The sequence below is a fragment of the Cyrtonyx montezumae genome, unplaced genomic scaffold (assembly GCF_038088225.1).
Source record: "Cyrtonyx montezumae isolate F1298 unplaced genomic scaffold, pur_monq_1.0 scaffold_3, whole genome shotgun sequence".
Taxonomy (NCBI): Eukaryota; Metazoa; Chordata; class Aves; order Galliformes; family Odontophoridae; genus Cyrtonyx; species Cyrtonyx montezumae.
The window spans coordinates 137,270,257-137,395,637 of NW_027072034.1; the positions used below are offsets into that span (position 1 = coordinate 137,270,257).

At 40.6% G+C, this 125,381-nt stretch overlaps 2 protein-coding genes across 2 annotated transcripts; one reads left to right on the forward strand and one right to left on the reverse strand.

Annotated features, from left to right (window-relative positions):
- Nucleotides 1–62,878: 62,878 nt before the first annotated feature.
- LSM8 (LSM8 homolog, U6 small nuclear RNA associated) lies at nt 62,879–67,665 on the forward strand. The gene is made up of 4 exons (XM_065743488.1): nt 62,879–62,919; nt 63,904–63,944; nt 64,808–64,935; nt 67,415–67,665. The coding sequence occupies exons 1-4, from the start codon at nt 62,889–62,891 to the stop codon at nt 67,503–67,505; spliced, it is 291 nt and encodes a 96-aa protein (XP_065599560.1). The 5' UTR covers nt 62,879–62,888; the 3' UTR covers nt 67,506–67,665.
- Nucleotides 67,666–77,251: 9,586 nt separating this feature from the next.
- LOC136051466 (ankyrin repeat domain-containing protein 26-like) lies at nt 77,252–121,198 on the reverse strand. The gene is given in 38 exon segments (XM_065740906.1): nt 77,252–77,511; nt 78,990–79,035; nt 81,636–81,879; nt 82,287–82,522; nt 83,180–83,461; nt 84,175–84,316; nt 84,735–84,847; nt 87,408–87,501; nt 87,695–87,870; nt 88,688–88,840; nt 90,505–91,461; nt 92,061–92,207; nt 93,291–93,474; nt 95,439–95,652; nt 96,469–96,607; nt 96,815–96,848; nt 97,465–97,600; nt 98,315–98,549; nt 99,333–99,557; nt 99,559–100,308; nt 101,952–102,052; nt 105,437–105,487; nt 105,573–105,639; nt 105,737–105,765; nt 107,171–107,273; nt 108,021–108,082; nt 109,344–109,467; nt 109,983–110,131; nt 110,481–110,541; nt 111,777–111,849; nt 111,930–111,963; nt 114,335–114,385; nt 117,078–117,232; nt 117,989–118,126; nt 118,543–118,649; nt 118,765–118,938; nt 119,179–119,293; nt 120,996–121,198. Coding segments are annotated over 38 exon segments (6,453 nt in total). The 3' UTR covers nt 77,252–77,362.
- Between the last annotated feature and the right edge of the window lie 4,183 nt (nt 121,199–125,381).

Here is a 125,381-nt window from a genome sequence, read left to right on the forward strand (position 1 = left end):
GTCTATTTTCAAAGTATAGTGCCAGTAAGAGCTTATATTTAAGCATGATTTGCTACATACCATAAAGTTTATTTCATTATATTTACTCTGGCTATACTAAAACTTCCTCAAAATATCCTTCCTTTTTATTTCTCACCATTCCTACTTTCTTCTTATGCTACTCTATTAAGTTGCAAATGAAACATTATTACATAACATGTAGGCCATGGTAATCTGTAGATATCCCAACTAAACAGGATATTAGTCAGTGCTGGAAAATTTAGTAACTCTGTAGTAAGAACCTGTCCCTTCCCAAAGCTCCATCCAGCTAATAGCAGCAAAATCATTAATATTTTCCTTACATTTCCAGCTGTTTCTTTTTCTTTCCTATTTTGATTTGATACAGATGAGAGAAGAGATGACCACTGCGAAATGATCAGAAAAGGAACAAAGAACAGTTATACTTCATTCTGGATTTATGGCATTAGAAAAGTGGTTGAGCTTCTTTGAATAAATTGCCAGGCCAGAATATGACACTATATTGAAACTGAGCACACTTTTAGGCCTCCTAAATCTAATTCCTCTGGAGGGTGAAAACATATTTCTAGTGACTCATATGCTTCCTCCTCCTCACACTGATTGAGGGGATACACAGGATTAGAAAAATGGCTCAGCTCTATTTCACAAAAAATATTTGAATTGCATTAGCTGTATCTGGGGAAAAATATTTATACCTCGTATCGGTGTGCCTGTGTAAGTAGAATATGTTCTAAAGCAGGAAGGGAATGCACTTTATTGGTAAAAAAAGACAAAAACCTTTTCATATCAATGTTATTGTGTTTAAACCAGGCATTTTAAAGAGGTGATTATCATTCTATACAAAACTGAACCTGAAACTCAAGGACACTGATTGTCTGATGACTGGTTTAGTAGATGTTAAGACAAAACTTTGAGAGACACGTATAGCCCAGACAGCAACATAAAAGGGGTTGGTTCCTTGGTCTCCTATGGAAAGTATTTGACTGGAAGCATACTTGTTCTGTCCTGCCCATTTCACTAAACTGAAAATAACTGCATCTTGAGCCTTAATCTTCCTTTAGAGATAATAACAAGGGACTAAACTCTGCTTTCAGCTATAGCAGTATTAATCTGGAGTAAGGCCTTTGAAGCGGGATGCATTTTTACACAACATATTCTTCAACAAATTCATTAACTATCTGACTGCTCCTAGAAAATGCGAATGATTGCCAGATCGTAGGAAGAGAGTGAATTCACAGGGTTGTGATGTGAATTAGAAGCCACTTTTCTAAAAGCATCATAGGCATAGCTGCTCCACTTGGACGAGGGCTGGGCACTGCGGGAGCTGCTGGGACCTGATCCTGCACACGTACTGTGCTGATGGTGCTTTGGGTAGGCAGTTAAGTGCCTTTCATGGCTGCACAAGCAGCCCTCTGAGATCTGTATTGTGCTTAGCACTCAGGCAGCATTGCTTTCTGTGCAAGGATTTGCCCTTTAAGAACATGCTGTGTCCCAAAACCCTGGCTTTTTGGTTTCTCCTACTTTCTCCAGATGATCTGAGAGAGCAGTGAGGGAGTGCAGTGCACTGTTAAGTGAGGTGGCTTATCATTATCACAGAAGGAGTTTAAAAGCTCGCTGATACAAAAGCCTACAAGGATTAATACAGTACAAGATCCTGCTTGAAGGAGCTGGAACAGATAATAATATATTTTTCATCTCCTTCTGCCCCCACCCTAACCTTTCATGTGTTTGCTTCTTTGATTTGCTTACTAACCTGTGATTTTTCTGGTTCTACCCTTTATTCCTTTCTTCTTTTCAAGTGTTTGAGGTCTGAAACAAACAGCAATTAACAAAAATTTTCTACAAAATCTCATCGCTGTAGATAAGATCTGTTTCTTCACCTCTGAAAATAACCTTCACACTTTATGGCATGTTTAGCCAGAGTTGTGACTTCTGACAGCAGCTGCAGTAGTGAGCAAAGCATTTTCTTCTGCTGCCTGCCATCGGCTTCAGGCTCTGTGCAGAAACAAACCATTTTCTGACTCTCTGAGAAGCCACAAGGCACACCAGCATTTGGGGTCTGTCCTGCAGAGGAAGCTGCCTTGAAGCAAAGGGTTAAGTTGACAGACAGCCTTCCTACTTCCACCCCATGTTGCCTTTTGGCCAATGTGGAGATGCACTCTGTGCTTGGGGATGTGCTTGCAATGTGTTCTGGATTAACCCACTCAGAGCTCTGAGATCTCAGCTACTGAAGACGATGGCAGCCAAATGACTCTGAATATGCTGGCCTTCTGTTGAACACGGATCTCTGATGTGGAAACTTGCTGCTCAACACGTGGGGACAAGTAGAATTGGCACTGGGAGAAAGGATGTTGTATACAGGCATGGGGAATGGTGGCACAGCTCTGAGAAGTGGTAAACAGCTCTACACAGTGGTTAGGTAGCTGGGAGATTGGGCATCCACCAAGCTGGTTGAGCTTAGAATAATTTAGGTTGAAAGGGACCTCACAAGTCACCTTGTCTGATCAACTCTTCAAAGCAAGGCCAGGCTGAAGTTGTAGCAGGTTGCTCAGGTTCTTACCCAGATGAGTGCTGAAAATCTCCAGCGATGGAGATTCCACCATCTCTTGAAGTAAAATGATCAGCTTATCAGTTTTCCATTCTGGAAAGTGAGGAATTTCCCTTCCAGAGGCAACTGTGTGTTTCCTTCATAATCCTTAGGCTCACATGTTCTAGCCCTTCCTTTCTATGAGTGGCTTGCTTGGCAGTTCATATTCACTTTGCTGCCGTTTATTGTTTTGGCTCATGTGCCTTGTTTCGTTTCTACATTACTTAGATAATTTTAGCTCAAAATTCTTAAAAAAAAAATAATCTACTGTTGGCTGTTCCAGTGCCAGCTGTTAGTTAAAATCCCATGTGACAGCAGATAAAAGTATGATTTTAGAGGATGCTACTTAGACTATTCCTCATATAGTATCTCCAGGGGACTAAGTGAAACATAACACTAGCTGCTGAATGAATGCAGAAGGCATTAAAATGTACAGGCTGCCAGCACAAAGCAGATGTTGAGGATGCTCAGGAATGAGCTGCTGACTGTGGTGTAGAGCAGCTCTGCATACACGTCAGGCCAACAGCTGGTGTGATGTTGAGGGAAGGAAATGGTGGCATGGAGAGGATGGCAATAGCAAGAGAGAGTAGAGCTTAATTCCTATTGAATGGGAAAGGCAGGATAACTTGTTTTGATGGCTACTAGCCAAGACTGGAGCCAGCACAGCCTCTGGATTGTTGAGCTTTGCTCTGTCTCCTGTGCACAGCCCTCTGAGATAAGGGTAGCAGTTATAGTTTACACTCTACAATAAAAGTGTGGCTTCACACACTTCTTGACTCTCTTTGTATTTTATTTTATTTTTTTAATAAAACCAAACTTTTGAGTTCCTTATTTGCCTGGACAGTTGGGAAGTTGGGATGATTGCAATGGTCCCTGCCATTAGAGGTAGTGTGTAGTTGCACCACACAGAGTGCTTGGCTGCCACACCAGATAAAGATAAACTTGTTCTGCTACTGCTCATTTCCCTCCATCAAATATTGTACTCAGACAATAGCTTGCAGGTCTACATGCTCCCCAGATGATTCCAAAACCTCTGTATCATGAAACCATAGCCTTGCTCCCCAGCTCAGAGCAGCAACTTCCAGTATGTTCTTCCTCCTGTTGCTGAGAGAATTTCCAAACCTGTGCGTTTTTACTACAGTGCTGAGGTATGAAGCTTTCCTGCAACATCTGACAAGCTCTGTAAGAGTGATTTTTCTGCCCATGTGGGAGAACACAGCTGTGATGACTGTATCATTCCTTGGTGACCAGAAATGCTCAACCTGATATTACCGGTCGGTAATCACACTGATACAGATGAAGAGTGTGTCAGAGACTTTGTACCTATCAGTTTGTATTAAAAATGATCCCTCTGGCAGATTCTTACACATACTGGGAATCCAGACCTGGTGCTAAGCAATAAACTACTTCTTATCTGTTGCTTATTTCCTTCCCTAGTCTTATATAGTTAGACACGTATTGGTAGGTAGAGGCAGGATTGTGGCTGTTAACTTCAGATGCTTTCTTTGGTTCAGAACTTTGGCTACATCAATAGTAATAGAAAAAGTAACACTAGGAAACATTCTTATACTCAGAAACTTGGCTATCTGTGCTAGCTGCTAATTCCTTAGAGCAGACTTCTGCATAAATCTGGGTAAACCAGAACTCACAAAAAGCCCATAGATTTTGAAGTTCTCCCAGGTATAGTTCAGGAACCAGCACAAGCCAAGGATCATTTGCAATAGGAATTATGCATGTTGTTGCTCTACTTGGAGTATAATAGCGTAATAACATTGGTGCAGCTTGTTGTCTTCCAGCAAACTAGAAAAGTTTGGGAATGTGATATAGATGGAAAAATTTAGAGGCATGCAAAAAGGTCTTCCTTTACTTGGATTTTGGAAGGCATTGTATTCAGATTTTAGCAACAGGGTAAAGGAACAGTTCTGATCTGGGAAGTTCACACCTGAAAGGGAGTTCTGCCCTTTTCTTAGTTGTACTGGTTTCATACTGGTGTAAATAAGTTCCTTTTGGTAGATTAAAAAAAAGCCTGTTTAATAATAGCATCACTGGAAGTGAATGAAGGCCAAACTGAGGAGACCTATACTTCAATGAAAATGATGGGCTTATACATCTTTTATTCCAGGAAATAATATACACAAATTAACAACGTTTGGAAGAAACAAAAAGTTGACATCTCAAGGCTAACTGACTTCACAAGTTAATAATCCAGTTGTTTGCTTGTCTTCTAGAAATCACAAAGAAATTACTCTTTTTGGCAGCTACGAAGTGAAGTATTTGTACATGACAAACATTTTTAAGATTTAAAAGTTTAATCTTCATTTGGAAATTTTCTGTACCCAAAAAGGCATTTCCCAGTAGCACATGAGCTTCTTCTGTGACCAGGCTGGTCCAAGGAACAGGTCTGTGGGTGCTACTTTACTACAAACACCACAGTACAGTTGCTGGAATCCATGCATATTTTATTATTATTATTATTATTATTATTTTCATACTAATGCTTTTATCAGCTCCAAAGAAAATTAATTCTCCAGTTACTGAAGAGTTTCACACGACTGGCATGAGTTGGGATCCTCTGCTTACCTGATTAGAATATAGACATGTCAACAAACAAGGATGATAAGAAAACTCATTTGATGATTTCCTATGGCAAAGCCAGGACTTCACCCTTCAAACTGACTTACAGAGAAAGAATTCTACGCAGTGTTTGCTGTTTTGATTGAAATTTTGGATGAGGTCATTACTTTAAGAGCTGCTACTGAACTACTTTCTGCTTCATTCTGATGTCATTGCTGAGAAACAATCTCAGGTTCTCACTAATCAACAGTACCTGCTCATGCCTTATTTCTACTCAAAAGAAGAATCTGCAAATATTAAACTCAATGGTCATTAAATTCTTTCTAAGCTCTGATATTCTTTTTAATGTTAAACTTAACCTGAAGTTTGCAGAAATGTGATAATCAGGTATTGTATACTGTCAATGTGATCTTGGCATTACCCTTTCCAAATAAGAGCTAATGATTACAAATAAGTAGATCTGCCTTGCTTTCAGAAGACATAAGGAAGTGACAGACTGATACTACACTCACTGACAATACATAGGAATTACAGAAGGTCAGTTAATTTTTCTACCAGATGCTCTGCAAATGGAGAGGAAAGTACATGTACTTTGTTTGTGCTAAGCCTATTAATACAGTCATTAATTGCAGCCTTCTGCTCAAACAACACCCTGCATGTAAAGTAAATGAAATGTTCTCAAAGGAGTTGCTCTTAGTCTGACCTGACTTTTGAACAAAGACACACAGAGCTGTAGTTAATGCTCATAGTTCTTACATAGACTATGCATATGGCACCTCGAGAGAAAAAAAAAAAAGATGAGGAACTGAAGCCTTATTCTTTTCTGAATGCGCCATTCTGAATGATTTTCTTTAGAGCAGTTGTAACTGTAAAACCTCCCAGTGGAAAGCTTCATCAGGCTTATACTACAATATAGCCAGGGTCAACTGATAGCACAGACAGGTACATTTTTCCTTGTCTAGCATGGCATTCTTGTCTTGAGATACGTTGTCTTGATGTGGATGTTGCAATTTGATACTCGGAACTTGGCACAAAAGAATTAGAAACATAAGCCTTTACTCTTGTGATTTATAGGAGCACCTGGTTTCAGCCTAATCTGCAGTGAAGCAACACATGCATTGCTCAGGCTGCTGCACTTTCTGGACCAAGGTGCTCATATACATGCTATTCTTGCTTCTGATTATTTGTGCACCAGCAGTCACGGCAGGTTCTGTGTAGATCTGCTTTATCAGATGGGGCTCAACAGGGGAGTACTGAGATGAATACCTAAATAGCTGGCAGAGCATACTCATGCCAGCTATCATTCTCCAACAGTGTCAAACAGCCACTCCAAACAAGTGCCGTCTTGTGGATCCTAATTCCATTTAGGAATAAGTATTTTCTTGTGCTTCACCATCTGATATACAAAACTGACTCGGGGAAGACTATGGTGCCCTGAAATTTTAACTTATTTCTGAGCTCGTTTCAGGGATGCTCCTGGAAATTTTCCCATGGTAATGATATTAGGTCAAAATGGACAGGTTCGCAGTGCATTTGGCTTTGATGAAACTGAGTTCCACAAGGGAGAACAATTTCGTTGATGTTCTTGTGTGAACCTGCTTCTCTCAGGTACAGAGGCAGACAAATTACATGCATCCAGTTTTATTTTACCGTGTTTGCTTGTACAATACACTGCAGCATCTATCAGCAAAATGGAAAACAGAACAAAGCCATAATAACACCTCCTATTTGCTTCAGCCAAAATGCTATTGTCTATGGAACAAGCCCTGTGAAAAGAAATATCTGCCACAATTATCAGGTCAGTCATACTTTTCATTCCTCCAACTTCCTCAAAAACAGGCCAATCCTTACTTATCCAGCAAATCTCTGTCACATCTGGACATCAGCTCTTTTCCTCAATGAGCTACATGATACAGTGGAATAAGAGAAGTAGGGATTTGTTTCTATAAATGTTAGCCCAGACTACGTTCCATTGCTCCCTGTGGTGCAGAGATACCACAGATGGCCTTGGTTGTAGTGAGTGCCCAGGACTGCCTGTCTGGAGTTTCACATGGCTAATAATGTGCAGAGGAATCGCTCTTAGGCTTCCCTAGAAAGGAATAATTTTGTCTGTCTCAGCACACCTTGGGAATATCTTATTTCCTTTCTGAGGAACATAAAGAAACTGTGTTATGGTGATGCAACACTATGACAATGCAAGCAGGTGTCTGGACACAGACTGGAGGTGACTTTTGACAATCCTGTACAGGAAAACTCAAGAAATATCATATAGTCAAGTAATAGCACACACCTAGTGCCTGTTTAGAGGTACAGAGGTTGGTTGCAACCTTAACGTTTCCTACCTGCCATAGTTTCAGGACACAGAGACCAGCCTCTGAAACCTTTCACATTAGGTCTCGCCTCTCTCACCATCACTTACCTTCAAGCAAAGTCACCTGACTAACCAATCCACAGAGCTGCACAGTGATTACCTTGGCAGGGCTGAGTTATTTTCAGTGCCTGTGATTCTGTTCTCTCCAGGTGTAATTACAAGAGCAATCAAAACCAGCCAACTGTCTCCGAGTATTACTTCCTGAGAAAAGAGGTCTCGAAATAGGCTATATACGCTTACTTACCTCAGCTGCAACTCAGGGTGGCCTCAAACCATTCTTACAAAGCCTCTGTGTTTCTTTCCCCAACCAGGTAAAACCCTCGGTGCCTCCTTTTTTCTTTTGGCATTAGTTACAATCTGCATAGTGATGCTCTGAAGTTTTACTTCCCAGGCCTACCAGCTCTTGGCTTCGGAGGAATACCTCCAGTACAGGTGGCAAAATGTCTCCTGCCTGTTTACTCAAAGGTTAGCTTTCACAAGCCTGTGTGTTGCTTCTCTATTTTTCTCCCCATGTTATCACCAGTTAAGCTAGGACTATAAACTCGTAAAGACTTATGGTCTAAACACTTATTTTACTGATGAGGCCATATGCAGTTTTCACAGAATAAATTCTCTATAAACCTATGTTGTTATGCAAGATTGTGAACGGACAAAAACTACAGAGCAAATGTCTCAATATGGGCAAAGAAATAGCAGGTGCTTTTATACTGAACCAAAAGAAGGATAATACTGGAAAACGATTGCATTGAAAAATCAGTTCAGAAGGTGGTGAACAGCTGGAGTAGCCAGTTGTGCTCACCACTGAAGAATGAAGGTGTCCTTTTGAATGTCAGCCAAAGCTGGGCAGCTTTGCTAAGTAGCCTGTAAGAGATACTTCAAATTTCCAATCCGTGTTGTTAATGTGTTTTTGGTGGTGTTACAGATTCTCAGAAAAGTGTAAAAGCAGATTTTAGTTAAAATTATAGCAAGTCTTCATACTTTGAGGAACATAAATGGGGAAACATTGTCTGAAAGCTGAAGAAGTTCCTGACTGACAAACTGGTGACCCTGTGCTAAGGAGTGCAGACAAGATCCCAGTGAACTAACAAGGAAGATGCAAAATCCCTTGCTTCCACCCATGTAGTAGTGAGCTTTTGTGTGTTAAGTGAAATGCAAATCCTATTTGTCTTATGAATGCTAGCACAGGAGCCCTCCAACAAAAACACACAAACTGCATACAAAAATAAGATTGGTGAACTTGTGAAGAATAATCACCATTCAATACCTTTGTAGTTGCACAGGCCCTAATAAAGACATTCTTCACATGAGCATGCACTCTGGCTGTAGGTAACAAGAATCTCTTTCTACTCCCAAATGCTTATTATTCCTTATACCTGTGGCTCCAGAGGTTTCATTCTTAGAAGCTTTCATCACAAACATGCAGCACTTCATTCTGTGAAAAGCATTGTGATTTTATTGGCGTAATCATAACTTTCACTTACTGCAAAATATCAAATATATTTTCTTTGAAAAAATGCCTCTTCTAGGTAAAAACAGAAATACCTAGAACTGCCATTCTTGCATCTGGGGAAATTAAAGCAGTCTCTGAAATGCATTTGCAAAGAAAGAGTGAACAAACTGTTTTTTTTTTTTTTGTCTGTTTGTTTTGTTTTGTTTTTTGTGATTAATTGTTGTAACAACTGTGATTTGTTTGTCTTCATTACTTTAAATCTTGGTCATATAACTGTGCCACAGAATATGAAGAATTGCAGAAAAGGGAGGAAAGACAAAAAATATGAATGAAAATGTTTGTGAAGCACTTGAAAGATGGCTTCCTGACTGTGATCATGCTCAAAACATCTAGACTCTAATAAAAACAATGTAAGTCCAGGAGCAAGCTGATCACAGAATCACAGATTGTAGGGGGTTGGAAGGGACCTCCAGAGATCATCGAGTCCAACCCCCTGCCATGTATATTTTATTTTATTCGACATATATGCAAATAAAAAGTACATATTGCCATGTATGCCTCAAAGATGGAATGATAATTTGTTGGTGTCAACAAAGTAACAGGTAAATTCTCCCCTAGACAGTTTACTGGTAAGACAAGGATAACTGAGGGAGAACTGTTCCCCCAGTGATCTACCTCCGCTCCATGTTCCCGATTCAAGGGAGATTCTTTTTTGAGAAAGTGTTACATGAATTTGTGGGGACACAATATGCGCATGAATGTGGCACTACATCTTAGCTAATAATTCCAGCCAGATTTGTGATGGCCTGTGCAGAAAGTCTGGTATGTTGATAGTATGCTGCTTTAGTTTACTTGTTAATTCTCCCATAGGGACTGGTTTATAATATTTCTTTTTGTGATATTAATTTATGATACTATAGGCTGGGGAAACAGTGAAGTCATTAATCATAAGAAAATCACCAATGCCAAAAAAATACAGCAACACCATTAGTCATGTTCTAAATTTTAAGCATTTTTTGCTTTGCTTCCAGCAACCAGAAAATGAGAAATGACCTGGTTAGGAACAATTTTTTGCTCTTCTCAAAAGACCTTAAGAATACACACCACTAAATTCTTGGAATACAGTGGGAGTACAGTGAATGTACTGTTGATCAGGTAGTTATTTTAATTAAGACTTCTAGTGCAAAAGCAGCTACATTGCAAGATTTTGTCTTGCATGCTCCCATCTAAGTCAGCATGCTCTCTCTTTGCCGTTTTGGACTTCTGCTGTGTAAAGCAATAATCATGCAGGCTGTATGGGTTTAAACACAACTTGTCCTCTCACAAAGGTTTCAAGACAATATACCCACATATGATAACAATACGTTATCACCTGGCGACTGACTGGTAGGATTTATTGAGGCCTGCTTGAAAGTACAGAGCTTATGATGTACATTTCAAAACTTATGTGTCACATAGTCACACATTTATCAAACTTTTCCCCACTGTTTTTCAGTTGGATCTTGTGCACTTCCAAGCTGTACCATCTCTTTGATTTCTCCAAGACAACTATACTGGTTCTGACTGGGTTGTAAGTCACTACCATGGTACTGTTGATTGATAATAATGTTTTGCCATGAATCAGTGTTTAGTACTCTGTGCTTTATAAGATTCAAATCATTAATGCTTTTTTTGTAAATCAGACTCTCCTGTTCCAAATCATTGAATATATGTCAAGAAGGGCACAGCTGTTGAGTGGCACCTCTCTCTGTGGCAAGCTGCCTCTATACTCTGAGGGAAAGTCTATGTGCAAACATTCTCTGGAGTGGGAATGACTGCATGCACTGCAAATGCCTCTTTGTTTCTTTGTTTGTTTTTTCCTTTTTGTGATATATCCAAACTCTATGATTAAAACCTCCTTACTAGTTTACCTGTCACCTTCTCATTTTCTCAGCTTTGGCCTTTCCAGTGATGCTTAAAAATCAGTTTTCTGAGCAATTTGTCTTGCTTTTTTTTTTTTTTTCTATATTTGCAGAGATGCTATTTACAGGTTGTGCTGGTCAGTTCCAGTCTCACGTCTCACGTGAGAACTTTCTGACAGTTGTTTACATGAAAAGGTATAACCTGTAGGAAGGTACTCATAATGATCTTCATGGAACCTGTTTCTTTAGTCTTGTATTCAGGTTTCTAAGAATGATACTGCGGCAAGCAGTAAGCATCCTCCTCCTATTTTCCATCCCAAAATCATGGTGCTGCATATCCAAATATACTTTACGTTTTTTTTCAATAGTTTCATTAAAAGTAGTCCTAATTACTCAGAGTATCATACTCAAGGGCAGAACAAAGCTGCTCACTGGTTTGTCTGGTTGCCTTTATGTTTTACCACATCTGACATCTGGGATCACAATGTATTTTGTACGTCTTGATACTTGCTATACCAAGTTTTCCATGTAGTCTGTGAAGATTATTCTTTGTGCTAGTCAGTCCTTTTATATTCTGCAGTTTTATGATAGAAGTTGATGGCTGATCAAGGGTAACAGGTATACATTAGAAAATTATATTACTGATGATAAATGGGCAAGCACCATGATGAGAATGTGAAACACATACGTGAACTGCCATAAGCAAGGAGGAATCTCCTTTCTCCTCTTTTAAAAGTCCATGGCTGGGCAACTCAGCAGGTTCTAATTCCTCCAGAAAGAGGTAGTGTCATGTCTCATTCAGGGTAAACAACTAGAATTATAAATATTTCCATTGTTTGCATACTAATCTTTTCTCCTTTGCTCACTAGATATACTTACTAACTTTTAGCAGATTTTTTTTTCTTCAACATCTTCCAAAACTGTATTCTGTAGGTATTTCTTTTGTAGATGTGCCACAGCTTTCATGTTTCCTTCAAATATATCACAATTTTATAGTTTTTAGAGTCAAGCAAAAACAACAGGGAAATAAAACTAAAAAACACAACCCTATGTGCCTTCTTCCAGTTATATATGACACGTTTTTTTTTTTTTTCCTGGTTGCTCAGCAATAGGAAATGTAGGCATGTATCTCCCTCCTCCATTTCCCTGGCACCGCTTGGAGATGTTTTGTCCTGGCCTTTCTTCTTTTGTTCTTACCTCTCTGTGGGAGTGTCAGTTATGAAAGCGTTTTCAGCCTGATTTTTTTTTCCTCTGAATTTATATCTCCATTTTCTTTTAGAAGACCGCTATATATAGAGGTCTGAGAAATGGCTGCTGGGAAAGAAGGGACAGAGTTGTGGGAGATGCATGTTACTTTAGTTTAGGTGTGGAGGTGCTTCAGACACTTACTTATCTGTAGCCTTCTTGTATCAGCAAGGAGATGAAAACATTCCTAGAAGACAATTCAATGCCTTTGGGACCTGAGTTAGCAGCTGGAACTGTGGTGGTGACTCTTTCTCCCCAACTCCGAGGCCTCAGGAGGTGGCCAGGAGGGCAGAAGATAGCACTTCTTATCAACGTAAGCACTGAGAGGCAGGTGGGCTCCTCAGCTCAGAAGGGTTGACCACCATCTTGCCCACCTGTACAGTAGCAGCATCTTCAAGTAGATAGTGCCGAAGTTCATGGATATCTTGAGTGCAGGGTCAAGTGGCTGTTCATTTTTGAGCTTCTGCATTAGACTAGCCTCAATAAGGTTGTTTCTACATCTCATACGTTGTATATGGTTCTTGGTAGCGCATGGACCAAACTGCTGTTCTTGCCACAGCCATACTGAGCATTTTTTATCAATACCATTGCATTTGCCTGTGCTTCAGATACCAAAAGAGCTGTAGGAAGGCAGGTAGAGAGTTACCAGCACCAGTGTGATTGAGCCTGTAACCTCATTGCAAGGTGGGTGAATCACCAATGCAAAAAAAAAAGCCACAGTTCTTGGCTTCAAGCTTATACATATGCACTTGTGCCAGCTGGTGAGAAGACCAGGTTGGTGGGTAGATGGAAGAGTAGGAGCAACAGCTGATGAAAATAAAGGCTTCAACCACACTTGAGGCAAGAGAGTTGACTGGAAGTTTTTTACCCCATTTACCCTCTCTGTTGTGGCCACGATTGACACTGGGCAGCTGCTTCTCATCCACTGCAGTTTTCAGCTAAAAAGTGGACGTAGATGAGTTCCCGTTTTGGTTTATCCTCATGCAGTGTTTTGAGAGTTTTACCAGTGTAAGTAAGTGCTGATTCATAAAGCAGATTGCACATGCTGCCTTAACAATGGGAAAAACTTCAGCTGCCCAAATGTAATCCATTGTTATTTCTGTCAGGGTACAAAGTCAGTAGTGGAACCATACCTAAAGCTTCACAGAGATACACATCACCAAACAAGTTAAATCTTCATTGTTTAATCCATCATGTATAAATGGTTTTCTTTCACCTCTTCCTCCAGTTGAGAAAAATGTAAGGGCAGATTGCAACATCCTCAGATATGCTCGTTATTCAAAATGGTTTTTGAATTGATTTACAGAAGGTTTCCTATGTGCAGAGCCTGAGAGTGTTTTGTAACAAAGAATTGGTTATCTGGGCTTTGTTGTTGGAGTAACTCCTGCACTGCTGGGTTAATCTCAGGACAAGAGAATACAGTAGAATGCAGATGGCAAATTCTGATTGCCACCATCAAATAGAACTCTTGAAATTAATTGCCAGCTGAAACTTCCCTTCAGATCCAACATGCAAGTTGATAGCCTATCTTCATTAGATGTGAAATTGAAATTGTCATAAACTTAGAACAATGTTTGGGACTCAGATTATTATTTATAAGCAGTGTTCAGACTGTTCCCCCAGCTCTGATGTTATATCTGCACAATCACTCAGTTAAGTGGCAAGGCACGTGGCAGCTCTGCAGCCTTGATTTATTCACCACCAGGTGCATTGGCTTCATGATCCAGTTTCTGGAGAAATATTTAAACCTCCAGCTGGCACAATGTAAAGAAAAATTCTAAATAAAAAAGCGACATTTATGGAAAAAAATAGAGAGGTCTGGAGAGGAGCTGACTGTACACAAAACCTTGGCACGCAGCAGAATAAAGAACCTCTCAGACACCATGTTCCTGCATATGGACAAGATGCATGTGCAAGAACTGGGGTGACTGAGATCCACAGGCAGTGTTTCAGCGCAGACCGCCAAACCCTTCTGGCAGAACACCCTGGGCTGTCTGTACTGGATGAAGGGAAGGTGAGGCCCCTGTTTACCATCTGGTAACAACCCTGGATTGCCATTTCCTACTGCTCTGTGCAAGCATGCATAGGCAGTGCAACTTGTCACTGTACCTGCAGTGTCCCAGGGTTACTAGAAACTATCCCCAAACACAGCTATAGCAGAAACTGCTGTACCTCTAGGCAAAGCCTATCTCTTTTGTATCCAAAGGACATCCACAAGCACTGAATAGAGACATGCACTTTCATTATGTCTCATGTATCAGACAAGATGTGGATGTTCTTTAAGGAAAACATCTTCACATGGCTCAAATTTATATTAAAGAAATAGAGCCTACGCTGTATATTATTGTGTTAAAATAGGTGAAATAAGTATCATAATTAAAAAAGTCATTACAATGCCAACTTAGGTGAAAGAAGACAATTGTAAATCAGCAGTCTCTGAATATTAAATTCGTTAATGGCTCTCTCAAGAAGAATACTCTGCCCTAAGCAATTTGTTCAGTGTTTTAAGAACTATTTTGCTCAGTGTCACTAGTGAGTGACTAATGGACTCCTTTCAAAATGGTTTCCAAAAGATCTTTAGAAAATCCATCTTGGTTTGTAAGCTACATCTTTTGCATATCATTCCCTGAGAGATGCACCATCACTTCTACCCAGTAAATTTCTAATTAATAGTTTGCTTTTATATACCAGTACTCCACGGTGGCATGGGAAAAATAAATAAATAATAATTGTTGCAGATTAGTATTTTTCCATTCATGAAAGTTTTTACTGAGGATTAGTGCAGAGGAAAACAGCAGCGCTATCCAAATCAAAGGGATTTCCTTGAGAATGCATATAGCTGCTTACCTCTCAAGGATAGCAGCTCTTTCCCATGCTCCTGTTTCCTCATCCCTGAGGGTATTCTGGGCTTCAGTCAGGTGCTGGGCACATCATAGCACTGATACCCAGGGAGGTTCATAGCCAGCAGCTCCTGGCTGCAGGGGGCTGGGCAGTGTCCTGCTGCACACCCAACGTTTGTCAGCCTGCCTGGGCTGCCTTGGGAAGGTGACTGAGACCACTCCACCTCCAGGATCTCCTGTTGCCTAGGGTGAAGTGTGAGAGTTGTTTAATGAACTTCTACACTTAATTTTAGAAAATGAGGGATAATTATTTTTTCCAGTGAGACAGTAGAAGGTATTTCATTGGCATCATGTATTAATTCACTTTCATAATTTGGGTAATACATCTTTAACCCACCTGGGATCTGGGCTCTGGCTGAACAATGACCCTGTTACATTATAAGCAGGGTCATATCTATCCAGCACTGCAGGCTCCAGAAAATACCTCCCCAGGAGTATATATACTCCCCAGTGCTTTATTTGGCAGAATGTCAAAACCAATTATAAAAGACCAGCTCTCTCCAGTTCTGCAGCACCATAGGACTGCTATCATCTTCACACCCAGTTCATTATCAGACACTCCTGGCCTTTCTGGCTCAGACAGCTATAGAGGAGATGTTCAGTCCATGTGATTAAAGGCTAATCACTGAGACCACAAAGGTCTGGTGAGGAGCAGATGAACAGTGAGGCAGAGGAGCCCTAGCAACCCAGTAACAGGGAAGTGGAGTATGCTGAATCTGCTGCACCTGAGACTGCCCAAAGAAGTGTTCACCCATTGTGACTGGTACAAAGCCACCAAGGCGAGTTATCCAATTAAACCATCTGCCCCCAGACACCTCAGAAGCTGCCAGGGGTGGCTGCCTACAGGACTCACTACAGGATACTGCAATGAGTATTAGTCCATTGCATGAAACCTACTACAGTTTTAAGGAGATTCTGGAAAGTATGAGACTTATGGGATACTTAGGGGATGGGACAAAGGTAGGGAAAAGGAAGGGGTCAAGGTGAACTGGGGAGAAAGAAGCTTGGGAAAACTGAGGTAAGAAGGGACAAGGGCCTAAACGTGTAAATGGGTTAGCAGGCATTACACTTGTTTGATTGAGCCTCGTGCTAGATCACCGCAGCCTAACCGTTATTCTGGTTAAATCCTATTTATAGCAATCTTCTGTTCTGAGTAGGAATGTGTGAATGCCAGTGTGCTTCAAGCTGGACGTGTAGGCAAGCAGGATAAGAGATGGGTGTACCAGCAAGACTGTGAACCTTCATGCATACTATACAGGAGCTGAGGAAACTGAGGAACCTGGGACCAGCTACTGGAATCAATCCAGGCAACACACTGCATTCATCCCTGAAGCTGGCTGTGTGGGTGTTCCTGCCCAGAATCACCTCCTCACTGTCCAGACCGGGGGACCCAGAGCTGCAGCAGCCTCTGAAATACTGTCATCTGTTTGATTAATAGTGGAAAATGTCCAGAAGTAAATAAAACTTGAGCAGAAATTACGAGAAACACAATTGTTTTTCCCCCAGAAACAAATTGCAAAGCATTCTGGTCCCACCCGTGCCTCTCTACCTGCCATTCAGCTCTGCTGTCATGTTGTCTGGGCTTTTTGTAACACTCAAAATCCAGAAGAAAAATCACGTTTAATTTGCAAAATGGATCTCAAATCCAGCTCTGAAAGTTTAGCCTCCATCGCCTCTCCATGAGCATTAATGGCACCAGCCCTGTGTAACCTTTCCCGGTGTTTGTTTCACACATATGAAAGTACACAGATGGCCAATTATGCCAGTGACTGTGCTGAATTATGATGTATAATTAGAGATGGGAGCAAGTTTCTAAGTTGGGAAAAAGTCAGGTCTGATTCTTTTAGACTTTTGGATTTATGGGATCAGGGGAGGCAACTGGCTTGGTCCTCTTTTATCTGAACATTAGTGCTTGATCCCCATGTAGGATCAGAAGGTGGGCTCAGTGATCCTCATGGGTCCCTTCCAACTCAGGTATCTCATGGATCTATGATGTAAGGTATAAAATATTCCAGATTGAGAGAGGAAATACAACACAAGAAGAGGGAGGTGGCAGTATAATTTATATAAATAACTTAGTTGAGGAGTAAGCCCACTCCTGCTCCTACTCCAGCCTGAGATGAATTAGTGGCATTCATTCCTATCCTGCTATGTTCCACAAGAAACACAAGACTGTACTTTTCACTTCAAGCTTGAGTAGAAAGATTTGACTGTGACAAATCAAATCTTTTGGACAACCACAAAGTCTGAATTAATACTAAAAGAAAAGCATGCAGCCTGGTATTTTGCTCCCTTCTTTCAAGTTTATTCCAGTACAAAATTAATTAGCTCTTGAAGCACAGTTGAACCTTGCCTACTTTATACTAAAATCTGACTCACTGGAAGTCACTACATTTTTCAAACTCATGAGTATGAAAGCAATGAACAGCAAAAATCAATACTTCTCAAAACATACTTACTTTCATTTGATATCTTTTGTTTAATGTCATTTCAGATAATATGGAGTTGCTGATCAGCCACTAGAATACAATTATAGTATATTTTGTAAGAAATGACATTTTAATAGAAAAGCTTCCTCACTCCTCAAAAGATGACTGCTGTGATCCACTCCTGGAGTGAAAGGAGAAGAAATGTTTGATTTTATGAACCATCTAGAGTTGGTGTAAGGCAACTGGCAATTATTTTTCAATATACTTGAAATATAATTGACTAATGTTTACTTCCATAAAGGCTCCACAACATCAGTATCATTTTTACCTGGGTCTAATGCTTTTCAGATGCAGCCTGTACTGCTACTGTTGCTGAATATTATCAGTGAGCTCCATTAATGTGTTTCTGACAGCACATTTACAAATATCAATTACAGCTTTGCTATTTTAATGGCTCACTGTTTTCTCATTTTTCTTCTCCCTCTCTGAGATTGTGAGCATGGACTGCAGTGCCTATTGTCCGACAATATCTGAAGTAACTGTCTGTTCCCAGCACTGTTAGGTCAGCTAAATAGGAGAGTGACCAAAAAAGCTCAATACCACCTCCCAAATACTGCCTGGCTCAAGCTCCTGCTTTCACACAGCGCTGCAGAGCAGCTCATCCAAGCTCTCACTGTGATCCAGAGAGGTCATTTAAATTCTCTGTGGGTTGGCTTTCTGTCCAGAGACAGAAACTCAGCCTCAATTTCCAAGAGAGCCTAATACTTCTGATTCCTGGTTCAAGGTATCCCAGTGTGTACTGAGGTATGACCTGAAAATGGGAATAATAAAATAACTAGGGCTATCCAGATGACTCTTTTCCTTATATATTTTTTTTACTTCCTTTGTTTTTCTTTTCCTTCCTTCCTCCCTTCCTCTCCCTTCCTCCCTTCTTCTTCCCTTCTTCCTCTCTCCGTTCCTCCCTCCCTCCGTTCCTCCCTCCCTCCGTTCCTCCCTCCCTCACTCCCCCCTCACTCCCCCCTCCGTTCCTCCCTCCCTCCGTTCCTCCCTCCGTTCCTCCCTCCGTTCCTCCCTCCGTTCCTCCCTCCCTCCCTCCCTCCCTCCCTCCCTCCCTCCCTTCCTCCCTCCCTCCCTCCCTCCCTCCCTCCCTCCCTCCCTCCCTCCCTCCCTCCCTCCCTCCCTCCCTCCCTCCCTCCCTCCCTCCCTCCCTCCCTTCCTTCCTTCCTTCCTTCCTTCCTTCCTTCCTTCCTTCCTTCCTTCCTTCCTTCCTTCCTTCCTTCCTTCCTTCCTTCCTTCCTTCCTTCCTTCCTTCCTTCCTTCCTTCCTTCCTTCCTTCCTTCCTTCCTTCCTTCCTTCCTTCCTTCCTTCCTTCCTTCCTTCCTTCCTTCCTTCCTTCCTTCCTTCCTTCCTTCCTTCCTTCCTTCCTTCCTTCCTTCCTTCCTTCCTTCCTTCCTTCCTTCCTTCCTTCCTTCCTTCCTTCCTTCCTTTTCCTTCCTTTTCCTTCCCTCCTTCCTTTTTTTTTTTTAAAGTAGAAATGCTGTGTTGAACAGGGACACAAAAGCTAACAAACAGAACATTTTTGTGGGAGACAAAGCCTGAAAAAATTCTGCTTTGGAAGGATGGAAACATTTTTTCTTCTTGTTTCCTGAGCTGTCCAGCTCCTCTGGCTGCATGCTGGGTAGGCGGTCCCCCACAGAGCTGAAGGAAGAAAGGCATAGCCAGAGAGTGTGAAGGAGAAACCCCAAAACCTTCAACTACTATGAAAAGAGATCAGATGAGAGACCAACTCCTGCCCTGGGCTGATATGGAGATCCTGGGCAGCAGACATGTAGCTGACCTGCACTCATACTCTAGGGCTGGGTGACAGATTTAGTATGTGTATAATTAGGAGATAAATGAGCTTTGATTGCAGGGAGCATCACTATGCCAGGCCATACCACCTGTCTGAAGGCTGAGACTTTTCTAAGGAAAGAAAATGCAGTGGAGCGAGCACTGATGTTGAAGCAGGAATAAACAACTGCACTGCTCTCTTCTTAGTGGAGTTGCCATGAAATCGAGTTAAAATTCTGGATTGACCAGTTTTGTCCATTAAGAATCTAACAGGTTCTGGAAGTTATCATAGCTGGCAGCTGCCTCCAAAAGTTTAAATAAAAAAAGGCATCTGCTGAACAAAAAGGAGTTGACTGGCAAGCTAGTTTCTGTTTAAACTAGATGAGGTGCATCTGAACATTTCAAGCATTGTTTCTTGATGTTATCGACTACCCAAATGTGGCCCAAGACAAAAACTAAACTCTAGAATCATTAGACTTGTTGTCCTACAAGAAGAAGTCATTTATAAACTATCTAGCACTGAACATATGTTTAGCAGCACCTGACATCCTTCTGCTACTACTAATAGTTTCCTGTTAGGCCACAAGAGACTTCATCTTCCTTATTTATTGCTTTATCTCTTTTATATCTATTTTTATGCCTTTGTTTATGTGCTTTTCCCCTCAAAAGACTAAGATGAGCATACTCAACAAATGTATTTTTAGCTTAGGCCTCTTGTCGTATTCCTGCAGGACAAAGGAATTGTAGATCCGCTTGCAAATATTATGTTACTTCTTTTAGTTGTCTTTATGCGATTCTGGATTAGGCTTTCTGTATCTACCTGCAGGGAATTCATGCTGAGCCATAAAAGCCTATTACAGCAGTGACTGGTGAGGCACTAAAAATACCTTAGTCAGAAACAGCTTGTTTCAGCTCTTTTATCAGGCACTAAGAAAAGTGTGATGCGTAATACCTTACTGGAGAAGGATGATTTCCAGAGGGGAAGCACAATACTCCTGTAAGTTCAGAAGAAGAAAAAAAGACATTGTGACAATCTAGGCACTGGATGTTCCCTTCTACATAAGAGAGAATTCTTCTATAAGGATCTCAGAATACTTAGGAGAAGACACCCTGAAAAAAGGTAGTCCCAGCTCAATGCTGTTACTCATATCAACTACTGCTCTTACTCCTTTCTCTAAGTCAACTTCAGGTAACTCCCTTCTCCCTCTACATCTTATATTTTCAGCTTTCCATAATTTCCAACACATTTTATTTGCTATTTCATCTGTTCTCTCTTACCTGCCAACCTCTCTCCTACTAATTGATCAGCGATGAATAAGGTTTCAGTCTCTAACCTTGTTTCACTTGTCCTCCCCTCCTATTATAAGACCCTTCCCTTCTAACTATTTCCTTCTGATCCCATCCTGATGAATGTTCCATAGACAAGAAGAGTATCTTCCACCATGTTAATTTTGCTCAGCCTCTTTTTTATTTATTGATCTATCTGTTTCTCTAATATAATCAATAACTGGGCTAATAGTTTCAGGAATCCATCATCATTTTACTTATTTAGCCTGCTGTATGACTTCATCTTGCTCACTTTCCACACCAGTTCTCTTTCTTCCTTTGTGTAATTGTTAGACATTCACACATTTGCACTCAGCCATGAATCTTTGTCTCATGATGTTTATGCAATGTCAATAGCAGATTATTTGTAGATGCTGGTGTGCTGTGAATCACAAGATCACTGGGAACTCATGATGCTCTTACACACCAGCAGTCCTGTTGCTCGAAACACAGCTGGAGTTTTCTGACTCTTCTTTGCCATTCACAATGCCCTCTTTACACAGAACTGTTGTGTGTCTTCTTTGCCCTATCATTTACTAAGTCTTAAAGTCTATGTGTGAGTACTGATGCAACATACAGTCGTAGGGTTGCCATAAAAAAAAAAAAAGCTTCAAGGTTTTAGCCTTTTAGGAATTATAATAATTCCTCTCTATAATTTTAATTCAGGCCTCAAGCTTGGGCTTGGAACAAGATTAAATAGCAATCTGTCTACCTATTTCTGCAGTTATTCCTTCCAGAAGTCAAGTAGTGGATAAAAAATACTACCAGCCGTGAAGATCAATAATCCTGACACAGCATCATTTTTACCTGTTATTACATTGTGTGACATGATTTAAACTTGAGTTTCTGGCTATGCAGAAACTATTATCCTCATTTTTTTCCTACAGTGTGATGTTCCTACACTTCAGAGGCGATGCATTATGTAACTGATTTTTCACAAGGAAATAAAGTTGACAACAGCAAAAAGGATATCTGATGCATTCACTGTAATAATTACTCAGAAAGACTATTTTAAACTGCCTAAATCAGTGAGCACTGGAGGACTGACGCTCTAGCACATGCCCACTCATAGGAAGAGCTGCCATGGTGAGTTGTAGGCCTTCCATTCAGAAAAGAGAAAGTTCCTTAATAAACACACTTATTACATAATTATTACTAATAATTATTTGTCAAAGTATTTCTGGTCAGATGTTTGGGAGATCAAATTAGCCTGCTTGTTGTCACATTTCCCTGAAGCTTGAGCAGTGATTTCTGGCTGCTCCCTTGTGGTCAGTCCTCCAGCAGTCAGACAACTGCCCATGAGCCTTTCATAGGCCACGTCTGGAGTAACTCTCATCTGCACTTGAGTTAGCAGGACTTCAAGGGAAGAGGGATTCCTGAGGATCCATGACAGCATGCTTTTAAAGAGACGCCCATAAGCTGAAGAGAGGCCTTAAGCAACTTGTCCTTTGGATGCTACAGAAGACCTCTGTGGAAAGTGACTGACCCTGGAGTGAAAGAATAATAATATAAGGACCAGGAGTTTCTTAAGGATCCAAGTTCCATGAACTAGAAGCTATTAAAATCACAAGAAAGGAAATGCCTGAGCCCCATACAAGGTCCACACAGAGTTCAGAATATACAAGCTAAAAGTTGTGCAACACCAACAGCATGGTCAATACATCTTCATTCAATGAAGTGTAAATATAGAGTTAGTTAATTTATTAAGTGGAGCCTTCCTTTTCTATGATGTTTATGTGGAAACGCTTTGTTTTCTTTCTAAATGGAAAAATAAACTACAAACCCTCTATCACTTCCTTACAGTTATTTATCTTCCAAGAAGCAACTCCTGAGTACAGACAAATCCAATACTAGAGCTCTATATAAGGCATATTTATTTAATACAGTAAACCCATTACATGGTGTTAGCATGGGACAATACTGGAAACTCTGATACCAGTAAATAAGTTTTAAATTGTCTGCAAAAGAGCTCAGTAAAATGCAGAGACTCGGGCTCCTTTGTTCCTGCTTAGAAAGTGACAACCCCAGAACGATCTATTTTCAATGCTGCTTCTAACTGAAGTAAGTGGAAAATCAAATTTGAGGGGTTTGAGTGAACATCAGAGCTGAAAAAATTGGGCAGGAAAAGAGCTGACTGGCATTCTGCCACCAGCCTGGAAGCCCAAGATATGATACAGTTGCTAACAAAATAACTGAAGAACAAAAAAAATAACATCTAATACTTTGTTATTAAGCTGGATAAATATTTATCTCCCCTTTGAGTACTTCTAAATTGCAACTTTTATACCTATGAACACAATTAGAACTAGTTGGAAAGCTAGCAGCATCCAGAAAAAAGATGAGATTTTGCAGTTCTGCTGAACCTAATGGTAACAATCATGTTATTATCTGATACCAGTATTAAACAAGCCATTACCACAAGACCACAATGAGCATCCTAAAAAATGTCCAAATCTGCCCTAGACAATCTGCTCCATGTTTTTAATGTGAAGGTACCTAAAGGTATCCTTGTGACAAATCTCACATATAGTAGTTGTCATTAGAAAAAAAGGGTTCATGTGAAAAAGATGTGTTGTTTGGAGTTGGGTCTGACTTCTGTGACATGCTTCTTTCAGTACAAGTTCTCATCATTGATGTTCAACTGAGTCATTGGACACTCAGTTCTGCTTGACAGTGACTGATGCTATTCACTCTTAGGAAATTCCCATAAGCCTGCTTTAGCACATCTCAGGCTTTGCCCATTGATCAGAGCATGAATCCCTGGACACCACAGTCTCTGTGAAGGCAAGAGACTTTGAGTTGCTGAACAACTGAAAATGAAATATCAACCCTTGCTCAGAAGCTGATCAAGGTCAAATCTTGAGCTGCAGAATTCAAATGAGTCCAAGAACTCTGAAGATGTTTATTGGACTGAGAAAACAGAGCCTACACATTTGAGGGTCTGGGGCTTTCTTCTGTTTGCTGAGTTTTGTTTGGTTTCAGGAGCATTATAAAAAATGACTTTGTTATAAGCTGTTAATAAAAAACTGTTAGTAAGTGGTGTTAATCCATGGTCACTGTGTCAAAGCCTTCATGAATAGATAAATATCTAAATAGTTCCTAACTAGGAACTCTAAATTTGAGTGTACATATCATGAATGATTCCTGGAGGAGGAGGATTTGTCAAAACTCTGAGCAATAGCTGACAAGGACACTGAAATCTTGAAAAAGAAACTCCTTCAGAAACTGTTTTGCCACAGCCACTGTACAGTTCTACTCTAAGAATAAGAATTTACTGTTAAAATCTCTAGCAGCTACCATTGAGTTTAAGTTGGCAAGAAACTATATTTTGTCTTAGAACTTTTGCTTAGCATTATATACTACATGTGTTTCTTCATTGTAAACCTTAACTACTCATGCAGAAAACCTTCACTGAATGTCCTTAGCAGAAAATGACTTATTTTACCTGCATTGGTCAGTGCTATCACTACTGTCTGGCCACTTTTCAACTGTGGCTAGTTTAGGAGATGATAAATGATCTTTTGTGAAAATTATCAATCGCATGAAATATCCTCAGGATAATATAATCCATAAGAAATGCCTACACATATTGAGCCTTTCATCTTTCTGTTTTTTTTTTTTTTTTTTTTTAATTGTTTCTTTTAAGCATATTTTGTGGAGGTCCAGCTAGCTTGAGACCATCAAATTCCCTGAAAACTGAGTGGAAGATGAACAACACAACAATAACTGTTGATCTGGCATTGTTGGCAAACTGTGCTACATTTCATGCAATGGCTTCAGCCTATCTAGAGTTCTGGTGACCATGGAAAACAGCTCTAATAAGGTCATTGCAGATTACATGCTTAGCAGCCACATTTTCCAAGAAAATAAAGGAGACCATTAAGAAGAAAAAAGAAAAACACAAGAGCTTCCTCAGCTCTGAGCCAGTCACTCTGCAGCAGTTACATTTAATCATGGATTGCTCAAAGAGATGCTCTTATCTCTGAGACTGTCTTCTGCTGATTTACTGTCTTCTCTACAGAAACTGTGTTAACATGTTTTTCATCAAACAGCTGAGGGGACAATTGAAAACACTGAGCACAAAGCTGGTGATATATTTACACAAGTTCTTTGCTGAGTTCTGAAGCCAGCTTTTATTGAAGCACTTCAGTGAAAAGTGCTTGTTTGGGATTCTCCTGTTATAAGCTGAACTAAGAGTGATCATTTGGGAGACTAAATCTTGAAGTCTTTAATTAATTAAATTCAAGTTGCATGAAATTAAATATGGGGATCCTTAACTCTTGGTAAGCTATAGAAGGGATATGTTGTAAGGCAGTTTATGAACACTGCATAAGAATAATGCAAGATACTAGTGTAGGAGAAGGGGGAAGACGACCTATGTATGTATTTATTTTATTCACCCTACCTATACAGGTTATATCTGCAAAAAGGAGGGAAACGCTGCAAGAACTCTGTGTCAAAAAAGAAGCTGAATATACAAGACTGGAATGAATGTTGTGACAAAGAATCATTTTTGTCTCTGGTTATGTATGACATCTTTGAATGATCCAGATGTGCTGAAGTCTTTTCAAAAATGAGGTGCTCTGCATCTTTTGAATATATTACAGAAGGAGAGAAGGGGGTTGTTTCAAGTTGAGGAATGATCTGAAACCACAAGTCATCTGGTTCTTTCTTTGATCTCCTTATTAAGAGGTAGAATTTTCAATTAGAAACAATAAGACTGAAACCTTTGTCTGCATTTGTCTTACCTTATTACAGAAGATGCACAAAGATTCCAGTACTGCACAAAGACATGACCACTATGTATTTGGCAAAACTGAGCTGACTGTCCATCTCACCATTTCTCAAGGACAAGTTCCAAGAAAAACATTTATGAGTCTAAAGAACTATTCAAGCAGAAGGTGTGAAGCTCCAAGATAGTGATTCAAAAAGAGAAAAATCCTCCCTTCCTCCCCTCCTCTGATGCCTGAATGCCTGTCTGTACATAGCCTTCACCAGAAGACTTATTTGGGCACCAAATATTGTGCTGTCCCAAATGGCTGGAGATACTACTTTCTTGCTTGACCTAAACATCTGATATGAACCTATCTCCCATCTCAGATTCCTTGGAACTCACAAAAGGAGACCCATATGCAGCCCTGATCTGTAGACATTGCACAGTCACTGAATTTAATGAAAAGCACAGTGGCAGAAGTAACTGTGGTGACAGGGATCATTGTTTATACAGTTTATACAGTGTCTTAATTATTATGGCAGTTGCCAAGTTAGGAGGAGGCCAAGGACACAACAGTGTATTTTGCCTCCAGGAGCAACTCATAGATCAAGCACTCCATTGCATCCTGCCAGCAGATTCCTGGGAGAATGCAACCTGGAGCAGAGGTGGCTCAGGACAAATTACAGCTGTTGAAAGCTCTCACGCTACAGCATGTTTTCACCTGTAAACTCTTCCTTTGTTTTCATCTTTTGATCACTACCAGAACTCTGAGTTTTCGAGTCACTCAGAAAAGACATGCAGTCTGGCCACGGCCAGCTGCTGTGGTACCACGAAGGATAATTCTGTAGCAACAGGGGATATGAAATGAGCGTTAAGTTTCTTAAGTTAGCAGAACTGTGCTGCCAGAAACAACAGGCCTGTGGAAGCCCTAGTGGAATTAATGTGTCAGGAACCATGGCACTTTCAATATTTCTGATTAAAAAAAAAAATATTGGAGGAAATAATACAGATATTGCCAAATATTTCAGGCCGAGTCATGTTTCCATAAAAGTCAGTGGGAGACTTGCCATGGACTTTTAAAAGACAAGGATTAAACTCTAAATAGATCATTTATGAGGAACAAGTGATATTTTAATGTACCAGCATTTTTTCCAAACTGTTTTAGGAAACTTATTAATAACTGAAAAAATCTGAAAAACCTCAAACCTTGAAAAATGCTTAATTACCATAGCAACACCTCTATTACATACTGTCAAATATCGTAACTCCAACGAGACACAGAGCTGCCATGGGCAGATGGCTCCTTCTAAAATTCTCTGATTACTAAAATCAAAGAATTGCACTACATAATCCCCTTTAAACACAATAACAAAACTGGCTTCTTTTGCCATTAGTCACAGTTAGCAAACAGGTTTCCACACCTTTCCACAGAGATCGCCTTTACTTAATGCTCTTAAAGGTCTTCTAGCTACAAAAATAAATATGGAATTGAGTTAAAATGAATGATCTTACCAACATCTGTAGGGAGCCTTTCCTCACATAACTCAGTCTCACTGAGGGAGGTAAACAGTTTGACTCCTGTCAGCATGAAAATTCAGCATACTTGCTTTGAAAGTCATTGACTTGCTGCGTAAATGCTACTCTACCTGTCTCCTAAGAGGAAATAAATTTATCATAGTGTTATTAGTAGTGGTTATAGATTTAAAAGGTGATAATCTGCCTCATAAACTTATGTGTTGCCTCAGTTTAGCAAAATATCTGACAATTTTGGTGCACACAAGTATTGCTGGTATGCTAGAGACTGGTGTGGTACTGCAGGTATGGTAGAGGACACCACTCAATCTTTCAAATGGAAATGCCTACCTGTGGCCTTATCAGGCTTTGAATCAGGCTCTAAAATTGCAGATCTGGAGAACCTGTGGTCAGGTGGGCCCAGGTAGCCAAAGAAGAGCTAACTGGCAGATGAATGTTGTGCAGAGCATCACAGCTTCTGTTCCCTGTCCCTATCTTTGGGTTGTTATCAAGATCCACTGTGAATATTCATCCTAAGAAACTTAGAAGACAAAGTGGTCAGATCCATTACAATGGACAAGATTGACACATTAATTGTCTTAACACTGATTTCTTACAACTGCTGATAATTTTAGGTAAGGACAGAAAATTTGTCTACTTGGTGTTGGCACACCTGACCAACACCACTGTTTGAGGAGGAAGACCACAAAAAATCCTGGTGTACATGTACAGCATACATGTGCCTGTTCAGCAACACTAGTCCCACCGAAGCTGAGGACACATGCTGCAGGCGACAAGGAGGGTGGAGGTAGCAGGTGGGCTCAGAGGGAGCAACACAGCCGTGATGTGGCAGGGACATGTTTGCATAGCCTGCTCTCCCAGCTTAATTCTTTCCAGTTGTTTTTAACTGCTGAAGAGCAGAGACCCTGTTATAACAAAGGAATCTCCTGATAAACATGAAGTACCAAAGGGAACGAGGATACAACTTTGTGGAGGAAGCAAGCCATACACTTGTTTTACTTTATTTCTGCCTATTTATAGCTTACTTGAACATTCTGACAACTGCAAACAGTGCTGTAGGCTAGCTATTTAAACCTCCTGCTGAATGTATTCTGTCAGGAATGAGAGGGGTTTATTAATTTTCTAGCCAGAGAGAATTAAGCTTGTGAATCACTACAGAATAAGCCAAAACAAGTCAGCCACTGAATTTTTAAACTTTCACTTCTTACATGAACTCATAGACTGTTACCCCAATTACCTCTCTCCTTTTTGTGTATGAGTCAATCATTTTATACTAAAAAAAAAAAAAAAAAATTCAACACCAAAACATCCCAAAGCCCTTACCATTTCAGCAAAGAAAGTAATGTATAATTGCAGAGGGGAAAAAGAAAAAAATTGCAATGCTGAGCTGTTGGATCTCTGCTACATTGGAAATCTATGGGCTCTTGAGCAGTGGGTTAAAACAAATAATGCTTTGGAGGGATGACAGCATAGATTGATAGAATCATAGAATCCTTAAGAGTTGTAAGGGACCTCTGAAGGCCATCTAGAACAACTCTCCTTACTGTAAAACATTTTTCCCTCATATTCAATCCAAATCTACCCTCATTGAGCTTGAAGCCATTTCCCCTTGCTCTATCACCACAGAGCCTGCTGAACAGCCTGTCCCCTTCTTTCCTGTAGGACCAACTACATTACACTACAGGGAAACTTTAATTCTGCCATTTCTGTCACCAGGGAAATTGAAGTTAATTCTAGCTACCACCTTCTCAGACTTCTGGTAAAAATGGTATAGCCTATTTTTGAAACCTCTGTAAACATCTCTAATGACTTTTACTGCTGCCTATATCAATTTCCCGACTATCACACTCTAGATAGCCTAAATTAAAATATGTTCAATATTATGTGTCATTAGTAAGTGAGCACTCTTACCTTTTTATATACAAGACATCTTTGCACCATTTGCATTTGAAAAGGATGAGCTATTTTTAGCTTTGAGAGAATTTAATCCACATTATTTCATCACAATCTTGCATTCATCTCAAAAATTCTTTCTCCTGCCATACCTTTCCTATCTTTTGCACTGCCAGTTGGTCCATATCTCTCAGGAGTACTGCTTGAGAACTCCAAAAAGGGAGATGAAAGCTCAGTCCTGCTCTGTTTTTCATTAAAGCACTCCAACAATGTCTGCCGGGATTATCCATGGATAATAATTTAAGAAAAGAATACATTTTCTACATATAAGGCAAAGACAGAATAAAACCAATCTTCTGCTAGATTAATATTTGTGCTAACTTAGCTCTAAAAATTTTTCTTCTAATAAAATTTTCATCCGCTTTCTTTTACAGAGCTCCATGCAACAACAAATTTTCCTAGACCTTCTCACGTTCATTTAATTTTTTTGCAGTAGTTCAGTTGTCTTCTTCTTCTTCAACAGTAAAAACCATCACTGAAAAACATAGAAACCAGCCATCTCTTTGGTAGGAGTAAGTAAAAGTTGCTCTTATGTCATATACATTTTACCAGTGCAAGGATGATCTCTGTTCTATATGCAGGATCTAAAGGTTATATTCTGCTACTGGAATTTCTTCCCTCTCCATTTTTAGTCTGTCAATAATGTCCTATGGCAAATAAAGGCAAAGTATGTGATCTGACAATGAACATGTTTTTCAGTCCTATCTTTATCATTATTTGCACTGGTGATCTTTTCACTGTTTACATAAATGACATATAAAAAAAGATGCAAAAAAGATGCAGCTGTGCTTTTCATTTTGATAATGGAATTCAAGAATACTTTTCAAGATTGCAAAAAAAAAAAATCCTCAATTTCTTGGTTTATTTGCGACTCCATTTTCAGTTTACATGTTCGTGGGATGACAGTAGAGACTGAACCTTCCCACTAATATCCCATTACACATTGTTGCCATGTGACAGATGGTAGCAGAGGGGCAGTCTGACAAAACGATGTCTGACATGGAAGTGCGTATGGAGAAGTATGTCACTGAACTTCTCCATGTGAAAAAAATGGCACCACTGACATTCACAGATGCTTGCTGAACATTTACAGAGACCAAGCAGTGAATGTGAGCACACTGAAGCAGTGGGTGGTGCTTTCCAGCAGTGGTGACAGCGACAGTGGGTCACCTCCATTGGTGCAGGTTGTTTATGAACTCAGCATGCAGGCTCTTGTTCATCGCTGGCAAAAATGTACAGCTACTGGTGGTGACCATGCTGAAAAAGAGTGTGTTGTAGCTGAGAATTTGCTCGATCAAATGGTGTCATTGTGCTCTTTTGTATCAATTGTAGTTTCCATGGAAATAATTAGGAAGCAGTACTTTAACAGCAACCATAGACACAGCCTTCTGCGATTCATCTTCATTCAATGCAACCCAGGCAACCAAAAGGCTGAACAACCATGCATTATATAATTTCTTCAGTTTCTAAGGTTCAAGGTACATAAACTGGGCTTGGGCATAGCTTTCTCTCACATGCCCGTAGCTGCTATAAACTGAACTAGATTACAAGCTTAGTTGGTAGGCTGATATTTGATTGTGTGTCACAGCTCCTGTCATACATAGGGATACCTAGCACTCAGAAGGTACAAGATGTGCTACTCCTGGACTACCACTACTTCTAATAGCATTTCAATTTTATAAAAAGGTGCAACAATGGAGTCAAATGCTATTAATACCACAGGAATTGTTACAAATTCGGTGAATTAGGTGAGTGTTGTCCAATATTAAATGAAGGCTGTGCTACTCCAGACACCTGCCTGTTTTCTTCTAAATCTAAACGTGGACAGCAGGATTCAGGATTCTGTCCCTGCCTCTCTATTCAAGTCCTTTATGATGCTGAGAATGTCACCCAAACCACAGTTTTCAAAATGCGACCACAAGTTATGCATTCCTCATTGTTTGGGTATCTAATAAGAAACAGCTGGGGATGATTTGCAGGCATAGTGAGTTCTCCAGCTGAAGCCAGTTCCCATTGCATTAAATTTTACAGAAAGGTTAAGTGCTCTGAAATATGAATTCCAAGCTGGTTGTCTAAAACCAGCAGGTATTTCTGACAATGGATAGTAACACAAACCATTCCTATAGGAATACAGGGACAAGCTCACTAATATCTGAGAATCACTAGCAGCAAATCTACAGAGATTTGGGTAGTGCAACAGAAAGATTCCAGGTGCCATTAGTGCAGGATCCACAACTCTGAATTAGCAGCACAAAAGACATCAAAAGGTTTTGCAAAGAGCAAGAGTAAAAGTTGAATCCCTTCTCCTACCACATATACACGCTATGAACACAGAGAAATGAGAATTGAGAAAAATGCAAGCGGAAACAAATAATCCAGTCTAAACTACATGCAGGTGTTCATAAATGAGAACAATTATGACAACACTGCAAGTCAAACCTCTTTTTAAAAAGTTTGACATTTCTCCAGTTCTGAAAGCTCATGAAACTCTGCTTTCTACAGAACATGAGGAAAGAGAGGCATCATCCAGCACACACAGGTTATCTAATGCCAGCATCCAAACCATCAAAACAGGGACCACTTGTGCATTTCTGGGTCTAAGTCCTGTTTTAATGCCTGTGTCCTACACAGACAAGAGTAGGGGCCCAGCTCTTTGCACCCAAGTTTCCATTGAAAGGAAGCGCAGCTGAACATCACAGAAGCAACCATAATATATTCTCATAAGTGTCCAGTGTTAGTAGAGGTATCAGCAGTTACATGTAGACACAAGCTAAGCTAACTGGAAAGATATGGCATGGAATGAGCTCATACCGTAAGACCTATCTACCTCAACCGGAACATAGCAGGTCTGCGTTAAACTCCTTCTGCTGCTGCCTGAGGGAATCTGACCTGACATCTCCCACATCCAAGTGAGTATGATGATCACTAGGTTGGCTATTTTAAGGCACATAGGTGAGGAGTCCCATTATTTCTGTTCCAACTCTTCCAATTTGCATGGAATGAATATTCATTAGGCACACAAGGGAATGAAAGTATAAAAGTATGTCTCTGGCTTGTTAGGACACTCAGCAGAGAAGGTGGGTAAGCAATATGAAGGGGAAAAAAAAGTGAAGAAAAGTCAGTGTAGTCCTTGCTTGTGTTCTTGTAACAAAAGCAAAAAACCATTCTCTTGAGCAGGACTACTCCCCTAGGTGACTGCACAAACCATTCGCTTTCTCTTCTTTTTTTCTGTTTTCTTTCTTTTTTCATTTTTTTTCTTATTCTTTTTTTACCTAATCAGTTGTTCTTGTGTGCCCAGAAGAACTCTCTCACTAAAATAAGCTTGTACCATGACATGGTGAACACCTTCACCTCCTGCTCTCACCACTGGAGCATTGGGCAGTGGATGTGTGCAGGAAGAAGGGCTACTCATTCCCTCACTGTGTGGGTTAAATAAGCAATAAAGCCTAAACGTGTCCTGAATTACCTAGTTAAACAAAAGCAAGGAGTTAGGATGATCATTGTTTTGGCCTGAGATGCTCATGCTGGCAGTAAGGCAGAGCTTGAATGCTTGAATCTGATTGTGGCATCAGCGCTCAGACATAGTACTGACACAGCTTCATCAAAGTTAATAGCTGTGCATTTAGAACTGGATAATGTGAGGAAAATGCAGTGTGAAGCCAGTTACGAAATGATGAGTGGTGCTCACAGTGAGAATCAAAATTCTCCTTCTAAACTACCCTTATATATAGATCTAGGAGTAAAAATGATTCTGATATAGAAGTAATTACATGGAATGACAGAAAGGTTCAATGATAGATTGTCCTAAATTCAGCACAAAGCCCTTCATCTAGAGGCACTGAAAATTAGATTCAATAACTGTTCACAGGAACTCTTCCATGAAGGTATTTTTGCCTCTAGATTTTTGCTTTAATGACTACATAATTATTGGAATGGACTGGGTTTGAAGGAACATTAGCACTTTTAACACAGTTTTTATCAGGCAGTGAGAGTATGTTTTGCCTTATAGTAAATTTTATTTTGACCCTGTGATAACTTACTACCGAATCAAACTTTTCATTTGTGAAGAAGGTGGTAAATTCATCTCGGGTGGAAAGAGATTCCTTTCAGATTGTTTGCAAGGGCTGCTCCAAAAATAATGAGTCCCATTATATTCTGATGTCCAGTGACTTTAGAGGTGGATGTTAGTGGGAGGCAGTAGAGGCTGAACCTTCCCACCAATATCCCATTACATGTTGTTGCTGTGTAATGGCAGCAGAAGGGCAGTTTGAAAAAATGGCATCTGACATGGAAGTGCATAAGAAGCAAAGATGTGTCATTGAAAGGATAGTACGCACTGACATTCATCAACACCTGCTGAATGTTTATGGAGACCAAGCAGTGGATGTGAGCACAGTGAGGCAGTGAGTGGTGCATTCAGGCAGTGGTGACAGTGACAGTGGATCACCTCCACTGATGAAGATTATTATGAACATGGCATGCAGGCTCTTTGTTTATTGCTGGTGAAAGTGTATAGCTAATGGTGGTGACTGAGTTGAAACTTAAGCAGTGCATGTGTCATTCCAGTTCAGTCAAAACTTGTTTCAGACCTGGCTGCCAAAAACTGGTAGATATTCTTATGTTTGCATGTTTGTAGCTGAATTTGGGACTGCAACTTCCTTTTACCTTTAGGTTTGGTGGTGTTTTTTGTTGTTGTTGTTGTTTTTTTTAAAGAATGCACAGATTTTCAAGGAATAGAATGCAACCAGGAGTTAGGGCAAGAGCAGCAGCAGCAGTAACTGTCTTCACATGAGCTTTACTGTTTAAGCTTTACTAATAAAGATTGGATGCATCGACTCAGTAACTTCTTATTTATCTTGCAGACTGGATACTAGAATTGTGTTTCTCACATTTTAAAAATCATTGCTAGATTCAGATCACTTCTTTGATACCTTTAATATACCTACAGAACTTTCCTGCCATTCATCTTCCATAAACTGCACCTTCTACCTCATGGTGATGTGGTGATTTTCACCAGCTGATGATCTGGGGACTGTGTAGGAAGAATTTAGGTTGTATTTTTCCAGGACACTTGAGAAAAAATATCTGGGGCTCAGTATGCTCTCATATTCTGAAAGAAATATTTTTAAGTGCCCAGAGAGAAAACATCCCTTGCAAGAAGATTCAGAAAGAAGGGATTACATCAGAGGACAGAGGTCACTCAAAGTTTTCCATTTGCTGCCAGAAGTCTGGTCTACCTCAGGCACATCCTGTGACTGATTTCAGCATAGCATTAGCAGGTTTTATAAACTGCCCTTATACATTAAGAAGAATGTCTTTTGTTCTTGCTTATAGATCTTTATCCCACGTAGAGGCTAGTGAAAGTGAACTTTTCCCTCTTCAGGGATGCCCATGTGTTCTGAGTCAGAAGCAGCAAACAGAACTTGTATTTGTCTAAGCCATGAAAAGGATGCACTTATTTCACAGTAGAGGCTCCTTATCCTAAAAACTCAGAAATAGGGATCTGGAAAGGACTACCAGAAGCTACCCTGCCATGGCCCTGCACTGTCCTTAACAGGTGTTGGTATGAACTGGCATTAAACATACTCAATAAAAGACATTCAGCTGTATTCTTGAGAGCTAAATCCAGTATTTCAGCAATCAGAATCCTCCTTCTTAAAAGGTTTGTAGTAAATATTCTCTGCTCTAAATTGAACTGATTTCTTCTTGTCCTTCCTCATTGTTCTTGAAACACTGATCATTATTCTTTCTATAATTGTCTGTTTCACATACTAGAAGACTTATCCCTTTTAATCTTTTCTTTTCTAGCCTAAAGGAACAGAGATACCCTTCTTTATGGATTGCGTTTTCTAAACGCATTAGCATTCTTTTCACCCTCCTCTGGATCTTCACCAAGTTATCATCTTTTTTAAGATTCAGCGGACAAACTGGTCTGAGATCCATTTGGCTTCCAAGTAGAGCAGAATAATTACTTCTCAAGGCTTGCATACAGTATTCTTATAAACACATCTTAGACCGAGGTCTTTTTGTTCTTAAATATAGTGTTGTTACTCATAGCCAGTTTGTGATTCACTACAACCTCCAGATCTTTTTCTGTACGAAGTAACTCATGTTACATTTGTCTGTTTCCATTGTCTTTGTTGAATTTCATCTGTTTTCAATTTCAGATAATATCTGACTTTTCAGTCTCATCTGACTTCTAATTCTGAACTTGTCACCAAAGTAGGTGCAGCTTCTCCCTTCATATTGTCTGTAGATTTTCTAAATGTATTAATTTGATTTAATTATTCCATGATTAATAACAATACTCAGAAGAAATGAGTCTCCAAGTGAGGTGCCACTCCAGCATAACATTAATCACTGAAAATTATTCTTGGTACTCACTCAGTAACAGTGATATGCAGAGGACAGGGTTCAGCACTTTGCTGAGGTGTGGGCAAACCATCCTGGTGGCTGAGGTAGTTCCCAGATCTTTTGCAGAGAAGTAACGTTCATCTAAACATTAAAGTCTGAACTCTTTACCCCAACATACATATTTCCAGAAAAGATATATATATATACACACAGTGGAAGAGATGGAGGCAGACTCTTCTCAGTGGTACACAGTGACAGTCAGAGAGGCAATGCACATGAAATGAAATATAAGGAATTCCATTTAAACATAGGAAAAAAAACCAAACAACTTTTTACTTTGTGAGTGGTCAAAAATTGTCATAATTTTTCTGGAAGCTTTCTGCAATTTTCATCTTGAGGGCACTCAAAACTTGAATGGACACAGCTCTGAGCAAGCTGCTCAAACCAACCTTGCTTGAGCAGGGAGATTGGATAGAGTCCTTCTGAGGTCTCATTTAAGTTCATTCTGTGATTATATGAACTTATGAGAAAACTATTTTTTATTCTACACATTTTTTCCTTGAATTTGAACACTGACTTTAACAAGCAGTTTTCACTTCTCAAAATAATGATTTTAAATAGCCTGAAGTCATGGTTTAATCTGTAGTCATTCTGCTGAAAAAAAAATTTGGAGGTGAGTCTGAGGATTAGATTATATATTTTGCCTGTCTCTGCAATACTCTGAATAAGCTACAACATTTCAAACAGCATTTGAAACTATAACTGACTCCTCTGGAGACTGAATACATGTCCTTTTTAACTCTAGATCTAAGTCCTTCTCCCAGAATTTGAGCACTGGTGTCAGAGAGCTTCTCTTATGCAATCTCCCTCATCCTACTATTCCACCTTTAAAAAGCAGCATGTTATTTTTAAGGAAGCTGAAGCCCAATGTCAACACTATTAGTGAAAATCTACATTCAACTTCATGACTCATATGACCCAGCATGGGCCTCTACAGTCAACTAGGCGTATTGGCAAGTATTACTTGTGACCTGGACTCTGTCCCCTGTGTTCCCAGAACCTCAGTCATTTCATTAGTGCCCACATGGATGAGTAACATGAATAGCATGAGTCACAGTCAGGGACTGGATAGGCCCCAACAGTCTTAACACTGTGCCTAAGGTTTTGGATTAGACAAGAAGCCCATGTCCTGGCAGGAAGGTCAGACTGGCAGATGGGTGTCTTTGGCCCCATTACAAGAGTCTCTTCTAATCACTGCTGAGAAGTTTATCACTGGAGCACAGAGCACAGAAGATAATGATTATACCTTATAAAAGAGCCAGGCCAAAATGCATTTGTCTTGAAACTGAATTTTTTCAACATTTATCCCTCCTTAAATACATTCCTTTTTCATCCCCAGTGTGGTGGGGAACCTCAGACTTCTGACTTCACTAGGTACAGAACCTGACACATAATGAATTAGAAGTTTTTGTGATTACTGATTTATAAAACTCATGGACTGGTCAAAATACTTTCAACTTCTCTTACAATGCGATTTTTATATTTGGCAGAAATTGAAGAAGAAATTTTATTTCTTGCTTTTCTATTTATCAGATTGTTTTTCAGCGTTTTTCCTTTTTCACAAGGTTTTAAACAATCTTTTCAGGCAGGTTTCTAAAACATAAATCAAGCATATGTTCCTGAATACCACTGCAATATTGGTGTAGTGAAACAACATCCCTCTGCGTGCAGTTCTCTTAGTGACACAGTTGAAAAACACACCATGTCAGCTATGATATATTTTTGTGAATGTTCATCTTCTTTTTCTCATATGCTTATGCTTGGAACACCATTTTTTTCTCACTTTATTGGTAAAGTTGACTAATCATTACCTAAAATGGATAAATAGAGTTTTCTAAATCCACTGAGATTTAGGTACTTCTAAATACATTTCTTCTACTGACAGAATTTCACATTTCCTTAGCCCAGATGAATGCTCCTCCTCAGAAGATTGCAGTTTGTAGACGTATCAGCATTTCTGTTCTCCAGGTGAGATACAGATGGGAAGGCTTCACTTGGATGTCTTGCCAGAGCTAGTTTTGAGACACACACCAGAAACCTAAGTATCAATTTTTCCTTTTCAAAAGTTCTCATTACCACTGGAGACTGAGGTACCAAGGCTCTGTAGACACATAGAGAAACTCATGAGAGTTTTGGGAAACCCTTAGTTCTATTTGATTTGGGCACCTTGATATGTAGTTATGTAGAAGTCCTCCAGTGAATCCAGCCTTTTGTCCCAGGTAATTTACCACAGCAGTAAATCCTAAGCTATGTGGCAAAATGTAAGGTGGTAGTCACACCTCTGAGGAGAGGCAGAAACAATGCAGATTTTAAAACTAGAACTGGTTATTTCTTCTAAGAATTAATCATGTTCTTATCATCTAACATCACTAAGACTCCTATGGTTCTTATTAAAGACATTTGAAATCTTGGCTTCATCAAAAATTGGCTGCCTAGAGGGTTGTTTTTTTTTTTTTTTTGCCTAGCAGAATAACCCTGTAGCTAGTCTGATTCATGTGACATCTAGCTGACCTTAGGGCATATAGATCCACATTTCTAATTAATAACATACACATGGCTAGTTTACTGGGAGCTGGACATTTCAAACCTGCAAAGACAAACACAAAATCAAGTACATTTATTGTCCTTTCCTTGACAAAACTCCCAGCAACCATGCAGATAGAAGGATACAACCCACAGGTTTGTGTGGAATAACATGAAGAAAATAGATTTAAAATCTAATAGTAATTCCTGGAAATTTCCTGCTTTCTGTCTTAGTGCAGCAATATGTACTGTTACCTCCCTCCTGCTTCCAAAAAGAGCAAGCAATTTAGCACATTTATAACAGCAAGTCATGATTTCCATCAGCCATGTCAGCTTGAATGCTTGTACTCTATTGACTTCTTAGAAGTTATATTGGGCCAAAGTATTTGCACATTTCTAAGACAAATCTACTGTTACAGCACTAAAGACACATCCCCATTACAACATAGTTCATAGCTATTTCAGGAATGAAGAGTTTTAAGAGCTCCCCAAGGTTAAATACAGCATCCTATGTGCAAGCTGAGTTGCTATGGTGACATTGCTTCATCCTTGCATCACTCACTTGTTTAATATGGGCCGATGGCCTTCTGTTTTCTAATTTTTGATAAACTATCAAACTGACTTAGATTAACTGCACAAAAGTGATATGAATTGTATTTCAGAGATCCAAATTGGATTAAATCTGAGGAAAATTAAACACTATAAACAAAACTCCGTTAGGAAACATTGTCAGTTAAAGCAGCATGTTGTAAGCAGTATCTCTGCAACCTAACAGACACAAAATATGTTCCAGGAGGTAAAGCTGGAATGAAGAGCCCCAATTACAAAAGTGAACCACTAAATATCAGGAAATTATATTCTTACATTAAAAAATGCTATCATGAGAAAGACTGGAGTTTTCTAAGCTTCTGATCTCAGTCCTTTGTATTGTTTTGGCCACCATTCACCAGCAGTTGAAACTCACTGCCTACCCCTTGGAAACAAAAACGTATGTCCCATCAGATACGTAAATTATTTGAAATCATTTCATTAGTATGTTTGCACACTGTTTGTTTATGTTTTTATTTACACTTCAAATTCCGTAACAGTGGTGCTACAGAAAGCTTTCTCAGCAAGCAATGGAAGAAGCATAGTCTATAGCTCTGAAAGTGATCTTGTGAGACAGCAATTAATTTTAGGCATTAAATAAGTACACAGTTTCTTGACTGGGATCTTGACAGGGATTATGGCTCTTTGCTCAGATGTAACTGGTTTTGTTTCACTTCTAGTTAGAAATAATCTGATTTATGTGTAAAGATAAAATTTTAAGTAAAACTGTTTTATCTTTTATTATTTTATTTTAGGAACAGTGCTGAAATATTTATGTTGTGCTGGGGAGACAGAATGTTTTTAGGTAGCTGATGCAATCAGATGGTCTTGATGCATCGTTAACAGGCAAAATATAACTGATGGAATTTCTTACAAGCTCCAGAATATTCTGGAAATGAAAGCTTTTCTGTTTCTTCTTCTAACCATTTGGGCTTTTCCCTTAAGATTTTGTGTCACTGAGCATTCTTTGCTAACCAGCGACCACTGGTGAAACACAAACTGAAAGGCACAATGAGAGATGCATACTTTGTTCCTTGTCATTGGATGAAAATCCTTCTAGGGTGACATTTTATCTTTTAACTGGCAAGGTATGTTGTAGTACAGCTCCCTCAGTGTAAGTATGTAGAATCATTTTTGTGTATTTTTTTGCTTTACCTGATTAAATATATCCAGGGATGTTTTTTATTGTAGCAACAAACATAATGTGTTAACTACTTTCCAAACAATCATTACCTTTCTTCTGAGGACGTCAGAATTTAGACTCAGAACAATATGTGCTAATACTTGGAAGGGGAATGAAAAGAAGATAATTTACTCACACAGACAAATCTTCAAAGCTCCCTAAAGTGAGAAGGATCTTTAAGTGTGGTTGAGGTCAATGAATTCTTGTTACTTTTATATTAATATAAATTAATATAAAATATTAATATTAAACTAAAGGTAACTTTTTTCATTTCAAAATTTCTGCAGCTAATAAAATAATACTCTCTGTTCTATTGTGCTGTTGAAAAAGTCTCTAATGTATTTGGAATGTAAAGTTCCTATGCAGTAAGTGCAGAATGGATAGACAGAGATCTGTGATTCACAATAGACTGAGAGGAGTATTTAGGGAAAGGCATTTTTTTAAAAACTGCAGATTTCAGCTTTCACAAGAACATCTAGTTCCATCCTTTAATGCATGTTCCTCTGGAGACCTAGGGAGTCTGTAGTTCAGAGACTAAGAAAAATGCTTTCTGTAAAATATGTAGATGTATATCCTAATCAGAAATTAAGCAAGAATTACAATCTGAGATAGGAATAAAAATTACAGTTGTTGCAATTTTAAGCTGTTGCCTTCATTGATGCTTACTTGTTATATGCTGAAATCTAATAGCCAGTTTTTTGAAAAATTTGATTCATAACCTTAGTTGCAGGTACCTTGCAGGATACTGAAAGGGGCTCTTAAGAGAACTGAGGCTAATTAGCAGAGAACTGTGGCTATTGGCTGGGGAGGGAGGGAGAACATGCATGCAACAGAAGTAGTATCACTGTACTCTCTAAGGACAAGGTTTGGGAATCAGCCATTTCCCAATTAGACCTGTTGCTCACCAAGCCATTGATTCCCAAGGGAGAGCTGGTATCTGGTTAGCTCTAACCCCATGTTTGCAGTAAAAATAAGACGCCTCACATAAAGAGGCTTCAGAATGAATTCTACACACTGCCAGTGGAGAAAGAGCATTTTATCTCACTACAGTAAAGATATGCTAGTAGTTTAGACAGGCCATGACAAACATGCTATGTTTTTCTCTGTCAGACAGAATGTCTGTAGAAAGTATTAACATTTCTACATGCGAGGAAGAAATCAATGAGCCTCCGTCTTGAATAACTGTGGGATCAGTACTCAAGAAGGGTGGTACAAATCTCAATGAAAACCCCAGAGCCACTCCCTCCCCACTCACTTTGGAAAGGATTAAGCAGAAATGCATTCATGCTTCCCTACTCTGTCAGTACTTTCTCATCTCCCACGAATGCAATCTGGTTTTAGACATGCGCAGTGTGTGTGAAGTGTGTATTGCTGACTGTGTGGATTAGATAACCATCAGTGTATATACAGCTTGTTAGCTAATCGATTCAGATATAAACCTAGAGTCAACTGATGGTTTTTGTTTAGTTTTTGCCAGCAGATTTTTATTAAACACTTAACGATAGTGTTTACTGCGCACTCTATAAATGATTATTTTTGTTTGCTTTGATATTAATCTGTCTTGGACTCAATATTCAGTATACCTTATGAAAATTAAAATATAACAATCACCTAAGACATACCAATGGGTTCCTCTGATGAGATGTTTCAGGAGTGGGAACAAGGAAAGTATTATCAAGGAAAGCATTACCCACACAACTTCTCCATTGTATAGAAGTTTCCTGGTAAGAGAACTAGAGACTTGAGGACTTAGGAGAATGTCAGGGAGTGATGCACTTACAGGGCTTGTAGGGATAGTGGAATGAGCTACAAGGCTGTTGTACCCTACCTTAGGCACTTTAATGAGGGATGGAGAGAGACAGCATGGATTTGCAGCATCTTTCTTCAGTTAACTTTGGGATCCTATTCTGAATTTTCCTCTGGCAGAACTGACCATTATCTATTAACTCCAAGAAAAAGAAAAAAGAAAAAAGAAAAAAGAAAAAGAAAAAGGAAAAGCAGGGAAAAAAGCTTGTATTTTCGATGACTTGATTACCAGCTCCACTGGTACCAGTCAAGTTTGTAAAGAAAACGAGTGCAATGACTTGAGTGCCATTTTGGTAGAGGGTTTTGGCATTAAGGAGCCAAACTACAGACATGTTACTACTTTTCAGTTTGAAGTCATGAAAGCGTGTTCTCTTTTTAAGAATGGTCTTTCTATATCTGGCTGAAATAGATTGCAAAGGAATACAGGGTGAGAAGTCACTAACAGTATTTCACCAGATAAATACAGGATGGCAACCTCCAGAGTTGTCAGCCTTATAACTTTCAAAAGCATTTGAAGTCCTCACAAAAATTCCAAGAAAACAGAATTCTTCAGGTTACTGTCAGAAATCTTGCATCATGGTGAAGCTAGTACTAAAATCAGACTCCCTGCTGCCTTCCAGTGTAAAAATAACTCAGTATTTCTGAGTACACCAGAGAAGACAAAGCATCCCAACAGTTTTTAGAGCTAATGAGGCAATTACCAAAGCTAGAAAAGATGTGTTCCTAACAGTATATTTAAAAGATAAGCTGTGGGATGGTTGTGTACCTGTTCTACATCTTATGTTTCACAGGAACTACTTCTAAAAATTATGTGGACCTAGTTGATATCCATATAAATTCCTCCTCGCTCTAATTAATTAGACAGATGTCTTAAAACAAACAAACAAGTAATGTCATTTAAAATTTATAAATTAAATGATCACAAACATAGTACATTAAGATTCTATAGTGGAGACTATTTCATGAAGTCTGAAAGATGATAACTTTTTCTTCATTTCCACCTTCTCAATTAGAGAAGTTTAAGTAAAAGTAGGCTCTTCTAATCTGGTTGTGTTGGGGAAAACTCTGGAGACTGACTCAAAGACAGTAAGAAGCATCTTTGAATAATACTGTCAGGAATGCAGCACTTTGAAGTAACTACTGTCAAGAGAGACAGTCCTTGCTTGAAATATTTCCTTTCCCAATAAACCAGAAACAGGAAAACAGATTAACAGTATTTACACTGAAATTTGCTGAGGTCACAGAAGAAGGCTGGTAAAGAGCTGGAAATGAAACTTCATTAGTTGTTACGCCATCCTTCATTTGTGATTATAAGTTTCTGCTGAGAAATGCCTGCTCTAAAAAAAATTATGAGTTAATTAGCTTTCGGAAGGCTGACTCATATGGTTCAGAAGCTGTAGCCCACCAATTTGAAATAGAGCTCTTTGACACTGAATATTAATTGTAATAACAAAAGGAGAAAAAACAAACAAACAAACAAAAAAACAAAAAAAACCCCACAAAAACAGAAAAACAGAAAAACAGATTATTCTCTCTCTTTTTTGAAAGAATAATCATTTACAAATCAAGACTAGTAACTAGTTTCCAAAGCAACAGTAACTAAGAGAAACCAGTCATGGTTGTTTTTTTGTTTTTTTTTTTTTTTGCTAGCTGTTTGACAATAGGGTTAATACATTTAGACACCCAAATGCATAGCAGTATTGTCATGATTGATAATTAAATATTTTGTATTATGGAGTGAATTGCAAGAATGTCATTAGCATAAGAAAATGTAAAGAGCATTGGTACAAAATACTTCCCAATTGAAACAAATGTTAAAAAATAATGCAATGTATACTTCCCTTTGTAGAAGAAATAATCGGTGAATTTGGGGATCAATTACATATTAATATTGACAGTAATACCTTGTGAATGAAGTATAAATGGCTTCTTATTACTTGAGAGATTAACCAAACGGAAAATTAAAAGCTGGAAACAGATCTCCCAGGCACTTCCAGTAGACAAATAGTTCAAGGCTCCTGAGCTTCTCTCTTCTGGTGCAGTCATAGGGGACTTCTAGGAATTTGGCAAAATGTGTACATTCAGGCACAATAAATAGAGAAACTGGACTCAATAGAGAATTAACTATGACTTATTAAGTATAGATAATGGTAGCAATTCCAAATACGTTTAATTTTTAGTCAAATATGCAGAAAGGTATTGGCTTTTAGCATTTCTGAAAAATAGAATAATATACCTTACTCAACTAGCTGTAATGTTCATCATTAGTTACGGCTAACCTATGAAGCCACCTACTTACTCATCACACAGCTATTAAAATATATATGCTTAACATCGATGATGGAAACTTTTATATAGAATACTTCAAAATCACAGAAACTGGAGAGACAGCTTTACTCAAATCACTTGGGAAATTCTAGCAGTTACAGCATCGAGCCATATAACCATGCAATACCTTGCACATTACAGATCTAGCTCCTTAGAAAAACACTAGCTGTGCAACTATCCATCAAATCAATGACTCAGTCCTGCAGAAGCTAATCAAAAGCAACAGGCTCATCTGTGTTTTGTGCTAGCTTTTATAAGCTGCCTGCTCTTGTATGCCAGTGTTACCTCAGAGGCACTTCAATCATCATGTGCAGGATTTCATCAGCAAGTGTCTAAGGGTGCCTTAGATTTTCACAACTGTGGGATCCCTCTTTCCCCCTCCTGAATCACACACACGATGTGTCCATCTGTACCTCTTGCCTGTGTTACGCTGATGGCTCAACTGTTATTGGTAGCTGGTTTAGCTCAGGGACCAACAGCAAGAAAAAAGGACAAATAGAACAAAAAAACATCTCCACAGCCTATCGTGACTTGAGCATCTGACTGTTCACCTCTGCTTAAACAGTACCCCACTGAATTTTGCCAAGCCCCAGGGATAACATTTTGATGGGAATGAAACCTCATGCAAGTCCCTGGGAAGGGCTGTATCCACCTCTGTGCTGTGTAGGATCTTCTTGGCCTTAAAGGCTCCATCATGGAGCTTTTCTAAGACCTGAGCCATGCTCAAGAGGGACCATCTACTCAGTGGCTTTGTGGACAACAGCATGTAGGAAGCTGATCATCCTGGTGTCATTCACTCTCTGTATGGCAGTGCAGAGCGGAGGGCCATGGGGCCCAGCTGGGCCGAGTGGGCAGGCAGGGCCTGGAAGACATGGAAGTCCAGGGCTTTTGGGCCTCACACATTATGCTGGAGATTTAAAGGGTATTTGTGTAGGAGGCAAGCTGGCCTGATCACACAGAATGAGACGAGAGCTTTAGGATATTTTGTCAGGATGAAGACATGAAAACTTGTGTTGAAACTCAGACTGCCTCTCCACATACACCTTCAGAAGAATATGTAAGATTGACCTGATCCAGGAAAATACTCCAGGACCTTGTGCTTGAACTTGCTCTGAGGAGCAAGCTGAGCTGAGACTCTTGTCCAGGCCTAGGAGCTGGCTCTCCCTAGTCCTGGGTCCTGGAGCAGTCCTGCAGCTCACTTGTGTGAAGACGTGGAAGATTTGGACTCTCAAAAGGCTGAATAAGTTCAAGTTTGTGTCTTTGTCCTTTGCTCTCTTAAAAGTTCTATTTTTCCAAGGTTTAATGGTTACCTCTTGCATTAGAAAATCCCTTTAAAACGTATCAACTTGCTGTATGTCTGACAAAGTGTATTTAGAAAATTGTACAGCAAAGAATGCTGCTTTTAAGAAAGTGCCATCACAATTATGTGGGACAAAATTAAAGACAATTGAGGGTTGAGGCCACAGTAACATGGTAATTGAGATGTTATCCACAGCATCCTTTAAACAATCAGCCAGATGCTACACACCTTATTCCAAAATCTGATTATTATTTCCTTTCAAGTTTTATGGAAGTAATGTTTAGTATAAAAATGAGCTTGTAATTTAGGATTTTTTCCCACTCTTTGTATGCAGTTTTCTTTTTTTAAATATAAAGAGAAATTGAAACAAATGTTTTATGATGAGAACAAACTGAAATACAAGAACTTCTGCGGGATACTGAAATAGCAGTAGGATTAAAAGCAGAAAATACACACATCCCACAGGTTCCTTTCTTGCCTTGGAGGCCTCCCATTCAAGTACTGCCCAGGACAAATGTAGCTTAGTTTATGATATCTGACAAGCTCAAAGCCTCCCTGACTGTGAGACAGCATTAGGTAATTTTTAAAACACACTTTGAAGCTCTAGGCAACAATAAAATAGTATTAGGAATCAAGTGCAGCTCTTCTACATTTGCTGAGTACTTCATCTGTATTGCCAATGTAGAGGTAAATTTAACTCTCTATATGTTGCAGGCATGGACATGTGCATATATATAAATGTTGAAGTATTTTATTTAACTATCACAGAATTAGTAAGATCTGCTGTTTATTTTGGATAACTTCAGATAATTTCAGAAGGACATATTATATGATACTTTTAACTTCTAATTTTGTATTGCTTATTGATTATATATATCATCTTTGTTAAGTGTTTTGAACAGTTATTTACACAATGTTAGCTTAGAGAGATTCTTCTTATTTTTTTAAGGATTTGGGAAAAATTCCAATTATGTGTGTAAAAGAATGCATTTTATGGTTTGTTTCAGCTCTGCTACAGTCAATAATTTCTCATTAACCTCAATGTCCGCAGGACCAAAGCCCTGAAATCAAAGTGGCTAACAGCTGCCATCTTGCCCTCTAGTGGCACCAATGAATAAAAACCACACGACTGCAGTATTCTAAATTTATGAAAAAAATATAAATTGATTCACATCGAACCTGGAGAAGAAAATAAATATAAAAAAAAATCCCAACTATTCTAGTTTTCTCTAGCATGTCAGGCAAGATAAGGCTATTACAAAGGGTCTTCAAACTTCACAGGAAGGTTTGCAAATGAAGATCAGGCAATTTGGATAGCTTAATTTATTTTATTGTTAAAAAGTAATCCACATTTTCTCAATTTATTCTGAAGCTTCCCATTCAGGGGCTATGATATTAGACTTTCTGATCACTGGATATCTTCCAGTTTTCTAAGAACTGTGAGCAAATGATTAAAAAATCCCATCATGACTGCAGGAATTTCTGCCTCCAATTTTTGCTGGCACCTCCATGGTTTGTTTATAGGATGCAGAGGAAATATGCTAAAATCCCAAACTTCCAGTGGAGTGATGATGACACAAGACATCTTGTACTCTCAGGGAAAGAAGATAACTGCCAAAGCACCTCCAGGAAGGTTGTGCCAAAGCTGATTCATAGTGGAGTACAGAGATGCTGCATCGGTCTCATCTACTTCATATAGAGCTTCCAAAGTTTGTCATACACTCTTTACACTCTTACCATGAAAAATTTGGTATCTACTTGTTTTGTGGGTCAAAAAAAAAAAAAAAAGAGAGAGAAAGACAAGTTGTCCACCTCACGTTTTGGTCTGGTCTTGAGTAAAACATTGAAAATCAATGGCAAAAAACATATAGAAAACTAAGATTTAAATCTCTTTCCTGTGCCTTATCACATTTCTAACTGATTTTACATAGGACTGTTGTTACATGCAGAGACTTGAGAAGCTGATCTAGCAGAAAAGTAAGCCAGCACAAGGAGGGGATTTATTTTTAGCTAAATCAGCTCTCCTATCCAGTTCACCAGGTGAATCCTAATGCTGGATCATGAGAAAGAAGAAAGCTCCTCTAAGGGAAACTGGTCTTCGATCAGATTCATCTACAAAGGCACTGGTAGTCCATGGAAGAAGAACCTGTCAGAAATACCTCACTGAAACTGTATAAGGAGGAACAGACACTGCTGCCCTGGAAAAGTAAATGATATAAGGCCTGCAGCTCTTTCAGTACTAAATGATACAATCAGAACTGCAATATTCATACATAGGAAAATTCATGCAGATAAATTATGCCCTGTGAGGAAATGACATTGTCTCACACATTGATGACCATTTCCATTGGAAAAGTCTGTTCGCAAACACTTCTGAAAGCAATAAAGTGTATCATTTCAATAAGGCATTTTTTTGTAATGTGGCATGAGAGTTTCTATTTCACTCTGTTTAAGTTACCAAATAATGATTAATATCTTCCTAATATTCCACTAGGCCTTAGTCTTGAAATCCTTAGCTGGTATTTAATCATACTGACTCTGGCATACACCCTTTAGAGTATAAGTGCACAGTTTCATACCAATAAGGACATTTATCATTTCAATAGGAATTTTTCTGTGCCACACTTTCTTTGATTACTCAAAGCAACAACAACAACAACAACAAAAGGGGTTGGTGAGTGGGGAAGAATACTAGAGAGGATCCCAAGTCACAAAATCCTGATGTATATGTAAAATTGGTACTAAATACCTATTTTGGCTCATTTTGCCACAGAGATTGTCCATTTAGGAATTAATAGCATGATGAAACAGAAAGCAACATAAATGTATATTGATACACAAACCATAGACGTTTGGATGCAAGCTCCTCTCCAGTTCTTCGTTCTGTGATCGTAATTTACCTGAGTTGTCTATATCCTTAGTGACTCCATCAGTGATGTCACCAGTGTGTTGCAAACTAAAATTCATACGCTTCTTCTGAAAGCAGAATTTTTTTTTCTTTTTATATAGAATAAAAATAGTTCCAAGTGCTGGCTACCAGAGAAATTTTTTAAACAATCAGACATTAGGCACCTAAATCAAGCAGCTTGTCCTCCGTATTTCCCTTTAGAGTCTCTTGCTATAGATCACTTTTACAGAAGGTTACTTGAATCAAATACTTTTAACTTGATTCAAACACTGGAAAAGCCTGTTGCCTTATTGGCTACAGGTGAAGCCCCATACTTTAATTTCTCTTATTTCCTTAAAAATCAGATGAAATAAAGCAGCAACTGGATTTCTAACCTGAATTATCATTTTAAAGATAGTGCATTAATGTAGAGAGGTACACTAGGAGAGTTCTGGTATAGGAACATCTATTCTGGCCTGACCCTACCAAAAAAGTTCCCAGTGGTGATAGTGATTTACATGCAATGCAGACAGAAGTGAAAAATCACAGAATTATAAGAGTTAGAAGGGATCTCTAAAGACCATCGAGTCCAACCCCCTGCCAAAGCAGCTCCCTAGCCCAGGTTGCACAGGTAGGTGTCCAGGTGGGTCTTGAACGTCTCCAGAGGAGGAGACTTCACCACCTCTCTGTGCAGCCTGTGCCACTGCTCCGGCACTGCACTGTGAAGAAGTTCCTACGTACATTTGTGAGGAACTTAAAAAAAAAAATTTTTTTTTCTTTAAGTGAGAAAATGAGTTAATTGCTTAGTTCATCTGAAAAAAAAAATTATTAAAAGCAGTTTACTCCAGAAGATTTACTCCAGAAATTCAGATCTGTTCAAAGCATCAGCAAAGCTACTAAACTGATAGATGGTTTATTGAATGTGACGCTTAACCATTATATTTCTGTGCATTAGTCTGGAAATAAAAGTTTTGGTATAAGGCCTGATCAAATAGATAACATAAATTACAATGAACTTTCTATGCATGTCCTACCTAACTTAACATATGTTCACTTCAGAACACAAGTTTAAACAGCCCATGCTTTCATAATCAAAATTTAAAAGACGAACACTTTTGAAAGTGTCTAATGATCTATGTTATTTCCATTTTTACAGACTGAACTCAGGATCATTAGATTTTGATCTTTACAGTGCATTAGAGCATGCGTGCATAAAATATCTCCAAACTGGCAACTTAAATCATGGACCCTTTCCTAAAACATTTTTTAAATTTTGCATCGGCTGCAATAAAATACATTTCTGTTGGAGGCAATGCTGATGTTTTATAATATATATATATATATATATATATATGTACATGCAGATATATTCATTTTTTATGTATTTAAGTACATTAATATATTATTTTTGATATATAAATGAGCAATTTCTTCAGATGTGACACAGATGAATTAGGAGAAGGTTCGGGTTCTCTGCTAGTTTCTAAGTAGAGGTTGGATATTCAGAACTTTTTCAAAGACCCATCTGAATATCCCTCCTGCTGTGGCGTTGGGACCAGTACTATAAATGGGAGAAAAGCAGTTCCCACTTCTAGCACTGTGGACACTGTCTTGATCACAGACTCCCTTGCATATACTCTCAGAGCACTTCTGTGGTGCTAGCACTAATTGTAATAAGAGATAGGAAGATATCCTACAGTTAAGCATGGACTCGAGATGAGAAATACTCTTGATCAAACAAGTGCGGACATAACAAAGAAAGAGAGGAGAAAAAGGAATGGGAGTGATAAGCTTAAAATGGGAGATGCAAAATGGGGACTTACCAAAGGCTATAGTTATGCATAACTGACTTCAGGAGGTACCTTAGTGATGAATGTATTTTCTAAAAGCTGTGCGATGAGCTGAATTTCATTGAAAGTGCTTAGCATATTTCCTTTTACATGCACTGGTTGTGTAAGTCTTTCTTGATTCCAGCCTGACCCTGACAAAGTCCCCAGAGTCTGGTGGAGCTCAGAGCAACATGGCAAGCTCTGTGGCTCCAAACGTGAAAGCTCTGTGGCTAAAAGGCAGTAATGGCCTTGCTTTGTCTGAGCCACAGGGCAGAAAGGGCAGCAGTGACTCACATATCCTGGCCTGCAAAGAGGAGTTAGATATAACCTTTGGCAAATTTAATTCTTTAGGGACCTTTGTTTCAGTTTTGTGGGCTGTACTTCTATAAGCAGTAGAGGACATTATACAGCACAGAAATATAGGACAAGTGATTACTGTGTGCCAGATCTGTGGAGTGCGGGTGGGAAGTGTTCATCTGCATATGCTATAACAGTTCATTAAATGCAGTAAACTGCCTGCAAAATTTACATAGTGGAAAGAGGACATTTCATTTTTTTTCCTCCTTGTTTGAGGGAGATGGAGAATGCTGTATGTATCTCACCAGTCACAATCTTAAAAGGATTCTGTTCACTACAGAGGAAATACCTGATATCACTTTGGGAGGGGGGGGCAGGATTTTACTTTGTGCTCATCAGTTGCCCCAGTATTCTTAATACTAGAGATCAATAAAATGCATTCCCAGACTTGGAAAACATTTCCTTTGATATTTTAAGCTAATCTTAGTCACTACATTGGTTCTACAAATGTTACACTTTTGCAGAATCACTTAATTGCATGAGAAAATATCAGAACAGAGACCTTCCTTGTGACTATGAAAGTAATGTTTTCATTCAACTGACAAAATGAAAGACTTCATTATAAAGCTATGTCGTAAACTAAAGCTTTGCCATCCAGCTTGGGTAACTCTAGGTTACATCCTTTAACACTTAAACTACGTCAGAAGATGGACAGATATTTCTATCTCCACTAGAAGTTACTTCTCCAAAATGTTGTTAAGAAATTCACTTTCTCTTGCATGTATTTACAGTATATAATTGTTTTATAGGAGAAAGAATTCTAGTCCCTCTGCACATCCCCTATTGACAGTAGTCATCTTGGATTTTAGTAGCAATTACTCAAAATGAAAGGGATGTGTTACTGTAATTGACTCCTATTTATATGCCCCAAAATATCATTTGGTGTGGGTGGCGGAGGAACCTCCACCAACATGCTGATTTGTTCCGTTACTACATGTTCTTTGAGATTATCAACAGCATGAAAAAAAAATGAACCTGCCATATGTCTATACTCAGCCATTCTCCTTTTGGTTGAACGTATGATGCCTATTTTATGGAGCTCTGGCTTTTACACTCTTGAATCGTGCTGAATGGAGGCTCAAAACTCAGGTAAATCCAATGACCTAAGGCCAAGCTGGACAATTATGATCACACATCTAATCTTCTGCACCACATACAATCCTATCTAGTTAAGCCCAATCAATCCTGGTTGAAACAGGCAATGTATGCATTTTAGGAAGATGTCCACCATTTCAGTCAGCTGCAGAAAGCCTGAGAGGATGGGGAAGAGTGTCAACTGCTTTTCAAAAAATAACATGTAGCTATGTGGTCTTATCAATAGAAAATGACACTTTGGGAGAAAGTGGAGGTGAATCAAAATTCATGCAACCATTAGGAGTATATCCTTAAATACTGTGAGAAATTACTGGGAAAATTCATGCCCTTTACATGTCTGCTTCTTTCTCCTCTCCTGCAATCGCATGAAGATGTATGTTTTCCTATAAAGGAAATAATGAGTATGATCAGCTTGTGTGACATGTCAGCTGAGGCCAATTGACACCCAGCGGATAACTCAGCTGCCTGTAGGAAAAATTCTGGTCCATTTCCCGAGTTCTTGAGAAGAAGAATCCCTAGTCAAGGTAAATACCTCTTCCGGTAGGACATATTGTATCAAAGACCCAATAAAGATGTTACGGTTATCAACCACTGCAGGATATGTCACAGTAACTCTGTTTCCTAGCAAGTAAGAAAAGCTGCAGCCTGTCAAGATTTGATCAGGTCTTAAGCACAGGCACAGTGGAAATCCAGGTTCTGGCACTATTTCTCAGGTTCTGGTGCCATTCTTCAATTACATTAGGTTTCCTTTCCACTGTTTTTCTTCTCTTTCTTTGCACTTCATCAGTCAGTACCTGTTATGAAATTAGTTTCTTCTGTCAATTTGGGACTTTATCATAGTGCTGCTCTCACTTTGCATTCTCTGCTGCTGACCGGTGTCAGAACCATCTCACCCCAGTTCATATTGCCACTAGGCTGTGTCAAGCAAGCAGTATTCATGGTTACAGCATCAGCTTCTCTTTGTTCTTCTCACAAACATTATCAGCCTCTCCTATTACCTGAATAACAATGCCTACCCCTGCTCTCGTAAAGTGCTTTGCAAATCACAAAATGCTGCAAATATTTCATGAATCTCCACCTACAGCAAGAGACACATGGGCCACAGGCTGCATCTTGGTTTGGGCCGTGGTCTGTGCAAAGCTTTCCTTGAATTGTATCCTTGCTTTGTGAATCTGGTAGGTACAATGCAGCTCCTACCAGCTTCAGGAACAGTGCTTCCTCCCTGCTGCCTACAGCAGAGTGGCTCTCCAGGTAAAGAGTTGGGTAGGAGTTAGGCAGGCAAGGCAGGAGTAGGGGAAGAAATAGGGCACGTGTGAAGCACATAAGTAGGGCCTCAAGGAGGAACAATGATACCTGAATCACAGGGAACTTGTGGGAGGAGGTCTACTGGTGTAACATGCTAGTCAGGCAGTGATAGGGACAAGGAAGAGGAAGCTGGATACAAGAAGGGAAAAGTCAGACCTCGACTGGCTGGAGTGGGAGGAGTTTTCGAAAGGAAGATGGAAAGGAATCATTCTGACAGACAGAAAATAGAGAATTCAGGTTTAGTGTGGGTCAAAATGTACATCAGTCTAAACTACTACAGCAAAGTAGGGGTGAGCCCACTGTAAGGAAACCTGGGGACTGATAGTTCTTACACATTACTCTGTGTAATGACCACAGAGTAAGACTTTGACAGACCTGAGCTTTAATCTTGGGTTAAATATTGACTCAATTTATTGCCTTGGGCAAGAGACTGATTAGACTGGATTAATTATGTCCATCTACCTATTTCAAAGGGTTGCTCTGAGGATTAGTTAGTCATTGTTAGTACATTTCTTTGCAGATGCAAATGTAGAACTGTATAATTAAATGAAATAATTACACATAAGGTTATGTGGCTCTGATCTTTTCCTAAAATACATAAATTAACATCTACTTCCATTTTATTTTTAGGGATAATCATAATCCTGGATAAGGAATTAACAGTGCCTATAAAATGTGTCTACACAGGGATTGTATCAACAAAGTCCATCAAATAAAGATTAAAGCAATAAAAAGTAGGTTTATATATCAAGTTTCCTGTTGATATGCAAAGACTTGGTGAATCGGAGTACTGACAAACATGATACCTATGGTAACCAACAGCTTTTGGTGACAGCAATGAAAACCTTAACATAAGTCATAACAAGTTGCAGTGGAAAGTTTCTAGACTATACTTGCTATTAAGAGATTTTTCTATATTCTCTAATGAAATTTTATTAAACCTTCCTGAAAGGACACAACAGCTCCACCACCACACAGTCTGCTTCTTTGTAGCTGTCACTTGGCTTTATATAACAACAAAATTAAGTTTTATTTTAAACTGATTGTTATCCAAACAGCTTTTGTGTGCTCACTTATTGAATGTGGTGGGGAGGGGGAAATGCGAGGGAGTGTTAGATTCCTTTAGGGTCCAATCATCACACCAACTTCTTCACAGCTCCCAGCACCCATACTACCTACCCCTGGTGGGACTCATCTGCTGGCAGGAAACGGTGCCCAGGGCCTTACATTTCTCATTTAAAGTTTCTGAATAGAAGCAAATGCTGGCAAAATGGCTGAACAGAAAATGACTGTTAATATTTGCCTACCTTTAGATTCCATTCAGAAAGCTTCTTATATTCTATTAAACTGTCAAGCCAGTGCCTTTACTGTGAAGCTCACAATGTTGTCCTTAGGCCAGTTCACCATATCCTGCAAAAGCAAACCCAAAGATCTCAACCAGGGGATGCATGCTTCCTCCCTCCTTTGTTATTTGTTTATAATTGCTTGGGTTAATTCCTTCCTTTATGGCCTCTTCTGCTTTATCCTTCTCATCTTTACTCTAACCCCTGCTCATCCTCACTCAAGAGAATTATTAATTCATAATATATTCCAGAGCTGATGTCAATTCTTATTCCCTCAATCTCTTCACCTTCACCACCACAGAAAAGGTCTGTGGCCCTGTTGATACCAGCTGCAGGCATCCCTCTCCAGACTGCAAGCAGTGCCTGTTAATGAGGCCACCCCAGTCTCAACTAAATGTTAAAAATATCATTAGCTCACCTGAAGACAAAATGCTCTCTGTCACTTAGAAAGGAACAGCTCAGATCTCATCAGGAAGCCTTCCTGTATACTGGAAGTTACATTGCATGTAAGTGTATAGATATGCCTATATACTTTGCCACACCTTGCACCAATATATCTATGCATTACTGGCTTTTATGTGAGATTTGGAATGGCATCAATTAATTGTGTGGAAGTGGTGAGGTTTGGTGTGGCAGAGCTTGAAGGGACACTGTGATCAACTTACTGTTTGCAATATGCATAATTCATAGAACGCTTTGCTTTCATCCTGCAAGTCTTTATGAAGGTTTTTCCTCAGGAGTGTGGTAAAGAAATCAGGCTGTACCTCCTTTCCTCATCCAGACATGTTTGTTTTCCAAACCCAGTGTGTTATATACAATCTCAATTCAGAGATTTCATGGTTAGACAACCACAGCAAGAAAACTAGATGCAGAAAAGGTCTGTTTCACAGGACACATATACAAGAGGGATGCTGAGTACTCTAAACACAAAGTGTCTGGTTTTCCATCTTTTTGTGAGATTAGAGTGAGAAAAAATGCAAAAAGCTGGCAAATGAAAACTCTCTTTTTATTTATACATCATGTCCAATCTCTGCAACTCACTCTCTACACATTCACTACAAATGCAGGACACTGAAACACGTCACTGCAGAGGCTGAGAAGAATGGATGGCTAAACTGAAACACTGATGTTACAGAATGAGAATCCGGCCTACCCTGCATAGATGCAAACTGACAAGGAAAATGCAAAGAATTGGCTTTAGTTGTCCAGGATTTGGGCTCCACTTGATCCTTCCAGTAGCTGCCCCCATTTGCTTCCCTCACAGACAAACGCACAAGTGAGCCTGGTCTCCAGCCAGTTCTACAATAAACCCCACATGCTCTTCCCCTGCAATCAATGACTGTGTCCCATACTCCTAGACAGTGATCTTTCTCAGCCTGTGACATGCCATAGAGACACCATCCCAGTTTGTGGACAACACTGTGTTAAACAGTAGACCCAGGATCCTAATAAAATTCAGGAGGAAGTGGAAGCCTCTCTGCACTCTTGCAGATTCCTCTGTCAGGACAGAGTCATCCTGACAGCCTAGCTGCTGCATCCATGTTCCCAGTTGCTCTATGGATTTTGCAACTGGCATATTGTAATAGACTGTTTTGCAATCCTTGCTAACAACATGGGGAAAAAAAGGTAAAGAACTGCACGAGGAAAAAAATACCAGATTTGATACAATACATCAGGGTTCTACTCCGCCCATCTCCTAAATCTAGCATTGTTCAAAAGCATTAGCTGGCAAAACCTGGTTGCCAGCTTCCTTCACGCTCTTTTTATTTCTGTGTTCAAATATTTGCCTTTGGAATCCTTGCATTGCACAGATGCCCCTTGCTGGACAATGTCTAAACTCAGAGCAGCAACTGTACCCTTCTGAACTCAGGCTTTCTTCAGCTGGAACATTACAGATTAATCACCAATTTAGCACAACAATGCTTTAAACTGAAAAACAGACCTGCTTCTGAAAACCTGGCTTTATACTTGGCATTGTGTGTTACAGAATAAACAAACATAGTCCCAGGATGTACAGTTTCTAAAGCCGGGCATTTTCCTGTAAAGATTTTATCCCTGAGATATAAGAGATGCATGTTTCAAGAGTTTATCCTACCTTTCAGCTAGGTATGCATATCCCAGACATAAACCCTACTGTAAAAATAATTCAAGAGTGGTGCAACAGAAAAATCAAGTCTGTATTCAAGTCTCTTAGCAAGTTTTCTTCCAGCGACTGGAGATAAGTTACCAGCTTGGCTTTCTGTGGGAATTGAAGACAATTAGGTGTCCCTCACCAAACACATTTTCAGAATACAAACATGTCATGCTTATATCTCAAGATTTTCAGAAAGTCTTGAAAATGCGTATGAAAAAGGGACACCAGGCTAAATCTTTGAAAGGCCTTTTTTTTTTTTTTAATCAAAGGCAATGTGATGCTTTTCATACTGAGTGCATTTTGTGTATTAACAATATCATAAAGTTTTATAAAAAGGTCTCCATTATTTACAATAGCTCCTACTCAAGTGGTACTGTTCATTTCATCTCAGTAAGCACAGCTCTTAGGCTGAAACTGAGGTCTGATATCATATTGCAGCTATAAAAGAAATAGACAAACCTGTATATGTGTAAAAGCTTTCCAATTTAATATTACGCTTGCATTTCTAACACAATGGCACTGCTCCCCAGGTAGAGACCAGAAATCAGATTCAAATCACCATAGGTTTGTACTGAAAATAAAGAACATTGGGTATATTCATTGAAAACAGTCATAACACCCTCTTGCCAATAAACAGCAACACTTTATTATTTCCTCTGTAACACAGCCCCTTTTCCATGTGCAGAACAGATCATCTCCTGTTTAAATACCACAATCGTGACTACAGAATACTGGAGTCAGCCAATACTGAAAACACTTAAGTGCTGTATATGTTCATAATAAAGAACAAAAGTATGAAATCATTTGCGAAAACAGATTGTGCTCATTAGCTTCAGGGCAGCAGAGACTTGCACAAGGACAGTCTTATCTTGATCTTGTGCTTCAGTTTGTGACAGCCTGTTTTGCTCAGGAGACAGCTAACTTCCACACCTGCCTCATCACTTATCTGGCACAAGAGAAGACAGACCACTTTCTAAAAGATATATAAACACCCTAATATATCATGTCAGTGTCAACAAGAATGGCAGCGAGTACTCTTTCCATTCTAATGATCTTGTTTCAGGTGCATTTAATTCTCTATTTCTTTTTCCATTTTATTATTATTTAATTTAATTCAAAGACAAGCATGTGAGGCAGATGATAACAATGCTTCACCTCGTGTGTGATAGTGCACTGAGGTCCACATCCCTCTCTGGAACTTCTCCTCAGGGACTGAAAGAGAATGAAATGAATGCAGATAACAAAGTAAATGGAGTCTCTGGAAAGTGGAAGAGGTCAGATGGGAATTGTTCATACATGCTCACTATCACATAAAGATATATAGCAGAGGGGAACCTTCCTCAAGCATTGGAAATGCATTGTAACATAAACTATGACAAATTGCATATGGTCTAGAAATCTGAATTTGGTTTCTACTGGTGGTACACAGCACCCTTAGCAAACCAATTTGCTTTGCTTCCTGTGTGTTGTGAACATCTCCTTCATTTAGCACTGTGTCTTGGCTATTTACTATGTAAATTCCTTGCAGCCAGTTTTTTCTTTCTTTGAATGCATCTGTGCAGAGTTTAACATAATGAGGCCCTGATACCGACTGAAGTCCTTTGGTGTTATTTATAATACCAATATTTAAAAATTAGCTGACTTCTATTTGGAGTTCCACCACTGACTTTAGAAGAATTTTTGTAATTTCAGTGAATGTGTGATTCAACTTACAGATTTAGTAACTGATTGGAGTAATACTCATCAATCATTCTGAAGTATGGTAATACCTCAGACATAAAGAATACTTTTAGTCCCCGAAATCAGTGAAGCACGTAAGTCCAGAGCAACACTAATGTTAGCAACATTTCTGGCATTAGTTGAATAAAATATTAACAAGTCAGGATTGCATCTGGAAATCTGATGCCTTCAGGATGCTTTCAATATTCAGTGACATACATACTTTTGCCAATGAGCGTAAAGGGAAGGAGTGCTCTGAACGACATTTCACTCACTCCCTGTGCTATTCAATTAGATGTAGCTGATATGTTAAGTGGTTTTCAGTAAAAACATAAGGGACCAGCAGGAATAGCTTTCAACAGCATTAATCAATAATGCAATAGCACAGTGGTTGAAAATGAAAAGGCAGCAGTTACCAATGGGTAGCACTGTGCTTTCTGTAACACAGCTCTTCTCTCAGGTGCAATGCTAGCGAGTGGTGGTATCTCTTCCACACCGCAGCTAGTTACACATGCACTCTAACACAGGGACATGTCTGAAGGCCTTCTATGCTCTCCTCCAGATCTCCTTGTGCTGGTTGCAGCCCATGTCCCAGGGTAAAGAATGTGCAGGAATCTTATTCACACCATGCCCAACTCTGATGCCAGCTGACTGGGCTCAATATCTGAACACTAAGCTAAAAGGAGATTCATAACTATACAAAATCCTGATGCCACAGAAACACTAAGTAGAGGATGTGAAGAGAGTACCTGAAAGTACCATGTGAAAGCGCTAGCACATACCCTGGTAGTGAACAAAGGTGCCAGCTGCCATTACCAAGGAGATTCTGGGGGACTGTATGAGAAAATATCCAGCTGGAGCAGGAGCTTGCGAAATCCTAAGCTAGAAATGATGACAAAATAGACAGCCCTCTTCAAGGCTGTGAAGAAAGCACAGCATCTGTGATCTGCCATCCTCATGTGCCGCATCCTTTCACTGCTGTTGGTGCATTTGATTGCTTGTGTTTCAGTTCTGCCTTTCACAGCACAGTCTAGTGATTAAAAAAAAAAGCTCCCTCCACCCCCTTTGTTCTTATGTCTTATATTAGATAAAACACAGTTCAGTACCTGTTTAAGGAATGCCAACTTCTCCTATTTATCCTCCTCTTCTGTTGAGCATTTTTCATTTACATGTTTCTAACAAGAAGGATTTCGGCACCTGTTCTGTGCAATGTGAAATTCACATTATGTTCTTTTCTCCCAGTTCCATAATTGCTATGAAGATCCTGGTGCCAGGAGGCTGCTCTGTGACACAGTGAATAACCTTACTTCACAAAACAATGATGTCACCTAAGTTACAAAGCATAGTTATACTGAATTTTTGGTCCAATCCACATTATATCTGGCAGCAGGCAGTATGTAAGGCATACCTGAAAAGAGCCCTTTAACCATGAGCTATTCCTTTTACACCATCTCCATGCTGCACAGAGCAAATGAAACAAGAAGTAGAATGGGGTCAGATAGGCATCACTACAGGGAGTGTTAAGATAAAGAACCTTAACTTAAAACTGGAAGATCTAGTAATCTTAACAGAGGCTAAGGATTAGGATCAGTGCTTTTACAAGAAGATGAATTATACTTTGAGAAGGAGGGAATCTATCAGAATGAAAAGCCAGCTTCATGAGAGCAATTTAGCAAATGCAATTTCAGCTACGACTGTAAAAATGATGAAACTGACATGCTGGTAAATGTCAGTTACTTGAAGCTTATTACTCATTTTATGTACAATAGCATTGTCTTAGTACTCTGCTTGGAGTAGATGAAAACAAAAATCTACCTGCTCTATAATTCTGTAGCTGTAGGTACATGACCCATTAGCAATTGCATTTTTTTTTCTACCAATAGTTCACAACATCCCCTGAAATTACCATCTAAATGGAAAATGGTACTAATTTTCTATAGATGCTTTCAGTTACTTCAGATTAAAAAGAAGAGAAAAAAAAAAAGCAAAGCAGATAAGAGTTTGTTTTCTCACAAACAGAAATGCTGTTATTTTTTTATGCTAGCGTATACAGTGGGGATGCTATAAAGTCTTTAAGACTGGTATCATACTTTGTGTTAGCAAAAAATGCTGGAAAAATACACACTTTCTAATACAAAGGAGCTCTGAGTAAAATTAGGGTTTTTTTTCCAATGTTTCCTATGAGAGAAGCAGATGCTACCATAACAAACAAAATTTATATCAGATGCTTTCTAACAGTTTATAAATAAAAAGCACTTTGGGGCTGCTCACATGACAGGTTTGCTTCTGGTGCACTGTAACTTATAGTCAGTGTCTACAGGCAATTTTCAGGCTGCAATCCTTTTATAATATTTTCCAGTTGTCTTGTTGCAAAAAACAGTCATTTGATATAATAGTATACTACATTAAGCATGTCTCAACTTAGATCACAGCTAGTCATGCATGAGGTGAGCAAGATCTTTCTAGTTTTCCCCAGCCAACAGCTATAATCTGTGTCCTTGCACTGCTGATGTTGTATCCCCAGTGTTTCCACAGACTCAGAGGAACAAAGCCAAGGTGAAGGCATGTCTCTGTTTATCCTGAAGACATAAGTGGGCATCAATCATGTTTAGCCAGTTGGGTGTGTATAAACTAAAGAAGAATGAAAGGGTTAGGCCAGGGATATTCTGGGAATGTAGATAAAAATAAGAGGTTTAAATCTTTGAGTCCCAGAAAAGTATGAGATAGGCTGTCAGGTGTATTAAGTAATGAAATGCATGAGATTTGGGGATGCTAAGTTTTCTTCTGCAGTATGTGCCACTCCATTATTTCCAGCCTCATGTGCTATTTTTTTTCCGGATGCAATTAGTGCTGAGCAGGCCGACAGATGTTGCCAATTTGGGAGGATTTGTTACATGAAATTTCTTAAATCTCCTCACAATCCCAGTGTTACATTAGAGGTTCAGCATTCAAGGAAGCCTGAAGAGTGGGTGTCATACCTTTCTCCACCAGATCTGAAAAAGTTTGAGCTCAGCACAGTGGTACTGGACAGGCCTTTCCACCCCTCACAATTCCACAAAGCCATTTCAGCCATTAGCACGGATGAGGCTGTAAAACATACCCATTTCTTGATAACTACGTAAGGCAGAGACACAAGAAAGTGATGTGTTCGGGGAAATGTAAAACAGATAAACAATACACAGTGGCAGCAGCAACCGATCACCCACTCATCTGTTCTGCCAGCTCCAGGCTAGATAACAAGTTTACACACAGTAACTGCTTGCAAATACACCCTACAACTACCACCGTGTGCTTTCCTTCCTGCCCTGGCAGAATATGAGGAAGCAGGAAAGTAAGCAGAGACACTCACGGGCATGATGAGTTGGTTCTATTTTCTGTAGAAAGCATAAAATACAGCAATCACTTGCCATGGAAACCTGAAAGTATTGAGACTCAATTTCAGAAAAGAAAATGGTTTTAATTACAAGAGTAAATGTTATTAGCAAGCTATATGCTAGACAAGAGAAAAAGAGCCTTGCTACAAAGATGTTTTGTTTCTTCAACTATTTGAGAGCATAATGCCCATTCTGCTGATATTATTTGCTATGTCCTAATTGGCAGTCTGCAGCAAATGAGTGGAAGAAATGGCAAATGGGTAGCAAGATAGATGTTTCTCATCCTCACACCAATGTCAGCTGAGGCCAACAGGATTATAATTCATGTGGCTTAATGTAAGGGCTGACCTGAAATTCCTGTGTTTGAGCTAGTCACCTTGGTCCCTTTTATAGCCACTGGAGAAAAAAGGAGATCGCCAGTGGAAAATGCACATCTTATGGTAGAAAACAAATTGTTTTTCCCTGTAGAAGATCACATGCTAAGACTCAGTTACTGAATTTCTATACATAAAATCGATTCTCAAAGGATCTTGACCAGTGAGAGAAAACAGATGGTCAAGGCTGCTTATTCATTGTGCCCTAAAGCCACTGGATTTTTATTCTGAAAGACAGCTTGTAATATAACCAGAAGCTACGACTTCCCTCTGCTGGACAAGCACTTTAACCACAGCTTCAAACTCTCTGTGGCCTCATTCTAGCTATATGAATTATGTGTCCTCCGTTTGTGGCACAGCTTCAACCAAAGAGCAAATTATCGCCTAGGTTAGAACGTAATGTCAAAACTTTCTACTAAAGAGAAGTGGGGAACCTTTGATTTCTTCAGGTCACAGAGTCACAGCATTGTAGGGACTGGAAGGGACCTCTAGCATTGAGTCCAACCCCCTTGACCAGGTTGCACAGGTAGGTGTCATCATCTGAAATCTTACGCTAAGACTTTCCATGACAAATTGTAGCAATATGAAATCACTCAGCTAAGGAACTCTATCGGGAAAATCATTTTTATTCAATTTTCTCTAGCTTTTGAGTGTATGTAGTGATTTTAGGAGAGTTTTGTTTGCAAATGACAAAAATAAATAAATGAATAAACAAACAAATAAATAAAGGTATGCTTGGAAGGCATTGTCACATGAAAGAGATATATATGCATATATCCATAGCAGCCTGTGTAAAATTTCCACATAAACAGAAAGCAGAATCACAAATTCAGATAACTGTCATAGGGACACCACGCCTTTGTTGTAAGAATGGAATGATTTGCTTGTAAATGACTTAGTAACGGAAGCTTCCACAAAAATCATGCTCTGTTAAATAAAATAAATAAATAAAATTTGAAATATTAGAAGAAAAAAAAAAACTTATAAGCGCTTTCCACTCCCACGTGGAAGATTATTACGCAAAGACGTAGAAATGAAACCACCAAAAATCACTATAAGCAGAAACAAAGGGACTTCACGAGGGACATTCGGTACCCGATCCCACAACGCAGCCCTAAACCCCGAGGACACAAACTCCCCGATCCCACCTCAGGCACGGAGGGACGCTCGCCATAACGCGCATGCGCAGTACCGCAGCTCCGCTCCTACAGACGGAGCCACGTGCTGCCGGGGGGGGCACAGCTCGACCCCCCTCAGTGAGCTGCACTTAGTACAGCCCACTCACCCCTCCCCACAAGGCTCTGCCTCGGGCAGCGCGCGCACTTTGAAACCCAAGCCTTCGCGGTGCCGCGCGTGCGCAGTGGCCAGAGAGTGCTCTTCCCGCCCTCCTGCAGCGGTGACGCGGCCGCGCGGAGCGTCATCGGCGCGCGCCGGAAGTGCTGCCGGAAATAGTTCTGCGCGCGGGGCCGGGTACGCCGCCGCCGCCGCCGCCGCCGCCATGACCTCGGCTCTGGAGAACTACATCAACCGTATCCTTCCGCCGCGCTGATGGTCCGGAGGCGGCGGGATGGGGCCTTCTTTCTGCTTACCGAGATGAAGGAAGGCTGGGGGCGGGTTGGCGGTGTCGCGCGGCTCTGCAGACGGAAGGGGGGGAGGGGCCGAGAGGGCCCTGCAGCCTCCGGTGCTGCCCGTTTGTTTGGTACTTGCAATGCCGTGGTGAGGAGCGAGGTCCTCAACCGGCTCGGCCCTTCGTGGGGGATGTAGCAGGTATTTAGCTGCCCACTCACATCGTGCATTCAGGAGCTGTGTGTGCTGCTATTTTTCGAATCTTTTTCTTGCGAGGTCCATCTGTTAGTAAAACTTTTCAGTCCTGTTCTGAGGTTGTGCAGTTAGTACTGGGAACGAAGACAATTGGACTCTTAAGCTGTAGTTTGCTTTTCACAGAATCGCAGAATTGTCGGGGTTGGAAGGGACCTCCAGAGATCATGGAGTCCAACCCCCTGCCAAAGCAGCTCCCTAGCCCAGGTTGCACAGGTAGGTGTCCAGGTGGATCTGGAACGTCTCCAGAGAAGGAGACTCCACCACTTCTCTGTGCAGCCTGTGCCAGTGCTCCGGCACTGCACTGTGAAGAAGTTCCCACACACATTTGTGTGGAACTTCCTATGCTTCAGTTTGTGGCTATTTCCCTTCGTCCTATTGCCACGCACTGCAGAGAAGAGTCCAGCCTCATCCCTTTGCCTCCTGCTCCTTAGATACTTATAGACATGATGAACATTTGTAATGTTCATCTTTGTATGCAACTCTGCATATCTGGGGAAGTGAAACTTTAAAGCAGGTTGACAAGACTTGTTGTCAGTATTCCTATTAAATTTGGCAGAGTGGGTTTTTTTGTTTTTAAAGGCCTCTAGTAAGCTTTTCTGCCTTTTTTGAACTTATGACATACAGATGTTAGAGAAAATGCTTATGATTCTATTTCAGGTATCTCTAAATGTTTCCTTAATGAATTCTGTCAGGTACTGTTGCAGTAATAACTTCTGATGGAAGAATGATAGTGGTGAGACATTTATTTCGGGGGGGAAAGCAGGGCCTCAAGACACTTAACTGTCTCATTGGAGGACAGGCAGTTTCTCAATGAAAGCCTCTCTTTGCTTGCCTGTTCCCCAGTTTTTATGGCTGAGCATAAAATCACATGGTAGCCGTAGGTGGCTTGGAGACTGCCTTGGTGCAATGCCAGCACTGTTCAGCCACAGCCAGAGGTGGTATCTGTACTGTTACAGCTCCAAGTGCAGAGCACAGCCCTGTATGGGCTGATGTGGAGAAGGTTAACTCCAGCCCAGACTCACCCAGTAAAATGAGTTTAAGTTTCATAATCTGGTAAATGACACAAATCAGGTTTTATAATCTATCCAAAGTCATGTTGAAGTAGCACAGAAATTCTTCATTTTTATTGAGTAGTGTTGTGGAACTAAGCTTACGTCCTTTAAAGAGACACTACTTTGCATGTTAAAAATGGTTTCAGTATTGTTTAGCATGTAAGAATCTTAACTTTTCTGTTCCTTGACTTTATTTTTAACATTGGATTTCTGGAAATTTCCATACAAAGGAGACTTGAAACAGTGTAAAATCAATTGTCTGGACCTAAATAAAAGTTTTTTTTTCTCATACTAAATAAAGTAGTTGTTAGCATGAACACTCAGTAGTAAACAGATACCTTTTGCTTAAATTGATTGCTTTTTGAAAGCTTTCTTCTACAGCTGTTAGTATTTAAGACTAACACTAAACCTGATTGGAGCATCTGTTCTCTAGTTCTTTTAATATTGCCACTTTGCTGTTTAAGCTATCAGTGAGAGCAAAGATATAAGTTTAAAGGACAGTTTGAGAACTTTTAATATTCTCTGCTTTTTTTTTTCTTCTCAGGGAACCCTCAAAGGTTTTGATCAAACCATTAATTTGATTTTGGATGAAAGCCATGAACGAGTGTTCAGTTCTTCCCAAGGAGTTGAGCAAGTAGTGCTGGGATTATACATTGTAAGAGGTGATAATGTGTAAGTAGAGGCTGTTTTCGTTTAAACCAATAAAAAAATTGTTTGTGCACACACACACACACACATATATATATATATATATATATATATATATATATATATATATAAGTACATGCATGTGCAGTCTTGTATCTTCCATCTTTCTATCTGTGGATAGCTGTGATAGGGCTGTCAAAGATGAGGCATGTTAAATTGCAAATAGCTACGCTTCTCTTGCAAAAGTGATTGCATCGTAATGTTAGGATATTGTTGGTCTAGAATATCTGAGTTGTAAATTAACCAGATCACATAGTGATGGCAGCGTGAGGAAAGGATCAGTGTGAAGGTCAGCATTTTTCTGTTAGTCTAGATTTTGTGTAGATGTCTTTATTCCAGTCTGTGAATGGCAGGGTCCCTCAACAGTAGAGGAGAGAGAAGTGTGAACATATTGTACGCAAGATCTGCCTTATCACAAATCAGCAACCTGATATATGAAATTAACTTTTAATAGAATTTTTTTAGGGAAACTAAGGGAGAATTAAGATAAGCCTTAAGGGAAAAGGAAATACTTTGTATTATTAAAAAATGCTCAAAGGTTCAGGCTTGACAGTGCAGCAACTAGACTGTTAGAGCTGGTGTAGTAGCAGATCGAAAGTGGGAGTTGCTAGTTCATGTCAAATGCCACGACACAATGAGCAGAAAACCTCAATAAGTGCAGAGAAACATAGAGCTGATGTGTCGAAAAGATGGGGTGGCCACAAGAGAGTGAAAAGAAGCTCTGGTAATGGGCCTTCTGGGAAGATGAATTTTGCAGCAGCATTCTGAAACCAGATTTTTTTCTTTCTTTTCTGGACATGCCAGTCTAGATAAGAATTTTCATTTCTAATTCCAAGGGATATTTATGCAAAGTGTTGGGATTGAGATTTGTATCAAATGTGTTTCTCTAATGTCATTGAGAAAACAGCTTATTTTGGAAGGTCCTCATCACTTTTAACTTTACCCTTATTACAAACAAAGCTCAAGGACGGAAGGTTTAGATTGGGTGTCAGAGAGAAGCTCTTCATAGAGGGAGCAGTGAGGTGCTGCAAATGGCTGCCTGCAGAGGTTGTGGGTGCTCTGTCTCTGGAGGTGTTCAGGGCCAGGTTGGATGGGGCCCTGGGCAACCTGGTCTAGCACCAGATCTGGAGGTTGGTGGCCTTGCTGGTGGCAGAGGGGTTGGGACTCGGTGATCCTTGATTCAAGCTGTTCTTTGATTCTGTGATTCATTACATTCGAATGTGTATATTTTTTCCATAGTTAGCACATTCAGAAATATATTCATTAGAAGGAGTATTTCTGTGTTCTTGCAAATATTAACCCACTGATGTTTGCTGTCTGTATAAGAGAGGAGAGTGAGAAACGTTAACTTCAAAAAAAGGAGACTCTGAGAAGGTAGGGAAACTACTGAAGAATAAGCAGACATGAGATAAATTATTTCCAAGCATTCCAGTGTGGTTAAAGTTGCATACTAGTCATGCAGTGACTATGCACCATCAATCAGGTCAGTATGTTTCAATAGCAAGTAAAGATTATTAGAAGGAGAAAGACTAAATATATTTATACTGGGTTCAGAAAAAATCCAGAACTTTATTAAAGACTGAAAAAAATCCTTCTTAAAAATGAGCATCTTAAATGGGTATGTGTTTTTGCTACTTCAGAAGCAGAAACCATGAAGCAGATGTCAAAAGTGGCAGATTTCCTTTCTTTTACATTTAGGAGAATGAGATCTGGTGAAGAATCTGTATTTGTTGACCTGAAATTTAGGCTCTGATACAACAGTCAAATTTAATCTTAGGAGATGTTACAAAATGAAAAGTTGTTTTGAAAAAGCTGTTGATCTGGGATCAGGTTTTCTTCATCCAAGAATTCTAAAGGGATTCAAATATGAGATTAGTGTTCATGCTGTTAGTTGCCAACACAGTGAAGATCGAGTCAGTTGATGGAATTAAGAAAGCTGCTCGGTATTCTGGTCTGCTCATCATCATGGAAACCTTGATACCTCTGAGGAGATGTCTTACTCTTAAACTTAGTCTTGTCCCTGTCTCTAGCTAGTTTGTAAATACTGGTTCATCAGGAAGAAAAAATATTAGGAATTATTAGAAAGACTACTAGAAGAGCAGACACCGTCGTGTCACTGTGTAAATACCTGGTATGTCATGGCCTTCGGAGGGCTACAGCAGGAAAATGCACAGTGAGCAGGAGTCAGAATAACCTGAGGTAAGAAATGTTATGTATCAAGGAGAATCTGAACAGGCAAGGGCTTTTCAGTCTGGAAAAGGCACAGCTGTAGAGTCAGCTGATGGCTGAAATGCTATAAGGAGGTGGGAGATTACCATGAAAAATTGGAGTTTAAGTGATAGAGCTCTACGATTGAATTAAGCAACAAAAACAAAACAGAATCTTCACTTTCCAGATTTGCTTCAGAGGATTTTAACAAACAATAAACTGTTTTTTATTACAGTGCTGTCATTGGTGAGATTGATGAAGAGACAGATTCAGCTCTTGACTTAGGGAATATTCGAGCAGAACCCTTAAATTCAGTCGTGCATTGAAAAGAAGAAAACGCACAGGGACTTTGTAAATCTTTGGTTGTACAGACCTATTTAACAGTGTTCAACAGCTTTTACAAATTGTGCGTAACTTGTTTAGTCACCAGTTTTTTATTATGAATATGTTGTAGTTTCACATGTAAATTAAAGTTTTTACATTTTACTAGATATGTTTTTGTTGAATTTACTTTGCTGTGCTACTTTGCTATAAAGTATATATTGGGAATTTCAAGCTGTGGTGTGGAGTTCCAAGAAGGTATTGCAGCTCTGCTCACAGGCAGGCCTAAACTTAGGTACTAGAGTGTTCTTTGAGGGAATGAGACAGGTCATTTCCACCTCTTTCAGAAAAGACTGCTGACAAAAACTGGCAGCACAGAGCCCGAATGGGCTGATAGGCTGTGAGTTGTCCAACAGAATGTTCTTCAGTGAGGTAGGCAAAGGATGGCCTGCTCCAATTGTAGGAGGGAGCCTGCTCAGAAGCCAAGTCTTGTCTGACAAACTTTCAGCTGTGATATTTGATTACCTACACGTGGATAGCAGCAATAGTAAGATTATTTTTCACTTTTACATTCAAATCTTGTATCAGTGCCAGAATTATTTCCATTTGATGCTCTTGGTTTTGGTCTGGATTTGACAAAAGAATGTGCTGGGTACGCTGGGGAAGCAATCAAAGGCAGGAAGACTGATTGGAAGAGGGTTCTTTAAATCAAACCTAAGGCCTGCTAACCTAAAAACTACAAAGATGAAATTGTAACCTAATAAAATTAGGCTCTACAGTGGGTTGTTAGGTCCCTGCATGAACATGGTACAGAGAAAACCATATTAGATGCAGCAAGTTGAATTGTTACCAGTCTGATACTAGTTAAGACTATGCTGCAGCTAATGCAGCAAAACTGTTGAAGGTAGTGAAGAGAGAAAAGACAGAAGAATCGAACAGAGATTAATTTTGAGAGGAAAAGTAATTTCCTCTTCCAGAATCTGAGGACAAAAGAGAACCACAATCTGTGATTGTACTGGACAGGGCTATACCAGCTTGTGTGTGCCAGTTAGCTGCCAGGGATCCTGTGGTCTCCTGCTCATTACAGATGTAGAGAAGAAAATGTTTCCCAGGAGATGGGGCATTTTCTGCAAAAGAAGTCTCTTGCTGGAGGGAAAAGTCCTCAGCAAAGAAGAACAATTCCCTTCTCAGGCTTGAAGGTGCTCTCAGTGAGTACTGAGTGCTGGTCTTAGAGTGTCACATGGTTCCTCAGGGTACGTGGAGAGCCCTACCGAAATACAAAGGTGTCAGTTCACGGTGTTCTTGAAAGCTGGCTTTTCCTGCCAAGAGCTGAAATCAGAATGATAAATACCAAGTACTTGAGTAAAAATCAGTGTGTCCTTGCAGATTAGCAAACTGATTTTACAAAAATGAGCAGGGCAGAGAAAGGTGATGCTGAGGATAAAAGGAAGTAACACTGAATTGGAGGTAATTGTCATAATCCGTTAGGTTTCCTGCGTTGCCTGACGTTGGTCACTTCCTCCTTTTGTTTATTTAAAAGACATCTTGGAGTTAAAGGACAAATCTGGGAAAGGATGTCTCCCATGAAGTGACTGAGCTGGCTTATAAAAAGGTGTGTTGAATTCATTTGGTGTGTATGGAGCAAAACAGTAGCTGTCTTTGTGGTCAAGGAGCACCTTCCCTACCTGCAATCCGTGTGTGGTGCCTCCATGTCCACGTACCTGCAACATTCTTCAAACATTCCATGGTGTATTGGCAGATTCCTGGGTTCAAAGAGCATGGATTCTGTTTTGAGGCCTCACTGCTGAGGGAGGCTTTCTGTCCAGCTCCTTGCTATCAACTATGGCCCGTTATCCTTAGGCCTTGGACTTTGTGCATTCTGTAAATAAAGTAACTAAGACGTGTATCAGACACACTGAGCTAGATCTGGAGATAGGACGGGTTGTGTGATGTACCTGGTACAATTCCATCAGCGTGCTGCTTTCCCAGTGAACATATCAGTTCTGTAGGTGTGAAAAGCCTCTGCTGGGTGAAGCTGTACTCCACTGAGAGCTTTACTTTGCATGTTCACGTGGAAATGATCCTAAATACCCGGTGGGCATTCTCAGTGCCTTGCAGAAAGAGGGCTTAGGCAATTGCACAGCTGACAGTTGGTGTTTGTCGTGTTCCTTTAGGAATTAAATGGCAGTGACCGTGAAGGTGCTTCTCAGCACGGGAAAAGCCTTTCAGAAGAGACTGGGAAACTCCAGATATGAGTAATGCCTATTCCTGGAAACATTTGCCTGTTGTGCATCGTTCAGGCTGTGGGTTTAAGGAGCCACAGTGCCAACCAAAGGAAGCGTGAGCCGAGGAGCCACACAGCAGTAGCTCTGCCTCCGTGTCAGACAGCAGTGTGTGCAACCTGTTTGCATCGTTTTCATTCCTGCTTTCCAGTTGTGTGCATACAACCATGGGAAAATAAAAATGCATGAGCTTATTTTGAGTGGAAGAGGGTTCCTCAGTTTCAGTTGCTGTCACATCCATCAGCCTCAGCTGTCCCTTGCTTAAAGGCACACTTTGTGTACTGGGTATTCACAGGCAAAGCATCCATGACAGCTGTATGTGTCAGAAGGCGGTATCTGTACGGACCAAGAGCTGAGGTAGGGGGAACTTACACCTGGTTTAGTTTAACTCCATGTGTCAGGAGGCAGTAGTAAGTCAGGTGTTTGCCTTGAAAATCCCGTACCTGCATGAGATACAAATTTTTTTACAGTAATTTTTAAAGTAATGACAAAAATTAAAGGCCAACAGCATCCTGGCCTGTATTAGAAATAGTGTAGCCAGCAGGAGCAGGGAGGTGATCATCCCCCTGTACTCAGCTCTGGTACGGCCGCACCTCGAGTACTGTGTTCAGTTTTATAAGTTCATAAGGTTGGAAAGGACCTATAAGATCGTCTAGTCCAACCATCCTCCTATCACTGTCTCTACCCAACTACTAAATTAAGTCCTTTAGCACCTCATCTAAACGCTTCTTGAACAGCGCTAGGGACGGTGCCTCAACCACCTCCCTAGGCAGGCCATTCCAGTGCCTGACCACTCTTTCAGAAAAGAAATGCTTCCTCAGGTCTAATCTAAATCTTCCCCGGCGTAACTTGTGGCCATTCCCTCTCGTCCTGTCATTATTTATCAGGGAGAAGAGGCCTACCCCCTCCTCACCACAACCTCCCTTCAGGAAGTGGTAGAGTGCAATAAGGTCTCCTCTGAGCCTCCTCTTCTCCAGACTGAACAATCCCAGCTCCCTCAGCCGCTCCTCATAAGACTTGTGCTCCAGACCCCTCACCAGTTTTGTTGCCCTTCTCTGAACACGCTCCAGGGCCTCAATGTCCTTCTTGTAGTGAGGGGCCCAAAACTGAACACAGTACTCGAGGTGCGGCCGTACCAGAGCTGAGTACAGGGGGATGATCACCTCCCTGCTCCTGCTGGCTACACTATTTCTAATACAGGCCAGGATGCTGTTGGCCTTCTTGGCCACCTGGGCACACTGCCGGCTCATGTTGAGCCGAGCATCAACCATCACCCCCAGGTCCTTTTCCTCTCTACATTCTTCAAGCCATTCTGCCCCAAGCCTATAGCATTGCATGGGGTTATTGTGGCCAAAGTGCAGGACCCGGCACTTGGTCTTATTGAACCTCATCCCATTTTGCTCAGCCCAGCTGTTCAGCCTATCCAAATCCCTCTGAAGGGCCTCGCTACCCTCAGGCAGTTTGACACATCCTCCCAGCTTTGTGTCATCTGCAAACTTACTGAGCTTACACTCAATTCCCTCGTCTAGGTCATCAATAAAGATATTAAACAAGATGGGCCCCAAAACTGACCCTTGGGGGACACCACTCGTTACAGGACGCCAGCTGGACTTAACTCCATTAACCACTACCCTCTGGGCACGGCCCTCCAGCCAGTTCTCCACCCAGAGAAGAGTGAACCTGTCCACACCACGGGCTGCCAGTTTCCTTAGGAGAATACTGTGGGAGACCGTGTCAAAGGCCTTGCTGAAGTCCAGGTAGACTACATCAACAGCCTTTCCCTCATCTACCTGTCTGGTCACCCAGTCATAGAAGGAGATGAGGTTGGACAAGCACGACCTGCCCCTGGTGAACCCGTGCTGGCTGGGTCTGATCCCTTTATTGCCATGCACGTGTCGTGTGATCTCCCTCAAGATCATCTGTTCCATAACTTTCCCTGATACCGAGGTCAGGCTGACAGGCCTGTAGTTCCCCGGGTCTTCCTTACGGCCTTTCTTGTAGATGGGAGTCACATCGGCAAGCCTCCAATCTTGTGGGACCTCTCCAGATAACCAGGAATGCTGATAGATGGCAGAAAGTGGCTCGGCAATCACCTCTGCTAGCTCCCTCAGCACCCTTGGGTGAATCCCATCTGGCCCCATGGACTTGTGGCAGTTCAGATGGAGGAGTAGATCTCTGACCACCTCTGCTTGAATCACAGGGGGTGCATTATGCACCCCGTCCCGGACTTCCAGGTCAGGGCAAGTACCATGTGGATAACTGTCCTGTCTATTAAAGACAGATGTGAAGAAGGCATTGAGAACCTCAGCCTTTTCCTTATCATCTGTGGTTATATTGCCTGCCTCGTTGAGTAAAGGAGGGAAATTTTCCTTAGTTTTTCTCCTGCTGTTAATATATTTGTAAAAGGGTTTCCTGTTCTCCTTTACAGCAGTAGCCAGCCTAATTTCAAGCTGGGCTTTAGCATTTCTAATTTTCTGCCTGCAGATCTTGGCCAGTTCTCTGTAGTCACCCCAAGTAGCCTGACCCATCTTCCAGAGGACATAGACTCTCTTTTTCTCTCGGAGTCTCAACAAAAGATCCCGGTTCATCCACAGTGGTCTTTTGCTCCTCCGGCTTGACTTACGGGACTCTGGGACTGCCTGCTTCTGTGCCTTTAAGATTTCCATCTTGAGGAGCATCCAGGCTTCCTGGACCCCTTTACCCTTCAGGAGCAAGTCCCAAGGGACCCTTGCAACAAGTGTCCTGAACAGGTCAAAGTCTGCCCTCCGGAAGTCCAAGGTAATAGTTTTGCTAGTCACCCTCTTGACGGCACCCAGAATAGCAAACTCCACCATTTCATGGTCACTCTGGCCAAGACAATCTCCAACCTTCACATCCCCTACTAGTCCTTCCCTGTTAGTGAAAAGTAGGTCAAGCAAGGCATCTCCCCGGTAGGCTCTTGCACCAGCTATGTCAGGAAGCAATCATCCACACATTCTAGAAATCACAAGGACTGCTTCCTCTGCGCAGTATTGTATTTCCAGCATATATCAGGGAAGTTGAAGTCCCCCATGAGAACGAGTGCTGGCCATCGTGCAACATTTACGAGTTGTTTATAGAACATCTCATCTATTTCTTCATCCTGACTAGGTGGTCTATAACAGACCCCCACCACGATGTCACTCCTAAAGACTATCCCCGATCCTTATCCATAGACACTCTACTTTGTCATTTCCAACCACTAGTTCTTCAACATCAAAACACTCTTTGATATAGAGAGCTATGCCACCACCCTTTCTTCCCTGTCTATCCCTTCTGAAGAGCTTGTAGCCATCAATCCCAGTATTCCAGTCATGGGAGAGGTCCCACCATGTTTCTGTAATAGCCACAAGGTCATAGTTAGCCTGCCTCACAATGGCTTCAAGCTCTTCTTGTTTATTGCCCATGCTGCGTGCATTGGTATAGATGCACTTCAGCTGAGATATCTGCCTCACCCCTTTTTCACCTCTTTTTTTTACCATCACCCCTTTTTCCTCACCCACGTTTTGGGCCCCTCACTACAAGAAGGACATTGAGGCCCTGGAGCGTGTTCAGAGAAGGGCAACAAAACTGGTGAGGGGTCTGGAGCACAAGTCTTATGAGGAGCGGCTGAGGGAGCTGGGATTGTTTAGTCTGGAGAAGAGGAGGCTCAGAGGAGACCTTATTGCACTCTACCACTTCCTGAAGGGAGGTTGTGGTGAGGAGGGGGTGGGCCTCTTCTCCCTGATAAATAATGACAGGACGAGAGGGAATGGCCACAAGTTGCGCCGGGGAAGATTTAGATTAGACCTGAGGAAACATTTTTTTTCTGAAAGAGTGGTCAGGCACTGGAATGGCCTGCCTAGGGAGGTGGTTGAGGCACCGTCCCTAGCGCTGTTCAAGAAGCGTTTAGATGAGGTGCTAAGGGATTTGATTTCGTAGTAGTTGGGTAGGGATAGTGATAGGAGGATGGTTGCACTAGATGATCTTGTAGGTCCTTTCCAACCTTATGAACCTATGAACCTATAAATGGTGATATTCCTTCCAGTAGTAGCATCTTCCCTGAAGAAAATCAAAGCTCCGTTGACGAAGGTAGTGAGCAAAGGTGAAAACAATAGCATTCAGACTTCTGCCAACAGCCACTTGCCTGCACTGCGAGCCTGACCTTATCCAGGCGGTGATATCTTCCTTCCTGGAGCTCGCAGCACGTTCCAGGAACTCGGGGACTTGTGCTGAAAAACGTGTGGCTGCTGTTACTCTGACATCAGTAATGCTGCTCCTGAATGGCTGCCAAGAAGTGTCACTCCACACTGAACTCCTCGCCCGCCGCTTGCACTTTGACATAAACCCTGTTTGTTACTTCCCCCACCTCCTCCTCATTGTCATTTTGTTTTCTACTCTTGATTTATCTTTTCCTGACATCAGTGTACATTTTGCCAGTAGTGATGATTGCAGTGCATGACGTGGAAACTGCAATGGAAATTGTACAGGTGGGAAAAACAGAAACAGAAGTTCTGTATAATTTCAAACTTCAGCTCAGCTTATGATGCGGATAGAAACGTGCATGCAGATAAACACTGCAACGTTTCTGCTAACAAACCAACCAGAGATTCTGCGGGGTTATGGTGAGCTTCTGCACTGATGCAACGTGTGGATGACGTAATGTCCTCAGCAACAGGTGCCCAGAATTGCTTTAAAAGCAATATGAGGGCGAAAGACCAGCAAAAACGCGCACCTACATGTAGTTCCCATTTCTGTTTCTTGTAATTAAAATCTCTTCTAACCCACTGCAACACAAACACCATTTTATCTATCCTGCTGCTCTGACACACAGCCCATGGGAGCACTGTTCTGCAGCCAGGCACACTGCGGCGCTGAGCAGAAGCCAAGGAGGAAGTGATTATGGCTGAGGAGCTGATGCTGATTGAAAACGTGTGATGCTACGGAGGAAATGTCGCACGATGGAACCTCATTTAGTTTGGAACTGGATTTCAAATACACGGGCACACGAAGATATGAACAGTCAATAGGAGCGGGTCCTGCCTTGCTGCTAACAATCAGCTCATTAGTGCCAGAAGCACAGCAAATGATTCCCATGATTAAACCGCAAGTGCAAAGCATGCACTCATCAAATACACAGAAACTGCCTTCTTGCTTCTCACCATGTTTCTTCTACAGCTTGTTCCTCCTCATCCTGCATGCATGTCAGGTACACATGCACTCTTCACTTTTCACTTCACTCTTGTAATTAGTGATAGGATGAGAGGGAATGGCCTCAAGTTGCTCCAGGGGAAATTCAGACTGGATGTCAGGAAATACTTCTCTGAAAGAGTGGTCAGGCACTGGAATGGGCACTCGGTGAGGTGGTGGAGTCACCTACCCTGGAGGTATTTAAAGAACATGTAGACATTGTGTTGAGGAACATGGTTTAGTGAGAACTATCGGTGATAGGTGGACGGTTGGACTAGATGATCTTGTAGGTCTTTTCCAACCTTGGTGATTCTATGATTCCATGATTAAGCTCAGGAGCTGGAATTGCTCAAGGGCTTTGAAAAGGCAGCTATATGATTCTTTCGATTCAAATTGTTAGGATGAGAGTGGAAACAGTCTTCCATGTGAAATGAAATAAAATGGTTGAAGGAGTCCACTACTGTTATGATTTAAGTGTTGTTTGTCGTGTGGCTACAGGGGACAGCTTCCTGTTTTGTCCAGAGTCTGTATAACATCCCACATAGTTCACAACATTGGTCAAGTCATTTGAATTTTATGCTCCAACTTCCAACATTTATAAAAGTCTCTGTTGCGTTCTGCCATGGGCCTCCTGACCCTTAGTAACTGAGGAAGCCAGGAAGTTCTAAGATGACTCTTCTGCAGTACCAAGAAAGACTTGTTCAGTGAAGATAATCTGGGCATAAAGTACAGAAAAGGTGCAAGAGCCAATCGCAGCACTACAGGATTTGGAAGGGACCTCAAGAGATCCCTGAGTCCAAGCCCATTGCTAAAGCAGGTACCCTACAATGGATCACATGGGTAGGTGTACTTAGGGTCTTGAATGCTTCCATAGACTTCCATAGAAGGAGATTCTACAACCTCTCTGGGCAACCTGTTCCAGGACTCTTGTCACCCTTACCACAAAGATCTTCCACATGTTTTTACGGAGCTTTCTGTGTTCAAGTTTTAGACCATTGCTCTTTGTCTACAATCTCCTCACTGCACACAAAAGGGTGAGCCTGGCCTCATCCGTTTGCCTTCCATCTCCCTTTAGATATTTATAAACATTAATCTGATTCCTCCTCAGTCCTCTTTTCCCAAGGCTGAACAGACTTCGGTTACTCAGCCTTTTCTCACACTGGAGATGCTCCAGGCCCTTTATCATCTTCATGGCCCTCCGCTGGACTCCTAGGAGATCCCTGTCTTTTTTGAACTGGGAAGCCCAGAACTGGACACAGAATTCTAAACGTGGCCACAGCAGAGCAGAGGAGAGGGGGCATCCCAAGGTGCCACTGGCCTTCTTGTCTACCAGGGCACACTGCTGGCTCATGGCCAGCCTGCTGTCTTCCAGAACCTCCTTTTCCTTCTCTGCAGAGCTCCTTTCCAGCAGGTCGTCCCCCAACCTGTACTGGTGCATGTGGTTATTCCTCTCGAGCTGCAAGACACTACACTTGGAAGCAAAGAAGGCATTCAGTATCTCCACCTTCTCAGCATCCCTCTAACCAGGACACCCAGTCTTATAGACACAAAGTCCCATGGCATTACCTTCCACCTGAGCTGCAGTTACTGCATTGCCAGCTGTTGGCAGCAACAAAAAGTCATCCTGTCACACAGCAGTATTAAGTACCGACAGGACTTAAGGTCGAAATACTGCTTTTCCATCTTCCCAGCATTAACTGCTTCAGGTTCATCAGTTGATCTAGCAGCTGTGAATGCCTACAGCTGAATCGAATTCTAATACAAAGTCCAACATGGATACCAAATCAAACATGTCAAAGAGATCACATTAAAGCTTTCTTGGCACGGCTACACGCTCACAGTACTTTTAGACCCAAGGTGTGTAAAAGTGACACAACAATGTAAAGTGCAGTATTTTCCAGCTTAAACGTTGGTAAAACTTTATCACTTAATCAGCACAAATATTCACAGTATCAGAACTGAAACAGCTGGCAGAAAGCCAAACAATAACCTCCTGTGCATTAAAATAACACTAGAAACATTAACACGAACAATGAAAGGATTTAAACAGAGAAAAGGGAATGCTTTTGTTAAAACAAGGAACACAAGTGGAACAAAATAACACATCTATTGTAATCAAAGGCACTTAAGACAGTTCTGTCAAGTTCAAGAACCAACATTACTCAATCCGATAGTAAGAAAAAATAGATATGGTTCTTTTCCTGAGTGCAAAACATATCAGCTGTACCTCAGTAACCAACAGGGAAGTGCAGAGTGCTATTTTTTTTAGTACATTTAGAACTTATACTCAAAACGCAATAAAGATGTTTCCATATCTAAGCTACAGGATGGGAAACCACAGACATGCCGTGTAAACAAAATAATTCCCAGTACTTTTCCCTTTGCATTTTTATTTAGATCAGGTAATTTTTGGTTAAGACATCACGGTACTCCTGTATTGCTCTGCAATGGGGATCCTGGTCAACACTGAGATTTTTTGAAGATCCATTAATAGAGACCATTGGAGAACCTCGAGGAGATCTAGTTCCAAGATCAGCAGTGGCTGGAGAGAAAAGAAGCAAGATTCATGATGTTACTTTTACAGTAGACTGAGTGAAATAAGTCACTGTAAAAACATTACTGGTAGCTGAACAGGCTACGCTCTGGAGACAGATTTAACAACTTCCAAGAGAAACAAAAAGCAAAAGGGACAGGCACAAAGGAAGAAACATTTTTTCACATTCAGTAATCAATCAACACAACTTCTAAAACTACAGAAAGAAATTCCAGAGGTCTTAGAATCATAGAATGGTTTGGGCTGGAAGGGACCTTTCAAGATCACCTAGTACCAACCCCCCTGCTATAGGCAGGGACACCTCCCTCTAGACCGGGCTGCTCAAACCCCATCCCAGCCTGGCCTTGAACGCCTGCAGGGTGGGAGCACGCACAACCTCTCCAAGCAACCTGTGCCAGCGTTTCAGCACCCTGACTTTAGGAGTAGAGAATTTCTTCCTAAAACCTAGTTTAAATCTACCCTCTTCCAGTTTAAAGCCATTTCTCCTCATCCTGCTGTTTCATGCCCTTATAAAAAGCCCCTCCCCAGCTTTCCTGGTCCCGTCAGCTACTGGAATGTTGCTATAAGGTCCCGCTGGAGCCTTCTCTTCTTCAGACTTAAGAGCTCTAGCTCTCTCAGCCTGATCCCACAGGGGAGGTGCTCCAGCACTAATTATTTTTGTGGCCCTCCTCTTGTGCTGGGGGATCCAGAACTGGATGCAGCTCTCCAAGTAGGGTCTCATGAGAGCAGAGTAGAAGGGCAGAATCGCCTCCCTTGACCTGCTGGTCACAATTCTCTTGACGCAGCCCAGGATGCGGTTATCCTTCTGTGCTGCAAGCACACGCTGCTGGCTCACGTTGAGTCTTTAATCAACAAACACTCCCAGATCTTTCTCCTCAGGGCTGACCTCAAGCCATTCTCTGCCCAGCCTGCATCTGTGCTTGGGATTGCCTGCACTCAGCCTTGGTGAACTTCACGGGTTTGGCAAAGGCCCACCTCTCGAGCCTGTCCAGGTCCCTCTGCATGACATCCCTTCCCTCTAGCACCTCAACTGCACCACCCAGCTTGGTGTCATCTGCAAACTTGCTGAGAGGGCACTCGATCCCACTGTCCGTGTCACTTAAAAAGATGTTAAAACAGCACCAGTGCCAGCAGAGATCCCTGAGGAACACCACTTGTCACTGGTCCCCACTTGGGACACTGAGTCTCTGACTGCAACTCTCCTCTTCAGAGAATCCACAAACAACACTGAATGCAATGAATGTATGCAGAAAGAGAAGTGATGACTGAAGTCCATAAAAATCTTACTTCAGGGTGTTTTATACGTTTGATGCTTGTGCCTGAGGATGAAAGGTGACTTCAGCTTAAGCCAAGTGTGTCTGTGTGGGGGAGGTGGTTTGGTCTCTGTGTTTTTTCTCTTTTTTACACAAAAGTTACAAACAGTCATAATCTTCCTTAAAAACACTGATAGCAGAGTACTACATTACCTTGTTCAAGTTCTTTAGTGATTTTTTCATCCAGTTCTTTCCGTATCTAGAATTATACATAACACATAATTGAATTTTCAAGTTACATTTTTGCATCATAAAACTTACAAAACAATTTTAAAACCCACACATAAATGGCCTATTAGAAACCAAAAATATCGTCCCAAATGGGGACATCTTGGTTTGGAGTTTGAGTTTTCACAAAGACAGTCTCTTGGTGAGTGAGGCTGTAGCTTTCTCACTGCTGAGCAATGTTAACTTTGGCACAAAACAATACAGAATTCACCAGCTGGACCATAACAGGGCATAAAAATACAGGAAGAAAGCACAGTGGATTTATAAAAATGTAGATATGGTTAATATCTATCTTCAAACACATATAAAACACATTACTCCTTTGTTAACTTTCTTGTTAGCTTCCTTACAAAGCAAATACTGCAGATTTTATTATGTAACAGAAACCAGCTTGGATCACTAGAAAAGAGCATTTACCCCTTGTCCCCCCAGAGCTGGTTATTTATTGTGATTTATTCTGAATGAAAAGTCTTCATAAGGAGAAATCAGACCTTTTCAAGGGCCACAGTCCAAACACTCTATGCTATTATTAGCATTTGATGGTATTTGTGACTCTTGCATTATTTTCCACCAGGTCTGTAACACACAGAAGTGATCGTCAGCATACAGCTTCCTGGCTAATGTCCTCTGCAAATACACGACGTGCTTGGAGCACGTGGCCTACGCAGAGGGGCTGAGAGCACCAGGCCTGGTCAGCCTGGGGAAGAGAAGGCTCAGGGGGTTTCACCCATGGGTGCAACCATCTGCCTGTGGGATGGAGTGTAAAGAATAACAAAGCTGGGCTCTTTTTGGTGCCCAGAGAAAGAACAAGAGGAATAGGCAGAAGTCAAAAGAGAGGAAATTCTTAAGACTGCTACAAAAGCAGAGTGCAGACGGAATAAAATCAGAAGGGGAACAGAAACAGAGATGGAATGGGAAGAAGGTGTTCCCTCTTACGCTACCAGTAGGAAAACTGGTAGCATGAATCCATGCACTCACACTGGTTGCAGCTAGTAGAGTTCACCTTTGTTTCCTGTGCTCCTTTCTTCCTTTTGTTTGTAATCAGCACAGTTTGTTTTTTCTAATAGCTGCATGGACAGAGGAATCAATACCAGCAATTTGGAGGATGGCAGTGTGAAATATTTTCAACCTCTTGTCCTTGAAGCTATTTCAAAGCTTTTGCACAAATCAAAGTCAAAATCTAAACAAGCTTCCTTCTCCCAGGAGATGCATACACTCTTCTTCAGATAACCTCCCTTACTTTGAAAAACTCCAAATGCACACAGAGAGCTTTAAATAAAAACCCACGTGCAAGACGACTACATAAGGCACAATGCAATTTAAGCTCCTTAACTCCCTGTCATTATGAGCTTTACTGTCAGGAGTACTTGTGATCTCCTTCGGCCAAGAAGGCAGCACTTAGCTTGAATTTAATGGCAATACAGAGGTGTTGTTTGCTGTTGGTTTTTTTTTGTTTTTTTTGTTTTTTTTGTTTTTTCTTCAATGGAAGGGTACAGATTACTGGAAAAATCTGAGGTATTAACTGAAGCTAATACTGAAGGAAAGAAAAGGCTGAGAGTCATATAAACTCCTGTCTTTCTAAGTAGTCTGGTGAACAGGCCAAGTACTAAGTAGCACAACTGGTAGAGTACTTCAGAGTTACTGCTGTGTTGCAATCATATATAAATTGCTGCAAAATACTAGAAAGCTGTGAAGACTTCCTGAAGAGTAGGTCACTCTTTCTTCAGGTAACAGTACATAGCAGATGTATGGGAACTGTCGAATCAGGGCCTGAACCACTGATTGATCACCTGAGGAGGGCACTGAGTCAGCCACAGGACCACAGGGGAAAGCAAAGTACCTGTGGGACCAGAAGGGGTGGAGTCTGGCTCCACCTCTCCCAGACCCCATTTAAGGGCTGACCACCACTGGGGAAGGATCTCTTGCTGGAGATCCCTCCCATGTGGAGTCCTGGGCGCGTCTTGACCATCAGCTTTTCTTTATTTACTGCTTGTCTGTATGCTATCCAGATAAATCACATAAAATATACCATCCACCTCTGTTATTTTCTGTGGATACTATTCTTTTGGGTTATCCACCCTACGGCAGGAAGCACAAAAAGCAGTGTTGCCTAGGCACAGCATGCATCCCACAGTAGTGTAGGAAGAAGCAAAGCAATCATACTTATACCGTCCTAGTTTTGAAGCATGTCTTCGTTAGTATTAACGTACAAAAAGAAAGTATCAAGATGCAGATCAGCAAGGAAAGAAAAAGTGGCTTGACCAGGGATGTCTGATAGGCATCGCTAAGATATCAAGTTGCCCATTTTAAGTATGTCAGACACTTATCTTCATACTATACATCGGTTTAGTAAATAGCTGAGAACTTCCGATGCCACAGCACTGCTTATTAAATTTTCTCTTGTTAAAAGAAAAAACATGAAAACCTTATATGTATATAGTTCTGTATGTGTATAGTTATATAGTTCATTAGCTAGATGCCAGTATTTCTGGTGTCTGAGCACTCCTGGAATTTTTTACAATCTTGATGCCCAAAACTCTTCACCACTTAAGAGTATTTCACAATGCTTACCTTAGCCATGTAAGCTTCAACCTTGCTTTGTGATAATACATTCCCAGCTGTGCCTAGGAAGCTTCCTCCTAGGCCAAGACTTCTGTTCAGGGCCAAATGGTTGTCAAGATGTCCCAGTTCAGCCGAATACAGAACTGGGCTTGTGGGCAGACCTCCACCGACGAAGCTGCTTGCAATTAAAGATTTGCTTCTCTGGCGTTCCTGAAGGAGCTTAGTGTTGGCATCTGATAGTTTCTCATTAGCCCTGAAACATTTAAAAACACATAAAGAATCATCTTTGGTAATGTTTTTGCAATGTCACTTGTTCCAGGTCCTTGACTGTTATCCATCTTCAGAAAACAGAAAGCATTCAGAGTCCAAAATGAGAGGGGCCAAAAGGCAGCCTGTTAAAATGCTATCAACTTCAAACACACTCTAGTGATGCCACAGCTAGTGGTGTTACTGCTAGAACACTGAAGTGACATCACAGTAGTTCCAAAAATAAAGGGGAAGGTTTCAGAGGGCTCATTCATAAAGACATCATCTTAGGTTTATGTCTGTAATACTGACAAGACGTAGAAGAGGGATTTTACGAGGAAACCGAACAAGGTTTTTCATGCAAGCTACTACTAATTCACATTTCATTACCACTACAAAAAGGCACGGACTTACCTTTCCAGTTTATTTGCTAGGCATTTTCTAGCTTTCATTTCTTCCAGGTACCTTTCTTTGTATCTTTCTGCTTCTGCCTTTGTGGATTCTTGTTGAAAAACATTGTCTTGTTGAGTGTTCTTTATTCTGTCCAACTCATATTCGAGACTTTGAATTCTGTGCTTTAGTTGGTTTGTCAGTGAGGCATGATGACTGGCTCTAATTTGTTCTAAATGGTCCTGGGAGGCTGCCTGGGCCTGAAGCAGACAACACAATTTCAAGCACTGCAGAGAAAAAGTGAACTATCTTTCCCCCCCAGGGCACAGTTTTGCACAGCTGAGGCAACTGTACCTACTCACTACCATCAGGAATCAAGGCAGAAGCCCAGAACCAACACATTACATAACTGTTTTCATCTAAACATGTTTTCATCTAAACAGAGATCTGCTCTTAGCAATATTACTTAGCCTTCTTTTAGAAGCTGCTCTGATATCTCTGTAGGACAGGGCACACAAAAAGGATTCTACAAAGAAATGATGAGAATTGCCCTCCCCACTCTTCCTGCCCCATGGCAACTTCAGTGACTCATTCCCTGAGCATTTTATCCTGTACAGTGACCTGTATCTATGGCCAAACCATCTCTAGGTTGCAATATTCCCGTGCTGATGAGCAGCAATATCAAGATCACCAGTCTGCAATACCCTTTAAGAACTGCAAAACAGACGTCTGTCACAGGAATGCTATTATGTTGGAAACCTACAGGCACACTGCACACACAAAAGCACGTTCACCCAACAATTTTTCATTCTCCTGTACAGGAAAGACACACGCACAGCACTAAGCATCAAATAAAAATATGAAAAATATATATATGCATAATAAAAATGGCAGACAGACTCAAGAAATTCATTTACCTGCAAAAAAACATTGACTTCTTGTAGTTTTTGTCTTATTTCTTGTGCGGCTCGTTCATCTATCTCTTTCTTATACTGTTCTATTTGGATGTGATTCACTGTATTAGTCTCCAAATGATGTCTGAGTTTTGCCACTTCTTCCTTAAGCTGGCGTTTGTTCTTCTCCAGTTTTTCATGGCTCTCATGCAGAGTATGCAGCTCTTCTTTCAAATCCTGGTTTTGTGCTTCCAGATGGATGCATTTTTTAGACTCTAACTCCAGCTTCTGAGAAAGTTCAGTAACCTACAGACAGTAATAAAATGAACTCAGATGGGTGTAAAATTATTCTTTAAAAATTCATAAAGGGGAATACCATCAGGACTGGAACTGTCATCTGCTGACTCAGTATCAAAGCCAAAGGAAAGTCAAGCTCATCTTTTAAAGGAAGAACAGCTTTTAAACTGTTGCCAATAGGATTCCTCGAGTTCCAGCCTTCCTCAGCTCTTCTGCAGCAAGTATTCCAAATTCTGCACCAAATTCCAAATACAAATACCAAACTAGCAGAATTTAATTTGTGGGAATAGACTGAAAGGTGCTAGGGCTGCTCTTCTGCTCAATGGAAATCAAACTCAACCCAGATATCAGAAAGAATGTCCATTGTGCTTCAGGGAAGCGCTTCAGTACTGAGCTAAGTGGGCACGGGAAACAAGTGCTCCTCCTGCCATTGCTCTTGAAAGCTTTGTAAACAGAGCTTCAGAAAGCAGCTTCCACAGCAGTGGTAAAGGAGGTTATTTTCTCTCTAGGTCAAATCCGCTGTCTGGTTGCTAGAATACGTTAGGAAATATGAGAAGTTCCAGAAGTTTCCAAGGTCAACTGTGAAGCCAATTTCCCCTCCTCCCCCAGAAATATAACTTTTCTGTACCTCCTGAAAAGCATATTACAAGTTTCCAGAAATTAACACAACTCAAACAAGCAAACAAACAAAAAAACAAAACAAAGAAACAACCAGAACTTGCCTTTGTTCTTAATCTGTCAACTTCGTTCACCATTTCAGAATACCTTTGCTTCATTTGTTCTTGGAAATTATGTCGGGACTCTCTTTCTCTGGATTCATACATCCTTAGTTTCTTCACAGCTCTGTTCAGAAGCTTCTTGCACCTGCACAACAAATCAGTCAAGAAAATATTGAAGTAAAGGAACTACAAATCTATTTGTCACACTTGCACACGGACAGCATAGAGATGGCTTGCTTCATCATTAACATGCTCAACAGGGCAGCGGTCACTGCAGAAATCCAGCACTCCATTGCAACAGGCCACTTGGAAGGCCCAAATTTCACCTCAGTAGAGGAACAAAAGACCTCCCTCCCAGGAGAAGTGCAGGGCAGCCTGCATTTGCTGTTCCTTGGGCAGCTCCAGAAAACAACAGGCTCACGCACCAGAACTGCCTTGCAAGAACTGATGTGAGGTCTGAATTTGATCAGAAAGAGTTAAGCACACCTTCTTTTACATTTGAGTTCCACAAAGCCTGACTTCTAATCTACACACGCTCTCTTTCAAATACTAATGGACCATACCTGTGACATTCTTTCTGCAGTTCAATGTTTCTTCTCATTTCCTGGTCAAGACGCGCTTCAACTGGTTGTTTTGACTCTACCAGCTTCTCCACTTTCTTTCTTTCACTCTCACACTTAAAAAAATAAAAAATAAAATACATGACACACTCAGAGAATCACAGAACTGTAAGGGTCGGAAGGGACCTCCAGAGATCATGGAGTCCAACCCCCTGCCAAAGCAGCTCCCTAGCCCAGGTTGCACAGGTAGGCGTCCAGGTGGGTCTGGAACATCTCCAGAGAAGGAGACTCCACCACCTCTCTGTGCAGCTGTGCCAGCGCACATTTGTGCAGAACTTCCTATGCTTCAGTTTGTGGCCATTTCCTCTCATCCATCCTATCACCACACACTGCAGAGAAGAGTTCAGCCATATGTCCCTTTCCCTCCCGCTCCTTAGATACTTATAGACAGGGATGAGATCCCCTCCGACTCTTTTCAAGGCTGAACAGACCCAGGTCTCTCAGCCTCTCCTCATAAGGGAGGTGTTCCGTGCACTTTATCATCTTTGTAGCCCTCCACTGGACCCTTTTGAGGTGATCCCTGTCTTTTTGTACCAAGGAGCCCAGAACCGGACACAGTACTGCAGGTGAGGCCTCACCAGGGCAGAGTAGAGTGGGAGGATCACCTCCCTTGACCTGCTGGCCACACTCTTTAATGCACCCCAGGATCTCATTGGCCTTCATCGCCACCAGAGCATACTGCTGGCTCATGGGGAGCCTCAGCACAGGCCAGTACATGTTGCAAGTGCAGACAGCACATATCTGTCCCTCTGCCAAGTTCAGCACAACACTGGGGCACATGATTCTTGTGAACATTTAATCAGTTCAGATGCCACACAAACAGGCTGATACCTGTGGATACTAACAGATGCCCCCACTGAAGCAAATGCCCTCCTCTTAATGGGTTTCATCCCAGAGAGCTGGAAAAAGATGTAGAAGAACAGCTTCTGCAGTCCCTCTGCTAATAGGTCAGCTCACATAGGTAGCCACAGCCCAGGAGAACACCTCGCAGTCTAGAGCATTCATGGATTTTCCAACGACCAGCAGGCTCTTGTGGAAGAGTCAGCTCTTCTGAAATTCATCAGTGTCTCCTCTGTCACGACCTCCACATCTTGTGTGTGGCTGTTTACTAATTCTGGTTTTGTTCCTCGTGGTGTTTTCTCAGACAAACCAGAGGAGAGGTGGCAACTAGTTTAGTACTTTGCACTCGCACCTTATTTATTCTGCAAGGGTTTTAAGCTCCTGCTGTTCTGAAAACTTGCAGCAGTTCCTCCAAAAGCTGCACTGAAAATAAGGGGTTTTAACCCTGCCCAGAAATCAAGGGGTCAGACAACAACCAGAAGGAAACCAAATAAAGAACTGAGGAACTGCAGCCTTGCTCCGTGTGCTCTACTGGTATCAAACCACACCATCTTCCTGACAGGACAACTCTAGCATTTACAGAGATGTACCCTGTTGGCTTCTATTCAATTCCTTCACGATTCCCAAATCACAAAAGCACTCAGGGCCTGAGTGGCAGGGATACAAAAAGCTGAGTATGTGAGAACTCAAGAAAATAGCAGCATAAGTCTGGGTATTGGCTAGGTGTTAGAGATCATCTGTTTTTTGAAAAAATTGTTTAAAAAAACATATAAAATAGTTAGCAATTATCACCTCTGCCATTTGGCTTCTGGAAGAAAACTATGAAGAATACAAAGAAACTTCAAATACAGAATCATAGTATTGCTCAGGTTGGAAAAGACCTTCAAGATCATCAAATCCAACCACAACCTAACCATACTACTCTAACTCTTAACAATGAACACGCAAAAGAGCTTCTCTCATCCACCATACATTTGAAAACAATGCCGTCTTAACCAAGGGGGAAAGAGCAGGCACACGTGTCTTCTTGAGTCAGTAGCACAAAGTTCAACTTCCACACATAGTTATTTTCAGAAGCACTTCAACATTAATTAACAACCACAGGTATAACAAGGCCTACAGTTCACTGCTTAGAATACATAAATAATTTGCTTTATATAAACCACAGGTGACATCACCTTATTTATGCTAATATCAATCACCTTATTTATGCTGCTGCCACTGAACAGGGGGAAATTCCAAACCTTTCACCAAGTTCAGAAAATAATTCCACAGGGATTTCTCTCTACTGCTTCATGGAAACAAATACACATCAAGCAGCCAATGGAAAAGCAATTCCACACAGCAAAATCCTTGTCCCAGCTTGATGATGTCAGTCAGGCCTCGAGCATGAAGCTCTTGGAACCAACACACATGTGAAATTTCCCTAAAGAAACCTGCAGAATTCCTTTCAAGATGCACATTCCAATACGTGTCTGTCATGTAATGTCATGAATGGTATAAAGAATAAAATATTTAAACCAGCAAATTAATGTCAAAACCTCAGCGTTCAGTAGACTTGATATATTATTACAGGAAAACTCTTAAAACCAGAAAGCTGGGGAATGGACCAGCAGGATTTTCAGAGTACCCTACAGTCAGCAGAGCTCAGGTGACTCACCTCCTCTGCACTGTCCAGGAAAATCATATAACTTTCCCATGAAAAATATCCAGCTAGGCTCAGAGGCTCCCCACCACCCCCTAAAAAAAAAAAAAGCAACTTTATGACTGGCTTACTGAGGCTGAGGCGTGCAGATCCTTCTGAAGAGCTTCAATTCTATTGGTTTGTTGTTTGCTTGTGGCTTCCAGTCTGGCATTTTCAATTTCAAGTCTTAAAGAGAAATAGAGATCATATTAGAGAGATCCATAATAGCACAAATTGTGAAAGAACAATGTGAAAGAATGCAATCTAAAGCAAGAGCTTCCTTCAAAAGCACGTATTACCATGGCAATGCAACAAGGCAATCCTGATGTTTTCAGACTCCCAGAAAGCAAAACCTTGCTTCGCTAGGTTATTTTCTTACCTCTGCACATGTTCTTCCAGTTGCTTTATAGTAATATTAGTTCCAGAATTTGCTAACAGAAGGTCTTGCAGTTTCTGGGAAGAAGCTGATATTTCTCTTTCCTGATTATCTAAGACAGCCTTCAAGTCATGAACACAATGCTCAGATTGAATACGCTGTTCTTCGGACTCCTGTAACTGTAAAGTAACACTGAGAATCTGCAGCAGCCAGGTTAGTTTCTCTACAGAGAACTCAGAGAGTGCTGCAGAATTTGAATATTGCACATACCTACAAACACCCCCTACCCAAAGTACTGTAATCATTTACAAGTCAGTCAAACTTTCATTTCTCTTAGCAAACAATCAACAACAGATGGTTGTAGAGATATTTCATCATCTGTTACACTGGCCTCTACCATCCATTCAAAGGATCTTCTGTGACACCGTTATGAGCACTGACACTGTCAATCCTGTCTTCTCAGTGACATGTGACACTCTGTAGCTACTTGCCTGCTATTCCGTAGAAAATATTAATTTCTAAGGACCTGCTTACAGTGTTTACAACCAAGCTTATAAGATACAGAGCAATAATTGGTAAATTTAGAGCAGCTGTGTGAGATGTTGCTTGAAATAGTGGGAACATCCCACCCACAAACAAATTGTTAAGTTGTGTTTGACACCAGGAGGGGGGAGCAAGTAGGGAGAAGAAAGAACACTGCTGCAATACCCTGCAGCCTGAAGAAGAGCTTCAGCTTTGGGGCTGAAGAATGTCCCCTACTTGCAAAAGAAAATAGTTGGGGTTTTTTTCATGATTCTAGTAACTCTTTTCTTGCACTACAAAGGAAGGAGGCCAGCTGGCAAAGATTTCAATGGCTTCATGAATTATGACAGGGTATCACTGCTAACCTCTTAACCTCTCTGCTACTCACATTCAGAACATAATTTTTCTCTTCTACACCAGAAACAGGGAAAAACACCCTCGGATTTATAGGTATGAGTTACAGTTTATCTGTACCTTGGTTTTCATCCTGTCCAATTCCTTTTGCAAGCGCAATTTGTCTTCCTCAAGATCACTGCGGTACCGTGTAGTAACTTCAAGTGATGCTTCTGACATAGACTGCTTCTTAAGAGCTTCAGCAAGCTCCTGCTGCAGCTGTCTGACCGTACACTGAAGAAACAGAAGAACAGGAGGAAATGCATGACATATCACTTTACTTCTTTAAACTGTCTAGATTATATAATTCAGTCTTCAGAGTGAATTGAAAGGTAAGAAATTTTGTCTCCACCAGCAGGCACTTGCACACAGTAACCTTTATCACACAAGCACACTGCCATCATGTATTTTTTTCCCCTAAGAAAACACAAAGAACTCTGCTGCAATGTTTGACTGCAGATGTAACTCCAATGATCAAAGGTGTGACCTTATATTAGACCATTCATTGTGCTTTTCTTTCACTACGCAGGCATAATTAAATCCACATGTGTTCCTGAATCTCCTGTGAAGCTTTAAGAAGATGCTGAATCACATCCTCTTAGAGCCTTCTTACTGAGTTCACTGTGGATTAATATGTTCTATATCTAGGAACTTCAAAAGGAGGGAGGATGAATATAAAGCAATTCACAAGTTAAGACAACTGACAACTCTCTAAGAGTTATTTTCCAATGTTGCCTTTAAAAATAAACAAAAATAAGGCGTCTATCTGACAGAAGAGTAATTTCAGCTCACTACTCAAATCGCTGGGGGACACAAACTTTATTATCAAGGTATCTAAAAACTGAATGTGATCATTTCCTATTCTCTAGAAAGGAAAGAAAGATTAACCAAAATGGTTAAGCCAACTTCTTAATCATTACCCTACCTGGAATCGAGAATACTTTACTTCTAAGAACATTCATAATGTATTCTCCCATTACCTACAGCTGTATAACTGCTCACAATCACAGAATTGCAGGCATTGGAAGGGACTTCAAGAGATCATCTGAGTCCAACCCCTTTGCTGAAGAAGGTACAAGGAAATCCTTGCTCCTACCATCCCTGTTATGTTCCAGTCTTTCTCATTTTCTGTAATCTACACGCAGATATGGGAGCAATACTTGTTCCTTGCACATTCAAGACACCAAGAATGCTAGTAATCTGCATGGCAGCACATTTCATATTCATGCACTCTATCAATTTTCGGGAGATTTACTTATTTCCTAATTAGTCTTTCTTCTGTCTGGCTAAACAGATTTTTGCAGAATCATAAAGAATGAACACATTTACATAAGTCTGCACATCAGAAAATACGTAAGACTTCGATCAGTGTTTGAAATCAACTTCTTGGAGGATTGGCACATGCCTTAGAACTCCTAAAACACACACATAAATTAATAACTGCATAACACTAACACTTCAATTTTCTATCATCTTAAGAAGAAGTGTTTTTTTCTTCTCTTTCTTCTGCATGAACACACTATAAATCCATCCCTCATCACTTCACTTATCTGCATGTTCACCTCCCAACCCTTGAATATTGGATGGTTCTTCTAATATAATTTTTTTTTGTGTTGACAGTGCAATATGTGTAGAAAAGCAGCACTCTACAGGGGACTACGGAAAAAAGATGAAAAAATTCTGAAGGATCATCTTCTTGACTAAGCCCTGCATTTCTCTAATTTCTGCTCAGATCTGAGCAGTGACCATTTACCAAAGTCTTCCTTAACTCCAAGAGAAAAACAATGAACCAGAACAAAACTACAAAATTCAGTCCTATGCATATAACATACCTGATGCGTATATAAAATCATTATATGAACTGAAGCATTTTAATTTATTCTAGTTGTATAGCTTACCTCTCTTTCTACTTTGTCAGTCTCGTGTTTAAAGACTTGTTCCCTTAAATCAGTACACTTGGTATTTAATTCCTTGTTTCTCTCTTCCATGAGGTAAACTTGCTTTTCAGTATCAGCCCTGAGTTTGTTGAAAATATCATTAAATCTGTCCTGGACATCGTTCACAGCCTTTTCTTTCATAATCCCCTTGTTCTGCAAATCTTCCAGCTGCTGATGGAGTAAAATATTTTCACTTTGGAACTGAGCCAATCGCTCCTGCATAGATTCCTGCTTTATCATAAATTTGCTGACTTGATCTTTCTCAAGTTGCCAAGCATGATCACTTTCCTTTGCCTGACACTGGGCTTGATTTAATTCTTTTTGTGTCAATTCTAGAAGCAGTGTTTTTTCTTGAAGTGTCTGTTTCAAACGGTGAAGCTCATTTTCTAGGCTACTAGCTTTGCTTTCCATTTTACTCAGCTGCTGAGTCAAGCCCTTGTTGGCTTCTCGCATATCACAGAGCTCATGATGGAGCTTGTCTTGTAAACGAAGCCACTCTTCACGTTCTCTCTGAAATGTTCGTTCGACATCACTTTTCAATGACTGATGACGTTCAAGATCCTGGAGAGCAGCGTTCAAGCGAGAACGGAATGATTCAATCTCTATTTCCAGTCTGTCTTTGATTTCTTTTGTCTGTTCAAGCTTGGAAGTTAGCACTGCAGATTCTGTTCTGAGGAAATTCAGCTGACCGCTGTACTGAAGTACTGTCTGTGTTAAGGCTTCCTCATTCAGTTTAAGTTCCTTCTTAAGATCTTCATTTTTTTCTTTCAAAGTCTCAATGTCCACTACATATTTTCCTTCATCCTCCTGGTGCCTTAGTTTTACTTGATCAAACTCTAGTCTTAGCATAGCAATCTCTTCCTGCAGTAACTGATTTTTGTACAACAGATCCTTTTCTCTTTCACTAGTGTCAGATTCCTGAGTGATAAAGGACATGAATAAATAGTCACTTGGGAAATTGTGGTTTAACCTGGCAGGCAGCCAGGCACCACACAGTCATTTGCTCACTCCTCACCGCTAAGTGGGATGAGGGAGAGATCTGGAAACAAAATTGAACTCATGGGTTGAGATAAAAATAATCGATACAGGCAAATGATGAAAAAAAATGGAAACAAAAATGTGGTGGTAGTATAATAATCATTTCAAAACCCAAGCAATGGGATCACAAACAGCCTCAACCGAGTTCTTTCCTAGTTAATCCCAAAATATCTGTGTGTTTCACAACTAAAAACCTTAAAAATGATGGTAACAACTACACAATGAAGAACAGCAGATAGCTTAAGAAACTGGGTAAACAGCATCTTATTTTCCAGTGGCTTCCTACTTCCACATGCAATTCAGGTATATATGGGATTGATGCTGCTATCCAGAGTTTTTTAAAGAAAGCAGTAACAAAACCAGGTCATAGTGATAAACTGTAGATAATCCACCAACAGGCACAAAGAGTTATTTTTCTTATGACTTTAGAATGAGCACAGTGAAATATAATCACATGCATTAGAAATGGAACTGCTTACCTCTGAATTTTTTTCCATAGTCTTCCTTGACTGTACTTCCAGATCCTTCTGCCTCTGCAGGTGGCTGTTCAAAATTCCTTCTTGTAGGGCTCTAGCACTCTTTTCCTGAGTGAGCTGCATCTGTATTTCATCACGCTCTTCTTCAGTCTACAGCAATATAATGAAACTTGTGAATCCTGAGCAAAATCACAATTAGCAATACCTTCCTGTTTCATTCTTTGCATTCTTACGTTCTATTAATTCTAATAAGAGCTGTTTATCATAAAATCATAGAACGGCCTGAACATCAATCTTCCATGTTTGCAAATAAACATGTTTAAGCACTGCATGTTAACTGGTTAAGCACTGGAATAGGCTCCTCCGGGAGGTGGTTGAGTCACCATCCCGGAATGTGTTTAAAACCCATCTGGATGTGGTGCTCAGGGACATGATTTAGCAGTGGGTTGTTAGAGTTAGGGTAGTATGGTTTGGTTGCTGTTGGACTTGATGATCTTGGAGGTCTTTTCCAACCTGTTGCAAAAAATTAGCGCTCTAAAGTTTTATACTTAACGAATCACACTCTGTAACAAAAGAAAAAGGTAAAACTACCTTTCTTGGAAATGTACAGAGTTTAAGCAGAAACCCAAGTTATCTTTCTAACATACTATATATACACACTGAAAATAGAGATGTACACTTATATGCTTACAGGCAAAGACCTGCCTGTAAGAACAGCATAAAGCCAACAAGTAACATTTCCAAAAGCACACTAATTCCATTAACTATATGCTACTGCAAGGGCTTAAGCCTACATCTGTAACTCAGTGCTAACATTTAGAAATGTTTCAGAACATGTCATTATATTTTCAGTTTACCAAAAGCTAGCAATACTGCTGTACAAATTGAGCTGTACGAGATTTACGAAGACTACTAATGAGGTGAGACCCAGAAGAGGACTGGCCAACTGAACAAACAGACCAGGAGGCAAACTAATGCAAACCACACTGCCATTACATTCAGGCAAACTGAAAGAGGTGATGCTAACTATTTATTGCTCCTGCCAGAACAGTGTGGCCACTGAAGATCCCTAAGGACCATTTTCATGTGCTCTTACTATGTTTGTAATATGTCCTCAAAATGTACCAAGATAATTACCTAATGCCTGTTGCACAAACAAGGTACATTTTCAGTGGACATCCCAGAATACAGTATCAATTAAAAAGAAACAGAAAAACTGAATGTTTAATATACCTGCTTCAAGAGTTTTCTCAGCGATATTAACTCTGTTTCTAAATTCCTTGCATGCAATTCAAGTTGTTGTTTCTTCTCTGTCTCTCTATAATACTGATCTTCTTTCTTCCTCAGTTGTTCTTTCATTGTTTCATTTTGCATTTCAGCTTTAAGCCTCCTTTCCTCTTCTTGTTTCAAAGAAAATCTGGGATTTTAAAGAGAATATTTGAGGAATTAAAGCACTGACAAAAAAGTAAATATGCCACATTATGAGCTCGCAGAAACAAACTGTAAAAATGCCACATCTTTTCAAATGCAATATTTTTGCTGTAATTTTAAACTTTTAAAATCCAATTTCAACCCATTAGTGGTGGAAGACATCTTGTACGTGAGCTGTACAAGACTGACAAATAAGCCATTAAGTGACGTATAAAATTCATCATGTGTTTTCCAGTTTATGTAGGCAGATATGAAGAATGTACACTTCTAAAATTTCTAAAAAAAACCCCCAAAACTTCACATTACAGGTGCACACTTCATTCAAAATAAGCTCACTGTCTCACCAGATCAAAATACCATAAACTTTTAGTATCAAAATAAACTGTTCTTGATGTAGTGAACATCATCTACATAGTGAGAACTCATGGAGACTGCAAGTAGTGCTAACAAAAGAGCACATCACTTAACCTAAGACAGATCCAAAAACTTTTAAGCAAGCCTCCTCTAAGACTACAACAACTGTTCACCACGTGTAGAGTAACCTTTTTATTTTTATTTTGAAAGAGTAAGGACAGTATTCCAAAAACAGATTTAGAAATGTTAAGCTCAGAATGATTGAAAAGCACAGTTCTAAAAGTCACTGGATCTACATGTAGGAGGAATATCAGCAACTTGATTTTCAATCTGATAAAAAAAGCCTTGGAGAATGTGAGGCTTTATTTTTTTTAATAACTGAAACCATCAGCAGTTTGATTGGCTAAAACTGTTCACTGCGTGTCCACAGTAAGTAAACAAGAAAGTATGTTTGTATTTGGTAGTTATTTTGAATATTTTTCCAATATCTTTGTCAACAAATAAGAAAGCAACTATGAACATAAAGAGGTGCCCCAAAAAATCCGCTTTACTAAGTCTGGAAAATGAATCTGCTTCATTAGTAGTGACCGCTAATAAATAGCTCAAAAGATTGGCTGTAACATTAGGATTTAAATGGCTTATAATTATTGCTTTAATTTCTCAAAAAGTACAGCTTTTACAAATGTGTAGCTAATAGTTTTGAGATTTCATATAGAAAAAAAATTAATTCCTTGCAATTTATAGATGTTTGGGAATTTTGAAAAACATTCAGAATCAAATCCAGGCCAAATTAGGAACTGCTCTGTCTTACTCATAATCCCCTTCCAGACACTGGGAGACTTCTGACACACCTCCTCGACTTCTTCTCACAGAGAGAAGTGCTTCGTGCTCTGTGATCGGCCTAGAATGCCTCCGCTGCACTCACACATGCTGATTATGATCTCATGTATGGAGAGTCCAAAAGTTGGACTCGGTGCAGCAAAAAAGACCAACAAGAGCTATCACTCCCCTCAGCTTCTTGACGCTCTGCTCCTCTTAACAGAAGCCAGGATACTCTCGGCCTACAGGGCTGTGAGATCATTCTGGCTTTTGTGGCACTTAAATCTGCCAAAGCCCCCAGGGCCTTCTCAGCAAAGCAGTTCACAAACCCGAGCATTTCCCTGGCTATCCTCACAAGGGATCCCTCCATCCCACGTGCAGGGCTTGGAATTTGTTCTTGATGTATTTTGTATAATGCCTGCTGGCCACTCCCCTGAAATAGTGTAAACAGTAATTATAAACCATCTGCATCTAGCAGATGAGGACAAGGGAATGATCTCAAATTTGACCTTCAGTCAAACACACCCACTAAACTGCTTCAATTGGCAGTCTGTGGAGTTGCCACAGTTCCTAATCTTATTTAAAAACGGAAGGTACAAAGACAAAATCTGTGAAGCGCGACTCTTAAAAATACTTGTACTTCCCTATCCATAGAGGTACTTCAGAGATACATGGATGTAGCACTAGGGGACATGGCACGTTGTTGGTGGCTAGACCGTCAGCATCTTCTAAAACGTGATCAGGATAACACACATGATCAAATACAAGATTGCATACTTAAGGCTTTGGATGTCACTTTTGAATTCAACTTCTTGGTGAGCCAACATGGATTTCAAATCTTTAGTCTCTTCTGCTATTAATTGCAACTCCTCTTTTTCATTTTCCAATTTCCAGGCTTTTCTCTGGAGAGCTGTATGGTGGTTTTTTTCACGACTTATCATCTGTTCATATTCAAGAAGTATGCTTTGAATTTTCAGCGGCACAGCAGAACCTATATGGAGGAAAAAAATACACGAGATTGCACGTACAATCTATTTAATTCATTGCTGTACTGGGGCTAGGTGGCAAGGTTTTCAGCAAGTCTCTGTAAGACAGACAGAGAAGACCGTGCCAAATACAGATGAGTCCAACAGACCCACTGCAGGACACAGTTTAGCCTATCAGCCAAGCTCATGGTACCTCCAAGAAAGCATGTATTGGAAAGGGCAAAAAATACCACATAGACAGAGAAGGAGGAAAAAAAAAGCGTAAATAATAGCAGTGGTAACGTAAAGGTAAGATGAAGGAGAGAGAGGAAGGTGGATGCACTCCAGGTGTGGAAGCAGATTCCTAATCAACCTGTGGAGAGGACCATAATGGAGCAGGTGTTTTCCTGCAGCCCGCACTATTCATTTATTTCTTTTTATCTTTCCCACTACCAAATTTAATTGGCAAACAATGAAATCAATTTTCCCCAAGTGGAGCCTGTTTTGCCCATGACAGCAATTAGTGATGGCCCTGCCTTTATCTCAGTTCTTGAACTTTTTAAATTCTATTTTCACCTCCTGTCCTGCTGAAGAATAGAAGTGAGAGGGCAGGTAATCCACATTTGCGTTTTGAATTATTAGAAAAGATTAAGAAAATTAGTGCTGCTTATATTTATATCAAGCTATGTGTATATATGCAAGCATATTACGACATTTGATTATATATATATATATTTTGGCAAAGATATTTTGGGGAGCAATTTGTCATGACTTACTAAGAGGTACAAGCAGGAAAAAAGAGAGGAACTTGTAACAGAAAACAAAGTGATTTAGAAGTTTACCTGCATAAACCGCACTAAGCTGTTCTAACAGCAACATAGCTTTTTTGCAGTTTGAAGTTGTCCACTCAGCATCCCATGTAGTTGTGTCAGAGGACTGTGTTAAATCAAGGTCATCAGTAACAGCCATCTGTGTGCTGACCTATGGACAATACAGTGTGGTAAGTATACAAAACTATATTATTGCAGATCATTATAAATGCAAGAACAATTCATCCTCTCACTCAGAGATTTGGCTAAAACAGTACAAAGTTGTATACTAGCAGAAATCGTTTGCATCTTGAACTTGATGTAAAAGCTATTACCCTTTAAGTGATTAAAAGCTGATAAAAACGTAATTTTACAGTACCTTTTTCTTCTTGCTCCCTGTTCTTGTTGCACGTCTGGAAAACAGAAAGACACTTCAGTACTGGAATGCTTATACTGCATTACAAACAATAACTGAAATTGCTCTGAAAACTTAGTTTCAGAAGAAAATTAAACTACAGTTTAATAACAAAACTTTTTTACATGTAGTCGAAGGCAAAAAAAAAAAGAAACAACAAAAACACCTCTTTATGTGTACTGAATGGCTATGTTTTCTGCATGGTATTAGGAATTATAGAACAGTTCAGGTTGAAAGGGACCTTAAAGGGTCATTAGGTCCACGTGGGGAAAGGGAGCCTAAAGGAGACTATCTTGCACCCAGTCCAATTGTGTCCTGAAGATCTCCAATCACAGGAAATTCTATCATGTCACTGGGAAGACTGTTCCAGGAATTGACTGTTCTCCTTCAAAAACATCTTTTATACCAAGATGATACTTCTCCCAGTGCAGCCTGTACCCACTGTACCTTGTTTTCTCCACATGGCTCACATCCAGCTCGCCAACCACCTGTACCCCCAGGTCTTGTTTGGCATAGAACAATCCCTATGCATTCAGTTTATAAATCTTACCTTTCGTTTTCAGGCCAATTTTTGTAATTATTAAATTATTTATAATATTCCTTATATTTAGTACCTTTCTTCATCTTGAGATGTTTCACTGACAGTGCTATCATCCATTAATCCTTGAATCTTCTGCTTAGCCTTCTTCTTTGAAGACTGCCTTTTCTTCTTCTTTTTCTTCTTCCTTTTTGCATTCAGAACAGATTTACAGCATTGAACAGAAAGAAAAAAAATCACCAATTGCGTACATTATATAAAAAAAGAAACACTCTAGGAAAAAAAACAACACAACAAAAACAAGACCAAAGATGTCTGCGATAAAACACAGACTTGATTCCCAAGATCTTGGAAAACATTCAAGCTGTAACGCTTCTCTGTCCCAATCAGGGGATGCACATAGAGCACAGATTTTCCTCAAGAAGACACAGATAAAAAAATCCTGCCTAGAGTTATGCAAAAGCATCTGTGTCTTCTTCAAACTTTTTAGACCTGCTTGGTAATATTATCTTTCCCTTTTTCCTGACAAAGGGGATCTGAGTTTAATGAAAACAAGTACACGAGGAACACTAGCATCTCCTAGAAAAGGGAGAAAATAAATTAAGTTTCTGCTTTTCTGTTCTGAGTGGCTATTTATTAGGAAAATAGCTTCTTCTCAATCTCCAGCTAAGATTCTGAAGACCCCATTAGTGTCCGTTTTAAGGAAGAAATTCACAAGATCTCTATCTCCTCCAGTGAAATAAAATTGAACGTCCAATGTGCACTCAGTTCTTAGAAAAACATATTTTTAAAAGCTTGAGAATCATGGGACAACTCGGCATAGCTTTCACTGAGGAAAGTGCTTCAAACACAAGACCAGAAAAACCCTGAAGCTAAAACCTCTAAATATTACAAATAAAAAATACAGATTATTTTATTAGTTTACCTTTTTAGTGGCATTTCTGTTAATTTTGATCTCTCTTCAGATGAAGAATTCTCTGTGTGCATTTCTTCTTCTATCGTTCTTTCACTCTCAGTTTTTTCTTCATTCTTCCTTAGAGCAAGCTTTTCTTTCACTGGTTGACTGGTAATATCGCCTGCTGGTGTACTGAATTTATCAAGATCTTGTTTCTCCATTGTTTGCATTTTGAAATGTTTCTGCTTCCTTTCTTCCTTCTCAACCTACGAAGAGAAAGTTAAGCTTCATGTATGTTTTTTGTTCCTAAAGGCGATAAAAACTGTATGTAAGCCCCAAGAATCCAAGGCTGACTTCTGAAATAATGAAAAAATAAAAAATAAAAATTACTCCACAAAATGTATGAAGTCATTGAAAATACTCTGATTTCACTCATGATTTGAAGTATCACAAAAAAACACAGCCCTTAGGACAGAAACAATAAGTCATGACTGATGGATAAGGAATTAGATGGTCTACACACCATTACTTGAAGAAACACAAAATAAAGAGTGGATGTATGACGGAGCACTTCCTTAATGACGAGGAAAAAGAAACCCCAAACTCACAAGCAGAAAGTTTCACAGCAATCAGGAGTTTTAGTGAAAGGCAATGAAGGCACACCATGCACAAATCACAGCAAACGAAGAGATTAGTCAAGACCCTGTTCAGAAGCTATTTTCATTCCTTGACTGAGAATCAAAATTGGTGTACTTGTATGCATTTCTTTTTACAGCAATGAGGTGATCACTACTTACACTGGAACTGACTGCCACCTATTGTTAAACTGAAACACTACATTTTGTTTTCCCCACAACGTAATTAGAAGGTTTTGAGAAAAGTACCACTCTAGTCTCCACTGCTCTCCTTATTTATGAGTTACATACTTCCCTTTAACGAAAAAAAAAAATTGCACAAAGCATTTTCTTTTAATGATCAATAGCTAACATGAACAGGACCATTGATACGGAGAAAGACTGAGGAATAAGGAGCAGCAGTTGCACTTCTACCTCTTTTTGTAGCTGTACCTTCTCTTTCTCCAAAGCCAGGAATACCATTTGCAGCATTCCTACCTTACTCTTAAATCTTTCCACATCTTGTTTTAGTTCTTCATCCAGATTCCTTTTCAGCATGCCACTCGGTTGCTGAGCATGTGGAAACAGATTTTTTATTTCCATTCCTCCCATTTCCTTCAATTCACTAAGGCAGTCCCTGGAAACACTGTCACTTAAGATAGACATCCTTGTCAAATTTCCTCTCTCTTATCAAACCAAGTGTACTTTCATCATTTGTGGAAATCCGTCTTATTTTAGGAGGAATATTAGAAATGCCATCCAAAATATTTGTTTCTAGACAATGTCTCAGGGAATATTCAGGACTTCCCTCTACATTCCTACTAATCCCATTCTCATTCTCTTCCATTTCCTCTCCTTTTGCTAGAGGTACTTCTGTATTATCTGTGCACTTAGCACAGTCTTCTTCGTCTGCACTCCAGATATTGTCCATGTTTGCATTTAAATTACTGTGATCAGGAAGGACGGCACAATTTGAAATGACAATTTCCAATTTGGGTTCTTCTAGGTCTGCGTTAAGTTTCGTATCTCCAAATTCACCTTTACTTTCTAACTTATTACTTGATTCTGTCACCCAAGATGAAACACAAAAATTCTCCAGTTCTTCCTTGAAGTCATCTTCTGCCACTTCTGCCGCAAGGGACGTAGATTTTTCAGATTCATCAATTTCACCAAACAGCTGCTTCAGCTCTGCTGTAACCTTTTTAAAAATTGCTTTCAATTCCCTTTTCTCATTTTCAACCCACATTCTTTCATATCTTTCTTCCCACGATTTTAGATTTAACTGCTTGTCAGCACTGTGGGATTCCTTGTTTTTTGCTAGGGCTTCCTGAGGAGAAATTTCTGCTCTGTCAGTCTGCTTTACATGTGCTGTCCTTTCTACCAAGTTAGTAGTTTCTAAAATACATTTAACCTTAAATAAGCAGATAGAGACAAATTACCAAGAAAAAGGAAATTACGGTTAAGCCAAGTGATGATGTTGCAGACTTACCCGATCATGCAACAAAAATAAAAACACCACCTTATTTATTTATTTATTTTAAGAAGGAAATAGAAGGATGTAGTTTAGAAACAATGGTTTTTCTTCCTTTAGATTTCTCTGATCACAAGCATTGCTTTTACCAGTTATAGAGAGAAGGCAGGCTAAAAGGACTTTATGTTTTAGTACACTACTTAAGAAAACAAAACAACAACAACAAAAAACACGATCAAACAGAAACCAACAAAACTATCAACAACAATGTAGAACACAACTGCCTTAAATTCCCCATCCTCCATCACTTTCTACTATCTGGCACTCTACAACACCCTGCGAGCTGTGTTAACACAGTGTGAGTGATTAACAAGCTTTTTACTACCCAGCACAAGGAGAACTGGCTACATTACAATCATTTGTGCTCCCCGGAGTCAGAATTATTAAATTCCATTCCAAGCTTCCAAGAAAAATATTTACTAGGAAAACCTGTTGGTTCCTGCCCTCAGCCCAAAAATCAAAAAGCAAAACATCTACCAAAGCTGTACCACGCCTCAAACCCACCAACTGCATCCTCTCTGCAGTCTCCTTGTAGCTCTGACTTCACACTCTATTCCTCAATGGTGCTGACTGCTCATATCACGTGTCACAGTCCCTGCAACATGCTCCTTGGTTTGTGTTCCCTTCAGAATTAGGCCTGCAGCCTTGGTGTCCCAAGGGGCCAAGACCATTGATCTTCTCACACTGGTTATACAGGCCCTTTTCTCCCTCCACATCTTAACTCTGCAAAAATCTTTCACAATGGAGAGGAGCATCTCAGTCAGCCAACGCTTGTACCAGCCATTCTGCTCCCAGGCTCCACTCTTTTTGCACGTCTACTACCTTCTTTCAGTACTTAAGTTCTGTTCTCTACCTCTTGAAATTCACATCCCTCTTCCACGGTGCCTGGGCATGTGGTAGAAAATACTTGCTCCACTGTCCCTTGAGGTATTACAGAAGACTCTAGACACTCACTGGAGATCCCTACCCAGTCCTGTCCTGTATGCCCAATACAAATGGAATGCCTGCTTTATATTCCTCCATAATGGCCTCCAAAAATTATTTTCAAACACTTTTTAACTTGATCACACAAGGCTACCTTTTGCAGAACCAGAGAAAGCATTGACAGATCATCATATTTCAGGTTTTTGCTTGACCTTTCTCTTACAAAGAGGAAAATCTGGCATATTTTATCAAAGAAACAATCAGACAATAGAAAAATCTTGCTCCCAATTGACTACATATTTTGGATAGGAAAAAAAAAATCACAACTGCACTGTTTCTCAGCACTGCACACAAAGAAAAACACTGCAGTGTTTAAGCAAACCGGCTGGAAACATATCAGGACAATGTCAAGTATCCATCGCAGCAGCAAGCATTTTACACAACTCTAAGAAGATAGTATCTAACTTCAGATGATAAAATCCTCACGTACAAGACTCTCTTTTCAGAACTATTTACTGAGAGGTAAGCTTTCTTTTACCTAAACACATCACACAGTTCACTAATTCAGACTATAACTCATAATATCTGTTTTCACATACCTGGTCCCCACAGCTTTCAATGGCATCCTTGACAATCTCTTCTTCAGATGATGATGGCGCATGAAAGACAGAATCGGAGCACATTTTTGTAATGAACATGACTTATTACAACTTATACCCAGAGAACACCCTGAATCACCATATTGGTGAGAAAATAACACAAAGAGTCCTCTCAAACGTTTGATTTGAAGATCATATTATTATAATGCAGTTTTAAGATGCATCTGTGTGAACCACTTTCTCTCAGGGCACTTTCCTTTTTTTCATACTTATGGGAAATTTGATGAAAAACAGTACAAACGGTCACAAATGGACCTTTAAAAAACACAAATGGCCTATGTTTATGTAGAACTAAAATTATATATACATGACATACTGTGTGCCATACAGAAACTGACTAGATTCCTCTGGTTATTTACATTGCTCCATGTTTTGTGCCAAGAAGGGCACAAATAACTAAAAGGGGAGAGGTTTAAAAATAAAAGAGCCTTCCTCAATGAGAGGAAGGCTTCAGAAGAACATATGTAAAACATTTTTAAAACAACTGCCAAAGAGGAAGAGAAAAGCCAAGTAAATAATCACCCTTGCTAAGTGCAGTTGTAGCACTTACAACACACGCAAGAACTTCCAGGCCAGCAAGAGCAGTGTTAACTGGTGTTAATTAACAAGGGCCCAGCATTTCTTCACTGCTAAAGCACACACCCAGAACACAACAGGGCTCCTATGGAAAACACTAGAAAAAGTTCACTTGTCTATTAACAGCCAAATCCAGTCTATGAGAAAGTTACCATTGTTGTGCTCCCCTGAAATATTCAGCAAGCACGCTCCATGTTCAGCTGCAGCTGGGAGCAACACACCAGGTGATACTTTTCTCAGGCTTTCGGAATCCGACTGTACAATGTAAAACACATGCATGAGAATTGGTACAAACTTGTTTTTTCTGTAATGTAATTTAATCTTCAATCTTTAATTTAATCTTTGTATCAAAGGTTTTTGTATCTCTAATAAAAGCGAAAAAAATATCCTCACGTCCCATCTGAACTACTCTGTCACGTTGACAGAACATACAACCAAGAGGAGGGCTAGCTACAGACCCTGCTCACTTTTGTCTTGTTACTTATCTCAGACAGAACGGATAAAAACAGCCAACACACTCGGTATTTGTCGAACACTTTTGAAAAATGGATTAAGTGTATCTACAAAAGATAGAAGTTCTATACAGAAAAATCTAAATGTCTGTGCTGCTCACTCGGGAGACAACCATTTAACTCCAGCTGCATCGACAGAATAGAGCTGGACAGTGAGAAAAACAATCCTCACACAAGCTCCCCTGAGCAGCTAACAAGTTTTTATGTGCAGTAAACCATGCTGTATCAACATCATGCTAGAAAACCAACTCCAAAGCCAGTAGCTAGGAGGCCCACGTAAGCAGTTTGACCTAACTTTGTCCCACCACCAACTGAACACACAATCTACCGTGTAAGAACTTCAAAGACCCCCAGTTACAGACATAGAGCAGCAGCAACACGAGGTAAACAAGCCTCATCAGGGGCAGGGCTCAATTCAAAGGGAAGCTCTCAAGTAGCTCTCATCTGACTCTCCCCTACACTGGGGAGATGCACATTTCACAGGAAGTACCTCAGAATCCCAGGGAGACTCAGACTCTTGCTCTTTTTCTGCTCCTACTGCTGGCAGGGCACCTACAAAGGATGGACAAAGAGAGACATTGAGAATTCACTGCACCCCACTTTTATCACCCATCAGTCAAACCCAGGATCTGAAAGAAGAGTAACGGTTCTACAGCAGAGGACAAACCAACCAAGAAATGAGTTATATTCATGGGTATCTTCACACGCAGTCACATCACAGTGTTCCTCTACTCCTCTTATCTCTTTTCCAACAAAAGATGCCTGAGGATGACAGCTGATATGGCCATATTCCTCACATTTGGATAACGTTCAGGAAAACACTCCAGCATGCCGCAGTCTCAGCATACACAGAGCTCGAGTCATCTTCCCTCTAGCCTACCTCCAGCATTTGGCATCTATGATCACTTTTGGCATTTATGATCACAAGGGAGGTGATTGTCCCCCTCCTCCTACTGTACTCTACTTAAACCCTAACAGAAGTACTGAGTTCAGCTCTGGGCCTCGCAGCACAAAAACCTGTTAGAGTAGTTCCAGACGTGGGACACAAATGATTAGAGGACCGGAACACTTTTCCTATGAAGAAAAGCTGACAGAATTGGAGAACATAATACTTAATGTGGGCTTATAATGAAGATGAAGTGAGACTTCTTACTATGGCTTATAGTGATAGAGCCAAGGATAACAGTTTGAAACTAAAAGACAGTTTAGATAAGATACGAGGAATACATTCTTCATAAGGGTGGTGAGGCACCAGAACAGGTTACCCACAACAGGGAAGTTAGAACTAGGTGATCTTTATAGGCCCTTTCCAGTCCGATTCCCTAATTCTATGATTCTAACAACCCTTTATGCATCTTACAGAAACACTATCACTGCAAAAGAGAATCTCTTTTTCTTTGTGCAATGCAAATACACACACACACACTTTTTTCTGGAGGGAAGTTTAAAATCTTTGCTGACAAAAGAAACAGTACCTTTTTTCCTAAGACAAGGATGCCAAACAGCTCGGAACCATTTGCATGCCATACTTAGAAGCAGCAATAGTTTTCTGAACTCTTTCTAATCATCTATTTCATATGCTTGCTTATATCAGTTTTCACCTGATCAGTATTTTCAGGGGCTGACTGTAGAAACTTTAAGACCTAAATAGGATCTTCTAATCTCACTAACAAATACTTAAATTCATGCACATCAGAATAAGGAAACCACCCACTGAGGTTTAATCCTCCCTCCCATATATACAGCATGATCTATCTGCTTCACTTCTATCCTCATTTCCCAACCAATTCCTGTCAACATGCTTTCACTCACTTCCTCCCAGTTAAACTCTCTGTTCCACTTCCTTCTCCTAGCTCTAAACTTAGTGGTCAGTTTCAGCAAAACATGAGAGGAAGGCTTCAGAAGAACATATGTAAAACATTTTTTAAAACAACTGCCAAAGAGGTAGAGAAAAGCCAGGTAAATAATCACCCTTCCTAAGTGCAGCTGTAGCTCCTGACAGCTTAGCTGGCAGATCCCTACCCTGGAATCACACATAGGACACACTCCCTATTACTCCTCTGGGGACTAGCATGTTTGAAAATGGGTAGGAAAGTAAATCTGAGGACGGCTTGACAAGGGGTGATGACAGCAGGTATGCCAGAGGAAGCTTGTACTGAAGAAGGTTTTTTACAAGCATTGAATGATGGACTAGAGGATAAAAAGCACACAGAGAGAGGCATATTTCATTAAATCTTCAGCTGAAATAACAACTTGCTAGCAAACATTAATTTAATGGTAAGAATTTACAAGTACTATGTGTCTGCCCACAAAGAACACGACAGAAAAAACGGTTACAAATACCTTCAATGTCGTCTACATCTTCTAAAATTAATTCCTCCAGTAGATCTGCAAAACAAGTAAGTCAAATGCTTAAATATGCTTATCCAGAAAGATTCCAAAGCTCAACTCCAAATATCAAAGTTGCCATTACCTGATTTGCGCCTCTCTTTTTTTGAAGATGCTTCATTCATCTCTAAAACTGCTGCGGAAGCCTTCAACTATGAAAGACAATTCAGTGAACAAAAAAACCCAATTCAAAGTAACAACAGATTCTTTAACGGGCATAACAAGTAGTCTGAAATGAAAATCATTTACCTGCAAATTACTGTGTTTCTCTGAAAAGCCTGGAGGAGAAAAATGAAAGCGTTGTTTTATTTAATTGAAAACATCTTTCACTCTGTACAGTAGGTTCTGTAATTGTTGGTTGCAAGCATCACTTCATCAAAAGTGCAATAACTAGTATTCAATTATCTTATCACCTAGTAATATACAAGAAGTGCAGAGTAACTCCCATCATGTACCTTATGTATACAAAAATTAAATCACAGAATGAGAACAACTCACATGAAGCATTCAGTCATGCCTTTCTAACAGAACAAGATAAAAATATTTTCTTCTTTTTGGAAGCTGAATTCTGCTTTCTAAAAGGATTAATTAGAGCAGACAGCTTTGGCTTTTTAATGAACAATCATAAAAGAGTCCAGCAGCACTACGACTGTTTCTAGACCAGTGCTTTATATTGAGAATGCATTCTCATTAACAGCTCAGGGAGAGCAAGGGTATAGACACAGAAATCTCACACACACGTCACTCAGTGAGGTAAAACCAAGCTGGTTCCAAACAGATCACTGCTTTAGCTTCCATGAAACAAATGTTATTTGGTTGTAACGCACAACAATGTGCATTACTCCAAATATTTTTCAAGTTTTCTGTCCAATTTTATTTCTGAATTCACACAATATACTGGCCAAGTATTTTGTGAATCCTCTGCTGCATTCATCTTAGAGCTTATAAGTCCTCTCATGAAACAAGTAAGAATGGTTCCAAAGAATAATTTTCACATTAAAAAAAAATCCCAATAAAAAACCATCAAGATTTGATTTTAGTACACTTGGTGGACCAGTAACACAGATGTACCATAGAAAGATCACCATAATCACCTCTTCCCCTTTCCATACTGATTTCGAACTTAACTTAGCTGAATCGTATGAAGCAGACTTTCAAGACAATTGAAAAGCTGATTTAGAGCTCCCAGAAGCTTGCAAAGATCTGGTTCCAGCCTACTACGCTAAAATTGGATTAGCCTTTTCAGTTATGTCGTTGTACCCATGTTATAAGCTGGACTGCCAAATCATTTTTAAAAAGAGACAAGTTTTATTCCGATAACAAAACTTTCCTGCTCTCTCATGCTCAATCAGGATGGTCATAAGGTAAATGCCACAAGCTGCAGGCAGAAACCCTCAGCAACAAAACCTGAATTTATCCGCAAGTTTAACTCAACCAGACACCACTCTTACCACGTTGAGCAGCAAATTAAAGCAAAAAAAATACATACATGTCCAAACACACACAACACACGCAAGAACTTCCAGACCAGCAAGAGCAGTGTTAACTGGTGTTAATTAACAAGAGCCCAGCATTTCTTCACTGCTAAAGCACACACCCAGAACACAACAGGGCTCCTATGGAAAACACTAGAAAAAGTTCACTTGTCTATAAACAGCCAAATCCAGTCTATGAGAAAGTTACCATTGTTGTGCTCCCCTGAATTATTCAGCAAGCACGCTCCATGTTCATCTGCAGCTGGGAGCAACACACCAGGTGATACTTTTCTCAGGCTTTCGGAATCCGACTGTACAATGTAAAACACATGCATGAGAATTGGTACAAACTTGTTTTTTCTGTAATGTAATTTAATCTTCAATCTTTAATTTAATCTTTGTATCAAAGGTTTTTGTATCTCTAATAAAAGCGAAAAAAATATCCTCACGTCCCATCTGAACTACTCTGTCACGTTGACAGAACATACAACCAAGACGAGGGCTAGCTACAGACCCTGCTCACTTTTGTCTTGTTACTTATCTCAGACAGAACGGATAAAAACAGCCAACACACTCGGTATTTGTCGAACACTTTTGAAAAATGAATTAAGTGTATCTACAAAAGATAGAAGTTCTATACAGAAAAATCTAAATGTCTGTGCTGCTCACTCGGGAGACAACCATTTAACTCCAGCTGCATCGACAGAATAGAGCTGGACAGTGAGAAAAACAATCCTCACACAAGCTCCCCTGAGCAGCTAACAAGTTTTTATGTGCAGTAAACCATGCTGTATCAACATCATGCTAGAAAACCAACTCCAAAGCCAGTAGCTAGGAGGCCAACGTAAGCAGTTTGACCTAACTTTGTCCCACCACTAACTGAACACACAATCTACCGTGTAAGAACTTCAAAGACCCCCAGTTACAGACATAGAGCAGCAGCAACACGAGGTAAACAAGCCTCATCAGGGGCAGGGCTCAATTCAAAGGGAAGCTCTCAAGTAGCTCTCATCTGACTCTCCCCTACACTGAGGAGATACACATTTCACAGGAAGTACCTCAGAATCCCAGGGAGACTCAGACTCTTGCTCTTTTTCTGCTCCTACTGCTGGCAGGGCACCTACAAAGGATGGACAAAGAGAGACATTGAGAGTTCACTGCACCCCACTTTTATCACCCATCAGTCAAACCCAGGATCTGAAAGAAGAGTAACGGTTCTACAGCAGAGGACAAACCAACCAAGAAATGAGTTATATTCATGGGTATCTTCACACCCAGTCACATCACAGTGTTCCCCTACTCCTCTTATCTCTTTTCCAACAAAAGATGCCTGAGGATGACAGCTGATATGGCCATATTCCTCACATTTGGATAACGTTCAGGAAAACACTCCAGCATGCCGCAGTCTCAGCATACACAGAGCTCGAGTCATCTTCCCTCTAGCCTACCTCCAGCATTTGGCATCTATGATCACTTCCCGGTGTACCGGACATACCATACAAGCACGATGCAAAAAACTGTCACACTAAGAGGAAGCTGCCACCACACACAGCTCCTTGTTAAATGCTATCAAGCAAGTCCTCCCCTGACTAAGATTCCAAGAAGGTAGATACTTAAGGACTGCCATTTAAAAATGGAGTAGGAGCTCACCGTTCCAGTACTTAGCCCACACAACTGCAAGCATTTTTCAGTTTAGCAATTACCAGTCTAGTCTCTTCTCTGCCAGCAGAGCATAATGTTGAGTGTCACTACCAAACTCCTGGCCAGAACAGACCACCTTCATTTCTCTGTTTTAAGCTACACCTTTATGTTAAATAAACTCAGGATTCATTCACACAGAAATGCATGGAACACTTGCAGGAAAGAGGCAGAGAGTAGTGATGGTCTCCACTCTGGGAAACTATGATTGTTAATTCCAGCCCGGGTGCTGACTACTTATCATTTGCCAAATGCTTGCTTAGGGGAAAATGTGCAAAGACAGAAGAGCACGTACCTCGAGTGCTTCTGCCAGACCCTCTGTGCAGCATCTGACCAATAGATAGCTACACATGCTCTGAAAACATACACTGCCGCCGCAAGCTCTGCTCTGGAGATAGACTATGGAAACGGTATCTTCCCCTGCTCTGAGACCCTGAGGGGAGTACCAAAGTACCCATACTCTCAGCTGCTCAAGCACACAGAGGAGTAGCACTGGAGGGACCTTCTACATCTTAAAACTGAACAAGATGAAGCACCTCTTCAAATCACCTCTACCCCTGCTGGCTAGGGTTCACTGGTAACAGCAGCATTTATCATCTTTGAGGATAATGACCATTTTAATTCCTTAATGGAGCAACTATACTTATAGAGGAATAATCGGGATCAGTATTTAATTAACTCACTTCTCACATGAGCAGCATCTTGGACTTGACGGGTATTACTACAAACAGAGTTTTCCACACCCATAAGAACTGCAGTAAGCAGCTCTTCACCAGTGTCTTCCTTCTCCTGTTTTGACTTTTCTTCCTGAAAGAGATTGACCAAAACAGTTGGAAAGGACAGAAACAAATATGTTCTTCACCATTCATCAACAACTTGGAAAACACTTTTCATGAGTAAGACTAAAATGAAGCAAAGCTCAACTAAGTTTCTAAAGGCCTTCAATTACATGAATCTGTATGATTAAACAGCAATGCCTCATGCTGTAAACTTCATCCCTGGTTAGGCAAAGCCCTGAAGCACTTCCTTGTGGCAGCCTAATTCCAGCTTCACTTATATTACTCAGGACCACAGTTTCCAGAAAAAATGAACTTCTCCATCTTTGTCCTTGTAATCACATATTAAAAATATTGAAAATGATGTCTGATACTATTCTTATGTATAAGAAATGTCTTTGGCTATGAGTAAGATATTTTTAGTATCAAAATAGGATGACTGAAGTATGCATACATGGCAAAGTATTAACAGGAACACTGTCTACTGTTGCTTATCTGTATTGCCCTTAATAAACCCTTTCACTTGAATCATCACAGTACGCTTACTTTTGTGCTCGAGGTAAATGCTGCCCTTGGATTTTCTTCACATCTATTAAGGCACAAGTTTTCACTTCCTTGTTTCAGCGCTTCATGGAATTTATTATCTACTTGTTTACACTGCTCTTCTTCAGCATCTTCATCATCCATGACAGGGAAAAGGAGTATGAATCAAATGAGTTATACAAATAGCAACAGGCATTTTACCCATTTAAAACACAGGAGAGGACTCCTCTGGGACAGTATGGACAAGAAGCCAGGTAAGGGCAGGGTGGGGGAAATACTTATCACAGACAAAATTTTAGGAGGGGACTCAGTATCTTCATTATCTGACTTATTTTACCCTGAAATGACTATTTGTTCTGTTCTCGTAATACTACCTTCTTCATTTACTATAGCCAAGTGGAAAAAAAAAAACCAACAAAAAACAAACACACAAAATGAAATTACTTAGCAAGCTTTCATTTGTATGCCATTGTATCATGAAGTCTTTTCCAAATAACTTACTGCTATTCCGGAACTTTTGGGAAACATTCATTAACACTGCCAAGTTTGGCTTCTGTGGCTTCTGCAAATGAAAATACATTTTAAAATAATTATTTGATCTATTTTTATTAGCTTGTTTGTTTTTAAACAAATCTTTTACCTACATCAAATCTCGAAAAGTAAATAAAAGGCTGACTCCTTTTGAAAGTAATTATATGCTTTCTAGATCCTTCAATTTTAATTACACAAACATTCTTCATGTATACAAGTCAGTGACTATTGTACTTCAAAACGATCTTTAGGTGCATAACAATCCCAAGAAAAATGTTTTTTTTTTTTTTTTTTTTTTTTTACACATAAGTAAAATACATCTACACTTCGGATTGCAGTCTGGTTGCTTACTTGTATGTGAACACAACTCACGTAACTTAAGTGTTCCTTAAGCTTGAAGCATAAATAGGTTAAATATAACTCCACTCAGTGACAGATCTGTAAATTTCAAAACAACGCTTGAAATATGCATCACTTCAATTTAAATCAACGTAAGCAAATGGAATGATGTTTAAAGTACACATGCTTCCATCTCCAGCATTGCAGAGTGTGTTGAACTACCAAATCCTAATCACTGCGGAATCCCAGTGCAACTGACTACACACTCCAGACATCACTGAAAAAAACATCAATCCTTAAGAACATTAATAAGAACAGTAGGAGTGAGCAGATGTAGCTTATAAAAAGAGTAAAATCAAAGTATCCAAAACCAAAGAAAATAATGCAGCGTGAGATTATGTACAAGCACGGAATGTCATCCCACAGAGAAAGGAAAAAAGAAAAAAATCCTTATTTGAGCAGCTCAAGCATTAAGCACTCAAGGAACCTAGTGAGAAAGAAAAGAGAACCAGGTGATGAACAGTTTGACTAGATTTTGATAAATAAATATTCTTTTTGATTATCAGTTAGCATTCTACCATGTAAACTAGGGGAAACCATAGCAAAGTTTGAAAGAGAACAAAATAGGTTATTAACTTACCAACCCCTAAAGTCTGCAAATCTGACTCAATGAACAGCTACAAAAATCTGTTTTTTTATCTTGGTATCTACTGCGTTTTTGCCCCAGACCATAAATCTACTGCATGTTCTGCCAAAGGTACATCTCTTTTTGGAAAAACTCAGAGCTGAAGAAAGGTTGACAGACCAGAGACTCCTTTTAAGGAGAAAAAATTGAATTGTCTGGAAAAGCAGTTTACTGCAATCTAATAGAGAACTGCCTTAAAATAACTTACTTGACATAGCCATTTTCCTACAAAGGCACTGTACCTTGGGGGTAAAATCCAGTTCTTCTTCGTCAGAAGTATGCCAACTGTCACTATCGTCCTCTTTTTCAGAACTTCTTAGAAAACAAAGCAAAATAAATACTGGTTCTCTCAAATCATTTCTCAAGTAAGTGTTTGGTATTTTTAGAAGTCTCACCTTATTGAACCTCCTTCGGAAATGTCATCTATTGCTGTTCAAATATAAATGGAAAAGTGGAAATTAGATTTTGCATAGTAAAAATTAATCAGTACCAACACTGAACATGGAAAAACGGTTCATAATAGTATGGAAGCTGGAGTGGCCAATTCAATAAAAACACCACGAAGGAAAGCATCTACAAAACAGTGCTTTTTCAAACTATAATGTAAAAATAAAATGATAAAAACAGATAAAAAATGAGAGATATTTGCATTTTATTTGCTGCTCTTCCAAGCTATGGATTATTCTGAAAAACGTAAAGAAAATCAAAAAGCATACTTGAGAGCTAAAGGCTGTCCTTAGATAGAAGAATCACCAGCAGTTCTCCACAGTGAATCATCAAAGGATATACAAGAGACAAAAGGAGCATTACCCGGGCATGCTATACTACACTGCAAGTTTTCATCAGTCCAGTGGAGGTAGTAATTCACACCTAAGATCATACGGTAAGTCGCGTCAGAAGGGATCTCCAGAAGTCTATCAGCCAACTACTTAAAGCCAGCTCAGCTTTCAGGTCAGGAAAAGTTGGTTAGGGCTTTATTCAGTGTAGTCTTGAGCACCTCCAAGAAGAGAAACGGTCCAACCTCTCTCTTTTGCCATCCTTATCATGGCAACACTTTTCACTTCCAGTTAGAAACTTTCTTGCTTCCATTTCCACGTGGCTCTTGCACTTCCACCTCCTGCCAGGTATCACAGGGAAGCACCTGGCTGTGTCTTTTGATCCGCATTAGAAGCCACTGTTAGGACCTTTCAAAGCTCCCTCTTCTTCAGGCTGAGTAAGCCCATTTTCTCAGCCCCCTCTCACGGGGCAAATACTCCTTCACAAAAATGATGGCTCCCTAGAGAATTAGCTCACTGCTGAACCATCAACCTCTCCTGTAGCAGGAACTCAGAACTACAACCAAGGATCAAGGCACAGTCTAGTGAGTGCCAAATAGGGGCAGACAATCACGTTTCTCGTCTCCTGGATTTCCTGCTCTTAAAACAGCCCAGGCTGCAGCTCTTAGCTGCCACAGCACCCTGCTGGCTCATGCTCAGCTCGCCCTCTGCCAGGTCTCTGTCCTTTCTGCCACCCTGTCACACAGTCCCACCATGTTTTGTAGGAAGGGATTGTTCCTCACCATGAGGGTCTTGGTATTTGCCTTTGATGGATTTCTTACAGTGTCTGCCAAATCCACTTCACCAATTGGCCAAAGTCCCTCTGAATGCCAGCTCTGTGCTGAAGCATATCCAACCATCTCCCTAATGTCAGATCATTTGCAAACTTTATGAAAGTGCCTTTAAGTAGATATATCCTTCGGGTCATTGATGTACTGATGAAAACTGCACGGTAGGAAAACAACTTTTGTCCTCTTAACAACCAAGACAAAATAGAAGGACTTTGAGTCCCAGCAAACAAGGAAAAACAAACGTATCTGACCTCCACATAGAAGTCAGCATTCCCAAAGTTCTTGAACTAATTGTTAACGATCATTAACAAAATGAAGGGCAAATGAGAGTACAAATTCTGTATTTCCTAAACACAGAGATTAGCTGAGAATATTCCCTGATCTGAACATCTGAAGATGCAATACAGTATACACATTCAGTGAAATCTCATGTAGAGAGATTCACCAAGAGGCTGAAACTTCCAATGTTAATGTTCTAACGTTAAATGGATTAAATGCTTACAGTCTGATTTTTGATGTTTTCCTCTACAGACAAACACAGAACATTCTTAAACGCTAACAGAATACTGCAGTACATATAACTAACTAACTCAGTACTAAGACTCTATCTGCTAACTTTACACACACAACAGAAAATTGCTGCTGTGTAGAACAGTTAAACACTGGACAGGTGACTTCAGTTACAACTTCATTAAGTATCGCTAGAATTAATCAAAACAGCTCATTAACTTATCTGAACTTTTGCTTTCAACATATAATACATAGAACCAATGATCAAAACCAGGTCGCACTATCCTTTTCAAGGCAGGACAAGAATTTCACGAGATAGCTTTCAGCTAGACCAAAGTCACAGCCATGATGCATTGACACAGAAATGAGATCTAGTCCCTAGGGATTGCCTGTTTCCACTTTATTTGAATCCCCTCCCCATTTCTGAGTAACAGAAAAACAGACTACCAAGCAAACAAACATACAACCCAAAAAACAAAACGCTATCACAAGCGACAAAAGCAAACGCTGAATTCAGTAATAATGAACTCATGCAAAACATGCAAACAAATAAATCTGCCCCAAATTCACTCTAACTTATAGATCTTAAACCACCAAGATATGGATCTGCAAGATAATAAACCTATGATGTGTTTGTGCATCACAAGACATGTTTCATATTTAAAATACTGCTGTGCATAATACCTTTCCTTGATTCTCCTTTTCTTGATGTCTGCTTAGGAGATGGTTGCATTCCTATATCCACTAAGGGAAAGGCATGGAAAGCACAGACGAAACAATGACATCAGAATAAATTTAAAATCTTAGAAGACTGGAAAACACAAAAAGCACACAGACAAAGCTACAGCACTGGGAGAAAGCACTGTGACTATGATGTGCATTTGTGTGCATATATACATCCGTGTTTCAAAAGAGAAGTAATGGAACCGTATCCCTTCATCAAATTCTTTCACAACAAAGCTGTCACTTTTCTCTGGAGCAGAAGGTCGTCCTGTTTATATTGATTTTATCACAATACATGCAATAATGTGGAAAAACAGCTATTATCAGAAACATACATTTATGAAACAGATAAAAAGGATCACAGAATGGGCTTGGGTTGAAAAGATCTCAAGACGGTTTCTCATCCTTTCTGTTTTCCTCTGTTTCCTCAACGGGGGAATATAGGAAAAGTTTTATCTGACCTCAGGAGATATAAATCACACAGGAGTGCTGATGTACTTTTCTAAGAGCTTTACAATGCCGAGACTAATTCTCTAACAACTTGGGGAAACAGTGAAGGAACGGCACACTAGTACGTGCTACAGTGGCTAAAAACAGTCACTGAAGACGTAACTCAAAATAAGAACTGCACCATTATTATTTTTCTTAAAAATAAACTCCTACTTAAAATCCAAGAGGTCAGTCATTCAATACGTTAGTTCTGGAAATCAATTTGCCTGTGATTAATAAAAAGGTTCATGTTCTGATATTCAAATAATCATGAGCAAACTTCTCAAAGATGCTCCTGTTCAACATTCTTCACAGTCCTCTAACTAGAAAGTACAAATGTAGCAGAAAGAATAAGGTCAACGTTTTAAATGGCAGAAAAATAACAGAGAAAAGCAAAAGAAAAGAAAATAATTCCAAAGTGGGCATTTCTCTGGTCTCTGCCTTGGAATCCCAGCTTCTCCTCTAACGAACACTTTGAGGACTGTAACTGTGGCATATTAAAAGGAATCGCATGATGCAAAGTGTGGATGCAAGCCAGAGACTGCAAAATTAATTCCAATATTGTTCCTACTATGCTACTGAAGTTTCCCTCTGTGCCCTCCAGTTCACCTGCTGGGTCACCTCTAAGAGTCTGTTGGAAAAGACTGTTAAGATTTAAACTGAGTTCCAACCCCCCTGCTTTAGGCACAGGCACCTCCCTCTAGACCAGGCTGCTCCATCCAGCCTGGCCTTGAATGCCTTTGGGGCATTCAAGGTTCAAGGCATCCACAGCCTCACTGGGCAACCTGTACCAGTGGCTCACCACCCTCACAGTAAACAATTCCATCCTAATATTTAGTCTACCTTCTTCTCAGAATAAGAATCCTTCATATTTGTAAAGTGATCCAGGCCTGTCAGCCCTTACTGTGGAGAAAAAGAGAAACTATCTACATGCACAGAAGGTAGCAACTGAGTGGGTTTGGGGTGAAAACAGGATTCTGATGATTAAACCAACTGTATCAAGCCCCACTGAAAAGCAAGCAAACAAATCTGCAAAACCAACCTACGAGAAACTTTTCCAACCAATGTCTATTTCAAAGCAACTGCTCCTAAGTCAAAGACAACATCACTTGGGTCTAAAATCTATTATATCTGTGAAGAGTCTGGGAAGAAAAAATATGCCGTGTATTCTTTGTTTATACTTCCCAACGCCTTACAATAATAATAATAAATGATGAGCAAGTGTAATAGATAATGAATTGTGTTTGACATAATTCTGACACAAAACCCTTAAAAATAAGGAATAAATAAAATCTCCTATGTTAGGGGGGCCTGAAATGTAAATGGCAAGGTAAACATTTCCTTTATACTAAAACAGTGGTTTTCTAAGATTCCTTTGGGGCAATATGAGCATATAAACGCTGCCTGGGTTTTATAGGAGTTCCCTTCCTTTAATTACAAAGCAACGAGGCAAGGCTATAGTTTTTCTGGATCACAAAGTCCTGTGGTCTTCCTTAAATAAAACCGATTGGAGCTGAAGAAAAGCATCACTTTTATCATAAACCAAACCATGTCCAAAAAGATGCAGTATACACAAACACTGTACCATTGTTGCTGATGAAGTTACCTGTCCAAGACAATTTTTGTTAATGTCTCCACAGCACAAAAACAACTGTAATTGAAGGTGAGAAGTTATGTGACTTTCTACAAGGAGCTTAGTACGGGTGAGACTATCACAATTAAAACAAAGTGACAGAAATCCTGTGGAACTCAACAAAACATGCATCTTCTTGCAAGTCATCTGCTGCTTCACTGCTACAAAAGATAAAACAATTCAGGACAAAACTACAGCTGTTGCAATCTGATCTTCTGAGCAAGGATCTGAAAGAGCATCTCTAAGTAAAACTGCACACCTGAATAAACAAGGTCACTCTAACCTAGTTTGTTCCCCGTCTTCCCTTCTCCTCCTTGCCAAAAGGAAAACTCAAATAATGGAGCAACTTGATGGGCTGAAGGTGACAACTGTATGAGTGGATAGATGTAATGAACACAAATCACAACTGTCCTCACAATCTGTTGAGATGCATTTCAAAGTAGCCGCAAGCAAGCACATTCATAAAACTTCTTGCAACAGTCGAACTGATGCTTCCACCAAAATCAATACTAAGCGCAGTAAACTAAAAAGATACAAACCAACCTAAGGAAGAAACCATCATGATTTTCTCATTAGCTCTACCACAGTTAAAAATCCTACCTCGGTCCATAGCAGGTGCACCCAAGGTAAAGCCAGTAGCACTAGACTTGTCAGGAGTCATAGGTACTGCGATGTCTTGGCTATCACGTGCAGAAGCTTCCCCTGTGTTCTCCCCCTCTACCAGTTGTTTACTAAGACTATAGAAAGAGAGGAAATGCATTTGAGAAAAATAATCCCATACCTGCACACAACACTTAATGGAATAGTAAGAGCCTCCTACTATCCACTCTAGACACATCCATAGCCAAAATGATTGATATATTCAGTCAGGGTAACACAGTCTACTTATTGCCTGACTGTAACATGCTAAAGTATTCCAGACATGACCATTCTATACATGCACACCCATATCTATGAAGTTATTTACTTCTGCTTGGCACATTTTTGCAGTCCAGTTTTTACAAATACAACCACACTCTTAGGAACGAATGCCATGTGTTAAACGCTCACGCATAAGAGTAAGTAAAACTGCTCAGTAATTTAGCAAAAGAAATAACAGCTAGATCTTTTCTGAAACAGAAGGTAGATGGTTACTGGGCAGGGGAAGTGAAGACGGTAATAGCAATGGTTCTGTTTGTAAACTCTTCTCAAAACATTTCAGTTTTTCAAGTTCCATCTCAATAACTGCGGGCTACAGTCACTTTAATAAAGAGTGAATACTAGGCAGATATGAGCTTAGCAACAAACACATGAAATCTTCTAGAGAATTTTGAGCAGAAGCCCTCTTCAACTTTCAAATCAACACCAGACACATGAACAGTACATGTCAGAAGATGTCCCTGTATACATCTTCAAGAGGGGTCTCAACACACAATTAAACCTTGGTCCTGTTATTACATAGGTCCAAATCCAACACCGATAACTGAAAACTTAGCAATAAATTTAAAGCTTACCTAGAATGTCCGTGAATAATAGCATAATCCTCAGCTGTCCATCCATTAGTGTCTTTATGGGAAAGATCAGCACCATAGCAAAGAAGAAGTTTTATCAACTTAAGCTCCCCACCAGCCGCAGCAGTCATAAGAGGGGTTCTGAAGCATCAAAAAGACAAAATATATAACTTTACTCAGACATTGTAATTATTTTAATCCCCATTTGCTCACTTTCAAAGAAAAATAAAATCACTTTATGAACAGAAGAGCTTCTACATTGACAACGCTTGAGTACAAGCTATGTGACAATCTGAAAAACCCTCTAGGGCATAAATGCAATGCTGCTGGCACGACAGCACTTTCCTGCCACAGTGGCTACTGCAACTTTTCTTGCAGTTCTCAATGCAGAAAACATGCAGTAATGCATGACACCAGCTTTCAGACCTGCTTTCACCAGTCACTCAGGGAACTTCTTCTCTGTGTGCCTTTCTGCTTCAACACTCAATCCCATACTTCTCATCAGTCCAACTTGAAGACAATTTAGGTGACCCACAGAGTTTAGATCACCTCCTCACCTTTCACCTTTATCTCGAGCGTGAACATCAGCTCCTTTTTTAAGGAGGAGCTCTACCATCTCTTCATGATGTTCAGAGACAGCGAGAATAAGGGGAGTACATCCCTCCTGAGAGGACAGAAATAACTCAAGTTAAAAATCAAAAGAAACAAACGAAGAAGCTTCAATAAAAATACTGATGCAACTTTTTGAAAGATCTTCCCTACCGAATCTCAAAATGTACCTTATTCTTAGCATCAATATGGGCACTGTGCTCAATTAACATCCTTGCTAGAGATGTGTTAGGAGCTACAGCAGCCATGTGAAGGGCAGTGTTGCCGCTAGCATCGGCCAGGTTTGGATCAGCACCGTGCTCCAGCAGGACTGTCGCACATTTTTCTTGCTGGCACTGTACTGCCTGGAAACAACACACAAAAAAAAAGGCAAAATTTCCAGCAGTCATATTTCACCGTGTCACGACTACTACAACTTCTCAATCCTGGAATATAAAATCATTTTCCAAGATGAGCTAGCCCACGCCAATTACAGCTTGCATGTTTCTAAACAGACTTACATAAAGAATCTGGTAAGACATCCATCTTTTAAGACACAATCAATAATTCCTACTTGCATAAAGAGCATAACATGTTCTACCTACCTTCATCAGCGGTGATCTGTTATCTGTGTCAGGAAGATTGAGCTTACAGTTGTTTTCTACTAGAAACGTAACGACATCCGCATGTCCATTTGCGCAAGCAAGATGCAGTGCTGTCCTGAAAATTAAATGCGTAAATTGAAACTGGTAGCTAAATAAATCATTTCAGTCTGTGGTACACAAATAGGGCAAATTTAATTTCTCCATCCCAATCACCTCCCAAAATGTTAAACACAATAAAATTAAAAATCCCAAGCTCGTTCCATTACGAGTAACAGAAGTTGTACACCCAAAGCCTGAGGAGGGCTAGGAACAACCTTCCATAGCATCTGCTGAATGAGACAACATTTCCTCCACTGGAAAACTGAACTTTCACAAAGATTCCTGTGTCAAGGCACTGGCTGCTGCCTTTGACAGAAAGGTGCTTGTGGTACAGTAAGGGAGACTAAAGCTTGGGAATCTGAGAGCTGTGGTGGCATGTAAAATTCTAGGTTCTCCCAGGATCATTCACACACCAGACTCATATCATAGATGCAGGAGATGGGTTTTATAGGAAAAATATTCATGCACTAGCTTGGTTATTACTGCAACCAGTTTGGTGCAAAAGTGTTCTACATCTGACAACGTCTGGCAGAGCAGATGGCAGAACACTGGTATCCTGACTAAAACAAATAATACCTGACCTTCCTGGTGCTTACAGCTATGATATAAATGGGATATCACAGAGGAAGTCCCCTTCTGAGAGGGAAAGCTGTGTTTCCAATACGCATGAGAAAATTAAACTTCTTTTCTTCAGGTTAAAGACAGAAAGAAAGGGGCTTTTTCAAACTGCTAAGGGTCTGACGACAACTACTCAGTGTGCTTGTATCCAAAGCTGCAGTCATCCGAACAGTACCTGCAGGAGTTTCACCGAATCACAGAACTGTAGGGGCTGGAAGAGACCTCTTTGAGTCCAACCCCCTGCCAAAGCAGCTCCCTAGCCTAGGTTGCACACGCGGGTGTCCAGGTGGGTTTTGAACATCTCCAGAGAAGGAGACTCCACCGCCTCTCTGTGCAGCCTGTGCCAGTGCTCCGGCACTGCACTGCGAAGAATATCCCACACACATTTGCGCAGAACTTCCTATGCTTCAGTTTGTGGCCATTACCCCTATTCCTATCACCACACACTGCAGAGAAGAGTACAGCCTCATCCCTTTGCCTCCCATTCCTTAGATACTTATAGACATGGCTCAGATCCCCCCTGAAGCTTCTTTTATGAAGGCTGAACAGATGCATTTTCCCCCCTAAAAACACAGGGCAAGGCAGCACAAACAGAAGGCACAGTTCCTCCTGCATGGGACACCTGCTCCAGCAGAGCAGCAGATGAGCTAGAAAGCAGTCAGCATCTTTCTCCCTCCAAGGTCACGTAAAATCCTGCAACTCGTCAAGAATTTATAGGGAGTGTTTTTCTTTTTCACACAATCATTAAAGGTTGGAAAAGGCCTCCAAGATATCCAGTCCACCTGTCCACCTATCACCAACGCTGCGCATTAAACCGTGTCCCTTAGTATCACTCCTACACATTTCTTAGGGACGGTGACTTCACCGCCCGCCTGGTCAGCACGTGCCAGTGCACAACCGCTCTTCTGAACAAAAAGTTGACTTCAGCATCCAACCTGAACCTCCCCTGGCACAATCTGAGGCCGTTCCCTCCCGCCCTAACAGATCCCATCACGGGTAGGCTGATGAGCCTCCTCCACAAGATCAGTTCCTCCAAGGCAGATCACCCAAAAGCTCCTTGCTACAGCCGCGCCCGTCCCATCCCGTCCCGCCACCCTCACCGCTGCTCCTTGTCGCGTCCATCGATCCTGTACTTCTTCAGCGCCTGCCGCACCTGGACCAGCACTCCTGCAGCGGCCGCTCGGTGCAGCTTGCTCAGCTCCTTCGGCCGGAGCTCGTACGCACCGGCGGGGCACGGAGAAGCGGCGCTGCAGGACGGCGGCGGCTCCCGCTTCTTCTTTCCGAAGGTGAATATCTTCTTCATGTCGTCTCAGGAGACTACCGGGACGAGGAGCCCAGAGCACAGCGCGAAACCCTGCTGCACGAACAGCAACCCGCAGCCAAATGAGCGGTTGGGCGTCCGGGCGACCATTGATACGCCTGGCAACGCCGCGAGCACTACGCATGCGCGGCGGGAGGCGGAGCTACGCGGTGCCAGTGAGCGCGCGCCCGCAGACAGCAGGAGAGTATGCGCATGCGCAGACTCAGTCGCGTCAGGAGCTGAGTGGGCGTTTCTGTCCTGGTTTTGCTGCTTGGTGCTGCTGAAGCATCGGCAGGGCTCATTCTTGGTCTCCCTGTGGGTGTTACTTAATAGGGGCCTCAGAGCACGAGTTTTTCCTCTGTTTTGGAACTCCTGCTTGCATCTCAGCTCCTGAAAAAAGGGAGAGCTGGCAAACAAGTCTCTTTAGAAGAGCTAAAATATACTAATTTAGAAAAAGGAAAAACAAAAACAAAAAACTTTTTGCTGAAACTGCAGCCACACAATTCCAGTTTGCAAAACCTATGATGTGCTTAGAAGCTGGGAAAGCTTCCCAGGCACAGTGTATGTTTCTGCATTGCTAGCTCCAGGGCTATGAAGAGAGCTGGGTGGTTGCATGCATCTTTCAGGTAGAGACTGTAGCAGCTTCAGCTCTGCCTGAGTGGAGAGCTGGAGTTGCAGTGCTGCTTTTGGTATTAGTCCTTGCCAGCCCGACCATCACAGCTCAGTGCACGCTGAAGCATCCTGAGCTATAGAAAAGCCCCATAGAGAGGATCAATTCCCCACACTGGTTTTCTGCAGCAGAGGACTGAGCACCACCCTCTGGGAATTAGATGGAAACTTAGGGCAGATGCAGAGAAACCTCAGAGTCCATAGCTTTGATGTACTTGAGTTGTGTTGTGTAATTTGGTGCCTGTTTACATGAATTAATCCCCAATACGCTTGCAGTCTTTCATGTAGACCAAGCTTAGCAGGAGGGTCGATTCACAGTCTCTTACAGGTATCCAAGGCAGGAGCTTGAGCTCCTCCTAAAATCAGGGATAAGGTCAATTCAGAAGTATCCATGGCTCATCCACCGTTAGGTTCATGTCAGCTTCAGAGCAGAAACTTGGAGGGACAGCAATGTGTTTGTATGTCCCCACAAGAAGGCTGCTTCTAACACACTGCTTTGCTCCTCCAGCTTGTGGAGAGCACCAAGGCCTACTAGCAGTATGACATACCTTGAACAGCTGGCCTAGAGCATAAGTATTTCAAGGTTGCCTTGTTCAGAAGCATAAGGCACAGGCAGCAGAAGAGGGCAGCCAGCCCACAGGGAAAGAAGCCCAAAAGTAAGCAAGCCAAGATGTAAGCAAGCCAATGGGGAACCATGTGCATCCTTCACAGAAAGTGCCTTAGAATACTGAGGAGATTCAGACTCTTCCTCTTGCTCTCCTACTATTGCAGGAAGACCACCTAAAAAGAATGGACAAAGTGAGACACTTCAGTCTTTTACAGCAAGTTTGCCTAAATTTGTTGAGCCCTGTCATCAAAGTTTTGCCATGTTCTCTGTGGGGAAGTGCAGCTGCAAGGTTTGTTAAAAATTTGTGGTAGCTGGCTTTACAAGTTGTTTTTTACTTAACATTTTCTGTGCTTCTATCAAGATTATAATAAGGCCCTCTGTCAAAAGAAGCCCAACTCCGTGCAGAGAGATAGGCGTAATCAGGCAGAGCTTTCAAACAAGCAGTGCATGTTTGGACAGGACCTTTACACTGCCTTATTTCCTTCCTGTCCCAGGAAGGAATGAACTCTCCTTAGTGCTGAGAGCAGTGTTGCTGCTCTCTCTGCGTGCTTTTTGCCATCTAGTGGCAGCAAGCTAATTGTTTAACATTTCCCGTAAAAATTACACTTTTTAGACATAATATAAAGTAGTCAGTCCTTGCTGTAGGAAACCTTCACCAAGTATCATGGTGCAACTATCAATTTAGGCTACAAACTGTACTACTAAGGGCCAGGAAACTATCTTTTTCTGGAATGGCTGGAAAATACTTAGTAGCATCGTTTCCAGCCATCACCTATTATTCCTTCTGATAGGTCAGGCTGGCAGGCTGAAGTTGCTGAGAGAATACTTAGGGCTGTCAAAAGGGACTTTAGGGAATTAGGGCAATTGGTGGGTGGAGTGGAAGTACAGGTGGTGTTCTTTTCTATCCCTTCAGTGGCAGTGAGGGATACTGAGAGGTTCAGGAAAACACATCTAATGAATACACAGCATCAGCCTTAATGTTGCAGCTGAAATTTCTTTCTTTCTTTATTTTACCATGAGGAGGTTTACTCAGCTCCTCTCTCAAAGGGAGAAACAGATCGTAGCCCAGGAGCTGACAGGGCTCACTGAGAGGGCTTTATGCTAGGTATGAAAGTGGAAGGAGGTGAAATAAGGTTCGCTAGAGATGAGTGTGGGGGAATAATGCCGAGGACAGTGGCTCAGCTGAAGTGCATCTACACCAACACATGCAGCATGGACAACAAACAGGAAGAGCTGTAAGCCATACTATGGCTGGCAAACTGTGATTTAGTTGCCATTACTGAAACGTGGTGGGATCACTCCCACAACTGGAGTGCAGTAATGGATGGCTATAGGAGCTTCAGAAGGGTTAATCAAGGAAGGAGGAGTGGTGGTGTGGCTCTTTACGTTAGAGAGTTTTGATATCGTAGAGCTTAGGGCTGAGAATGGTAACGTCACGTTCCTATGGATAAAGATCAGGCAGAAGGCCAACAAGGTAGATGTCCTGGTGGCGTCTATTATAGTCTTAACACACCAGAATGAAGAGACAAATGAGGCATTCTATGAGCAGCTGGTGGAAATCATACAATTGCCAGTCCTTGTTCTTATGAGAGACTCCCTGATATATACTGGAAATACAATTAAACCCAGAGGAAGCAGTCTCAGAAGTTCTTGGAGTGTGTGGAAAATAACTTACAGTCACAGCTGGTAAGTGAGACTTCTAGAAACTTCTAGATACTCTGCTAGATCTGCAGGTGGTGAACAGAGGACTGGTGGGAAATGTGGTGGTCAGAAACTATCTAGGGCAGAGTGACTACAAAATGGTAGTTCTCAGTCTTTGGTGAAGTCAGGAGAGTGTCAGCAAAACTGCTACCTTGAACTTCCAGAGGGCAGACTTTGAACTGTTCAGGACAATGGCAGGGAGGGTCTCTTGGGAGTCAGTCTTGAAGGGCAAAGGGATCCATCAGACCCAGGCAGGATGAGTTCATAAAAGGCAGGTCCTGCCTGATCAACCTCATGTCCTTCTATGACCAAGTGACCAGATTGGTGGATGAGGGAAAGGCTGTTGACATGGTCTACCTAGACTTCAGCAAAGCCTTTGACACTGTCTCCCCAGAATTCTCCTAGAAAAGCTGACAGCTCATGGCTTGGACAGGTACTCTTTGCTGGTTAATAAACTGGCTGGAGGTCTGGGCCCAGAGAGTGGTGGTGAATAGAATTAAAACCATCTTGTGTCCAGTCATGAGTGTTGTTCCCCTGGGATCAGTGCTGGGACCTGTCTTGTTTAGTATCTTTACTGATTATTTTGATGAGAAAATTGAGTACATATGCAGAAAACATCAAGCTGGAGAGAAGTATTGATCTGCCTGAGGGTAGGAAGGCCCTATAGAGGGATCTGGCCAGGTTGGATTGATGGGCTGAGGCCAGTGAGATTAAGTTCAACAAGACCAAGTGCTGGGTCTGGCATGCTGGTCACAACTACAGGTGGCACTACAGGCTTGGGACAGAGTGACTGGAAAGCTGCATGGAAGAAAAGGATCCGTGGCTGTTGGTTGACAGTTGTCTGAACATGAGCCAGCAGTGCACCCAGGTGGCCAAGAGGGCCAATGGCATCTTGGCTTTAATCAGAAATAGTGTTGCCAGAAGGACCAAGGAGTTGACCATTCCCCTGTACTCTGCTCTGGTGAGGCTGCACCTCAAGTACCATGTTCAGTTTTAGGCCCCTTCCTACAAGAAAGACATTGAGACACCAAAGTGTGTCCAGAGAAGGACAATGAAGTTGGTGAGGGGTCTGGAGCACAAATCTTATGAGGAGTGGCTGAGGCAACTGGAATTGTTTAGTCTGGAGAGGAGGATGCTCAGGGGGAGACCCTGTTGCTCACTATAACAACCTGAAAAGAGACTGTGGCAAGGTAGAGGTTGGCCTCTTCT

Coding starts and splice junctions, on each gene's coding strand:
- LSM8 (XM_065743488.1), top strand. CDS start 62,889: ATGACCTCGGCTCTGGAGAACTACATCAACC. Junction 62,920..63,903: donor TCTGGAGAACTACATCAACC/GTATCCTTCCGC, acceptor GAATTCTGTCAG/GTACTGTTGCAGTAATAACT. Junction 63,945..64,807: donor CTGATGGAAGAATGATAGTG/GTGAGACATTTA, acceptor TTTTCTTCTCAG/GGAACCCTCAAAGGTTTTGA.